The sequence below is a fragment of the Abrus precatorius genome, unplaced genomic scaffold (assembly GCF_003935025.1).
Source record: "Abrus precatorius isolate BTA unplaced genomic scaffold, Abrus_2018 Scaffold11, whole genome shotgun sequence".
Taxonomy (NCBI): Eukaryota; Viridiplantae; Streptophyta; class Magnoliopsida; order Fabales; family Fabaceae; genus Abrus; species Abrus precatorius.
Window position 1 is genome coordinate 26263077 of NW_020874303.1, and position 140998 is coordinate 26404074.

Below are 140998 nucleotides of genomic sequence, written 5' to 3' on the forward strand. Positions count from 1 at the left end.
GTAAAGACATAAAAATATAAAGGTTATATATAAAAATGCTTAACATTTAATTTTTATGTAATTAAAGTATAATATTATTAATTAATACATTTAAGATACTGATTAAGAAGTTAATAAATACAAAATTTAATTATTAAAAAAATACTGTTAAGTTACATAAAAAAAAATGATGGTATTAGTGAAATTTTTCTTTGTAATTTTTTTATTTTCCATTTTTTAACCAAATGTCATAAGAATACTTAAAGTATTTAAAAATTATTGAATACCTTTTAAGCTATAAATTAAATGTATAGGATAAGAAAAAGTGTACATAAAAATACTGCTTTTCCCTAATCAATGCCCCTAATCAATGATATATATACATTAATTGCGACAATAAATGTAACTTTTACTGGGAAAAAATATATTTTGAGACGCATAGAAAAGTTTATAAAAATAATTTATAAGTTTTTTATTTTATTTTAATTTTTTATAATTTATCAAACTAAATATTTTTATTTAATTTAATAAATTTAATGATAAAATGTCTGTCATAAGGCCACAGAAAATAAAAATTTATCCAAAAAAACACTGGATTGAGTTATTTATCTAAATACACTCTTAAATATTGATAGATGAACGTGATATAATTCTAACAGACAATATAATTCTCTATTAATGGAAATTAAATGAATAATATAAACATTGTGAGTTCAAACTAATAATATAATCACATATTATATTAATAAATAATAATAATAATAATAATATAAGAAATCATAACGTTAATTAATATAGACTCACAAGTTTTTGTTACACAAGATGCAAAATGTCTATATTGTTAATTTAATTTTATTAAATAAAGATTACACTAATAAGATTGATTCTGAAGCGTAACATATTTTATTTTTTATACTTTTTTCAGTAAAGAAATCATTCTTTAATCAATACACAATGATCAGGAAACCGATACAAATATACAATTAACATAAACGCAGGCAAAATGTGAGACCAAAAACGGTTTAGGACATGCGGCGTTCACAGAAGTACAAAAAGTTTTATAACATGTTATTTTAATGTCGGTAACGTTTTGGTTTCTGTTTATTTGCGTGTCCCCTTCCCATTAACCAATTGGTCATTAAGTAATTATTCACCAATCGGAAAAGATGTTACAGAGAATCATTCACAATTTTCTATCAAACAAAAGGTGGTGCCGTCCTAATCTGTAAAGGATTTTCACAATCCTTGCAACTCTTACGAATATGATTATTGATTGATCCCTCGTGAAAGGAACAATGAAAACTGCCTATATATTTTTAGAGAGGGAAAAAAGAAAAAAATAAAAAGCTTATAAATTTATAAGTGGGTGACATCAAATTATTGGGATGGACATTTTTCCTATATCAACAAGATGAATAAAAAAGCCTAATTGATGGAAAGATGTTGGTTCACCCGCAAATTTGCCCAATGTGAAAGGACTGTGGGCTACAAATATAAAATCACTTTTTTTTTCAATAATTTCTTGTCTTAATTTAATTAAGAGTCTAATTTGGGCTCACCAAATCACACGCCAATATCAAGTAGCTAGCTACAAAGCTTGACATCAGTTGCCCAATATAAAATTGGAACTGGTTAGCTTCATTCTTTTAGTCACAGAGTTAGATGATGTGCTAAGAAAAGCATCCAAAATGGTGTTCAATTACGCAAGTGTGTTTGAAAAAGAGATATTGTGTTATAGGAGCCTCTTTTTCTTGAAGAAGACATGGTGATCCTTAATACACGTGAGGAAGAGAGAGAAAGGGAGAGTAAAAATAAAAGGGTTTGTGATTTGGATTCTTTTGAGGTAGGATTGACCAAAGCAAAAAAGTAGTAGAAAAAAATGGGAGGTTGTATTTGGTTCTTGAAGATAAGGAACCTCCACCATGCTTTGTCGGGTAAAACGTTAGAGAGGTAGAAAGAACACAAACTACCATCTTTAACTGCACCAATTTAACTAAACTATAGCACCACACTTTCATATTCAAAAGTGCCAGCCCCTGTGGGTGTCTCTCTCTAAAGCCATTAGCTATAGGCTATAGCCAACAAGGTTAACCAAAATCCGGTCTCTGGGAACATCCTCAGCAACCAAATGCAAATGGATGCTTTTCCAATCAAATCATGCCCCTTATAAACCCAATATCAAGCACATGTCTAAAACTTGATCCCTCGAGAAATTTTATTATATCAACATCAGGTTTATCATTGAAATTGCTTCATTAATATTTGTGGGCAGGTAAATTTATGTAGTGCTATAATACACTGAAGATCATATCATTTCAGTGCACTACAATACTTGTAGCTTGATTTAGATCTCACAAATAGGGCTAAGTTGACCATTAATAATTACCTAAAACTCTTTGAAGAGAACTAACTTAGCTAAAATATCAAAGGTAAAAATATTTATCAACTATGAGCTTAAATATTACTTCAAACAACATATTAAAATAAATATTATTTTATATAATCAATAAACTATATTAATGTGAAAAAAGTTCTTAGCCGAAATAATTATTGTCAAATAATCAGTAAGCTAAAATAATTACTCTTAATTTAACAACCATTCCAACTTAAAAAATGCTTAATTTTATAGATCATAATTACTTAAACTTTTAGTGGTCAATTTGTCATGCGCAAGCGTCACAGTAAGAAGGCGTGGCAAGGACAAAACGGGTAGAAACCCCGTGGCCGGCCCAGTTTCAATAATTTCATTTTTTTATAAGATGCAATTCTATTAAACTACCTGGGATTTTTATAAGCGATTAATTAATGAAATTATTTAGCTTACCGCTTGCTTAATTTGAACTATTCTAAAAATATTTTTTTAACATGTATAATACTATAAATAATAAAATTTTACTAAAAATTGTAATATTTAATAGCATTCACTAAATTATATTAAATTCAATTATTTTTAATAAAAATTTACTATATAAAAATTATTATTATTATTATGTATAATATTGTACAAGTTAAAAATTATTTTTAAAAAATAATAAAATAAGTGATTTCAAACACATGCAACTGATTCATCATCCAATTAACCTTATTCAATGTGACCCAATGACAAAATAAATACATAGTTCGCCTTAGATATCATGCTTGATCATTAAAGGGTCGACAAAAGTGTATTGATATCAACGTAAAATTTACATTTTCTTTTGCTGCATACATTCGGGCATTTAGCATCACAAAGTAATTCACAATACAAAATTGAATCTGGAATCAGTATTGGTCTCCAGTGTGTGTGTGTGTATATATATATACGTATGCATTTGACAAAATAATAGAAAGGACCAGTTGAGACGTGATAGAATTGAAAAATTGAGCATCTGATCAGGCAAAAGCGTCATCGATACATGAGCACAGGAGGAATATGAAACTCGTCCGAAAGAAAAGGTATTGGCCTATGTCCATCCACAATGTCACGGTAAAATGCATATTCTGCCTCATAGTCATGCAGATGAAGTTCAGCTCTTTGATTAGTGTGATAGTGATGCTTGGCGGAACCAGATTTCCCAAACCCAAACATGCTTACTTTTTCACATATTCCCAAAGCCAACATAAACGCTTGAAACCCAGAAGAGTAATGAAAAAAGGCCTCATCATGGGCCGGGCCCCATTCCTTCAAACCCATACCCGTTTCCATCACAAACCGTTTCAAAGAATAGTATTTCACTATCCTCGCACACACCATATCGAACCGTGGATCAGTGACCATTAAAGGGGTCTTGTTGAACGAATTGCACACCGTGTAGTCCATGATATGTGCTGGTTGACAAAGGTACATAATTGTTGCCACGTCAGCACCATACGTGTGACATAAGCACCCTGACCCCACTATTCTCCCACACGCATGCAATACGTTGCTATTAACGAACGAAATGTTTGTTTTCGACCCTACTTTGTTCTCGAAGCCTTCGACCCTCGCATGGTTCAACCGAATAACAACCTCGTTGGAATCGATTAGTTTCCCATAATTTGTATTCAACAAAATCCCACTGTTCCCAACAACCGCACACGATTGGTATTTCTTATGATCGGAACCCACCAACCCTTTGTGCTTTTCAATGGGGTGCTTCACTAGGCGTGTGAGTTCTAACATGATATCGGGTTGAGAACTCTTGTTGTTCCTTTTCATGGCCCAATCATTAAGAGCCTCTTGAAAATGGGGTAAATATCTTTGGAACAACGCAGAGCGCAACGCTACGGGGACACGTGATTCGTTTCCGAGGCTTGAATCGAGAAGTTGTTGGATTTCCTGATTCCACTGTTCTTCAACGGAGTCTATGGTGGCATAGTTTAGAAGAAGGGTGTTCATTTTTTGTGTGAGTTTACTTTGTGAGAGCATGGTTCGGGATGTGAGAGTGGCGGTGAAGAGGAAAAGGAGTAAGAGGGCAAAGAGTGGACGAAAGGAGAATTTGATTGGCTTGATGGAACAAATGGCATAACCATGTTTGTTTTGGGAAATCATATTTCTATTATTGGATGTGAATGTGGCATGTATGGAGTTGTTGGAGGGATGTTATAAGAAGGCATGGTTTGAAGTTGATGTTATGGATTATTTTGTTTTGAGTGTGAGGTTGGATGTGGGGTAAGGTGCTTACAGGGGAGGTAGTGAGTGATAGGGTGGTTTGCAAGGATGTGATGATGCAGTCCGTGGCATTTGGAGTGGGTCCAATATGTGAGCTCACATCCAACCTGTTTATTTCTTCCATATATAATTTGAATTGAATGTCAAAGATTTGGATTCTGCAACCATATTGAGGATCTATTTTCCCTTCTAACTTCAAGTTTATACAACTTTTATTTTTAATAAGACACCATAACAGTATATCTAGTTAACATTTTTATATATATCTCTCTCTCTCTCTCTCGTGTTGTGAAATCATATTAATTATTACAAGTTTATCTAAAAGTGTTAAAGAACGTAAGTTATGGTTTTAAAAAATTATTAAACAAGCATTTAAATAAATTTCTTTTTCTTTTCTTAAATTTTGGTCAATATTTTTTCTTATTAGTAACATAAGTTTGTTTTTTTTCTATATTTGACTCCTTTTAGCACATTATCTGTTATATTTATTACATTCTTTCTTTCTTTCTTTTACTTGAGAATTTATATATCTTAAGAGTGTCAAACAAAAATTATTGTTAGCAGAGCCACAACTTATAGTCTGTTTATTTACGTGTTGGCATCAGCATTGCAGGATTTATGAAAATGTGCAAAAGAATTGTTCTAAAGGAAAAAATTACACCCTTTCAACTAACTTGCGTATTGAAAATTAAAAATGACAAACAAACTTCAATTATCCAATTTTGGATGCAAACATAATGCGTGACTAAGAATGCATACATCAAATTATGTACGTGATAAGGATCAATTTATATGGATGTTATTAACACTCATGATATTGAACAATTTTTTATGTTAACTAATTTTATTTTATTTATGAAATTTTAAATTGATCTAAAATTACAATGAATAAAAAATTTATCAAGAATATTTTATATTTTTAAAAATAATAAACTTATTGGACTTAAAAAAATAAATTTTAAAAATAACCCATAAATTATTAGTTCGAATAATATATATTTAATTGTTCTTAATTAACAAGGTTGTGTCCCATAAAAATCATGATATATGCCAAAATAACTTAAAAGTTAAACTTTTTTCTTTAAGTTGAATAAGCTTTTAAAAATGTTTACACCAAACTTATTCAACAAATAAAGTGGGTCAGATATAATCGAAGCCAAGTCAACCTATCGCATATTCCCAACCCTAATTGCAACTGATATTATTGGAAGGTTTTAAAAAGATTCCTTACCAACTTGTTACTTATCTTTCCATATGAAGGTTTTATCCCCGGATGACACTACCCACTCCCGTAGTCTCCTTCGTTCGTCATTTTATTGTATATATATTTTTTAACTTTATTTTTAAGTGGACATTTAATATAATAAAAGTAAGACCAAATTTATATGCAGATATAGCTATTTTTATATTATGTTAAATTAAAACTAAAGTTTTACACGTAATAAAAATCATCATCAAAATGTTAGAATACATTTTCAATATAAAATTCAAATTTTATGTGTATTTTTTCTATTTTGACTATTTTAAATAAAATTAAAATTTATTTTACTGTTCTCATTTGTCATACAGTTGTTCTCAATTAAGAAATGTATGGTAGTATTAGAGAACTAAGAAATTTTACCATTAAATAGCAAAATGAACTCATGTTTAAGTCAAAGGATCCTTTGTTATGTACATTTGGGTAGCATATGGACAAGAATGCTTGGACACTGTAGTTTGTAATAACAACCATCTCATTCATTGCATAGAATCAACTAGTTCAACTAAAAGAAAAATATGTTTGTACAATTCAAAACATACAGTTGAGAGATGGAAAGCAAAAAAGGGGAAGAGTAAGATGACATGACAAGTGATATGACGAGAAGAAGAATATATATATACTGGTTTGAATTAACATTTCGTTGAAGAAAAATGGTTTTGATTGTTATCATTTGGTTGTGTTAGCAAATATCGCAGTAGGTAGATATTGTAAAACACTTATCAACCAAGTAAGTATTTGGTTAGGTTAATGAGTGAGATTTCCAAACCCTAGGTATTGCTACAAAATGTGTGGCATTTTTTGGGGAGGTACTTCGCTCTGATGCATGTAGGACACGTATATAGCTTTGGATGATGCTGGTACACCACTTTCAAATAAGTTTCAAGATGATGGTAACAGTTAAAAAAATGTTAAGAAAAAAATTAAATTCAAAAACTAAAGTAGAATAAAAATGTTAAAAAACTAAGATAAAATTTAAAGGAAGAAAACATCAAAATTGTCCGTGTAATTTTATGTCCTATATCAAGCAAATAATGGAACTCAATAAAGGATTCAAGTTAATAGACGCTTTCTACTAAATAGGATAGTGTACTCAGAATTGTAAGACCCAACCTGTTCTACTGCCTCTTTTTGATCTACTGTTAATTTTGACGAATTTAAAATTTTAAAATTAGATTATGTGTATTTTTTATGTCAATAAGCCTTAGGGATTTTGTACTATCCAAACTCAACCTGACTATAGCCTAAGCTTGGCCCAAATGACATAAACTGAGTCATTCACTTTGACACGAGGCCATTCCCTGACTCAAAAGGCAGAGACAACGGGACAATGAAAACGAAACAAAAAAGATCACGATTCATGCTTGATTATTGATTATCTCACCTGCAATTAAATCAATCTTTACTGCACCTCTTTTGTGTACCAGATCAAGACTAAGTAGGCATTTTTCTGATCACTCCCACTAGCTAATTGGTTTAGATTAAGTTCTCATAAATTTTAGTTATAACAATGGTTTTATTTATTTTTTTTCATAAATTCAAGTTATAGCAATGATTTAAAAGTTTTATTGTTGTGTTAAACACTAATTAAGTTTCTTATCATTTTCAAAATTAAAATTACCGTTCAATTTAATAATTAATAAATTTAAAGCATGTGAAAAGTTTATAGGTAATGCCATTTATTATGACTTTTAAACTAATAATTTTGTTAAAACTACATGAAATAAAGGGCAACAAGAAATCATGTCCATGATTAGCAGTGGTTAAAATGGAAAGCATTGAATGAGAACCTTTGATCTAATACTACGAAAACAATATTCTCTTGTTTATTTCACATACTAGCTAGAAAGTGTATCATGAATTAGAAAGGTACTTTTTAATTCAAATGAAAAATTTAAAATAGAAAAAAAATCAAGAAAATAAATAGAAAAAATAAAATTTAAATTTTAGGGAAATTAAATTTTAATTTTTTAAGTATATTATTAAAATTTGAGACAAAATGATTAATGTAAAATATTAAAATAAAACAATAATTAAATTAAATTTTAAATATATGCATATATGTGTTGATCATCTCATGCACGTCAGGTCATTTACCTATATTTGATATCAATAACGAAAAATAAAGACAAAATTAAAACATAACATTACCAAGTAAAATTTGAACATGATAAAAAATTATAATAATAAAATCATGTATAAAAAATAAAAACATATATTTTTGCGTTGATTTATTACAATATAAGAAATATTTTCAAATGTACCTTCATCATACTTTATTGCATCTTCAAGTGTGTAGTTATCGAACGTGTGCATTATCTGACCAAAAACAAATTATGTAGGCATTACAGGCTTACTATCGTCGAATGAAATTTTTTTTACTTAAGATTAACCAATAAATCTTGAAAAACTTTTGAAAAATATATATGGATCCAAAGGATGTGCAAAAAAACTTTGTTTGAAAAAAGGTAAAAAGTAAAACATCAATAATTTTTACATCCCGAAGATAATATAGTCTTTTAATATCAATGAAGAAATACTTTAAAATTTTGTTTGTGAGACAAAATAAGAGGAATAAAATAAGATAAGTTATTTATCTTAGCTTTACTTGAATCTTCTACTGTTCTTATTAGACAACATCTACAACCAATGTTATTGTCACCATTGCACATGTCATTGCCATAGCTTGCATCCAATATTTCACCATTACTACCATAGTCGGCTACCTCCATTGTGATTTGCTGTCTACCATCACTATGACTATCATTTGTTGATACCCTCCGCCACCCAATGCCCTCAATCATTGCCATAACTTCTTAATACCCTTCGCTCATACCATCATCCAATAATTCCCATTATTATTATAATGTAATATTATATATTGTCATTACTGATTTATTGACACCTTTTATTGTTATTTTATTACTTATTGTTAGAGTTACCTAACACTTCATTTTTCTTGTGAAATAGCATCACCACCTACTATTGTCACCCAACACTCTGATATCATTTTTTCAAAATAAAAGCATAGTTTTTTTTTTTTTTTTTTTGTATCACAAACATGTTACTATTTGCTGAATTGCCTTAGTTGCATCAAATATTGAGCATGAGAAAAGCTTATCAACCTCAATTTCCAAGGTTTCAACTTTCTTAAATAACCAGCAAGCAATACCTTAATATACACAAGAAAATAATGTTCAAATATTTATTTAACACGTTGTTAGAAATATATTTTTTAATAATATATATTATTTAGCTTTTCGAAAACCATCTACAAAATTAACCAAAATAAATAACTATTTTTAAAATGATCGCGTGATCATCACGCGATCTACATATTACACCAGCAACAAACTGACTTACGAGCATAAATTGACGATCCCGTAAATTCTTAGGTCGGGGCAAATAACTCTCCAGAAAATGATCGATTAGGTTAAACAAAATTCAGTTAAATGATATTCCATATCAATCACGTCTATTTTCCATTTAAATTATGTATGAACAATTTCTATTACTTCTCAATCTTTATCAAAATATATAATTTTTAGTGATTCTCAATTTTCAATTACTTCTCACTTTTCTAACGTGAAAGCGCAGCCCCCGGCCCACGGTATTGCAAAGTAATATATTTTAAAATTCTGCCAAAGAATTAATTAATTCTTAGAATACCGAGGCAGAAAAGAAATAATTTTCAACCAGAAAGAAGTTTAATGACAATTGAAACGTTTTCAAATTAATTTACAATGACAACGCAACCACATAACAATGACCCACCCACCGCCTATTACGGCACCCGATTCGTAAGCCATGACACTCACGCCACCGGCCAAGGATCCGACCCGGATTCCACATCCGAATACGCTTCACCGTCAAATTGGTAATAACCGTAAACACGAAATGACCATAATACCCTTTCCCTCTTTTTCAGATCTTCTCGAGCTTCTCCGCCTTGACCACCGGATTCGCCTTCGCGATCTGATCCCTCCCCATTCCCTTGAAGTCGAACTCGCACGCGTGCTGCTCCGGGTAACGGTGCGTCCCGCAGAGCATCATCCCGCACCGGCACTTGAATCCCGTGAGCCCCACGCGCCGCCTGCACGTCATGCACCGGTTCTGCTGCGGCGGCTTAGCCTCCTCCGCAGCGCGTGGAGCATCAACCACCGCCGAAGACGGATCGAAAGGCGCATCGGTCGACGAAGACGGCTGAGAAACCACCGCCGGCGACGGAGGAGGAACGAGCGATTGATTGAGAACGAGCTTAGCGGAGGAAGATTGTTGTTCCTTGAGCTGCAAATCGCGGTAGCACTTGGAACAAAGGTTCTGCGTGGCAGGGCTACCAAAGAATCCGCAATTGTTGGCGCAGAACTGCGGTGCCTGGCATCTGTGTTCTTCCGCCATTTTTGTTGCAACCTGCAAGAAGATCGGAACAGATCGATCGGTGAGATTTCAAATCTATAATATTCGAAAAGAATAACGGTAAAAAATTATAAAAAAAAAACCGAAAGAAATAAAGATTACCGTTAGGGAGAACGATTATGGAATCTGCAAAAGCGAGGGTGAAATTTTTGAGAGAAGGATTGAAATGAATGGAAGATTTTCCGTGGAGAATTGGAAAATCGAAGAGGAAATAAAAGGGGGTAACAGAGAGGTTAGGGCTTATAAGAGAAACAAAGAAAGGAATCTAGAAACCATACGAATTTGAAGAAAAGTCGTAAAAGAAAAGAACCTCACCCTCTCACACCAACAATATGAAGTAAATTCCAGATACTTTTTCTCCTCTATTTTCTTTATATTGTTTTTTTTTTCTTTTTTTTTTTCCTACTTTCTTTTTAACCAAACAGAGCGCAACCGCGTCTATTATTACGCGTTCGCGAAACGGTCTTTTTAATGGCTCCTTTCCTCTCTCTCCAGGTTAGCCGCATGGGGCCATTGTTCAGTATCTTCTCGAAGCCGTCTACGCCACGCTACTTCTTTTTCTAAATATTAATTCATTCTTTATTCTATTATGCTCCTCAATTATTTATAAAACAAAAACCATTCCTATTCATTCAAACTTTTACGTGAAGGCGATACTAGTATAAAATAAATATATCTTTAATCTTTATAAATAACTTCTTTGATTAATCTTTACAATTTTTTTATATTTTTAAAAATATATAATTGCTTAACAAAATGTAAATACATTTTTCCATACTATATACTGCATGGATATATTATCTAATTATAAATTGATTATATCGTTAAAAATAAATAACTTTTGTAATAACTTTTATTTATTGTAATTTTACATTAATATTGTATTAAAATGAAATTTTTATTATTATATAATGACAAAATTAATTTATAATTTATTAAAAACAATTTTGAGTTAAAAGTATAATACAGGACATCAATACTTACCATTGCTTTGCTATGGTAATATTATTTAATAAACTGTATTTATTTTAAAATTAATCAGCAGGCCATTTTGGACCGTCCAAAGGTGAAAATACGGCGCCGCGGGGATAAGGGCTGAGTCCCCCAGATATGAATCATACGTGTTCTGAGCCGTTGATTCGTTCATTTTTTATTTTTAAAAAAGAAAGGGTTTGACATTACTCATTGATTGTTTATTAGTGCGCTGAAATTGACAAGTCGAATGTTGTTTGCCTCGGAAAATGGTTTTTAGAAAATAGTATTATTATAATCGTCAACCGTGTGATGTGACCTTCGTCTAAACCCAAGTTAATCTATTAAACAAAAAAGTAGTAACCCACACTACAGACAACTTTTTACCTGTATACTTGGTCCGGTTAAAAATATCAGAAATTATTAATCAAAGATTGATAATCGCTGGAATGAAACAATAGTTGGTTTTAATAACTTTGAGCTTCATTCACCAATAGGAAAAAGAGAGAGCTTTGTTTAGGGATAGCATAGCATAGTAATGGGCTTTTAAGGATTAACGTTTTTGAGACAACTTTCACGCTAAGTTGCTGGCCATTCGTGCTCTCTCTTTTGTCTGGGGTTAGGTCGTAAGGCTGGTAGAAATGGAGCCTTCTCCACTTCATTTATTTGGGACATTCATGATTTATTGTCCATTAACTCGTCCTTTGCGATCCACATTTTTAAGTATTTTGATATATTTTATAAGTTACCGATAGAGTTAGTCACACATAAAGCAAACAATTTTATAAGCTTGTTTATTTTACAGAGCAACCCAATCTAACTTGATTAATAATGGTTCATCGTGAATCGAGATTATACAAGCTAGAGTTATCTTGTATCCACCACCTTTTTAGATACGAAAATATGTTTGCAAACCTTTTTTTTTCAATTTACAGCAATGCATATGTCAATTAAGCGCTGGGGACAATAATTTTCTCCCTCAACAAAAAGATTCCATAGTGATTGCCCCGTTTAAGACTCTAAATTTTGTGAAAATTTAATCCTGTGAACGTAAAGAAAGAAAATGAATGGGATAAAAAAAAGTGTGTAAACGGGTTTGTGAAATTAAGAACCTTAACAGAGAGTTATAATAATAATAATAATGATAATGACGATAAAAAGTTATAAGTCTAATTGAATTAAATGAGCCTTGGCCCTTAACCAAGACACTTCATATAACAAGCTATTATTACATGGTACCATTGTACCTCAAGGAGGTCAATACATCGTTATCCAAAGTAAGTTTAAAACAGTTTTAGCTTTCTTGTGTATTCACTTAATGTTGATTTTAATGTATTAAAGTCATTTGTTCATATCATGGGCAAGGTAAGAGCGAGGAAGCTTAAGAATTTATATAATTATTTATTTTATTATTAGGTGCAAGTAATTTGTTGAAGGTGAGTATCCAAGTTACTTGCTCGGACCTTGCTTGAAAATGGAACCCTTTCTTTCGCAAAGTAATTTGGACAAAGATGAATGAGGTTGTTTGGAAGTGGTTTACAAGAACATAAAAAAGATCGAAACTACAAGGTTGAATTCATTAAAGTTTTCTAAACAAGTGAAAACTCAGTAATGGTGTTTTCTTTGGATGGTTTCTAAATGAATTTTATTCCTATCGGTGTATCATGAACAGAATTGGTGGTGCTTGTACAATCATGAGGGGTGAGAATTGAACATCCCTTGACATGCTAAAACCAGGTAGTACCTTTTTTTTTTCTTTTTCAAGACTTGATTCAAAATTCCCTTTTTTCAAAAAAAGAAAAAACTTCCCTTTTGCCAATATAGAATGAGCCCAATTCCTTAAGCATATATATACTTACCAACCTTTTTTTTTCTTTTTTAATAAACAGTATATATATATATATATATTCTCCTTTTTTTGTCCTATCACATTTCTACTTTTTCCTTTCTTTTTTATCTATTTATTCTTACTAAAGTTTTTGTGCCACTATACAAAAAATGACAAATAATGTTTTAAAAACACAGCTTATTATGTAAAATTAATCGCATTCTTTCTCTCCACTAAATATGTTATCTACTAATTCACCTCCAACCCATTGAACGATTTGAGTAACCATCTATTGAGTTATACTGAACTTTTTGACCCAATTCTCCAAAATCGTCACTAAATAGAGGTAATAAATTGAATATCATATACCTAATAAAGAAGGAATGTTCCTCAAATGTAAAGATTGCAGTATAGAGGGTTGTTTTGGTCAACAAAACTTAAGAGGCTGTTGAAAGCATTTTTTTTTTCTTGGTCATGCAAAGTGTAATTATCGTATGCTCCTTGAGTCCAAATTCGGGCTGGGTTTCTAAGCATTCTGGGCCAAGTTTTTGTGGGTTTTGAGTGCTGACCTAAGTCCATGGCACAAAACAATTTGAGGAAGTTCAACATAAAATACATTTGTTGATAATAAATAAATAAATAAATTTGGAGGTTAATACGTTTGACTGATGACACAATCTAATCAAAATTCAACTAATAGGTGAAAAGATAATACTGCATTACATAAGCCTTCTATAAGACTTCCAAAATTCAACATAAATATAATAGTTTATTTCTTATAAATATGATAAACAAATTTAATAAGTATTTATTACAAAAGGAGCTGAAGAAATATTTTAAAAACTCCAGCCGATGGATGTCCTCCAAATTTCACAATCCAAAAGTGTGTTACTTGGACATATTATTCACTTGTGTCTATGGTATATTATAAATTTGTCTTGAATGAAATTATAGGATGTGGAAAGGAATAAATGAACTTGTCCACCTTATGGGGCTTTTATCTAATTTCACTTGTGTCTGAATTATAATCACAAACTTACGCAACCAAAAATAACTTTTAATAATATATTAAATTAGATGAATCACACTGTTAAGAAAAAATAACATTTAAGAAAAATAAAATATCAAACCAAAACGCAGAGCATTAGGGAATACTAATAACACCACCACTCATATTCATGTGAAATAAATGGTAGGAACTAGGAAGTAAATAAAATGTAAAAAAATTAGAAATATGTTTATATATTTTTTAAAATATTAAAAAACTCGTAATAAAATATAACAGTATTTTTAAAATGGAAGAAAAATTTATGTTAGAAAAAAATATTACTTATTATTGATATTGATAAGCGAAACGCGTTTTTTGGGAGAACAAAACCAAACTTGGAGTATTCTTTTTCTCTTTTCCCCTTTTTTCCGATCAGATCCTCACCTCACTTCCGATTAGGGTTTCGAAATCGACGATATCCACAGCTTCTTCCGATTCGTGGAAAATATGATTGCGTTGCAGGTCTAGGGTTTTCCCTCTTCCTTGACCCGCTGTTCTTGGTTCGTAATTTCGATTCCTGTATATGCAGTTGGTGAGGAACGGAAGAAGATGTATAGCAATTTCAAGGAACAAGCTATAGAGTACGTGAAGCAAGCCGTGCAAGAAGACAATGCTGGCAACTACGCGAAAGCGTTTCCTCTCTACATGAACGCTTTGGAGTACTTCAAGACCCATTTGAAGTACGAGAAGAACCCTAAGATCAAAGAAGCCATAACCCAGAAATTCACCGAATATCTGCGTCGGGCTGAGGAGATTCGGGCTGTCCTTGACGACGGTGGGCCCGGCCCAGCCTCCAACGGGGATGCTGCTGTGGCGGCGCGGCCCAAGACCAAGCCCAAGGATGGCGATGGCGGAGACGGGGAGGACCCTGAGCAGGCGAAGCTTAGGGCTGGGCTGAACTCGGCGATCATCAGGGAGAAACCTAACGTTAAGTGGAATGACGTCGCAGGATTGGAGAGCGCCAAACAGGCACTGCAGGAGGCTGTGATTTTGCCTGTGAAGTTCCCTCAGTTCTTTACTGGTTGGTTTCCTTTGTCACTGTTCTTAAGAAATGCTAATCATTCGTTGTTGTCTTGTTGCTTTCTTTGTTATTAGCTTCTGCTATGGTCGCAGAGTTGATCCTATGACTGAAACTATGCATAGTGAAGTAGATGCATTGTATTTGTATGTAACTCAAAGCAATGGCGTTATATAACACTGATTCGGGGATATTAAAAATTAATGACATGACACAACTATGATATAATGTGTAAAAATTAATGTAAAACTAACATCAAATACAATCTTGAATCAAAAGAGAGAATTGGTGGTTAAAAAAAAGAAAGAGAATGAGTTATATCATAGGCCTAATAAAATGTTACTATTATATAATTATTGGGGTATTCTCATTTGTATTGAATTCGTATTGAAATTTTAAAAATGAAGGTGCAAAAATAATGGAAACGCAGCTGGAAAGTATTGGAGAAGTGTCTAACAAATGTATGGCACAAGAAGGCTACTGTTTTGAAGTGTCTATGTGTTTTTTTTTTTTTGAAGGATAGAATGTTGAGGCTTGTGCATTACAATCTTTATATGCAAGTTTGTTTCTTCACTTCATTCATTAAGTATGCCAAATTGCAAATCCTAATATTCTCAACAAGGAACTGGAATTTGATTGAAATGTTCTTTTATCACTAAGGGTCTACTTGGTTGAGTGTGTGGAAAGTAGGAAGGGGAAAATAGATGACAGTGTGAACAATTTCAACCAAAGTTAAGATTCTGAGTGACTTGCATTTTGTTTTTTATTTTTGCATACTTGTGTTATGCCAAGCAAGTGTTTGGTGATTTTCTTGTATGAAAATTTGTGAAATGTTTAATATGTTTCCTTGTGATTCCTTTCAGGTAAAAGACGACCCTGGAGAGCTTTTTTGTTGTATGGGCCTCCTGGAACAGGAAAATCATATTTAGCCAAGGCAGTTGCGACCGAAGCTGAGTCCACATTTTTCAGGTAAATTTAATCTATGGTTTAAGAAAAGAATGAAGTTAATAGAATTGAGCAACCTCGAGGTCTGGAGTTTTATCAGATTGCTTGGAAAATCATTGGAATGAATTCAGATTCATAAGTTAAAATATGTGTCTCAATTTCTGCATAGCATACCCTTTTATGGGCATTAAAACTTGAATTCGTGGTAGATAATCTTCTACAAATTTCTGTATCCATTTATTATCCCAATAGGAATTCCAGCTCTACAATAATTGCACTAATAAAAATAATAATTTTAACCAAAATAACTAAAATCATTAAAAACTGCAACATTGTTATAATTGACTTCCTTGTCCTCTGTCATTTTCAAACCTTATGTTTGCATTGGATAAAATGAGAGGAATTAAAATGAAAATAGTTTAGTGTTTGGTTTAAAAAAAATACTAAAATTTATAGAATAATGATATATAGTGCAATAATTTTTGCCAATTGGGTAGCTTTTAGAAGATGGTGGGTTGATGATTATAATTTTCTTCTAATTTATCCTTCAATTTTCTATGTTTTTTCCTGACAATAATTTTGTTTCAATTGAGAATTAGAGATATGTGATATCTATTTAAAAAAACAATCTTCTGTATTGTTATGAATGTAGGTCCATAAGTGGACATGTTCTTGCAAGCATTTTTAACTTTTAAATTCTTCATCAGTGTTTCTTCATCGGACCTTGTTTCAAAGTGGATGGGAGAAAGTGAAAAACTGGTTTCAAACCTTTTCCAAATGGCTCGAGAAAGTGCCCCTTCTATCATATTTATTGATGAGATAGATTCCCTATGTGGTCAGCGTGGAGAAGGCAATGAGAGTGAAGCTTCAAGACGAATTAAAACAGAGCTTTTGGTGCAGATGCAGGTAATTTGCATTTGAATTGCATTCTGCACAAGTTGTCAAGAAACCTTAGTCCCTGTTTCAAAGTCACATATGTGGACCTGTTATTAATATAGTTTCAAATCATGAAGGAAAAAGAAAAGTAATTTCTTAAATTCTTTTATTTACCCTCATTTAGGCTCAAGCATATCTTGTGATTCATTTTCAAAAGTAGGTTTCCTCAGATTATGTTAGTGCTTCTGATAAATTGTCTTTCAAGCTTCAAGAACTTGGAGGTGTCAGATGACTGGGTGCTTTTTAACACATCTTGCATGAGTCAACTTTTTTGGTTGGAAATAAGTCAAGCTAAACCTTCATTTAAAACGATTTTTAGCTAAATTTTGTTTCAGCATGCGAGGAGGTTAATAGTTGAATAGCAGAGCAAGGTTGAGCTAATTTGAACTGGATCTTTCTTATTGGTACTTTGGGTCTTCAAATCATGTTTAAGTGTGCAATAACTGTTAAAACCTGGAACTAGCTTTAGTTTAGTTTTATTCCTTCCTTTGATCAGCATGTTGTCTCTGCTGTTTTCTTGCTGTTCAAAACAATTTTATATAATTTCATTTACCTTAGTGCTTAAAGTCCTTATTGCAGCGTACTCAGCATGTTCTGTTTTTATTCAATGAGAAGTTCACATGTCACAAAGTTGCATATTTTCAATTGTGCTCTGTCTAGTATCTACGTCTCAGAAAGGGAATGCTAGGACTGCATGGCACTCACTGATTTGCTGTATGCAGTTTTTTATGTTGTGTGAATTGTTATTTGTTTATCCAGTCAACATGTTTGATGTTTTTCAATGTGTATTTTCAACAGAAAATTCATTTGTTGTTATATAACTGAACTATTACTGAAGCATGTTTCACTGGTGGCCAAACACTGAGAAGCACTTGAGTGTCATTGTTGTTATCCTTGACCCATTAACATTTGTAAAGTAACTTGGTTGATTTTTAGTCATGTAGTTTTCTCTGACCAAATGCATATTATTGTCAAAAATTGGCTTGCTTATCTATGTTTTATCCTCTCATCTTGATTCACTTTTTTGCTCTTAACATTAATGTAGTTTCCAACAATTTTAGTATTTGTTTCCTCTTTCTGTGTCTCTTCATTTAATGTAGTTTATCCCCTTATGTTGTAGGGTGTAGGACACAATGATCAGAAAGTTCTTGTTCTTGCAGCAACAAATACACCCTATGCGTTGGACCAGGTAAGATAAATAAATTTGTTATATGTGATCCTCCGTAGAGTCAATAGTAATACAATGTTGTTTTCACTAACTGATTTGTAATTGCAGGCGATAAGGCGTCGTTTTGACAAGCGTATATATATTCCCCTACCAGATTTGAAGGCTCGCCAACACATGTTCAAGGCAAGGGCAATATATTGAATGATGGATTTTATTGGGTTATATAAACCTGGCAAATGGTTTTACCCTACTCTTTTTCTGGCTAAATAAATTGAACAGGTGCATCTAGGAGATACTCCCCATAACCTGACCGAAAGTGATTTTGAATATTTGGCTAGCAGGACAGAGGGGTTTTCTGGTTCAGATATATCTGTTTGCGTAAGTTTTACCTATATATGAAATAACTTGTTTCATTAGTTTTTTACTTAGATGAATTTCAGCTAAAATGTTTTTGGTCCTCTCTTCAGGTGAAAGATGTCTTGTTTGAACCTGTTCGCAAAACCCAAGATGCCATGTTCTTCTTTAAGAATCCTGAGGGTATGTGGATCCCATGTGGACCAAAGCAACAGAGTGCAGTACAAACCACAATGCAGGAGCTTGCTGCGCAAGGACTTGCTTCTAAGGTATTCAAGATGTTATAGAGTTGTGGTGCTTTGTACTTCGGTTGTTATATCTATCTTAATTTGAAGCAGAGAAATGCTTACTGCTTTAAAACTTACTGCAGATCCTTCCACCCCCTATTACAAGAACAGATTTTGAGAAGGTACTTGCTAGACAAAGGCCTACAGTAAGCAAAGCCGACCTTGACGTTCATGAGAGATTCACGAAGGAGTTTGGGGAGGAAGGTTAATACTGACGGAATTTCACTTCGAAGATCCAAACTGGTTGGAAATATGTTGTTATTATTTGTAATTTACTTAGCTGTTGGATCAAGTGAAATGCATCTTTTTCATTTTGTTTTGGGGGATGTGATTTCCCCTGTTGTACGGAGGTGAATTTATAAAAGGTGGATACTCATTTTGCTTATCCTAAATTGTGTATAACAGAATCTGAAATGACATGAAAAAATAACTCGTGTGATGCTCGTTACTTTGGGTACATTTCAGTTTCAAGATGGATCAGATACTCAGCAGATATTTTGCTTCAAGCTACTGATTTTAGGACGTACTAGACTCATCATGAAATATGCCTTTTAGCGTATTCACCTACCGTAAAATCTTCTTGTAACTAAACTGTAACAAAATGTGATGATAGAATAGATTCTGTATTCCAGCCGCTAAGTTACTCCTGATTCCCGAAAAAGGTTATCAGATGTCTACAGCTTTTACATCTTAAGCAATGTGGATGGACGCCCTGCACTTCTTTTATTATCTTTAATTCAGTGAACGTTATTAATATTTTTTTATAATCAATTCTCAATCAGCAGGAGTCAATTTTTGTAGTGTCATGCTCATTGTAATTATATGATTCTATGGCAGAAATATAAAAAATATTCTATAACAAATTCATCTGCACAAATTTCAAGTCATGGAGTAATAATGATTTTCTCTATAATTAAATGCGTCAATGTCGACGGTACTTCTCATTAAGTTACTTGTACATCTAACTAAAATTGATTGCTTCAATATTACAAAATTTAACTCTAGGATCAAAAAGGTTAGCTGATAAATAAATAACAGTTGAAATAAGGGGAAATGGAGTAATTCGCAAGAAGCATTTTCAGTTTTCTGACCTGGTTCACCAAGTATCTAAAGTAATCATAACCCTGAGCCCTGAAACAGATCAGCAGCAAAATTGGCAGCGGCTTTCAGGCTTTTTGGAATCAGCCAGCATATTTTAGCAACTACCATCATTTTGCCTTAGTAAAATAAATGTATATTTTCTTGAGAAGTACTGTTGAATGATCATCCTTTCCTGAGTTGAATAATGTCTACAATGGTCAAAGAGCGACTAACAATATCATACTCATTGCAGTAATCTGCGTTTAAGCATCCATGTATCGCACTCGATGATATGATAAATTTAGGATTTCAGTTCCTATGGCAATCTTTCCTTGGAGAAGATTCATGGATTCTTTGGAAAACAAAAGTCTAATCCACTAAAGAATCTTCAAAACAAATAAGGCATATTGGCCCAAACATCACCAGTAGTCTCCACATGAGCACAAACCACCTATAAAGTGGTGAAACCGGTTTGAGTCTCTGACAACAATATATCTCTGCTCAACCAGTGATACTAACTTAATAAAGTTGTGACAATCTCCACAAACTCTGAGATTCTTCACAATCTGGATGGGAATTTCAGGAAGTGTAGCTATTAAACCGAAGGCTATGGCAAGTCTTTCACTATGACGAGAAAGAATGGTTTCTTTTTGTTCATCTTCAATATCATGAAACACATAGTTTGTATCAGGCTGATAACCAGCATCCCTCAACCGGATATTTAACTCTGAAAGTTTTAAGTAAATCTGGTCTGACAAAGGATGTGACGAATCACCGGCCAAGAATGAGTATGTTTTGTTTTTCACCTCAATCCAACTGTAGCCTGGTTCTTTTTTCACTTTTCTCATATCCATTAGTTTTCTCACATTGACTCTTTCTTGCCAGTTTCCTGCTGCAGCATACATATTGGATAATAGAACATATGCAGCCGAATCTTGTGGCTGAAGTGATATAATTTTTTCAGCAGCAAGTTTCCCAAGCTCAATATTGCAGTGTACTCGAGAAGCTGCTAAAATTGTGCGCCACACAGTTGCACCTGGGGGAAATGGCATTCCATTTATGATATCCATGGCTTTTCCCAGCATCCCTGCTCGGCTATATAGATCAATCATGCAAGAGTAGTGCTCCATTGTTGGATTAATGTGACGATGATTGATCATTACATCGAAGTAGTTTTGACCTTTGTCCACTAGGCCAGCATGAGTACAGGCAGAAATGACACCGATGAATGTTACAGCATCCACTTCCAAGTTTCGTTTTTGCATCTCCTCAAATACCTCCAACGCTTTCTTGGCCTGGCCATGCTGTGCATATCCAGAGATCATTGAGTTCCAAGAAACCAAGTCCCTCTCCTTTTGCCTTTTGAAAACTTCATATGCACTATCAATGTTGCCTCTCTTTGCATACATGGTAACAAGGGCACTACTTACACATAAAGCATTGTTCAATCTCATTTTAACTGCATTGGCATGGAATTGTTTTCCCTGCTCTACTGACGCTGTAGGAGCAGCACAGGCATTAATGATGCTGGAAAAGGTAAATTCATTTGGTCTGATCCCCTCCTTTGTCAATTGAAGGAAGATTTTAGCAGCTTCTTCAGTTTCTCCTGTTTGTGCATATCCTGCTAGCATCGCAGACCAGGCTATTATGTCCTTTGCTTCAATTAGTTCAAACACTTTAACAGCATCATTAATATTTCCTATCTTAACAAAAGCATCCAAAAGTGCTGTTCCTACGGAAGATGACTTCTCATAATTAGTTTTGATAACTTCTGCATGTATTTCGGAAATGAAAACAGCATGTTGCACAGTAAGAATGGCAGAATATGTGAAATGATTTGGTTTCACACCTTCCCTCCTCATTTGAGAAAACAGATTCACAGCCTGATCGGTGCCACCATTCTGCAAGTACCCGCTGATCATAGCAGTCCATGACACCACACTTTGACCCCCATGCATCAACAAGAATAGACTATAGGCATCATCCATTTCCTTGCACTTACTCAACGCCACCATGAGTGCAGTTATGACACTTCGGTAAGTGGAGAACCCACTCTTCAGGGCCCTACAATGCAGCAATCTTACTAACCCCAATTCTTTAAGGCTGGCACATGACTTGATAACAGATGCAAATGTCATGTGCGTAGGCTTAGCCCCTACAAGCTGCATGTTGTTAAATGTTTCAAAAGCTTCCAAATCTTGTCCATTTATCACATGCCCTGCAATCATACTATTCCAAGAAACCGAATCCTTGTTCTCCATGTTATAAAAAATAGCTCTAGCATCTCTTAACATCCCTGACTTTGAATACATACTAACTAAAGAATTGCACACAGGTCTCACTGTCTCAAAACCATGCTTTACAACCAAGGCATGGATTTGCATTCCTATAGTAACCGCACCCTCATTGGCCAAAGCTGCAATTACAGTAGAAACAGTATACTGGTTAGGCATGTAACCCTCAATTTGCATCTGACAGAACAATTCCCACGCGTGATCATTAAGCCCATTCCATGAATAACCCGCGAGCAAAGAAGTCCAAGACACCACATTTCTGTCACCCATTTCATCAAAAGCTCTCCTCCCATCCCTAACATTCTCAGTTTTCATGTACATATCAACAAGAGAGGTTCCTACACTAACATGCTGCACAAGTCCACACTTGACACATTGACAATGCACTTGTTCACCCACTATCCTATCAAAGAAACCGGCACAAACTTTCAAAACACAGGACATGGTTAACTCATCTGGGGGTAAACCCAATCGATAAAGGGCCACAAAGTGGTGGAGGGCTTCTTGGGTTTGGTCATCGCGAGAGTAACGGAAAAGCAACTGGTTATGTTCTTTGAGGCCTCTAAGGGGTGTTTGATCGAACAGCTGTTGTGCAATATGAGGATCAGTGTTCCTTGGATTGAGGGTAACCGCATTGGATTGCAATAGAGAATAAGGGTGGCGGTGAAAGTGGTAACGTGCAAGTTTGAGACATTGGTTGGTTGAAGTGTTGGTGAGTGCCCTCAAAGAGGGATTCAAAGTCATGTTCTTTTGGAAAAATGTTACTATAGAGATTAGAGAGAGAGTTTGCTGAGAAAGTGTTGTTCGTTTCAAATATTTTAGCAGTGACAGTTTATGATACTATGAAAACAATGACTAATGACTATGTTTTCTGTTGTTGTCTGCGGAATAAGTACTGAACCCTGTCTTGTTGGGCCTTTCTGGTGGGAAAACAGTAACACGCGGAGTAATAAGTGAAGCCCACGTGTCATGTTTATGCAGTGCAGGGATATTAAGTTCCAAATTTTAAAATTTAATCCCTTAATCTTTACTTTTTTTAATATTTTAATTTAAGATTCTTTATAAAATTTTAATGATTCAATTTAGTATAATTATTTAAATTTAAATTTAGTTTGGATGGGTTCAGTTTGTCAGCATATTAGTAAGTTCTTTTTTTTATTGGACGTACAATGCACAAATATTATTAAATAAAAAAGATATATTATATAAATTTTATTTCTAATATATTATTCATTGTATTAAATAAAATTAAAAATTTATATTTTAAAATTCATATTAATTTAAAAATATTAAATATAAAAAATCATATAATATAATAAAAATATCATCTAAAAATATTTTTTTTAAAAAATTATTCAATAGATAAAGATAAATAAGTTAAAGGCTGACTTTAATTTAAAATAAATAAAAATATAAAAAATTATTATGTTAAAAGTGACCTTATCTAATCTAAGTTGCTGCAGTCATGAAATCTTCCAATATTACTGTTTTTATTATTATTATTATTAATTTTCTTTACAACACATAAATATTCTTCAGAAAACAAAACTGTTGCACGCAATCTCGTTTTAGTCTTTTAACAAAATTTGAAGATAACGACATCATATTTTTTTAAGGTGAAAAAACCTCCAACTTCAAATATAAAAGAAAAGTTAAAGCACTTATTTTTCCACTGAAAAACAATTCTGATATAATCTCTCTTGCTACTTACCACTTACCCATCAGCTTATGCACATTGCAGGTTAGGCCGTTTATAAGCCAAACAACAAAAGTAAGTTACCATTCAATTCCACCATATCCATCATTTTTTTCATTCTCTCTTATTGTACATTACATCTTTGTTTTAATTTCCTGAAAAATATTTGTTTATTTTTTATTTATTAGTCATTGCCATCTTAGTTAGATTTGACCGTTAACGAGGAAGTTAACCCCTCGATCTTCCCCACCCAACAACATCACTTTTTAGGGTTTTTTTCCCATTTGTCCCAAAGCTTAGGTCTAAGTCCTTTTACCTTAAAAAAAAAAATCTTTTTTTTTGGGTTTCAGGGTTGTTCATCAAATTGGGTATTTTCCCCTCTTTGAAGAAAAATGTTAAACCCTTGAGGGTACACGTACATACCAAATTTCAGTGAAATTTTTTTACTGATTCGGTTTTCACTGTGCTTTGGGGGATTCAGAATCAGCATTTCGCGTAGCAATCTCGTAGGTTTTGAGCATAGTGAGTGAAGTTCTCAGCTGCTTCCACTTCTCCGAGATTCAAACCTGGGTTGTTTATTTAATTGAATTTGCAGAGAGCAGAGTGGGAAAGAGACTGTTTTTAGTGTAAAAGAAGAGATTTTTTGAAGATGATTGCCGAGAAACCTAGTTGGGTTAGGCATGAGGGCATGCAAATTTTCTCCATTGATGTTCAACCTGGTGGGCTCAGGTTCGCTACTGGTGGTGGTGACCACAAGGTATGAAAATTTTCTGTGTTTGAGATTCTCAATTTATGGTTGATTTTGAATTTTGCCTCTTTATTTATATGGTATCCAAGGAAATGACACCTTACTTTGAATATAAGATTTTAAACTCCATCAGTCCTGTAATTCTTGAATATAGGTTTTGATAAGAATTTACTAGACACAATTTAGCGTGCCGTCTGGTGAATTAGTTTTTCTTTAAAAAAAGTATGAAATACTAGATATTTAACATCAATGCTGCCAGCTTAGTGTCAGGTAAACGCCCAAGAAATATAACTCATGCCAAAAATTCCCGATGCTCATAATTTTCCTGTGTACATTAGTAATTATTGCTCTTTGTGTCTGATGAAACTAGCTGCATGTAACTTTTGGCGTTCAGGGTAGGATTAGAGGGGATGATTTTGTTTGTTGATTTATTTTAAACACTTGTACTAATTTTCATTCAATCACATTCTCAACTATGTATTATGCAGGTTCGCATATGGAATATGAAGTCCGTTAGTACTGACATAGAAAATGATGCCTCTTCTCAAAGGCTTCTTGCAACCCTGAGGGATCACTTTGGTTCTGTCAATTGTGTTAGGTGGGCTAAACATGGAAGGTATGTTGCGTCGGGATCTGATGATCAGGTGATATTAGTTCATGAGAGAAAGCCTGGTTCAGGAACCACTGAATTTGGCAGTGGAGAGCCCCCAGATATTGAAAACTGGAAAGTCGCAATGACTTTGAGAGGGCACAATGCAGATGTGGTAATGCTATTGCGTTTATTTTTCAATCTCGTCTTCTTAAAAAATACTTTCAAGTTTCAACCTATTAGTTTCATGCTGACATTTGATCTTGGAATGGAATGAACCAAATTTAACATCAAAATGTCTCTAGCCTGCTTGCTTCAATGCTTTTACATTTTCAGTGATCATTATTAACTTGGGATCTATTTGTCTGTGCTTAAAGTAGGTGGATCTTAATTGGTCTCCTGATGATTCTGCATTGGCTAGCGGGAGTTTGGACAACACTATCCATGTATGGAATATGAGCAATGGCATTTGCACTGCTGTTCTAAGGGGCCATGCTAGCCTGGTTAAGGGGGTTGCTTGGGATCCTATTGGCTCATTTATTGCAAGTCAATCTGATGATAAAACTGTAATTATTTGGCGAACTAGTGATTGGAGTCTTGCCCATAGGACAGATGGTCACTGGGCAAAATCAGTAAGTTTCTTATTTTGAAAAATTTTCTAATTGAATAATACACTCACTTTTCTAATTAACATGTCTCCTTTCAGCTTGGATCAACCTTTTTCAGGCGGCTTGGATGGTCTCCTTGTGGTCATTTTATCACCACTACTCATGGTTTCCAGAAGCCAAGGCATTCTGCCCCTGTGCTGGAGAGAGGGGAATGGTCTGCAACATTTGATTTTCTAGGACATAATGCTCCCATCATTGTGGTTAAGTTCAACCATTCTATGTTCAGAAGGAATATGACTAATTCTCAGGAAGTTAAGGCTGTACCTGTTGGGTGGACCAACGGTGCTTCCAAGACTGGAAGCAAAGAGCCACAGCCTTACAATGTTATTGCCATTGGAAGTCAGGATCGGACTATAACAGTTTGGACTACTGCAAGTCCCCGTCCTCTATTTGTGGCCAAGCATTTTTTTACTCAAAGTGTTGTGGATTTGTCCTGGTATTTCTCTTCATCTCTAGCTGCAGTTGACATGTTATGTGAATGCTATTTTCTTAATTAATATTTTGACTTATTTCTGTGAGTGACTCCTCTGCATTATTCTTTCTGTTCCCTTTTCAAACAGGAGCCCTGATGGATATTCACTTTTTGCATGTTCCTTGGATGGATCTGTGGCTACATTTCATTTTGAGGTAAAAGAACTTGGTCAGAGATTAGGTGATGGTGAGCTAGATGAGTTGAAAAGAAGTCGTTATGGTGATGTGAGAGGTCGTAAAGCAAATTTAGCAGAAAGTCCAGCACAGTTACTGCTAGAAGCAGCTTCTGCCAAGCAAACATCAAGCAAAAAAGTTGTTTCTGATGTTCAACAAAATCAAACTATAGCAAAGGCTTATGTTGATGCAGGGGTTGCTACAAAGAATGCTGAACCTCAAAATGATGATGCTAAGAAAACTGGAGGTCCATCTGGTGATGGGTCAAACAAAGTTACAACCTCTGGCCGAATTTCTAGTCCTGTTAAGCAAAGAGAATATAGACGACCTGATGGCCGTAAAAGAATTATTCCAGAAGCAGTTGGAGTGCCTGCTCCGCAGGAAAGCATTTTGGGTGCAGTTCAGCACGCAATTGATTTTCCTATTACGTCTTCCGATCTTAAAAAGGGCACTGATCATGCTGTTTATAATGATGATAGCATAAGAGTAAGTACTGTGGGAGGAGCACATGGCAGAAATTCCGATTTAAAAGAGCGTTCTGGGGTTACTGCTAGGGCCACAATTTCTGATAGCCTAGTGATTGAGAAGGTTCCAGCTACTGCTGGTGATGGAAACATCAATGTTGAGCAGTTGGGCAATTTGATGACTTCTAGTTCTTTAGCTGCTTGCAGTGCTACACTTTCCCTTAGAGTATTTGATAAGAAAGGTGGGGAAGACTCTTCCCCTATTCTTTTGGAAGCACGTCCAAGAGAACATGCTGTAAATGACATTGTAGGGATGGGAAATACATCCTTGATGAAAGAAACAGAAATTATGTGCTCAAGGGGTCCTCAGACACTCTGGTCTGATAGGATATCAGGAAAAGTCACTGTCTTAGCTGGCAATGCAAATTTCTGGGCAGTTGGGTGTGAAGATGGATGTTTACAGGTAAATTGCTTTTCTACATGTATATGCATGGTTTCCTTTTCATTACTCATTTTATATTAATATTTCTGGTGTATTACGGTTGTATGTTGAGCTGTGGTAGTTGTACCCAACATCCTCTATACTAAGTTTTCTTCATGTTATTGAGCTTCGTTGCTTGTTTTCACAAGACATTTATCCTCATGTTTTAATATTGTTCAAACTTACCTCTTCGATGGCTTTCATGATATGTTTTATGCCTTTTAATATCTTAGTAGCATCTCTTTTGTATCTCCTGTCCATACATGTTGTTAATGTGTGTGTGCCCTGCATATATGATGTAGGCATTTATCTAATAATTGATTAGAAGTTGCTTATACTTAAAATATCCCTCATGTATGACAAAGGGTGAAACTGTAAACCAGTGCATGAAAAAAGCTATTTGTGTTAACATTGTACCACTTGTATCTTGAATTATGTTCTGTGCCTTTTATCCATTATCTTTTGGAATTCAGATTTCGGAAAAAATATTGTTGTTTCAGTTCCGATAACTGCTTTGGTAGAAAGTGACAAATGGCTAATTTGTATATAGGGTGTGATAAATGGTTCAACCTTTTTTAAGTTTGTAAAACCAGACACTATATTAATTCAATGTATGGGCAAGATGTCAATCTAATGCTTTGGAAATCTCTGCCTTTTGTCTTTTGCTTGCTTCTGAGAAGATTTACACCAAGTGTGGGAGACGAGCAATGCCTACCATGATGATGGGTTCTGCAGCAACATTTGTAGACTGTGATGAGCGTTGGACACTACTGCTGGTGACAAGAAAAGGATCCCTTTACTTGTGGGATTTATTCAACCGAACCTGTCTCCTTCAAGATTCATTGACTTCTCTAGTTGGTTCAAGTCCTAACTCATCAGCTAAAGATGCAGGTACCATATTTATTTACCTTTGTTTGATATTGGAGATACTTGGTTTGTAACTATGGCCTCTGCTCAGCTTATCATATTTTCCCTTGTATGAGGGCAACTTCTTTTGGATTTTGAATAATTTTTTTCTTCTTCAGTGGCTCTATGTTATCTTAACATTTACTATTTCTTTTCAGGAACTATTAAAGTTATATCTGTGAAAATATCAAAATCTGGTTCCCCTCTTGTTGTGTTGGCCACTCGCCATGCTTTTCTATTTGACATGAGCATCAAGTGTTGGCTGAGGGTTGCTGATGATTGCTTCCCTGCATCAAATTTTGCCAGCTCCTGGAGTTTGGGTTCTATTCAAAGTGGTGAGCTGGCAGCATTGCAGGTTGATCTTAGAAAATATCTGGCCCGAAAACCAGGTTGGACTAGGTGTGTATTGATCAGCATCTATTTTTAATATAGCCTTTGTTGGACTTGATTCTTGATTTGAAAATGCTGTTGGATATCGAATGAATATGAAATTTAGTTAGGGGAATATGGAACGTGGGATAAATATTAGAATCTCTTGAGACACTAATTTTCTAACATTTGGCGTTAGCTTCATTGTAACATTATGATGTGGTTCATTAATATACCTGAAGAATACCATTATTTATCCATGCATTCTAAATATTCAACAACAACAATAACCAAGCTTTATATCATTCATGGAGATGGTCTACATGATCAATCAATGTGATTGGCTCTCTGAAAAAACCCAATTTCCTGTAAAACCATTTAGCACATATTTTTAATAGTTTCTCCTAAAATTTTCTTAGGTTAACTTTACCTCTTTATTAGACAATGTTTTTTATCAACTTTTTTTTTCTTATTGGAGCCTCCTATAGTCTTTTTTTTACTTGCATGACCTAACCACCTTAGGTTAGTTTCTGTCATCTTCTCTTTAGTAGGTGTGAGTTCAACTTTTTATTGGATACATTTGTTCCTAATTGTCTTGTATAATTTGTACAATCATGATAGATACTGGTTGAGGAATTGAATGAAAACACCTTATTGCAGCACCTGCCTCTGATACAGTATCAATGTGATGCTGAACAGAGACCCAATAGGATACAGTTCCCAAAATAGTGCCTTTTCAAACAGTCGAGAGACCTAATAGTTCAACACCAATAATCTGTTGTCAAGATCATTGAAATATCTACAGTTATTTCCTTTATACTTATACTTTTGTCAAGAAATATGACGTAGTGTGCTTGTTATGTTATGTTTTGTAAATTTTTCCTCTTACCCTTTTTTGTTAGAATGTTGATGTTTTAAAAACAGTGTTTCAAACTTGACTACCTTGATACAGAGTTACTGATGATGGAGTACAAACACGTGCTCATTTGGAAACTCAATTGGCTTCTTCTTTGGCTTTGGGATCCCCCAACGAATATCGCCAATGCCTGTTGTCATACGTGCGGTTTCTTGCAAGGTGGTATTCTTTTCTCTTTTTTATTTGAGATATTTTTCAAATGCAATTTTAGCACCTTATTGATCTTGCATGATTTATGCATGCATCTATTCACATTTAGTTTTCTATAAAAATTCTGTTATATATTCTTTTTCATTCCCAGCTCCTGTGCCACTAATCCTTACTGTATGTCTCCCTACTGGTCAACCATCTACACTATACACTTAATTCTTTGGCAAATAATATTTTGAGGTTGCCCTTAATAAATTATTTTATGCTCGTCATAACTATTCTTTAGATGGAATTCAACTTGTGATTAATCTTCAACACTTTTTTTACTCAGGAAGATGCCATGTATATTTATTCAGTATACTTTTAAATCTTAGTTTAGATACTTTGAGATCATGCATATTCTGTGCTCTGTGATTTTGGACCATTGCAGACTAAACACGGATTATAAATTTATTGCAGGGAAGCTGATGAATCTCGTTTACGAGAAGTCTGTGAGAGTTTCCTTGGACCTCCAACAGGGATGGCTGAGGAAGCATCTTCATATTCAAATAACTTAGCATGGGATCCTTTTGTGCTCGTAAGCTTTTCTCTAAGTACATATTTAATAAAATTATGCTTGCTTGAACCCGGTTGTCACAATTTATTACAAGTGAGTCAAGCTAGATTGCTAAAACGGTACAGAGGCAGACTTAATTTTCTCGGATAGAAATAGATGATTATTGAAATTTAGGACTCATCTGTTTAAAAGATTTTTAAAATTGATTTTAAGATTGTGTAAAAAGGTGGTTTTTTGTATAGCAAGAATTAAGTTTGGTTTGGTTACAATTATAAAATGTACTTTTATTTTAAAAAGTAATTATAATTTTAGTTTTTGCTTCCGATCTTGATTTGTTTTCAATAGCTTAAGCAAAGACATATTTTCAACTGATTTTTTCACGAAGAAGCGGAAACAAACACTTATTATGACTAGAGAGCTACACGGTGGAAAAGTGCATGAAAGAGAGATTTATTGGCTCATTACAATGATTTATTTATCCTTAAAAGATGTCACTCTGACAAGAAGATGCTGAAAATTCTATTGATCAGCGTGTATGATTGTCAAACCAAATGATCACTTTTTCTTTATCATCTCAATTTCTCAAATGTTCCAGCTTAATATTTGCAGGGAATGAGGAAACACAAGCTCCTTAGGGAAGACATTCTTCCATCCATGGCATCAAACAGAAAAGTCCAGAGATTGCTTAATGAATTCATGGATCTGTTATCTGAATATGAGATTGTTGATGCTAATCAAGAGCAAAGAAATCCCCCATTACCGAAGTCATCTTCAGCCGCAACCAATCCAATTGAGAGCAGTTCATTTGCAACAGATCAAGAGGACACTGCGCCACCAAATTTGGATCACAAGTATTCTTCTGACCATGCACTCATAAATGATCAGGACCATGCCAAACAGGAAAAAGAACAACCAAAGTTTCCTCCATTCACAAATGAAGCTAGCTCAGATACCCCCATGATTGATCAAGTTAACCAGGATGCACAAGTAAAGGAACGTTTCTAACTGGTGCATCTTCCTATAGAAGGTAGTGTTCAGAATACTAGTGTATTGACAATGTATGTTAAAGTGGCATGGAAGAATCCAATTTCACGTTTTACTTCTGATGCATGTGTCGTACCCGCCATAGAAAACAATGATAAGCTCTCTGCTGACACTAACACACACTACAAATGTTGGAAAGTACCATTAGATGTACTGTACTTAATGTCTCATCTATAGCTTTCTCCCATCAACTTGAGCTTGATTCTTGTAAAATGTCGAGTATAGGAAATTAGAGTTCTTTTGGTTCATTGTAACGGAGACTCCACGTTTTACTAGATGCTGTTAAATCACAAAATTTAGTGTTAATTTCGTTTAACAATTGTTGATTATGCTATGTTTCTGTGCAATTGGATCATGGCAGCCATAGGCAAATGTGACGGGTATATATGTGAATGTTAACCTTATTTTCTTCAGATCACTTTTTGCATCACTCTTTCATTTTGCACCATTTTTCTCCCTATTGGAGTTTAATTTTTAAAAGTATATTTAATATATTTTGGTAATTAAATTCCGCAAGCTATTTACTGATCACTTTTTAGATTTATTTTCATAAATTATTTTTGAATTTTTCTTTAAAATTAAACATTAAGTGATTTTATATAACTTTTAAAACTTAAATTTTAAAAGTGATTTATTAATGACTTGTGGAATTTAATTTTCAGAATGTATTAAACACGTTTTCTGAAAAAAAAATATAAGTAAGTAACGGAAGAGAATAGTAAAAATGGAAATGCTTGATGATATGAATTAATATATATACGATAATTGTAAATGCATGGCTTTGATTTCTGTTAAATATCATATTTATTATTTTAATTTAATATTTTTCCACTTAGTCATGTGTGTTCTTACTGTTTTTGTGAAAAGTAACTTGGTAAGATAGAACATTGCTCTAGTAAAAATAATAATTTTTTCATTTTATGGTAGCTGGAAGAAAATGGTCGAAAAAGTGAAAGTGTAGTTAAAACCCAACCACAATGGGCATTATTTTAGCCCATTGAGATGAGTTAGCAAAACTAGTCCTCAACATAGCCTCATGGGCCCATTTTGGGCAGTTCCTTTAATTTATATTTTAAAAAAGTATGATAAATTTTTAAAATTCTTAACTTGATGTATCAGTGGGTTTAAAATCTTTTTTGTTTTTTGGGTGTGGTCCTGTTTCCTTTATTTATTTATTAAATTGTATAGAGGTTTATTGATGACCTTTCCCTCTTTGGGAGTGAGATATTGAAAGTTTGCATGAACGAACAGAAGAGGTGTGTGCTGTTTACAACCCCAGAGTTGTAATCAATGAATGTCTAAACACCTAGCTTCCTCAATCATCTTCGATGCCTCTTCTCCCTTTAAAGCCACATGCTTCAGACTTTTAAAGAGACTCAGATTTTTTAATTTAGAAGCAACAAACAAACCCGGTTGCTGGAGCATTTATTTCTTCCCAAATATTATTATATTCGTTAGCTTAATTTTTTCAATTATTGATGATCTGGACAAAATCCAACACGCACATGGAAGACCGAACCACATTAATTAGCATGTTCACACACATTCCACAATATAAAAGGTTCAAGATTATTTGTCATATTTGGAGTTTTATCAAATTATACATCGCAGAGTTAATACCAAGGACTGAACTTGAACTGTTCTATAAAAATCATGCATTTAAAAAATATGATACTAAAATTAAAATTAAAGTTTTTTTAGAGACTAAAAGTATAATTAACTTTATTATTTTTATCTTTTACTTAGTTTTTATCTTTTTGTATACATGTCTCTAAAAGACACACTTCAAATATAAAATTGACACTTCGATCTCTACTCTTCACGGTGCATAAAACATTTTCCTATTTTAGTAACATTACTCTCGTACCCATCAAGCATTTTACTGGTTACTGGCTGCTCTTAATAAAATTTAAATATTTATTAACAAATTAATATTTAATAAATATTTAACACGCCCTATTTACCTGTTACCATGGCATGCTGCAGTAGTCTTAGCCAAATCCATCGTGGAGTTGGCAAATTAACCTAACGAGTAAGATTCATTTCACTACGATTATACAATATATCAATATAAATGTATAAAGAAAGAAATAACATGACATTATTGATACAAAGAAATGTAATATTAAAATAAAGGCACAGAATTTAAATTAGAATAAACATTTTAAAGTTTCAAAATTTATTGTTACCCATGTTAAACATAATAAAATATTAGTTATCATATTATCAGGTCATTTGTATTGGTATAACTTTAAAAAGAAATTGATAGATGTAAGTTAGAGGTCAAAATGTATATAGATAAAGTATGTGAGTCATTTTAATTTCTGAACGAGAGAGGGTCAATTATGTTACTGATTAAAAGATAAAAATAAATTGTCAAATATATCCCTAAAAGATTATCCTATTGATCATATTGATTCCCACATTAACTCTAAATACTAATCACTTAAAAAAGATTGCCATAGCATGCTAACAACTCACTCAGAGATCGAAACTCTAGCTTGAAATTAACACAGGTATACCAGATAAATCCCTGATAACTAAGAACGTTTCCTCCTAATAATATCTTTTTATGACAGTTAATTCGGGTAGTTTCTAACTTTTATGTGATGGCTACAACCACAGAGTAAACATCTATCATTAATTGTCGAAATCCAAATCACTTAACCCCTTTTAAGGGCCACATGGTTCATAGACTCTTATTATTATATCCGTAAACGACACGAAAACCGGGGGTTGCTGGCTGCTGGATGCTTTTCCAAGTATTTATTTCTTCCAAAATATATACATAGCTTAAAATCTAAGGAGTTTGAGTACCCTTGAATTCTTTAAGTAATAAAACTTTGTTGCTCTTAAAAAGAAAATACTACACATAGCTTAAATTTTCAATTATTTTGACATGAACAAATATTGTATACAAAGAGTATTTAAACTCATTTGACTATAAAGGTAAAAATTATTAATGTTCTAACAGTAAACAGAAAATATGGCTTTATGCTTTGTTATGCAATATTCATATTGATTTTCGCAACTTTCCCCAATTAAAGCCCAAAATGACCGCTCAACTAAATGCACATGTCTGGCAAACAGGTTTATAACCTTAAAATTTTTCCTTTATTATGCACTAGACAAAGTGTAGGTTGGGTACAGTGACAAGTAATGATTCTCAATTGGACGAGTTCAATATGCATGTAACTACCAATTTTGTTATTAATAGAGCCAATACAATTACAATTTGCCTACTAAATTAGAGCTAAGATCTTAATTTGCCAACCATGTCAGCGCCATACTCGCTGCTTTGTTATTTTGATACTCGCTGCTTTGTTATATTAATTTGAAACATTTATGATATTGATCACTGCTGTATATGTGTATATATCTAGTGGTGATGGGATTTGCATGGTTATGTAATGTGTGGTTATCTATTTCTTAAAAATGATGATGCAGTGATCATTAACAAGTTTGTAATGGAACTTTATAATCGTGATTGCTGATCACATGCAAATGTCAATTGTCTTGTGGGAACACTCATAGCCAATCACAAAACAATTTCATGTTTCTGCATTTATAGAGGAACCGACCTTTTTAATGTTGTTTAGGATATTTTTCGGCTCTAGTTTATGAGCAATCAATCAATCATTCTATGATTTTGGATTTTCCTGTTTTATACAAAAGAAATTATTAATCAATATTTTAAGAACACTATTTAAAAATATCAAAATATATTTATTTCAAAAAGTTTTAATAATGTTTTTATTTATTAATTTCTTAGTATATATTTTTAAGATACTGTTTACTAAGATCCTTATATAAATACTATTTTTCATCATTGTCCGAGGCAGTTAATTGGTATACTGGTTAATTACTATTACTCTGATTCCAGAAAATTGCTTGAATGGAATTTATTGATTACAGGTTAACAATGAATGTTTACCGGCATGAATATATGCATATCTAGCTACGATCAGTTCTTATTATTTTGCCTTATCCTTTATATGAAATAATCCGTCCATCTGCGATAATACTAATATAATAATATATTGGTTTTTTTTAATTCTAATAATCAAGTATTCCCTCTGTGTTTTCATTCCTGGTTTAAAATTACACACATGAATTAAAACATGTAATTGATATTTTTATTTACATTAAAATCATTTGCGTTTTGTTAATATATTCTTTATGTTTCTTATTTGTTATTCTAATAATTTTATATTATTGTTTTTCTCTCCTTTTTAATAAGCATAAAAGACAAGGATATACTTATAATAATTAGTTTTATTTTTAACTTTTAAAATGAAAATAAATAAAAATAAAAATTTAATTTAATTTATCTAGAATGATAGATAAAATATTGAAAGATTAGTGATTTAATGTAAATTCTTCTTGAGACATTATTGCTTAGAAACAATAATGATAGCTACTGTAGTTTTACCATTTCAATTTTTTGAATATTTGGAAGAAATTGTGAAGGAAGCTTGAAGGAAAATCTTACTTTGTAGGATTTTTTTTAAACTACGTGTTACAATTGATGAGGTTGTCCAGTAAACTCTAGAACTGGAATAATTACTGTAAATACATATTTGTTTCCAACTGTGTATGCACAAAGACTAAAATAGATATATTTTTATCATTTTATAATTGAAGAAAGAGTTGCATAATATTCTGTATTTCATATCCATACATAAATTTGTAGGTCAATTTCTTTGATATACAACAATTACTTATACAAATAACTTTATTTTCTTTAATGAAATTCCCCCTCTAATTATATATATATATATATATATATATATATATATATAATACAATAGTTGCTTACCTCTAAGCAACCTGCAATGGAGTTGCTCTAAAGAGTAGACAATATATATGTATTCTACGAATTTCATGATGTTATTGGTTGGTGTGGTTCAACAACTCCTAATGATGTTCATGAACCAATCTTTTTCCTTTTCTGAAACTTTAGTGTATTTTTGTCGTGAATAATACATTACCCAATTTTGATTTTAATCCCGTTACAATTTGCGTTTTGATTTATAGGTCTTTAATTCTTTTAAAGTTTTTTTGCCCTTCCTGTTATCTTAAGTAGTTATTTTTAATAAAAACAATTTATTAATAATTAACTTATTAATTAATAAATGATATTTTTCATCAATAAAAGATACTTTTGTTTCTGAAAATACATAAGATTCCTCTATATTGCCGTTGATATTTGTAATGGTCATTTCTTTGTATTAACGTTAATATTATTTTGCAAAAATGTATCATTTATTGACAATATATTTTTTATATAAAAATTAAATTATTAATATAGATATTTTAAATTTATATTAACAATATGATATACTATATTAATAAACGCTTTAGTTAATATAAAATATTAATACATAAATATTAATATACCAATAAATTTGCATTAATAGTTTAAATTTTATTAGAAAAAAGATTATATTAATAAAAAATTTAAAATTTTAATTAATTTGTTTATTAATATTTGAATAATGTATATAGTTGTAAGAGCAGGCCTGTTAAGACAGATGGCTTTACAATTTTATGAGCATACGGCAATGTCATTGTTTCTTAGTGATCTGACTTGTGTAGGGTAGCGAGCTAGTGGGAGGGTGAGTTGAATCACACACTTTATGTGTAAGGACCAAAATTAAAAGACAGTTAGTTGTAGGATTTATAAACACATTTAAACGAAATTAAAAAAATGGCTAATAACATACCAAGCCTTTCTTTGTATACATGTCTGAGCAATTAATTGAATTATGTAACCTATTCTTCTCCTACAGCCCCATCTCCCACTCCTCTTTCTCTAGTGCCAATATGAAACTAGGAATATCTTTCATCCATTAAAATATTTAATAATTAGCTTCATTTATAAACGAGAGAGAAGATTTTTATTTTTTATTTTTAAAAAAGCCTTTACTTCACTATCACCAACAGCTTACCCACAGCCAATCTCATAATTGCTCTATGATTGTTTCCCTGCTTATATGAAATGCCTGGCATTGGATTCCACCCACACCATTGTGCCTGTGCCTGTGCCTGTTTCATCTGAGAACCCACTTTGGTTCTTTTGCCTTCTCATATATACACACTTTTTCTCTAATAATGGAGGTTGGAAGCATTCTCAATTTTCTTCAAGACAAGACCATTTTAATTATTGGAGCCACTGGATTTCTTGCCAAAAGTATGCATATTCTCTCTCTCTCCCTCAAGGGTGCTAGTGTGCATGTGCTTTTTGTCTATTGGTGATATCTTAATTTGATTGTATATGTTCTATAGTTTTCTTGGAGAAGATATTGAGGGTTCAACCAAATGTTAAGAAGCTCTTTCTTCTTTTAAGAGCTTCTGATGCCAAATCTGCCTCTCATCGCTTGCACAATGAGGTAAATGCACCAATATTATATATTTACCATTTTGTTATGTATACTGTACAAAATGATCGATGTGCAGCAAAGCCAGTGTTCTTATGTGCATTTTCCATCTTTCACTTTCTCACTTATTTGTTTGGTGCCACATATGTCATGCGTAAGGGTAAATTCTAGATATTATTACTATTATATTAGTATTTACTACTGCTACTATCATTATTGCATTGCGCAGGAAAGTCAATGCCATTCTCCGCATTCTCGAATTTTCGCTTCCTCATATCTTTGTTTGGTCAGAAAGATGCCATGCATGGGTATATATAGCTTACCGGTGCAGTTGGCCCTAAAAAATTTGAAGTTGTATTTTTCTTGGATTTTTTTTCCCTCGTCATAAAACTACCCTATGATTTTTCTAGGAACTCCTGGAAGTCAATTTGTCATATATATAACTGCTTTGAGGCAAAATAATTTCATATCATATTAACGGATTAGTGTTCGTTATCTGAAAAATCAATTTAACTGGTTCAAAAATTAACATACCAGTTTTGTTTTTGAAAAATGAGTTAATGTTTTTATAAAATAAAGTGATTGATAATTGAGAGCGGGTTAACAAATATTTTGATTGTATTCCTTATCCTAACATTCTTTTGAGCTTTTCCCAATCTCTAAGTACTTAATTACTGTGCGCCTTTATGATTATACTTAAGTATGAGATAAAGACTTCACGTACATAGATGGCTTGCTTCATATCGTTTTGAAGCTAGTCCCAATCATTAATTAATAAGTGAGAGCACACCATGTCAATTAGTTAAGTTTGTGGCTGATACATTCTTAATATATATTTTTGTCATTTAATTTTCTCACCATGCCAATTAGTTAATTTTGTGGCTAATACATTCTTAACATATATTTTTGTCATTTAGATCATAGCAAAGGACTTGTTTAATGTGCTAAAGGAAAAACTGGGTGCAAATTTTAAGTCCTTTATTTCGGAAAAATTGACCGTGGTGCCGGGGGACATTACTTATGAGGACTTGAGTTTGAATGATTCCCTTCTAAGGGAAGAGATCTGCAATCAGACAGATGTTATTGTCAATTTGGCAGCAACTACTAACTTTGATGAAAGGTATGTGATTCACTGTATATTCTTTTTATTAATGTAATATTTCCATTATTCTAGTACCATAGATTTTTCTTTATTTTATTTTTCTACCTTGATTATGTAGGTACGATATAGCGTTGGATCTAAATACCTTCGGAGTTAAACATGTCATGAACTTCGCTAAACAATGTACTAAACTCAAAGTACTTATCCATGTATCAACAGGTTAGTTTTAATTATGTCAATGTCAATATGAATTTAAGAAGTACTAGTCTCATTGATTAGCACATGTTACACCACAATTTCAGCTTATGTGTGTGGTGAGAGAGGTGGACTCATATTAGAGGACCCATATCACTTTGGCGATTCACTAAATGGAGTGGATGGACTAGACATCGACGCAGAAAAGAAAATAGTTTGCGACAAATTGGGTGAACTAAGAGAGCAAGGAGCCACAGAGCGTGAAATTAAAATAGCCATGAAGGACCTAGGTATTAGCAGGTTTGTAAAAATCTACATACCACTGAACTGGTATAACTTAAGTTACCTTCTTTTTCTTCACTAGCATCTTTGCTTAAATACTTGAGCTAACGTATGTTGGTTCATTTGGGATCATAATTTAATTACTTATCATAATTGATTTAATTAAGATAAAACACTCAAATTCATATCCTGAAAAATTTTAACGGGAAGAACATATCAGCCATTAATAAAAATGTAAAAAATTCATGTTAGTTGATAAAAATCACAAATATTGGTTAACTGTCCTTTTTAGAGATTAATGTATCATATGCTTAAAAAAACAAGTCTGGCCCGCATTTCTGATTTTTAAGAAATAATATGTAATTTTTGTACTTTATATACTATCATGTCGCACTCTAAACAATTTGCAACCAATTTGCTTTCCAAACACGGTAATCTTTAATCAGTGGCCTATTAGCTCTAAACACAGTATAATTTGGGTCTTCGGAACAAGAAGGGACCAGATGACAGATGTTCAAGTGCATGGTGTGATCATTTATAAAATATACATTGGAAACAATAATAATTTCCAGTTTCTTACACACTATTTTGTTTGAATGAATTTACTATACAAGTGATTATAGGACCCACGCATAAATATGTGTGTCACGTGTACAGGGTTTGAACCAACGTTTGCGAATAAATTGACGTAAATAAGTTAGGGTAGCGTCCCACTATATACATTTAAGTTTAACTACCCACAGGTACGTGTTATCCCCTGGATATTAGGAGCCAAAAGACTGGGACCAAAAGAGATAGACACCACACCATATCTAATTTTATTTGTCAAGAAGAAGGTTAACAATATATTGTTCTAAATATACTCTTTATATTTTTTATTGTTGATTAATTTTTTAAAATAATTTAAATAAATTTTAAAAAATATATTGTAAAAACATGTTGTCAACATTTCTGTACTTGTCAATCTTACAAGTTTGTAATATCCTGGGGATGGATAAGAAACATTATGCACAAGCACATGTGCAATCAATGAATGGTTCGACGTGGCATGAAAACTGAGAACCACAATTGGTGTTCTTCTTGATAAGCACCAACCAAGTCTTTGTTTCATGTAAATAGTGAAACATCATGATGGAGACTATAATATCCTAACTAGAACCCATTGACTCATTGGAGTTTGTTGTTCGAGATCAAAAGTTAAACAATTAATAATTTAAGCTAAAAGGTATTATGAGTTGATGATAGATAGATTATGGTTTCTTTTCCCGCTAAGTCGTATGTTATATAATTCTGTTAATTCTAATTTTTAAAGCGGAAAATAATAAATTAATAATAGTAAAATTTTATTAATTAGAAATATATTTATTATATTTTTATAATTGAGGTTAAGTTTATTTCTTTATTTCGTTAGGGATTGGATTGCAGGAAATTATAATAACCAGAAGAAACTAACCATATAATTGTATTTATTTGGTATTTCTTATGATCAGGGCAAAGGTGTATGGATGGCCAAATACATACGTATTTACGAAGGCAGTAGGAGAGATGCTTGTGGAACAATTAAAAGGAAGCCTATCCGTTGTTATTATGCGTCCTACTATCGTCACAAGTACATTAAAAGAACCTTTCCCTGGTTGGGCTGAGGGTATAAGGTAAATCAAAATTTTATTTTATCATATTAAATATTGCATCTCTCTTCAGTTTTTCTATTAATAATAATTTAATAAAAAAGATAACATGATTACGAGTGCTAGCTAAAGGAGTTTGTTGTGGTCCAAACTTAGGGTGTGTGACCCATATCAATTACTCAAGCAATTACTTGCATTTAATTTGTGAATTGAAAATACTACTAGAACCTTCACTTTTTTCCCTAAAATCTTGATCGAGTGCTAAAGTAATCTTCTGCTTACATAAACGTCATGCATATATTTTTAACAGATGGACCAACTTTATAGATGATTTTTTAATATATATATATATATTAAAAAATCATAACTAAATTTAATTCGTAAGTACAAAGCAAATGTTAAGAAAATATATTGCAAACTAAAAATATAATCTAATGATTACGCTCATTTAGGAATACTTGGTCAAATTTTATGATCACAATTAAAAAAACATGACAGTGGACAATATCATACATGTATGTGATTTGCAAGAAAATGGGAAATTTTTGTACAACATAATCATATGTGAAAGTGAAGATGTAAGCTCATAATGGATTTTTGTTTTATTTTTGTGTTTGTGACAGAACTATAGACAGTTTAGCTGTTGCTTATGGGAAAGGAAAATTGACATGTTTCCTTGGAAATATCAACGGAATTGTGGATGTGGTGAGTTACTGCATGAAATATTCATTGTTACTTTGTTCTGATTTCTGCGATTCTGATCTCATCTAATAGACTAATACCGTAAATTTAATAAACAGGTACCAGCTGACATGGTGGTGAATGCAATGCTAGTGATCATGGTGGCTCATGCAAATCAGCCAAATGATGTTGTATATCATGTGGGTTCCTCAGTTAGAAATCCACTCACATACGCAAATCTCCAAGACTATGGATATAGATATTTCACGGCAAAACCATGGATAAACAAGGATGGAACTCCTGTAAAGGTTGGCAAAGTAAACGTAATGACCGACATGGCTAGCTTCCGGAGATATATGTTCATTCGCTACTTGCTTCCATTAAAGGTTCCTATCTAGTTAATACCCCTACTTAGTTACCATCATTGTTAAGAGCGTTAGACATGCAAATACAATATCAAATGCTTAAATATATCTCTATATTTCGCAAGATTTCAATTTCAATTTCTATTTTTTATTTAAATCATTATTTTTTTTTAAATTCAGTATTTTTAGTTTCTCTCACTAAAGTAAAAAATCAACACATGATAATCTTATTATCATTATAAACTATAAGTATTTAATGTAAAAAAAATTAGATATTAAAATTTAAAAAAATGAAAGTAAAGTTTTGCCAAAAAAAAAAACACAAACTTATTTAAAACAATATAAAATCATTCATATTCTTCACCTAACAATTCAAGCTTTTGGATAGTTGATTTCATGATATTATATCTTAAGGTTTTGGTATAATCGATTGATGACCATCATCATCATCACTAATCTTAACAAGGGTTGCTGACAACTTATGCATTTAATAGGGACTAAAGCTGGCCAATACAGCATTTTGCAAGTATTTTGAGGGAACGTATCTTGAGCTCAACAGGAAGATCCAAGTTGTGATGCGGTTGGTGGAACTTTACAGGCCATATATGTTCTTTGATGGGGTGTAAGTGATATAATTTATAAGTATTGCTTCATGCTTCAGTTTCAATGCACGTTTCGTTCAGTATAGTTAGCATGTTAGTCATAGACTCACATATTAACATACATATGACTTTATGAGGTATAAACTGAGACAAAGAATTAATGTTATGAACACAGATTTGATGATATGAACACAGAGAAGTTGCGATTGGCAGCAAGACAAAGTGGGACAGAGACAGATTTGTTTTACTTCGATACCAAACAGATTGATTGGGACGATTACTTTATGAAGGTTCATATCCCCGGTATTGTCAAGTACATTTTCAAGTGATGTTATATTACAAGTGATTTGTGAAGCTGTTAATTTTATTAAGTTCAAATTTGCGCATGAGGGATGCATATTCCAATAGTGGTGAAATTTATTTCTCAATGTCAATGTAATTGGTATTAGCTAGCTGCCAGTTAAGTTCGGAAGCTTTGATGAAGTGTACCAAATATCATATATTTTGATTGCTATTATAATTATTGTTCCCACATTTTTTTCAGTATGGTTTGTGAGATCAAATCAACCTTGGGTCGTTTTCGTTCCTTCGTTTCTTTGGGTTTAACGAGGAAAATAGGAGAATCTATTTTTAAACAAATGCTAACCAATATTTTTAGGGTAGTAGTTAACAAATTTAAATTTTTGTTAAGAATAATAATAAATATACCTGATTTCCTGATTTGTTATGCAATTTGACGTAAATACCAATATAAATTTATCATTTTTAATTAGTACTTTAAATTAGTGTTCTAAGAGGAATGATCAAAAGATCTCAAGAATATGTTTAATTTGCAATTGAATTACAAGAATGTAATTAATTTATCCAATTATATATCATATTCTATTGAATTAGCGTATCTGTTATTCTAAAAATATGATTGAGTTGCAAGAGAAAGGAAAGAATAGCAACTGTCTTCCTAAAATATTTATAATTTATTTTATTACTTCTAATTTAATAAATATAGATAAAAAGGATAATTTTATTATCTTCTGTATATTTATATCATTTTTTCCTTTCTATCAGATATGTATAAAAAATTGAATATAATAAAAATTTATTATACTTTTATCATATCCTATTTTTATTCAACTATTTTATCTTACCCATCATGATTTTATCCTATCCACTTAATATTCATCTTCCTTGATATTTTGAAAAATCATTAACCATGTTCATCAACATTTACTGATATTAATAAACAAAATTCTCTTTGTAATTTTTTTTTCTAAGTTATTTCATGAGCAGCCTCCTTGGTCATATCATCAACAAATTAACTATTCTTAAAGCTGAAGTAATTGTTAGGTAAAGATGTCGAATAATTTTATATTAATTGCATGTTAACATTTTCTACACATTCAAAACAAGGTAAAAAAAAAACCCTTATAAAATGACCTTTTCTCCCTTAGGTTGCTAAACGTCTATCGGTACAAATTTACTGTACTGTTCATACATTGCAAGTTTGCATGTGAGCCAAGCAACGTTATCAAAATCTCGTTCCTGACCGTGAGAAAGTATGAAATCTACTTCAGTTTAGGATTTACTTAATGCAAAACGTACTAAAGTATTAAGATTTAGAGTAAAAGCACTCTAATATTAGAGAGTAGATTCAACTTAAACTTCAACAATTCATTTGTCTAAAATACTTTAATAATTTAAACTTATAATCATCTTATTAACATAATTTTTAATTTATGACAAATTTATAAGTCTGAAACTTTTATTACATAAGACAGTTTTTTTCTTTTAATTTAAGAAAAGGGATATACGGAGGTTGGAGGAGAAGGAATTAAGAATTCACTTTTTGCATATAATTAATAAGATTTAAACTCTATTTTTTACATGCTATGTCTCTCAAATTTACTAGTTAAAATATCAAGAAAGGGATCGAGCTAGAGAGTCTTAATCATTCAACAGTAGATAATGTGCCCACATGGCCCAATTGTTTATGAAAAGTACACGTTTCAATCCTAGTCAATAGTCAGTTGCATTTCAATCTTATTCAACATGTATAAAATATATGTTTATCAAGGCATCTGCAATAATAACGTGTAATGAACATGTTTAAATCTAAATAAGAAGTATTTCATCTCACATTACTAGTCATCAAACAAAAGATTATAAAGTTTAGCATGGCTAGACTTATTATCACTTCTATTTGTGCTAAAAAATATAAAATTCTATACAGGTCAATTAACAACGTATTAAAAAGAGTATATAAATAAAATTATTTTTAACTTTAAAATTTATTTTAATTTTAAACAAATAGGTCACTCAAATTTGAATTCAATTTCCCTTTATAAATCTATGGATCTAGTTTATATCAAAATTTCAAAATATTGGTTTGCCATTTTTCTATATTAATATACATTTATATCTGAAATAGTATACTGAATACGGTTTAGTTCGCTTTATCTTTTCTAGTGAAAAGAAAAACGAGTTTTTCTACTTAAAAAGTAAAAAAGTGGAGCAAGAAAATGACATTTATCAATGTTTATTTCCACTCTAATTTTTAACCTATAGTAGCAATTAAGTTCCTAATTTGTGGTTGCAACTTGCAACAACTTTGGCAAATGAAGTAATGTGCATTTATGCATAAAACGTACAATAATGGGTAGATTGCAGTTGCTGTATTTTAAAAGCATGGCTTAATTAGGGTCGGAATTAGGACAAGATAATTTTCATCTTAAACATGTTCGAATTTTTTTTTCAAATTTAATATATTTATTTAGTATATGCTTTTTTTTTTTAATGTCTTTCTTGGAAGTGGATTTTTATAATGAAATATTTTATATAAGTTAACAAAATATCATCAAATAAATAATTAAAAAATATTTTAATAAAAAATAATACAAGAAATCATTATTAATGTTATAATATTATTTATGATTTAGTTGAAAACAATTTAACCTAAGTATGAACTAAATCGTAGACTATCGATAAGCCGCTTGACTTATTCTTATTTAATTCCAATGTTGTAAACAAAATATCACGAGTGGTATTCAAAGAAATTTAAGAATAGCTATAACCAATCATTCATGCCCGTCCCTCCCACCAACACCAAATTTTGTATTATTATTTTTAGATTAATCAAAATTTAAATATGTATAACAAAAATAATAGATATATCTTAAGTTGTTAAATGACGTTTAGACAACTTACTCTAAAAAAATGTTATTTAGTAATAATTTGATCTTAGATTAACTTTTGTTAAGATAAGTTTTTTTATTAAAATTAAATTGTTGATGTATATTATATAAATTCATACAAATAAAATATATATATATATATATATATTATACGAATAAATATGATCTCATATTAAAAATGTCGTTTATTAGTGTTTCTAACCACTTTGAAATAAATGCTTAGTTTAATAATAACCTTCCGGTGGCCTCCATTTTTGAGAGAGCATACACTTGCGTCATTAACAAAACATAATTAATAATAAATTAATAAATAATATTTTTATTAAAAACTATAACATTTAATGTTATTGATATATTAATTAAATTCAGTTATATTATATAATAAAAATTTATTATAAACTCTGATAAATAAGATTAGATGTAGTATTTAATTATATTTACTATTAATAGTTTAAATAATAATAATTTAATTGTATGCAATATTATAATGATAAAAATTTATATATATATATATATATATATATAATAAATTTTATTAATAATTACTCAATTCATTGTAATTCATTCTATTAATATTATTAAATACGATAATTTTAAAAAATATATTATTCATTAGTTGCTTATCATGTGTGATATCATACATATTAAAAATCTTTTAAATTAAGATTATCATCACTCTGTAAAAATGATATGAACACATTTAATAAAGTATATTGAACTTAGGTATAATCTGACGAGAGGTCTTTTTCCTATTGCCATGCTAAGTGCAAGCAAGAAGCAACAATCATTGCTTGAATTAAAGCTTGCTGTAGATTTTTCGTAGATAAAGAAGTAATTGACTATTGGGAGATGAGAAACGTTAGTAATATAGTAATTATTAAAACACAAATCAAATTATAAAATATCGCTCTTTTATTTCAACTATTGAATTTTTATAATTTTAAACTTTTTTTTATCGGTATAATGATTATGTAGACCCCTAAAAATTGTAGTATTGTTTTTGGTTTTTAACATTATCTATCACCGTTAACCATTCCATTAGGAACAAAAATTGCAAATAGAAAACATTGGTCGCAGGAGTGGGTACAAAATCTAGATACTAAGTCCACTGTCCAGTCTACAATTCAAGATAAATTGGATTTAAAAATTTAATTTTTTTTTTAAATAAAATATCTAATCTACTTTATTTTTGTCTGGATATTATTTAAATTTTATTTTACAAAATTAGATTATATTTTCTTAAAATCAGTTTTAGCACATCTTTTGTGGAGTCTATGCAATAGGTTTCAATCCCATCCTTTGCGTTAAGTCGGAATATCAGTTACGCCAGGTGAAAAGTGTATTCTCAAATTTCGGAAGATTCGTGGTTAGTCTAATACCATTTGTGCACATTTAAATTAAATTAATTTAAATATTATTTTATTTTTAACACAAAATTTATGTAATAACTATATATATATATATATATATGAGATGATAATATAATTAAAAAAATTAATAAGAAGACTATTTTTAAAAAATTAAGTTTTATTTATAATTTTTATGTAAATGATAAATAAAAAAAGTACAAATGTTAAAATAATATTAAAATCACTATAATAAATATTTTTACATCTTTGTATTTTTTATATTTTTAATTACTAAATTAAAATGTTAAATATTTTCATATTTTAAAATAATGTATATTATTTTGTGATATTGAGTTCAAATTCTAATAAATACAATATGACTCATAAACATAATTTTAATGCAAAATTATTATTATTTAAATAAAAATTATTATTATTTTATAAATTAATAAAATTTATTTAAATAAATAGAATGACATAACAAATTTAAAAAATAAATAAATAATTTACATAATATTATATTCTCATGATATTTTATTTGACATTATTGCAAATAAAAAATATTGTTAAATTTGTTATTTTGTTAAATAATAAATATATATTTTTTATTTTTCTGCAAAAAAATTTTATGTGAATGATTAACGAGAGAAGAAATAAACTTAAAAAATTAAATAAAAATAATAATAACCACAATTTAATATATATTCAATAATTATAAAATATAAAAAAAATTAATTAATATCTTTTAAATATTTGTTAACAAAAATATATTATTGAAATAGTATTCCAATTTTTTTTTAAGATTAGAGCCTAATTTCATTATGAATCAGATTAAATAAAAAAAAGACTAAGATAAATTTTTTAAAAAAATAAAAAAAATTATATTACTAACATTTTTTATAAAATTTAATTATTTTTAATATAATAATTTAGTAATAATATAAAAAATATTTATGGTATGTTTTACTGGATTTAAAATTAATTTTAAGCTGAATCTAAATTTTAAAATTAATTTTAAACTAATTTTAAAAAAATATAATAAAATAATTTTAAATCTAATTCATATAATTAAATTTAAAATAAATTTAGATTAATTTTGTCAAAATCTAAGCACATCCTAATTGGTTGTGGAAAAGTTCCTCATGAGAAATAAATACAAGTCAACGATGTTAGCGAAACCTATACGCATACATTAATTAAGCTTTAAAATTTGCATTTGCAGAAATAACGTGATAGCTAACTAGCTAGGGTTAGGCTCCCCTATGAATAGTTATGCCGCCATTCTAACCTAATTTAATACCAAACAAAAGAAATATAAACTAATATTTTTCTCGCATATCACAAGGGTATAATTATATTAATTTTTTAATAAATAATAAAAATAAATTATATTTTTAAAAAAATTAAAATTTATAATTATCATTGATAAAAAGTTACTTTGCTAAATAAAAGCTAAAATAAATTATGAAAATGTTAAATTTAATTTAATATTAGATTAAAAAATAAATACCTAACATCGGAAAAACATTACATGTATGATAAAAATTAAAAACTAATATCTAAAAATAATCTCATTTAAAAATATTTTTAAAATGTTATTGTTCAATAATTAATATTTTAAAATTGATAATAAATAGAGAGTGATGGTTGATTGCTTGATGCTTAAGAGTAAACATATGTTAAAAATATTTGTAGATGTTGGGTTAATATTATCTTGTTAAGCTGATGCTGCACTTTTGATTAAATAACATCTTATTTTTATGTTAATTTTTGCTGTGTTTGGAAATTTTGAAGAGGGGTTAAAGGGAAAGTGTAAAGAAAGGAGCTTTTCTTTTGTGTAATTAAGATGGGTGAGATTGAGAATATTAGTGTCATTTTTTCCTTAACAATGCAATGAATAACTATCAATCTTTTGAGTTCTAAAATTCAGCGCACACTCTTATCACTATTCCTCACAATTGAATAATAGTTAGTTAATAAATATTTTAAAAAATACAACTTTTCAAAAGTTAAGAGTTTATTGCTTGTTCTTTTTAAATATAATTTCTTATTTTATAAATAAAAAATAATAAAAAATTATTTGTAAACTTAAGTTTTTAAAAGTAAATTTGAAAATTATTTTTTATTTTTAGTGTTAAAAAAAATAACTTTTAAGGTGTTTTGATTTTAATTTTTTCATTTCTCTTTTAAAATAACTAAAAATATTTATATATATATATATATATATATATATATATTCACTTGTTTTTATGTATTAATATTACTCATTTATCTTTTTTAATTACCTATTCATATTATTTATATTGTTTATTAAAATTATTTTAATTTTAAAGTTAATCATTCATTTTTAATTTAATATTAATTTTTATTATATATTTTTCATAATTTATTAAACTCTAAATAAATTGTAAAATAAAATTGATGATAAAAATTAAATTTTGACATTTTAAACAAGTTAGAATTTGAATCTTAAGAAAAAAAATTAAGAACTTATCATAAAGGATATAGCTTTTATAACAATTAAAAATATAATTGAACTTGAAAATTTATTTACTTTAAATTTTTATTATGTATCTTTAAATATACATATGAAAAGTCGATAAAATAAATAGTGAGAGACATAACATGTAAATTATGAAATTTTAAAGTGCAGTGAGCTATTATAGCACCAAATTCTATCCATAATTCCACATCTACACAATTTAAATTTTTGCCTATAAACAAAATATATATTAATAAAATGAAACAATTAGAAGGCAAACAAAAATTCTGTACGGGACGAATTCGTTTTAGAGAAAGTGTACGGAACAACCTCATCTTATTTTGTTTTAATTTTAATTCTTACTTTTTAATTTTATTCTTTAATTTAGTTGTTAACCAATAAATATTATTACTTTGAATTCGTACCGGAAATTTTCATACTATGTAATAATGGTGATCAAAGAAAAAGTATCCTAGTGTACCATCCAAGACTGATACCCTATCTTCATGAACATCTGAAAAGGACCCTAAACCATAATAGATTTATTATATTTTCAATTTAAATGATTTTAAATGTTTTTTTTAATTAAATTTAAATAAACTTATATGAAATGCTTTATTCTTTATATTTAAATATTTCTTATTTAAATTCCTTATTTTACTTTTAATTAATATTCTTTTCATTAATGTTTCAATGTTAATATTATTATTATTATTATTATTATTATTATTATCATTATATTTATAATTTTATCAAATAAATATACCCAATGAGAAACTATATCCAAATTAATTAAAGCACAAATAATAAGTTTGAATCTAGAAGTATTTAGAGAAGATAAAGATACAAACAATGAAGTTAATATAGATATAATTTCATTTGTGTGTACAAATGTTATTCACTGTCATTTTTAATAAAGATGTGAAATACACAAATTGATACTTAAAAATATTAAGAATCTTTATTTATTTCAAAAGTTTATTTTAAAGCATTTATAAATAATTTATAAAAATAATTCAACTTTTATAAATTTTTTTAACTTATTTCAATAAATTTGTTGGTATAATTTACTAAAATAAATTACTTTTAGTTTATTTCAATAATTATATTATTAAATTTACAATATAGGTTATTAAATAAGCACTTAAATTTGGATAATTTTCTAGATAAATATTTATAAGAGAAAAAGATTAATATAAAAATAAATATTTTTATAAATTTAAAAAAAATCTCAATTTTTAAAGAGGTTAAATAAAAAAATTAAAAAATATATAAGTAGATTTTAACTTATAATTTTTATTTTATTTTATTACTTTATTTATAGTACGATAAGTGAATAATTACAATTATTTTGATATGATATTAAAATACATGTAAGTTCCTTAAGATGTGATTAATTTAGTATATAGTTAAAATAGTGACTGTAAAACGTTGATACCATTTTATTTAGCATAAATTAAATAAAAATTATCATATATATAAAAAATGATTTTTTTTATATATTTAAAAGGGCTTGAAATAGGACAAAGAAGAAAGATGTAAAAAACAATATCGAAAGAGAGAGAAAATAAAAAAAGCATGATCTGTAATTTGGCGAGAAAAAAGAAATAAAAAAGAAATGTAAAAAATAATATTAAAAAGATTGTATATCTAATAGACTAATTTAAAGATAAAATCGTTAATATATAATTTTTATATATGTTCTGTTGAGTTAGTATGACCGTTACTGGTGGAAAGTACTATGAATCTGTCTCTCTATAATCTCTATATATACAGAATCACTTAATGGCAATTGGGAAAATCTGGGTTCCTCTAATTCACTGTCATATATCACTGTCATTTACTACATATGGCGGAGCTTGGAAGTGTTAGGGAATTCCTCGCCGGAAAGAGCGTTTTAGTGACTGGTGCAACAGGATTCCTAGCCAAAAGTACTTGCTCGATCTCTCCCTCTATCTCACATGCATGTATATATACTTGTGTGAAGTTCTACAATTTGAAAAATATATTTTAAATCATTGTCTCTCATCATTTTACTTAATAACTTTTTATAAAATATCAAGAATTTGTGAAAGAATACTTCAACTTATAATATTTATTCATTTTCCTTTTCGCGCAGTTCTTGTGGAGAAGATATTAAGGATTCAACCAAACATTAAAAACTTATACCTCCTTGTAAGAGCATCAAGTCCTGATTTAGCTTCCCAACGCTTGCACAATGAATTCCTTTAGCTGTTTACTTTAAAAACTATTACTGCATATTAAAGTTAGTAATTAATTAAAGATATTGAAATTAAACCCATGCATGGCTGCATGCATGAATATATTTTTATATGTGTGTATAGATCTTTGGGAAGGACTTGTTCAGGGTGCAACGTGATAAATGGGGTGCAGATTTTAGTTCCTTTATATCCAAGAGAGTAGTGGCTGTTGCAGGCGATGTGTCTCTTGAAAAGTTGGGAGTAAAAGACGAAAACCTTTGTGAAAAGATGTTGGAAGAGATAAATATTGTAGTACATGCTGCCGCAACTACCAAGCTTGATGAGAGGTAAATAGAATAATTAAGATATTTAGAGGACACTAATTAAGGCGCAAAAATTCCTTTACAATTACATATCCTTTACCGCAGATACGATGTTGCAATGGGTACCAATATGGTGGGAGCTTTTAATGTTTTGAACTTCGCCAAAAGTTGTCGTAAGATAGAGGTTCTTCTTCATGTATCTACTGGTATGTAATTTACCAACCTTATGTGGTTTCGACCCTGAAAATTTAAGTGGTAGCAATGAGAGACTAAATAATATTGATAGATTGATAAACTATATAGCTAGTAAAAAAATTAACTTTTTTTTAATAAAATATGAATTTATTGATAGACTGATGCTTGGCAAACTAATGCGAGCATCAGTCACAGGTGTAGGGATGAAACGACCAAAAATTTAAATCAAGAAATATAGAACTTTTTTTTTAATCAGCAAAGGAAAATATTCTTAAGAGGGGTATCCCTACTCAAAACACAATACAAGGATTATAAATTGCTTAAGCAAAGCAAAGGTTCTTTCCTAGTAATTAAGGATATCATCAAGACATTTTTTTTATCTTGACACTGATGCTATGATAGTAATTATATTTTTTTAGTTTACATACTAACTTTAAAATACAGATAAAAACTAAAAATGAATAAAAGAGTATTATCGATATCTTTTATCTTATTAGAAAATATATAAAATGATTACTTTATGTTCATTTAAATTATTTATTTATTTATAATTTGATATTTATTTATTATTTAATATATTATATATTATTATAATTATTACTTTAATTAATACCACTTTAAGGGATTAGAAGCATTCAGGACAGTAAAACAAAAAAGAAAGAAAGAAAAAAGACATAAGTTTTGAGAGACACCTCTTTCATTGAATGTGAAAATTTGAAATATTTTAGCAACTACATTCTTATAACTTGTGATATACTAACCTTATAATGGAACAAATTCTTCTTACCCTACATGATTGCGTTAAGTTCTGACTATTCATCAAATCTTGTTACAACTGGTATTGTTGTTGTTCTTTGATAGTCTCGACTGGTAGAATGCGATAGTGGTATTTGTAAAAGGCTTTCTAACATTAACACTCATTAATTCAAATTTCAGCAAAATTACTTGGACGAATTAAGCTTGAGTTTATGTCCGATAAAAGTGGGGAATAAGTTAGAGTCATATGACAGGAGTCAACCTTTATATTGATAACTTTATCTTAAAGTGAATTTCAAGTGCCAATAGTCAGCCTTCGTTGTTACACCAATGAATTCTACTTAAAGTGGATCCTTAACACACCACTGGCACTTAGTTAAATATTTCAAAAATTAATGTGGCAATTGTTATTATTAATTAAGGTTAATTTGAGCCCTCAAAATAAGTCTCCTAAATGCGAGATGGCAAATTTTGACTCGGTTAAGATTAAATTTTTTCTTGAATTATCCTTAGTTATCGGAAACATAAACTTTTAAACCAAATATAAGATATCATTTAACCTATCCCTTTTATTCATAGCCTCACAAATTAATTCTTTTTACACTCTTTTCATGTGATCCTTATATAGCTACCTAGGTTTTATCATGTACTGAAGCAAATAAAGCATCATTGACCAGTTTGTGTTTCTATTTCAGCTTATGTGAGTGGACAGCCGAAAGGACATATAACTGAGGAACCCTTCCGTATGGGTCAGACGCTAAAAATATCTTCAAGATTAGACATCAACTTAGAAAAGCAGTTGATAGAGGAAAAATTGAGTGAACTTCAAGCAGAGAATTCCAATGAAGAAACAATCACGTCAATAATGAAGAAATTTGGAATTATAAGGTGCTTTATGAACCAGTTAGACAATGGTGGAGAACACGTTTAGAATGAATCAAACTATATAGACCATGCGTTCACTCAAGAAATTTCATTATAAAAGCAGCATTTTCAGTTATATATATCTATCTTTTTAAAATTTATATAACATTACAAATAATAGTATAATTTTAATGAAAATTTATTATTATTTTTTTGTCATGTGTAATGTTATATTTGTTAAAAAAATTGACATTACGTTAATCTAGTTTTTTTTTTCTTGTCTTCATAATTAACTTCATACCTATATTAATTTGTTGATAAATCTAGGGCAAGGTTGCATGGATGGCCAAACACCTATGTATTTACCAAAGCAATGGGAGAGATGATTGTAGCAAATATGAAAGAAAATCTACCTTTGATCATTGCACGTCCCACAATGGTACTCAGCACTCGCTCTGAACCCTTTCCGGGTTGGATTGAAGAAGTGAGGTATTCACAATGTGATTTGAACACTTGTACTTCCTTTTATATAAGATGAATAATGGCAATATACTGTATATTTTTAATACAACCTTTTTATTATTAAATAAAATTTCTATAAATTCTACTACATATGAAGTTTAATTAACTCACAAAATTTATAGTAGCCTCGATATGAATTTTACAAGTAATAAAAAAATTAAAGTAATTTATTACTCATAACATTTCTTTATGTTGTGCAGGTCAATTTTTTTTTTAAATTAAGTAAAATTTTATTGCAAAGAATAAAACAGATATTCTAGCCCATTTATAAATAATTAGAACGAAAAGCTAGTAACAACCGTGCTTGATTAAAAAACAATTAGGTTGATCCATAAACCAATTTGAGAACAAAATAGGACCTCTCCAAACTTTTGCTTTGGCTGAACCATTTTCACCATCTGATTTTATTCAAATTCAACAAACACATAAAGTCACAGGATACATTCCTAAAAATTATTCCATTTTTAAACACCCAAATTAACTAAATGAACACAGCATATCAAATTAATATCTGAACTTGTTGCCTATTGACCCTTTAAGTCATTTTATTTGCCTATGTTTTATTTTATTTATATATTGTATGTCTGTAATTGCTGCATATCAATATATTATTAATAGAATTTATAAATATTTTTGTAATGATGTATACCTTTTTTAATTGAATTTACGTTTTTCATGTGTGTGTATATTCACTATGAAAAAGTAACTGTTTTAAAATTTATTTATATATTGTTCGTGGTTGTATGACAATAACCAAATGTTTAATTTTAACTATAATATTATTTTATATGGTATCTCCCTGTAATCATATAAAGCATTCAGTAAAAATTAAGTTGCCAAGTACGATGAAGCTATATATATATGTAATAGTCGTAAGAATATCACGCACAGTACGTACACATATTTCACTTTTTATTTTGTTAGAATATGTTTAATAACTTATTCATTTGTTTTACTTTCACGTAAAATTATTTTTACAATTTATTTGCGTTTTTTCTAATGATAATTATATGTCCATAAGTAATACTCTTTATAATAAATTTTAGAGGATGCTTCAGTATCAACTGACATTGGATGACATCTAGCAGCATATTGATCACGATCCTTTACTATTTGTTTTAAAAGGAAAAAGAAATAGGAAAGAAAAAAAAATTAAAAGAAGAAAAATGCAAACTCTTATAAATTTTATTATTTTAATATCTATTTTCTCTTCAATTAATTAAATAATAAAAAATGTATTATTATTTATATTTGCATTTCCACTGTAAAGAAGCTCTCGATAAAATTTTCTTTCAATTCAAGACGATAATGATCTTCAGAAGATCTTTCCTCAATATATACATAATTATATTTTATAACACATCAACAATTAATAATAATATGACGTGGGAATAGAAGGCTTTAATATATATTGATTGTGTTTATAATTTATGTTTAACTTGAAAAGGAAATGGCAATTAAATAATACAATTTTACGATCACAGAACTATGGACTTTTTGGTTGTTGAGTATTGTAAAGGAATGATAACAAGCTTTGTTGGTCATCCAACGACAATCATAGATGTGGTGAGTCCCACCCGTTATTATTCAATTTCTTTTTCAGTTATTTCTATCACTTACACATTGCGGATTTCACGTTTTAAATTAAGGAATTGAAATGATGATTGCAGATACCTGCAGACATGGTGATAAATTCTATGATCATAGCATTGGTAACTTATTCTAAAACTTCTTCCAAGAGTTTGATCTACCATATTGGCTCTTCTTTCAGAAATCCCTTCAAACTTTCCGACCTTTAAGATATTATGTATTGTTATTTTTCAAATAATCTATGGCTAAGCAAATATAGAAAGCCATCAACTGTCACCAAAAAACTAACATTATACTCCACCAGCTTGGATGAGTTTCACCAAAATAAGGTACTACTGTATTGTGCTGTTTATTGCACTGAATAAGTAATGACACTTTTTGTAAAAGTCTTGAGCTGATGTTTATTGTGATCTTTTATTAATATTTTATTCTTCGGCCTATGATTTGGTCTATTCTTAAGGAATCAAAGTTGGAGAGCTTAATAGATCTTTTCAGTCCTTATACTCTATTTGAGGGCATGTAAGTACCATATATATTCAATCTAGAGCTAAGTAAAATTCAATATTTAATTGCATTGATATATAAAAATGTACTATTTTGTGAACAGTTTTGATGACCAGAACGCAGAGAAGTTACGAATGGCAACAAAGAGAATTGCTGATATAGATGAGGGATTTAACTTTGATCCCAGGAGCATTAATTGGAAGGACTATATGATGAATACTCATTTTCCAGGATTAATGAAATACACTATGCGAAGTAATATTTAACTTTATAATAACGGAAGCATTTTGCTGCGATCAAAAGATTGATGAATTGGGGAGGATGAGTTCAAGAACGTCTATTTCCTCGGTTTAGTCAACTACATCTTCTAGTGATATTTACAATACAATTGTAGTATGAAACTTATATTTGCATAATGTATTTCAATTTCTTTTAAAAATAAACTCTTATTTAATCTATAAAATTGTAAGTGTTCGTCAATTTGGTTGATAACTTTATAAATTTGTCTTTTTAATTTGACTTTATCAAACATTATTTACTTAGTTCGTAGTGTCAATGGATTAAATGGTGAGAAAAGAAAATTAGTTAATAGCATTTTGTAAAGTTGAAGACTGAAAATTAATACTTTCAATCTTAAAAATTAAAATAAAAGATTTATTTTTATTTCTCTAGTATATAACTAGCAACACATTTTTAATTATTAATTAAAATTTATTGAAACGATAAAAAAATAAGAGAGAAGTATTAAATTAAGAATGACAAAAAAAAAAACGTGACTCACTTAATTTTTGTAGTTTTTAATTAATAGTTAAGAATATATTAAAAAGATGTTAGAGTTTTTTTTTTGGCTAAAAAAGATGTTAAAGATTTTCTTGTTAACATTATTTTTTATAAATATTAAATACGCTAAGAGTAGTAATATGGGTTCAGTTCGTTAACCTACATTTTAAAATAAATTAGAATGAGCAAAGTAGTGTGAGTTGACTGGTTAGATAAAAAAATAAAAAAGTAAAGACTTTTTTATATTTTTTAATTTTTACATACGTAAAATTAATAAATATTAAATGTTAAATCTTAATATTAATAAAAACGACATTTATGTAAGTTAAAATTTAATTATATTTATATTTTTTTTGTTTAATTTGTATAATTTTATTTTTTAATATATTTAAACGGGTCAAACCGTAAAAAAAATGCGGTTGTTCAATCTACTTAAAAAACACGAGTTAAATCGAATATGGTTTTTTTACAGGTTGCGAGATGGGGGCAAATTGACCCGTGTTTCCATCTTAGTTACGAGATAATAATAGAAGGGTTTAGGCTCATTACAATACATCTGTAATGAACGATTACCAATTAGGCTAATTTCATTGTTATTGGGTCACTTCAAGTTCTTCATTCTGACTTATATACCAACAACATCCAGTACAGATTTGGTAGGCAACGACCACTTTGGCTAGTATGGGTCAGTACTCACAATCGCATAGGGAAATGGATTGAACAAGCACTTCCTTTATCTAATACGGGGTTTGTATGATCCAATCATTGATCCAAAAAATTATACAGGTGACATAGCTCTTTATTCATGATTTTGCTATTCTTTGAAATAATCTTCTTGAAATATAAGAATCCCTTGGGTGGAAAAGAAAATAAATAATTTTTTGATGTTATAGTATCAGCCACTAACGACAGCACATCCTCACATCAAAACACCTCTTACATGATTACAACGAGATTAAACAGTGATATAATCCACTATCTTTCTGGCTCTATTGGGAGGGGGGTTAAAATAGGCTTTAACTTTAAAATCATTGAAAGTGTAGAAGCCCAATAACCGTGAGATTTATCATGAAGGAGGAGACCTCTCTTTTCTTTTGCTAGTGAAGGAAGATGTGTTATTCTCATCGACCTGGGAATCCAAGTTACAAACACCATTCTGTGGCTCGTGGGGATCTATTGAGTCATTATGATGGAAGAGATGACTACTGTCAGAAGTATCCACACCATTAGAAAGAGTAGGAACAGCATCCTGAGCACTTGGCCGGCTAATGCAGAGCCAACACGCCAAGGACTCATCGCCAGTTTCTGGTGTTAAAGGCACATGCCAAGAACCTCTTTCTGATTCCTGAAACAAAACATCTTCAGATTTTGCACAAGAAATGAATTCAAAAACAGTTCTCCGGAAACAAAATAGTTTTGAATTTTATAAATTGGGAGGCATACACAAAGATTTCGGACGCTCGAGTATTTAGAATTTTTATGTTTAAGCTACACATTTAAGCATTACTATTTTCACAAAAACCCAATATTTCAGTCTAAAAATAATAAATTCACTCAGTTTTTGTGCCCATTGTTGGCGGAAACACGTACATATACAATGCATCATCACAAAAGCATCTTGCTTCAATGCCAGAAAGATAAAGTTTCTCACATAACTTTAGGCATCATGTTATCAAATAACAATACATATCTTCTGTTAGTAACCAGAATACGAGAGATGAACCTATATAACAGATGGTAGACCGTAGAACAATTGTCATGTACTAAGATGTATGTACACAAGAAGGCCCAACCAAGAAACTGGTTGAGGTGGCAGACTGGCAGGGCCTAGTGGGAATCCAGAGGGCATAGTGTGATGAGAGTGATTTTTTAGGAGAGGTTAGTAAGAGGGGGAGAGGTGCAAATAATTATTCTCCTGTTCAGCTGTGAGCTGAATAGCTGATTGGAAGAGCTGTATTTTCTACAGGAACTTTACTCTGGGGTAGTAGCCTCTCGTACACTTCTGTTCTTTTTCTTCTTCAGTGATCACTTTATGATTTGAAGCTTGCATTAAGTATAACAGAATATCCTTCCATTTTAACTCTTCAATATTGAGTTCCTATCATCTCCTCTCAAATACCAAAAGATCAAAAATACTAACTTGTCACACAGAAAACAGCACTAACACATTCCCATCAGGAACAGTAAAATAGCAGCTCCAAGCAAATGTCATGGGTCATGGTATGTACGAAACATTACCTGGATAACAAATGAATGTGATGGTGGCATCTGAAGTTTTAGGTTTCCTTTAATGAAAGTGTAGTGAACCTGAAGACAAATAAAACAAGTTAACTAGTAACAAAAATAAGGAAATGGAACGGCATAAAGATCTTGAATGGCTACAGATCAAATTTTGGACTATACATGGATCAACCTTGAAGGCCCTATCAACAGGAAACAACTACTACAATGTCTAACACTGGAAAATGTCCTGAAAATAATAAAAAATATGCTCGGTGTTTCTCCAACACCTTGAAACATATTTAACTTTTTACCTCCAAATAAACACCCCACCCAAAAAAATGATTCCAAGAACAAAATTTAATGAGAACACAATCATGAAATGAGACTAAATAAATCTCTTGAACTGAAATTAGAGTAACCAATTGTAGAATGAATTAGATGAATAAAAGATACCAAACAGGACATGCAGAGATGTAACAAAATTTAAAAACTTAAATTAATGAGGAAAAAGTTTCCCATAGAAGACTCATTTTAAATTGTAAACAGGAATAAACTCACTCATGACGCAAGAGTAAACAATTCCAGAAAAAAAAAAAAAAAAAAAAAAAAAAAAAAAAAAAAACTAACCTGATGTCTTTCTTTCCACTTTTTAAAAAAGTTACTTCCTATGAGTTCAAAAATGTGATCTCGCATTTCATCATTTGTCACAAGCAAGCACCTAAGTTTTACTGCAGCAAACAGCCAATACCTGAAACCCAGAAGATTAATATAACACATCAGTGACTAACCTAATAGTGAGGTAAAGAGACGTCATAGTGATTGAAATTTGAAAGATTCAAAACCAACCTTTAACAAATTGGTGCGAAAAAATAGAAGACAAAATAATAAATGGTCATTTTTGCAGGTACAGTAAAGAAACAGTCAAACAGCTCAAGAAACAATATTGTCATCCTAACATGAAAGCAAATGCAAACTTTAAGACATTATTTTGGAAGTTTACCAATCATCATTGGATCCAGTCGGAGTTGTATAGAGCACACCATTATTCGTCCACTCCTCCACCAGTCTTCTGCTGGAAGGATTTTCCATCAGCCCTCTTAGACGCTTGTTGTGCAGGATAACAAGTGGCCATTTCTTCCCACTCCGATTGTAGAGTTCTTTCACAACATCATCCACCTGCATAATTATAAGAATCAACAATATGAACACAACTACTTGTATAAGCAATAAAGTCTACTTATTATCCAAGAGTAAAAACATGCACAACTTGTTTAGACAGTAAGGTTAAAGGGACTCTATAACCTAGGCATACAACCTGAGAAATGCTAAATCCACCATCAGCAAAATTTTGTTGGTAGAACCCAATATTTGCTCCATCCACTATAGCTTCATAAGAGCCATGTTTTTCAATCCAGGCCTGTGAGGATTGAGAAAAAAACATCAAAACCAAGTTATTATAACTTGAATAATATAACATATCACGACATGCAAAGTTGTGTTGCATTGCAGTGAGTGGAGAGAGCAATCACACCTGAAATTCGTTAAAATTAGCCTTCACCTCTCGTTCCAAAGCCAAGCCAGCAACAGACCTCGCAAACTTCTCCGTCTCCTCATCATCGATATCAACACAAGCCAATTGCTTGCAACAACAACAACAACGTCCATCATCCTGAACGCTCGTCCAGCACACATTCCATTTACCTTTTCCAACCCATCCTTGACCATGCCACCCTCCTCCATTGCGCGCAATCTCCTCTTTAATTCGTTCTGATTCCAAATTCATCTCACCAACCTCAGAGGCCTTGGTGCTACGAAACCACTCTTCAATAATCATCCCAGTGGATTCACTAACACCCCTCACAGAGCTCCTGAGCTTCTGCAAATACTCGTACACCTTCCCAGCCCTACCAGTCACCGCGCTCACCTTCAAAAGCGCAGCGAGTTCCGCTTCCTCCAGACTCAATCCAGCACCGTTCATGTGCTTCTCAACTTCATAAGCCTTATTAGCATCAAGGAGCTCACAGAAGCAGAACAACGCGGGATCGTAAGTCCGCAATCTAGGTAAAGCATTGTACTTATCCATGCTCTTCACTAATTCGAAAGCGTGATCGGCATCACCTTTCGCCGCCGCGAGCCTTGCAACGGCGGTGATGGAAGCCTCGTTAGGAACGATGCCGAGGGTGGACATGTGGTGGAAGACGCGGAAGCCGTAATCGAGAGCGAAGGATTTGAGGGAGGGGTCAGTGACGGAATTGGAACAGAGGTAGAGTAGGGCATTGAAGTGGTGGTGGGTGAATCGAGTGTTTTTGGAAACGGCACCGTCATAGAGGGAAATCGCGCCGCGTAGATCTTTGGCTTTGGAGCAGGAATTGAGCTCGAATTGGAACTTGTTTTCGGCGTTTTGGTTGGTTTTCCTTTTCTTCTTCGTTGGGTTTGAGTGAATTGTTGTATCCTCCTCCATTGAAGGTTTTCTTTCGATTGGGAAGTTAGTTTTTGGATTAACTTACAGGGTTTAATTTAAAACCCTAGATGGCGGTTTTTTTGGGGTGTCTAAATAATGGCAGTTACTCATTAGCATTCCATTTGATTGGACCCCTGCTGTGAGTATCCTGTGTGTACTGCTTTGTGTCCAGTTATGGATCTTTTGGATTGTTTGGTTTTGGGCCGCTAACCCTAGAGATTTCTTTTTTACGGGTATTTTTAGTAATTCTTTTTCTAAATAATCTTTATGATAATAAAAAAATTCAAATAAATTTTATAATTAAATTTTCATGCTTTTAAAAATTATTATTTAATTTTTTTTAAATTGGAATTTTATATTTTAAGAAATCAGTTCTCAAACATAAGCGAAAATCTTAATTTTAAAAATAGTTAATAATTTCTAAAAATGAAAAAATTAATTCTGGAAACTAATTTCTGAAAATGTAAAATTTTAATCTTGACAATTTATTTTCAAAATAGTGAAACTGTATTTCAAAACTTATTTACATAAAAGATTAATAATTCCATAAATCCATTTTCATAAATATCAAAATTTAATTTCAAAAACTTATTTTTAAAATGTGTAAAAATTTAATTTAATTTTTTTTTTTAAATGTCATGTTGACAAGTCGATAAAATTAACTCTAAAATTAAGCTTTCAATGAGTAGGGGCTATTAAAAGCGATATTTATTATCTTTGCAGTCTTTTTTTTATTTCTTTGTTTTTATATAAAAATAAATATTACTATTTTTAAAAAATATAAAAAATAAGTATTATTTTCAAATGCGGTAAGTTCTTTATATATCAATGATTTACATTATCAGCACATTTATCTATTTCTGATATAGGTTGATATATTCAGTTATTTCCGTAAAAATAACTGTTTAAAATTTATTATAAATATAACTTTTTTATTAATTACAGTGATTTATTTATATATTTATTATAAAAAAATTTAGAGGAAATACTATTTTTAAAATTTAAAAATATATTTAAATATTTAATATATTTTAAATGTCAGATTTTATAAATTACTTTAAATTTTTATTTTTTTCGTTTTACAGGGAGAAAGAGGAGTATCGGGGAGGGGATGGCATGTCCGTTCTGTCGACCCGCGCTGCCAAGTGCCACTGGACGTTGGCTAGGAAGGGACACAACACACTCCCTCTCATGCCCGCATGTCATGTAAGTACCTCAAAACCTTCCATTTTTTGCCTCTTCATTTTCCTTCCTCTCTCTCTCTCTCTGCTTCCTCAAATGGCTATCACAGCTCACAAAAACCGCCTTCGCACCTTCATCCAATCCATGTTCGACGAGGTTTGTTGTTGTATTCCTCGCACAACACTCCCTTCCTAATTCTATTACGCTCCACCTTTTCCCCGATTATTTTGCATTTGCTACACGTTTTTCACTTTCAATTTCAAAACCTTTAGTTCGTGATTTTTGTGAAGATCTCAGAATAGAAAGTAGTGATTGATGTATGTGTTGAATTTCGCAGGGGATTGTTAATGACCAATTCTGCCAACTCCAATCCATGAAGGAGTCTGTTCAACGAGACTATGTTGTGAGAGCTGTCACCTGCTTCTGCTTTGCTTGCATTAATTTGTTCTCTACTCTGACCGATCAAATGTATTCTAACAATGCAAATTTTCACTTGCTATCAATTTTTGGTTTACTTTTTAAGTTTAGATTTCTAGGAATAGGAAGTAGGAACCTGCTATGGCTTTGTCATTGAATTGTAACTCGAATGTTCTGTTCTGCAGCTACCAGCAACAGGTTGATTTTCAAAAGGTTCATGTTCTGGCCTGTGAACTATATGCAAGAACCACCGGGTATCATGAAACTTTTCTTTAGTTCTACAGTAAATTAAATCTGCCTTCTTTTTTTTTTGTGGAAGTGGAAATACTTTTATAAGAATTAGCTTTTTGTATTGTGTTGATGGATTTTACATTGTGGCAGGGATGCATCTCTTATTTGTATGTTTTCATTCACTTATCTGTAATACCTATTTCTTTTCTCCCGTTCTTATGTGCTGTAGGAGAATTCCCGATCCTTCTGTTCTGCTTTTCTCGCCATTTTTTTTAATTTTAAAAAATATATTTGCCATTCTTGTGCTATTTTCTGTTAACCTAGAATCGTAGGTAGTTTCAAATTCCAATATTTACTTTTCAGTTGTTTCCTGTTGAAGGTGAAATTCTGTTTTTTATGTAGACCTTACTCTAGGAGTAGAAGATGCATTTGCCAGCTATTAATTTGGAAATGGAAGTGAGACGGCTCATAAGTCTTAAAGTTTTCTTGTGTTCCACCATTTCTAAATTTTTACTCTAATGTCTTGTTTTTGTATACTCAGATGGAGTATTTTTTTTCCCTAAAAGTTGTCCTTAATGCAATGGCAATATAGAATTTCTTTCTATTGATTTTTGACCCAACATCAAATTTAATTTTCAACTAATATCTTTATGTAATGAAATATTTTGCTTTTCTTGTCTCAGCAATGTGTTCTGAACTTCTGATAATCAAATAAACTTTTCAAATTGTATAATTGGTTAGTTTTTATTGATTGGCCTTGTTATTTATTGAAATAAATACAGAAAATATTGTCTCATATATTGTAGATCAAATTTAAAGGTTTCCTTTTCTAACATTTTACAGCGTCAGAACCAAACTTTCTTGTGTGCCAATGCATCCTCTGTTTAAGGTTTCAAAGTAGATGTCATATGTTTCTAGGGTCCCCCTTTGTATTATCACCATGTATCCTAAGTGTCAATCAAAAGCAATATCCAAAATAAAGAAAAAATTACTGTTTTGTTCATGGTTGCAGTCACTAGTTTATGCAAATCTGTAGATTCATTCCTTGTCAAATTAAAAATTGTTTTTGTTGATATGCTTTTTATATCACATCAGTGGTAATGAGCTAACTGCCAAGTGTATAACTTTGACTTTCTCTTTTACTCTTAATATTTTCTAAGTGATGTATTATGCTTTTCGTTGCTTGTTGCAGTGTTGGTGCAGAGAACATGAGGCGTGCATGTGCTGAACTTCTTTATGCTTGTGAGATGAAAGACAAGAATCAGTAAGAAAACTCTTTCATGCAACTTTAGTTTATATCCATATGCATAACAACCACCACCAAAGGAGCCTTACAATGCTGGTTAGGTTGCTAGATGGAATACTTGGCTCCATTGTTACACACCCTAGATTTTTGTTTAATTCTGCTCTTTAACTGTAAATGTAATCTCTGTAAATGGAATAATTTGACGTTTCATGTTTCAGTTGCTATCAGGCTCTTTATTGGATCAAGAATGAATTTTTTTATTTGAGGAGAAAACTTGAAATCCTTGTGCAGGTAAATTGTCACCACTTATTCCAGGTTTACGTTAGGCATTCAATGATCAGTTGAATTAAAATTTTCTTTCCCCGAAGCAACTGTGGTTGTACTTGGCTTGATTTATATATGTAGAATAGTTGGTGGACAATAATGAACTAGCCATTTTGATCTTTGGATTACCATATTTATTCTAAATGATTCTGTCTGTTTAGTCATTCTTATACATGCCTTAAGTAGATTAGAAATTGCCTCATAGTCTCATTTTTTCCTTTCTTATCTTTTAAATGCTGCTACATGGCTGCATCTGGAATACTTGCTGAGCAACCTTAATGGATTACTCACTTGGAGAGGAAGGAAAGCAAAGAGAGCCAATGCTTATCAGTCATGTCTTTCATGTTGCATCTGATTCACTGATTCTCCTTCTTAATATGACAGTTCTAAAGTACAATTTTCAAGAAAGCTTTTAGAAAACCGTTTTCTCAAGTTGTCCTCAAATTATATTAAAAATGAATTCTTTAAGGGGGGAAAAAATCTGTAAATCAGTATGTGTTGATTGGTCTTGGAAATGATTTACTTTTTCTGAATTCAGAACATTGGAAGTGAAGGAACCAAACTGTCAAATCTAAGTCAACATTAATTTGGTCTAGAAATTTTCAGATTGAGGGTGATAATTGGTTTCTGTAGTTGTCAAATAATTTGGAGAATTTTCTTTTTTATTTGGTTCAGAGACCTAAGACAGAGAAGGGGTGACGGAATATTGTGGCAGTGTGCTGCTTATACTGTTCTATGGTTTCTTTGGCTTGATTAAAATTCACGGAAAAGGGAAAATATTTGTTGTAAACCCTACTTAGGGTGTTTAGTACATGGCTTCTTTTGGAGAATCACATTGGTAAACACACAAAGGAACTGGAGCACCCTTTTGCTTTGATTTCTTGAATTCACTCTGTTTTTTCAGAGGTTTTATCTTGTTGGCCTCTTTTCTTTGTACTTATTCCCTCTAGTTCTTTAAAACACAAATAGAAAGAAAGAACAGAAAAATATAAAAGATTTTTTGTTGCTCTCTATTCAATACTACTGGCTTGGGAAATGGTCAACTTCTAGGGGATGATCTGCTAAATTCAAGCTTTTGTTGCTTTATATGGGTACACTTACATTTCCTTCTGATGTGAACTGTACTGATCGATCAGGAAGCAAACTCAATTTAATTTAATGATGTCTTTCTAAATATATATCCAATATATGTGCACCAAGGCAGTAAATTTGATAGTAACATTTGTTTATGATGATTTTCCTTGAAGTCATTGTAAATCATGGTGGTAGTAAGAAATTCAAATGTTCTGATTCTTTTTTTTTTCCTCTATACTATTATATGTGCAGATGGAGAGGCGAATCATTGATCTTGAGAACATGCAAAGAAACGAATGAATCACTTATGACAGCAATTGCTGAAGCATATCTGGTTGGAATATCAGATATGCTTTTTGGGCTTCATTTGTCGGTTTATCTACTGTAGCCTCAGGTTCGATTGGGTTGAAGAGAATGTGATAAATCAGTTCAGTTATAAACATATTTATCTTTATTCAATTTAGGCTTGGATTTATAAGAGTAAATCATAATGACTTACAAATGACATACATACATTTATGAATAATTCAACTTGAATAATTCAAATTTCATTTTGAAGGATTTATTCTATCTTGGAGAGAATTGTTTTCTAGAATTTATTTAGGTAGTACAAGGAACATCAAATTGACATTTAAAAATATGCAGAAGTCATTTGGTTTTTCTAAATTTGAGATTCAACTTATTTTGGCTGCAAAATATCCTTGTTTAAATGTGGGTTAAGGGGAGTATTCTTGTTAGTTTAAATGAGGGAATATACAATAGTCACATACTTGACTATGCCTAACAACTTGGTAGCCAGATGGTGTGGAAGTAGGTTCCTTACAGTGAAATACAGTTAGCATTTATCTTTATATTTTTATTATAGAAAACGACTCTTATAATAGATAAGCAGTTAGCACTTCTAATAAGCTCTGGCAGATTAGGATTTTGTCAAGCTGATCAACACCAATGTATGTTTTGTTTTTGGTTCTGTATTTATTTATTTTTGGTGTTCTAGGCACTAGTTGTCTTACCAAAACTGGTTTTGATAATAATTCTTTGTTTAGTGATTTTCTTTATGTGTAATTTAACTTCACAAAGGTGTGCATTGTCAAAATATTAAATAATCTCGTTCAAAGTATTGGATTTTATAACTACCCTTGTTAAATTTGGGATTCTCATAATTTCTAATACTTTTTTGGGGTTGGGAAGAAAACAAAAATCCAGTTCCTTTATAATTGGCCATCATTTTCTCTTGTTTGTTGGAATTTATGCATCTTTCAGATAGCTGCATTTGTTAATGCTGCTTCCTTTGTGGTTTGGGTTTAATGTTGACAAGATGCTTGAACATATATTCCTTGTACAAATTCTAGGAATAATTCAAATATCAATCAAGTCTGTGTTAATAGGGTGATTTTTGGTTTGGTAAAAGCTAATAGATTAATTTCATCTTGGAGAATTAAGGAGACAGAAAGACACATATGTGTGCATGAACATAGTTGCTTTGTAGAGTAGCAGCTGTTTCCAAAATAGGTAATCTAATAATCAAGTTTCTTCTAAACCTGAAAAACAGTTTCTGTCATTCTTATTTAATTAACTTTCTTTTTAGTTATTGGAAATTCATAAAGGACGTTTATCCTTAACATGGTATCAAAGCCTCTATGGCTAGGTGGTCACAAGTTTAATGAATAATGATGATTGATGCAAGATTATTTATTTAGAAAGGGAAGGGGTGCTCATTTTCAAATTTAATGACATTTTAAGTCTCTCTCTAAAATGGAGGATATAACATCATCCTCCCAGTTGTGTTTTTCTGTTTTATCTCTAGTAACATTTCTTCTTTTATCAAAAACAAAACCTGAATGGGTAATAAAATGCCATGTATTAAAATTCTTGTATATTAGTTTTATGGTGAACTAATTCTACTAAATGTTTAACTAATTCTACAAGTTTGAAACATACCTTCATAACTAATATGATCTCTAGAAAATGATTATTTGAAATCTTTTCAACTAGATAAATTTTTTACCATTTTGATAAGAATGAAATAAACAAACAAATATCAACCAAGTCTTATGTCAACCAAGTGGAGTAGGCCAAATGGATTCTATCACGTGCCATTGTGCTTGATCATTTATTCCGACCAAAGTCTTAAGTAATTTTATTCCTTTTAAATAGTTCCCTACATTTCTTTTCTTGTCTCCTTTGATCTCTTTTTAACCTTTAATGATGTCATATATTCTCTTATTGGGACCTATAAAGGTTTGTTGTTTTACTAAAATACCTAAACAATCTTAAATAGTATTCAATACCTTATCCATCTTGGCATGCCAGTCATCCATCACAACATTCTCATTTTTGTACCCTTTATCTTTTACTCATGATTGTTGTTTACTCCCAGTATTTGGATCCTTAACAAATGAAACGATGCATTGCTCCATTTCACTCATTATCAATCTTTCCATCCTTTTGTTGTATAAATTGCAAGTGTCCATAGCTCTTAGTTTTGGGCAGTTCTTTGTGTTTAATTCTTGCTATCACATCATATTCTCTCCTTTTCTACCGTGCTCAGTTCCATATATTTTGTATTTGATCTAGTCAATCAAGAATACTTTTGTCTCCAAAGGATATATCCACAACTACAACTTAGAATGTCCTTCATCTCATTTACCAAAGCAATATTATTGGCAAAAAGCATGCACTATACTAAATCTTGAATGCACCTAGTGAGTTTATCTATTTTTAATTCTACAAAAGGAATAGGCTTAATGTTGAACCTTGGTGTAGACCTATTCATCTGCCTTATTCATCATGTTGGAAACCACTCATTTACACTGCTCTATCTGATTGTACGTCACTGCTTTATTGATGCTTAATGTTGAAACTTGATGTTTCTCACATCTTTTACACCTGAAGTTAGCAGCTTGTAGATAATCTGCAGCATTTTGAATTGAAATGAACTCATGAAACCAGATGGGGTAATTTACTAGTCACCAGTTTAATTGACATAATTACACAATTAAACCTTGAGGACATTGTAAAGCATAGACAACTACCAATGAAGATTTTGGTTTTGGAGTTACAAAAGATGTTGTAATACATTGTTTAAATCAGTATGATTTGAAATATATGTGCATGATTTGGTTTTGAACTTACAACATATGCTTTGATATTGTAATCTAAGGTATGAAAGTGATAAATATGCCTTTCTTAATCAATGTTTTCCGCTGCATGTGGTGCCAATGTAGTTATCAAACCAGCTACAAGTAACCTTTATTTTTTTAACATATTGTGTGCATCTTGGTTTCTGCATTGGATTGTATATCTTAGTTGTATTACCTTATGTGCTAATCTCAGTTGTTAACCAGGATTTTTGGTGTAATTGTCATACTTTATGTTGTTCTTTCTCTTTTCCTGTCTCTGTTTTCCTATCCACTTGTTGTGACTTTGTACTAAGTGTTAAATATGTGGATGTGCTATATTTTCCTTTTATCTTTCAGGTAACCATTATGATGCCAAGTTTCAAAGAAGTTGGAGGATGGTTTCCCAGAAAAATGTTTTAGATGGTAATATTTTAATTTCAAAATTGTTTTTTGTTATTTTAAAAACAAAATTTTAACTACTAATTAAGTTAATTAACATTTCTTTTGTGGTGATAATTTTTTTACTTGTGATTTTCTTAGTATAGTTTTGGTTTGATGTTTGATGAAATGTATTTGTTGATAAATGTATTAGACCTGATCTCTCAACATGATCTCCATTAACGTGGAAAAAAAAAAGAGGCATAAGCACAATGACCCTCATTGTTTGAATGTTGGATTGATGGAGGAGAAATGGAGGAATAAAAATGAAAAAAAAAAATTATCTCCTTCATTGGTAAGATGAGAGGAAAAAATTTATTTTTTAATATTCATGTAGCATTTTCAATAAACATAAGGCTTTTTGTCTAATTATATATCAATTTGGTTTGGGACTTATTGGGCTAGTAGTGGAATAATACAAAAGTGAACTTGTGATTTAGGCTGAGATCTAGTAAGCTTTGTTATGGTGTGTAATGGTCCAAATCCAAAGTCAGTTGGAGTGACGAGAAGCGGCAAATCCAAAAAGACTTTGAGGGAAAGGGTGAAAAATAAAGACTTCAATATGTGTAATACGTTCTTTTGTATATATTAAAAATATCTTTTAGTTAATTATTAGAGACTCATTCCTTTTAAAACATACATATTATTAAAATAAATATAACTTCTTCCTTAGTTAATATACTTTTTTTTATTGACTGTGTTGATCTTATAAATATTTATTTTTACTTCCTTAGCTAGGACCCACACCTGCCCCTTAAATCTGTCCCTAATTATGAGGTGAGGCAGTTATTTCATTTGACTTGAGTTGTGACATTGAGTCTATTCTAAATGGCAGTGCATGAGCTCACTTTGAAACAAGAAAGGAAAAAAAATTAAAATAAAAACATTCAAATTGTTGAATTTTCAAATAAGGAAGAATTTCTAAATGGTATGTTTGGGAATTAATTTTAAGAAAAAGAGAAGGAGAAGGTTTATTTGATGGTAACCTTTGTTTGGAGAGTTTTTGTTGACCCTCTTGTTTTTCTCTTCTTTTTTCTTCCTTTACTCCTTAAACATTTTTTTTTCCTCTTCTCCCAAACTTTCAAACAAAAATTTAAAGAAAATTTCATACTAAAAGAAAGTGTGATTAATTGCTTCTTGAGTAGCATCTCCTGCAAGGAAAGAAAGAAATATTAATGCAAAAGAAGCAAAAAATAAATAAATTCAAAATGTCAATTTTTCCAATAAGGAAGATTTGCTTTAAAGAAAACTCTTTATAAGGAAAGTCTCTACTTTAAATGATTTTGAGATAATAATTACTTTTTCTTTCACCAGAGCATAAGAACGATAATATGACATTCAAACATAAATCCAAGATTCCTAAGTAGTATGACACTAGGATCTCGACATGTTTGGGAGTCTGCCTTTGAATTATAGGAATAAAATTCTATCATAAAATATCAAATTTAAAAACATTCATCACTCTGTTGGCAATTAATTCAATATATGATTTAATACATTAACCAGTTGAGAAGTTATTGTTCCTAATTTGGATTATAATCCTCCCTTATTTTATCGTTTAAGCAATATTTTTGAAGTAGAATGATTGCCAGCATCTATGGGATTGTGATGCATGTGGCTAAATCAATGCCTTGGTACACTTCAGTGCTTTTTACAGAAAAGTACAGTTGTACTGACCTAGCATATTTGAATGACTGTTACATTATAACTTACAAATAAGCATGAAATTTGACCTATTATATAGACCTTGCCTTTTCTTAGAATTTAAAACTGAGGAAAATGTGAGGATTAATATTCTTGAAGAGAAGAAGGAATTTTCACAGCTCATAAATTACAAAGGACATATTAACAAAAGGGCTTTTGGTGAAGTATTAGCTGCTTTATTGAACTTTTAGAAGGGCGATAATCCTGTAATTATTGTAAAAATGGCCCTTACCATCATGTTATTTGGATAGATATAATTTAAGGAGGATTTGTTTCATGATCTATGATTATGATTACATCTCTAGGAATGGCATCCACAGAAACATTATGATTAAGAATGTTATTCCCAGATAAATTCAAAAACATTTCTTGTTAATATTTAATATTTTTGCTAATATTTTTCAAAATTTGTCTAGTTCACAAAAGAAATTCAGATGATGGTAGAAAGTTGTTGGAGTGGTAACTAATGGTACAATTACAAAATAATTTCCATTAAAGTATCATTTGGATATAAAATTCTATTCATTAGAGGATTACAATTAAGAGTTTTCTAAGCTGTATAATATTACACATGATAAGTTATATATAGTAAGATTTTATTAAAATTTATAAAATTTAATGCATTGATATTATCAAATGCTGCAATTTTCAATAAAAATTACTATTCTTAACATCATGTGCAACACAGGTTAGAAAAATCCTTACAAATAAAGTAAAACATAGGAATGTCACTTTGCTGAGAATTAATAATGCCTAGTATTGCTTTTTTAAGCTTTTACCAAACACAGGAATGTCTTATTTTCTAGTTCACTTTCTCAAGAATAACGTAACAATCCTTGAAACAAAGACATCCAAATAAGCAAAGGAAACTGGCACCTGCCAGTTACCATTGACAAGGGCATGAATGTTAATTTGCAAAATCTAATGGATAATTTCAGAGGCATTCATGCTGAATTCAGGGTAACTGACAGATTGTTTCTATCTCTGTGCATTCAGTTCAGCTATATGACAGTTTTTTTTGTCTGTATACATTTGAGTTTCAAATATGGAATTAAAAAGGTAGCACATCTTGTGCAAGATAATCCTTTCCACCAAAGTGTTGATTTCCTTACAGTTTTGCATCTCTAAAGGGAGCTACATTTCTGATTTTAGTAAAAAATGACTATGCCAATTCTCAAAGGACTCTTGCAAGGATACCTGAAGTCATTGTTTGATGAGGTAAAAAATTCTGATCCAAGTGATTTAATTCTCACCTTCGTTTGACTATCTGCCCAGGATCTCTGTAGGTTCTCATCTCTCTTCAATATTGTGTCTTTCTTCCCCAATTTTCTTTTGTGAGAATGACCTTAACAGCTCCTTGTAGATCGAGTCACTTATAGATTGTCTCAGTATCCTAAAATTCAAATTACATTTTATGCTCTTTGTTTGAATTATTTCTATATTTTTCTCTTTGGAAAATGGGTATCAGCATCTAGTGCTGAAATTCAAGGCATTTAACCGTGGTTTGCATTTGATTGGACGTGGGTATAATATTGTTATGGTCTAGCAGTTTTTTTATTTTATTTTAGGGCACTGTTGTGAAAGATATTGATATGTTTGCCTGTGTTTTTTCTTCTCATTACTTGCAGGGGGTAGTGAACGACAAGTTTAATGAGACTCTGTCTTTAAAACGCACTGGAGAACCAGATTGTGTTGTGCAGTTGATTGAAACATATTTTGAAGATGTTGAAACAATGCTTTCTGAGATTTATCGTCATATGTAATGCTGCTGCTCATTTCATGGTTTTCTATTTTCAAGTTGATTACTTAATAGTATTTCTGTATCTACAGTGATAATTCAAAAGCTGACTTCCGTAAGTTGGCTTCCCTTGCTCGTGAAATAGAGGATAGGAGCACAAGGTAGCTTGCAATTTCTATCTATGCTGGGTGTTAAACAGGGATGTTTATTCAGACTCTATGCATCTTGATACTTCGGTATTTTTTTCCATGGTTGGAAATGTGCAATAAGACAACAAGGGAATAAGGCAATGAAGCACCCTGGCTAAGAGGGGGGGGGGGGGGGGGGGGGGGAATGTATTGATGAAACACAATATTTACTAACCTTTTAACTACATACATTTCCTCTTTCGCATTTTTTTTCCCTTTTAGATAGCATGATAATTTTGTCAAAAGAAATTTTGACCTAAAAGCTTGAGCTGTTGAGCAGTGGCCCTTGGGAATCGTTTTCATAGCCCTAAACATATTTTAGAATATCAAGTTAAAAATTATGCAAAGTAGAACACTGTATTAGAGTGTCCCGAGAGTCTAGTTCACTTGGGTGGAACATTTACTTGTAAGTTGCAAGTTCCTGGTAGGGGATCCCCTCGCCCTTCTTCAGTCCGTAAGGGGGATCCCTTAGGAACCCTTCTAACTGTGAGCCTCCGTTAAGCAGTAGTAGGTCTAGTACCATGAAAGTAAAAAAAAAAACACACGGTTAGAATAGATACATTTAGCTTCCATGTCTGCCCCCCGCCGCAAAAATCAACATTCTTCCACTGCATTCTTTTTGTATTATTGGTTGTCTCCCTCTGCTGCCTCACCTTGTGTTCATTTGATCATAGATTATCTGATTTCATTTTATTATTTTGTTTATTATGTTCATTGATTGCATCACAAATATGCATTGAGTTGTATCCCTCTTTTCATGCTTTAGACCAGCTGACGAACAAGATAATTTTTGCACTTTATCATTTTCAACACATGATAAATGATTGCATGTTCTCATTAACTTGATGGCAATATAATCCTATTTTGATATATTTTCCAATAATGCATAAATTTAGTGCACTAGAAATTGAAAATAATAGCTTGTTATATATGCTTCGTGGCAAATCTTTGTGGTCACTGATCTGCAAAATCCTGATAGATACCTTATAAATGTTACTTGATGTGGATATTAATAAAAAAATATGTTTGTCAATTTCTTTTCCTCCGGGCTAATAATTATGTAAAATGAATACTTGTCTGTTAACGGCCCTTTTTCAAAATAAAAAAAAAAGGAGTGCTTATACGGTTAGTTTAATATGAGAGATGATCTCTAATATGGATTATAAAAAAATATTGTGTGATCTTTTAGAACTTGCTAACTTGTACATACTCTTCAGTCTAAGAGTGCAGTTCTGCTGGGAAAAGAGCGTCTTGTATATTTTTTCTCATTTGGCTCTAGTTGACCTCAAATACTCCACTTTTGAATTTATTTCTTATAACCCCACAAGTTTTTATTGCTCAAAACTTTGTGCCCCGACTACTTTGCATTGTTTTCTATGGTATTTATTGCATTTAATTATCCACAATTTCCCCTTTGGTATTGATTACATTAAAAATATAGGCTTAACCTAAGAACTATCTGTATAGTTTAGTGTAAATTGATCCATTTGATGACATCAATTCCCATGTATGAGCACGCATGCATACAAACACAAGTTTCTGTGTAAACCTAGTAAGATTGCTCAATTTTAGATCCCAGGTTGTTAACTAGCAAAAAATTCAAGACAAATAATGCATTCTTCAAAACATGAACCATCTTCGTTTGATAAATGTATTGTTTTTTACCATGCATGTTAGAATGCCTATTTGTGAGTGTTAAAGATAGACACCTAAAACTTAAGCTCTTAGGTGAATGTTCAATTGTTCATGAATGGTTAACCTCCTCATGCAAGAGTGTCTTTGGCAATTTGAGTTTTATTTTGAAGAACGTAACAACAAAGACCAAATAATTTTATCATAAAAGCATCATGTCAAGGATTATCATAAAACCCTAAGATATTAGGTGAAGGATCATGGCTGGTTTGTTACATTTCTGGCATTTGAAGTTATATCTTGTGTTTGTAATTGTTGTTACAGCATTGGCGCTGAGCATATGAGACTTGCATGTCCTGATCTCATTAAAGCTTGTGATGAGAAGCACAAAAACAAGTAAGTTCCATCTTCATTATCATGTATTTGATGTTTGTCTCTAAACTATTGATTTCTTGTATCTATTACAACTATTTTTGTTGAAGAAAACTGAATAAGATGCAGGCAACAAATAAGGAAAAATCTCTACTCTTAACTCTCTCCCTCTCTCTCTCTCTCTCACACACACACACACACGGACGCACACTCACAAGGTGTTTGGTTTCGTGGTCTCCAATATAATGAAACACAGTAAACTCTTTCTCCATTCAATTCCACTCCTAATCACCATTCGAAACTTAACCTAAGGTAGTCATCACTCTGCTATTAATGTGTATCGATTAGAGCATAGACTATAGAGTTGTTTGACAATTTAAACCTTCTTTGCCATGTCACATGATCAGCTTCTTGTGATATGACTATCCTATCTGCTTACATTTATCTTGTTTTAGCATTCTTATCACTGTATGCTTGCTGTATCATTGGCCTATTTTAGGGTTGGCTTAATTCACACACTTGTACTTAAATTCAAAATTTATATATTCATGATGATTAGAATGAATCTTCCATTTCATTCAATGTTAACTAAATACAACGTTGTTTTATGTTATATGTAGTCCCAACTAATTTTTGTCTGTGAACTTTGTTGTTCAGTTTTCAAGTAGCCCTGCCATGGTTACGAAATGAGTTTGATCATACCAGGAACAAGTTGGGTTCCTTTGTTCAGGTACACACTACTATTTCTTTTCTCTGATGAAGACATCAACATGTTCAGGAAAGAAGAGAGCTGCATGAACTCATTTAAATTCTTTAAAGTGCTCTTGGGCACTGACTGCTTGATAGGAAACAACTATGAGCAAGTCAGTTTGTTTTGGTTACCTGGAATTGCAAAGCTCGTATTGTATAGTAATATTTGATTGCTGTAATTAATTTACAGATGGAGCGAAGAATTATCAGACTTGAGAGTGCTCAATCATCAAACCAGAGTTCACATGCAACTAGTCTCAATTGTCCTTCAGCTGGATCAGATTAATGCTGCTTTTGAAAAATGTGTTGTTTTGAACTCCTGGATAGTTATTGACTCGTGTTTCAGTTTCCTGTAGACCGATGCTCTCTTTAGAAACGTGATCGCTTAGCCTATTTTGGTTTCTCCTTTTTTTATTATCATTTGTGCTGTTGCCAACTTTTCCATTTGATAATGGATCTCATGTATTCGACTTTGTAACGATACACTTGCAGTTTGCCGACGCTGTATTGTGGCTTTCGTAGTTACTTAAAACTGAAGGTCGTGCTAAAGTCAAGTGATAGCACCTCCAGCAGTGATCTCTGAACATTCTAAAGTAATACATGACTTCGTGTCCTTAAGTTTATGGCAGCTTATAGTAACTCACAGGGGATTTGTTTAGTACGTATATCCTGCACGTAAATTCCAAGCAGTCCCAGCGTCAGAATACTGATTTGCTTATATTATTTCAGTCTTCGACAAGTACTAGAGCAAGGCTCCATTTAAAATATTTGTTGCAAAAAATAAACCCTTCTTTGGTTTTGAGTAAAATGCATGAATATCCAATGTAAAAAAAAAGTCGCGATTGCTTTTTCGGTTGAACATTTTGGTCTAAACTTAATATAAATCATACACGGATGAATACGTAAGTATCACTTTCGCCCGTGGAGGCCATCGTTGGCCCCATCGAAGTACTATTCGGTGAATAGATATTGGCTACCCAATCTGGGCTTTTAATATATATCTGGGCCAACGAATTTTGAAATGGTGGCATTATCGTCATTTCGCAAAGCTGAAGGAACGAAAGTATTGTGGTTTGTGGATGGTTGATTACTTTCTTTTTCCTTATCCTCTTATTCTCCCGCTCGCGCCTTCTGTCTGAAACTCCCTCAGGCAAGAAATGGCAACTATAGTTGGCCACCACCATCGCCTATTCTCTACCGTCACGCCCTTAAACTCCAGAAGTAGAGAGTCGCAGTGGCGAGGGAACTACGGATACACAGTTCGATGTGCTGATGTTACGGTAAGCACGAGTGAGAATCGGCGTATCAGAGTGAATAACGGGAACGATTCCCTGGACATATGCCGAGTACTAAACGGAATGTGGCAGACCAGCGGAGGTTGGGGCCGAATCGACCGAGACGACGCCGTCGAGGCCATGCTCCGCTACGCCGACTCCGGCCTGTCCACCTTCGACATGGCCGATCATTGTACTTACTCTACTCATTTTCTTCTCTCTTCTCCCACCTGCTTCTGTGCTGACGTGGAGTTTTTTGATTGGCATGTTTTTCCGCCCTCCCTAATTAATCGATTTTTTTTTCAACTTATTTTTAAAAAATATATTTTTTATTAATTTCTTGAAATAATTTTTCAAAAATAAATAATTATATTTAGTATTGTTTAAAATTTAAGTGTTGATAAACGCGCACTAAATTAAATAATTAATTGAATCTCATTTAATTACATTCTTCTGTATTTTCAACCATGCACAGTTGTATTCGAAATGCACATATTTTTTAATGTGTCACTAATGTATCTTACTAAATATTTTAAATTATTAAAAATTCACATTAAATAATAATTTATATTTTAATAATAATTTTTTTGTATATTCTTAATATGTATTCATAAATATAATATATTTTTTTAATTTTTAATTTTTGTGAAGAGAATATTAAATAAAAGTATATTTAATATTTTTAAAAAATGAGAAAATGTTTTATCACTTCTTCATTTATTAAATAAATGAAAGGATTAATAAGAAGTTATCGGAAATTTTAGAATTATTCTTAATCATTAATTTTCATTGTAATTGGGTTCTTAAATGGATTTGGTCCTCTCATGTCGATAATGCAACAAACGATTTTTTGTCTTTACAATTGCTCACCCCAAGTCCCCAACTGAGTTTGGCATTAATTTTTAATGACAATAATTTATTCTCCACTTAATATTTAATTTTTGGCAAATGGTAATCGATTTGATAACATTCATTATAGTAAATTTAATGTTTTTTATTATTAAAAATATTTAATAAAATATAGAAATATATTACTTATTTATAAATTAATATATTCAAAAGATTAAATAAAAAATCATATATTTTTCTAATTTTTTAATTATTTACAAATATGTTTTAAGTAATTTTTATATAATAAATACTCTTGGTATTTTTAAATTTTATGAGATACAGATATAGATTTTATGTAGAATCTAAAATTTGTCATCAATGGATTGTATTACGGATAGTCTAAAACAGATAAATATTAACTATGGCAACGTATTCAGATATATTGGAAGAAGAAATGCAACCACATAAAATAAAATGACAAAATGTATGGTGGAGAGCAATGGGATGCCGATATAGGATAGAGCACTATGACCATGGCTTTATTTTATGTTAGTTGTTGGAGCAACACGAAAAATTGTGGAAGGGTGCAACCTTTTCTCGTGTGTCTGCTACTGCTAGACCTATCATAGGCACTCGATCAATTTGGAAATGTCAGAGTTATTGCGGCATTCTTTGAGCAAATTTACTTTCAGTTCAAACAGAACACCAACTAGGAGAGGAGTGGTAACACCAAAATATAAGCATCTGAGACCATTTCAGTGTGTGCTCACACAAGATAACCGGCAGATTGTTGTCAACAATGGCAGTGATTCATTGGATATGTGCCGGGTTGTGAATGGGATGTGGCAGACTAGTGGTGGGTGGGGCAGAATTGATAGGGATGATGCTATTGATGCTATGCTTAAATATGCTGATGCTGGACTCACCACCTTTGATATGGCTGATATATGTATGCAATAGCTGCTTTTACTTGCCTCCTGTTTGAGCCCATGTGCCCTTGCTTGCTACCACTTATGATGCATCTATCAAGTTACCCGTTGAAGAGTAGAGACTTGTGGTTCATTTGTCGTGTTCAAATTTTTTAGTGTAGGGTGCGAATATTATTAGATGTTATAAATGTGGATTCTTCTCAACTTGAGCTGCATTTTGTATGTCTGCATAAAAGTTGACTTTTTGAGAATCGTTATCTCATCGTTGTGTTCTCGAGGTTTTGCAGATGGGCCTGCTGAAGATCTGTTTGGGATTTTCATTAATCGAGTACGACGTGAGCGTCCTCCAGAATTATTGGAACAGGTCAGAGGGTGAGTTGATTATGCGACTGCATATTCTTTTCTTAATTCTTTTGTCAGTAAAAATCTAAAAGAAAGTATTTTCTTAGCCATTGTATCATTTGATGCAGTCTCACTAAGTGGGTGCCCCCGCCAGTTAAGATGACAAGTAGCTATGTTAGAGACAGCATTAATGTTTCAAGGAAGAGGATGGATGTGGATTCCTTGGACATGCTTCAGTTCCATTGGTATTTAACCTCTCTCTATTCTGGTTATTTGATCTACTAACTATCATGGGTGCAGCAGCTCAACTCTTGTCAACATATTACAATTCTTAGTTTATAGGGAAACTTACAACCATTAGCATTGTTCATGACATGAAAGAAGAAACCTCATCGATTTTGCTTCCTAGTCTGTTACAGAAGTAGTGAAATGTGTAATTCATTAGTTTATAGGGAGACTTACAACCATTAGCATTGTTCATGGCATGAAAGATGAAACCTCATCGATTTTGCTTCCTAGTCTGTTACAGAAGTAGTGAAATGTGCTATCTAGGTAAACTACTGTTGAAGATTCTTTTGACAATTCTCCTCGATATATCCTTAATGGATTTAGGTGGGATTATTCAAATTCAGGCTACCTTGATGCGCTAAAACACCTTACAGACTTGAAAGAAGGAGGTTAGTTTTATTTCTGGTTAAAAGTTATGAATTCACATGTAAGTTCACCTTTCTTGCTTTGATCAAACTACTTTAGTTAGCCATGTACAGGTAAAATCAAGACGTTGGCTCTGACAAATTTTGATACAGAGAGATTACAAATTATTCTTGAAAATGATATTCCTGTTGTAAGCAATCAGGTAAATCCAAATGCTTTAATTTCTCTCTCTCGGTTCTTTTAATATTAACTTAATAGTTCGTGATTCTTATTGGTATCTTCAATGTCAGGTGCAACATTCAATTGTTGATATGCGTCCCCAACAGAGAATGGCAGAGCTTTGTCAGCATACAGGAGTTAAACTTATAACGTCTCTCTCTCTCTCTCTCTCAGTGATATAAAAAAATTATTTGAGCCACAGAAAATAGTTCCCCCAAATAAGAGATGAAAGTTAGTAGAAGAAAACTACAAATATTTTCCCCTCAGTTGATCAGTTTGTGATGCAGGTATGGGACCGTGATGGGTGGTCTATTGTCTGAGAAGTTCCTTGACACCAACATAGCTATTCCGTTTGCTGGTCCTGCAATTAACACACCCTCCCTCCAAAAGTACAAAAGGGTACGATTTCATACCACTAGTAGTTATCTGGAGTTAGTTTAAGAAACTTTTAGCACCTTCATCTGTTTTCTATGGAAAGTTTATATCCCTTCTAAATGCACTATAATGTAATAAAACTAAGATAAGAAGTTAAGGTAGGATGGTTTGGCAAAGGGGAAGTTGTTAATGATAAATAACCCTGAATCAATATGTAGGCTACAACAATTCAAGTTGATAATTGATGCTTTTCCTGCATGAGAGAACATTAGGAGTGTGGGGTTTGGATTTTTATCCTTGTGACGTAATTATATTCATGCGTTCCTGTTCTTTGCATCCGGTGGCAGATGGTAGATGCTTGGGGAGGATGGAGTTTGTTCCAGGAACTGCTTCGGACTCTTAAACAAGTAGCTTCTAAACATGGGGTTTCGATCGCAACTGTTGCTGTGAAGTATATACTAGATCAGGTGAATTTGATTTATTCTCTCTACGGGAATTTGCTGTTCTTATTAATTTAAATTCTCATTTTCATGTTACATTGGACGAGCCTTGATTTATATCCCTTTGTTTTGGTTCCTGTCAACCATGCAGGCTGCTGTAGCAGGATCAATGGTTGGCGTGAGACTTGGCTTGTCAGAACATATTCAAGACACGAATGCTATCTTTTCACTTGTTCTTGATGAAGACGATGTGAACAGCATAAGAGAAGTCTCAGGGAAAGGAAAGGATCTGCTTAAAGTGATTGGTGATTGTGGAGATGAGTACAGGCGTGCATGAGTTATTTTATGTTGGCTTATCAAACCTAGTGAATGCTTCAATTAATTTATATAGGACAAGGAGATGAAAAGGGGAATTAAAAAAAAACATAGGGAAGTGTTCAAGCCCAATTTTTGGTTTGTTGAAGAATTTGTTTGAAATACTTTCATGGAGTACTTAGTACCGGTCAAGAGACAAAAGAAATGTATTCGGTAATATATCTTCAGATTCGTGCAAACTTTCCTCACATATTGGCCACCTCGAAGTATAGAAACTTTGGTGGATTGCTGAAAAAGAATTACACTTCGCTCTATCTAGACTTCTATTTCTTGCATGCATGAAAGTATTTAATGATCCATTGTGGGAGCTTTAGGCTATCGGTGTGAATAAAAAGATAGGACTCGGATCATTCCTCCAATCTTTTTGCCACTAAAAAGGAAAGAAGTGTATTTCTTTTTCCCCTTGTATGATTTCACTGGGAGCAAAGGATTTTGAAAACAACTGGACACATTTAGATTGGATTAAGATTTATTTTAGAATCGCATTAAAATTAGACTCCAAATGTATGGGCATTTTTTGTCATATTCAAATAACTGTTGAGATGAACTAGGTTTATATGTTTGAAATGCGTGTTTTTTATTTGTAATTTAGGAAGTATAATAAATGAAAAAATATGCTCAAATTGCAACTGATTAAAAACAAGATTGGTCTGTGTTACTAAAAGAATACTGTTTCTTTAATTTTAAGAGAGTAAACCATAGAAAACCCATTTTGCTTTTTATTCGATGTTTAAGATGATAAATCAATCACAAGCAAGAATTGTTGTAATCTCAGGTAAATTATACTTATTTATAAGGAGTTGACCTTAAGATCTTAAGAAAAGGCAATCATTGAGAGTAATTTTTATGTGGTGTTTGGTTTGACCTATATTTTTTATTTGACATTTGGAATAAAGAAGGAAAAAGAGATCCTAAAATTAGGTTATCTAAAAATTCCTTTTATATTTTTTCCATTAAAGAGAGCAAAAAACTACTTTTACTTTTTAGAACTTTTCTAAAATTGAATTTGATTTGGCTTTTTCTTAAAAAATATCCAAAGGCATTACAAATTAATTCACAATTATGCTTGTGAAAATACTTTAGTTAAAGAAAAAATTAATTTCTGAAAAATTAAATACATAACCATTTATAGTTATAAACAGTTGTCATTTTAAAAAGTATGAATTTTAGTTTCAATTTATTATTCTATAATTTTATTATCTTGAGTTTAAGTTCTAGTAGATACAATTATGTTAAATATTTAAAAGAAGATTTTTGTCATCCATTTCGACGTAGTTATTCTAAATATTCACGTTAAAGGTTATTTTCATTCGTATTTTATTTTTTAAATAAGTATTGTTAATTTGCTCAAAAATTCTTTCAAGAAAAACAAAGTTTATGGGCTACTAGGATAAACAAGAAAAACATAAGAAAGGTCCAGTATAACTTGAGCCCAAGCCCGAGCCCGAGCCCGAAAAAGCTCCTCTTCCTCTGTTCATTTTCCCTTCAATTCTTCAATTACCACTCACTTAGCAATGCCACCAGCTTTCGCTACGATACCAATTACAGTACCGTAATTCCCAATTAATTCCGTTTCAGTAACACCAAAAAGAACAGAAAAACCAGAATTGTTGCAGAAAGGAAGTAATCATGGATGGTATGCTATCTCACCCACACTCATTCTCTTTACTTTTTTGTTTTGGTTTTTTCAATCAGAATGGAAATGTTCACATGTTGATAAACTTATCTGTGTGTGTGTTTCAGTTGATTCGCAGCCAACGATGGATGAAACGATATTGGTCGGTGATGATTTAATGACGGGTCCTCCATCACCTGTGGTTCCACCGGAAATAGCCTCTCATGTCCTTCAAGGTGTTGATTTCTGCGATGGAATTCTCAGAAATCTCTTTCTCTGTAAGTGTATATACCATTCATCTCATGCCCCTCCATGTCAGCTACACATCTCATCTCATAGAGAAGGAAAGGAAGAGCACCTACAAAGTTCAAACCCTAATAATTCAAGTGCATAAATTATTATGGATCATAAGATTCATCATTAAAAAAAAAGCCTTGAGGTTCATGTTTTTATTTTCATTTGATAGCTTTGGAGAGATGTAATGGTATGAATTAAGTTGTTGCTTTTATTTTTGTTGTTTTAGTAATTAGAATTAAGTAGGAGCATTCGATATAACTCGTGGGATTTTGTATGACTATAGTGGAGTTAAATACGTGCAAAGAAAAGTGAGTAACCACGTTGTTCTTCAGACTGGAGAAGTTAAAGTGTTAACTTCTACAAGGTTTTAATCTACTGATAATGCAATAAGTAAATATGATTCTTTATGTTTGTTTTGATTAAAGGTTTTAAGATTATATGTCTGTTACTGCTTTGTCTTGTTTGAATATCTTATAAGCTTCATTTAAATCTTGTAGGCTTGCAAATCAATGACATTGAACCTTTTTGTCAAGATGAGATTGCTCTATATAAACAATGTTCTGAAAGAAGGGTGAGATCTTGTTATCACTTATCTGTTTCAGATATTCTTTTATCTGTTCTTGCTTCTTCCTTTCTCCATCTCTTCCATTTTACTACCACAACTCATATCTTACCTTCTTTGAAATATCTTTACATACGTGCAGTATTTAGTTATTGTTAATGTTGGAGATAGAAATTTAGGAAGTGCAGTTCAGTTTGTTAGATCTACATCACTTTTTGTTCCATTTTTTAAATAAATTGCAGGATAAGGAGATAAGAAATTTAGTTATTGTTAATGTTGGAGATAGAAATTTAGGAAGTGCAGTTCAGTTTGTTAGATCTACATCACTTTTTGTTCCATTTTTTAAATAAATTGCAGGATAAGGAGATAAGAAAGCGGCTTCAAGATAGTGAATTCAAATTGGGTTCATCAATGCCTTTAGATGAAGCCAAGGAGAGGGCTTCTCAGCTTGAGGCAGAAGTTACATCATTGGAGAGGTACGTTGGAATGGTCATAATGTGATCCATTGTTGGTAATTTGTGTAACATATCCTGAAGGAGCATAAAGCGAGCTTATAATAGATCCTTAAAAAGGGATTTTCCTAAGATTTCAAAACACAAATTCTGGATACCGCTTTTAGTTATCTTTTATCATTAAGCATCTTATTGCTTTTATTTTGAGGAAGCTGCGGCAGCATCTTGCTCTTCCAAAAGTATTATTGGACTTGTTCCCAAAACATTAGAGATGGTAGGAAAAATATTTGTTCTCACTATCTGCCCTTCAAAGAAATCTTTTTAGAAAATCAAAATTCACGACTAAGTGTTTTTTTTTTTTTTAACTGGTCACTTATCTAGGGGACCTTACTTTCTTAAGGTTTGCAATGAGTTTACAGTGGTGATTCCCTCTAGGCATTAATAACTTGAAACTACATTCAGAAGTGCCCTTAGATTGCCTTATAGTCTTCAATATTTTTATTGTCTAACATTGTCTTCATGTGTGTCACTTGGACACACACACACTTAGACAATATTTCTGTGCCTTCAATCTTATGTTATATTTGGCGTGTGAATGTAATGTAAGAAATTTCAATCCATGGATGTCTTGCGTACCTTCATTTCAAATGTGTAGGCGCCTAATTCTTGCTAGTGGAGTTGAGGGCATTGAAGGTTTCCGTCAAAGGTGGAGCTTACATGGCCGCCTTACTGATTCCAAGTAAGGTTTAATCACCCATAATTGTGTTACTGTCTCTCCTGCCATTCATGAAATTCTTTTGTCATTTGTCAATCATACCGGCTGTTTTTTTTTTTTTTTTGGCTATCTAGGCATCTGATTCATAGATCTCATACACATTTGGAATTTCAGTTTCTAGATATCTTTTAAAAAAATTATTGCTATCAAGCATGATTATTGGATTATTAAATGGTTTGGACCTGCCGCCACCATACTATCCGTGCGGAACTATGGACATTAGTCTGATCATATGGGTTTGCAGTTTACCTGTTGCACAGTGGTATATGCCTTTGGTTTTCAACAACTAAATATTGATTTTTTAAAATGTGGTTGATTGCTGGTACTATTAAATATTCTTCCCTGCTTTTATTTACCTTGTGCAGTTGTATTTTTTAAATGTGAGTTTTATGCAGAAATAGGTTGCAGTTCTTGAAGCAGGGCATAGATAGCAGAAAGAAGTGACGAGTCCATTGGGGAATCAGCTACCAAAAATTGAATCTTAGTGGTGAAGGATGAACCAGTATCAAGGTAGCACCATGCCTGCTGCTCCCTCCCATTTTTTTTTCTTCTTCTAAATTACAGAATTTCTATTACTTTTAACCATCATTTGTATGACATGTGTATGTATACGTATTAGAGGAATTTTTTTTATCCAGTGTTCAAAATGATAAATTAACCAAGAGTTGCAGGTTTTAGTATGTAAGCTGCATAAAATATTGTACGAGGCAATTGTTGCATTTCCTTTTTACATGATCCTGAAACACGCGGGCTTAGCTACTTTCATTGCAACATGTATTACTTTTTTTTTTTAAATTATAAAATTTATACACATGTCATAACATGATTGAATTTATTAGAATCATATAGTTCTGCACCATATAAAAATATCTCCTATTTTACAATTATACAATAGCAAGAAATACCTTGCCTAAAAGCCCCCAAAAATGGTAAATCAGTTGAAAAAATAAATGCAGAATCATTCATAATTTTAAAAAGTGTATTTAATATTTAAAGATATATGCAATATTATTTTCTTTTTTCATTTTTCATTTAGAAATAAATAATGTAATATTTTCATAGTGTGTTTAGATAAAATTTCAAGGTAATGTATTTGTAGAGTGGAATTAAAATGATTTCAGGTGAAATGCTTTGCCTATTTACTAAATCAAAAATTATATTTTATCTATCTATCTATATTAACGTAAAAACTTACTGAGATGAAGGCTGAGTCTACTTTAGGGGTTGCACCAGCTCTCTGTTATATTGGTAATTTTAGCAGTGATTCTAGGTTATGGGTTTTGTTTTAGATTTTCATATTGTTATTCCAAAAAGATTAGAGCAAGTATATTTTGTATTAAAATAATTACTAATCGATGCATTGTTATGTTATATTTTGGGGGTAGAAAAATCCCATTAAATGATGTAACCCGAGGCAACTCTTTTAGCATTTTTGTACAAAAGAAAATTGCAGTTTATTTACTATTTTATTTGTGAAAGCTTATCTAAAAAACAAATTTTATAAATTGAAAACAGAAAAACACTTCAAACACGTTCTTAATTTTTGCTCATGAAATTTATGAAGTACCTTAAATAATGAGAAGAAAAGTCTCGTTATAGTATAAATATAATTCAGAAGTTTTCTAAGAGTGTTAGATAAGAAAATAAAAATGATAACTTTTTTATGGAAAAGCATTTTCACGCGCTCTTGCTGTAATTTTCAATACAACTCAATTTTGATTTTCAATACAAAATCATTGTTAACTAGTATCTTTTGACTATTTGTTAACAAAACTTAATTATAATTCATCCCTTCCCTTGTATTATAAATATAATTTTTTATTTATTTATTACTCTATACATTAAAATTTAAAACGTATAACTTATGAATTGAAATTATATTTATTTATACTTATTTATCTTTAAAATGTATTTAAAGAATTAATTTAAAACCTATAAAGTCACTCATATTAACTGTATCTAATTATTATTCTCTACATTAAAATTTGAAACGTAAAACTTACTGATTGGAATTATATTTTATTCATACTTATTATCTTTGAATTGTATTTAAAGAATCTTTATTAGATTTGATGAATTATAGGAGAACGACAAGTTCCAATAAAGATAAATAAATTTTTCTTAACAATCTAAATTCAACAATAAATGAATGGAAAATAAAAGTGTGAATATCACAACTGTGATATTTAATTATAAAAAATATGAATATATATATTATAGGTAATATTTATATTTCTACATTAAGATCAACAAAGAATTATGTCAATATTGACATACCAGAAGTTACTCATTTTATAGATTTATTCAAGTATTAAAATTGTTTAAAATCTCATTGTTACATTAATTATTGCTAATTGTTTACTTTTTATTTTAACTACATTTTCAATTATTCATAATCACTTTGTTGAAGGAATTTTAATGATATGTATATTGCTCACAATGTTGATAATACATGATTTACTATTTTTTCTAAGTTATAAAATTTCAAAAACATATTTGAAATATTGACAATGGTAAAATCAAAGAGTGATATAGTAAATTTAATCTCTCTTATACTTTTTTTTTTATTTAAGTTTTAAACTAATTTTTTAATTAATTTTCAAAATATCGTAATTGGTTGTATTATAACTGTGAACAATGTAATGCTTAAAAATAGTTGTTATTATATTTCTTGCTCTCATTGCAAGAAGAAAGTTTGTTTCACAACTACAAATTTTAAAAGTAAATCATGTTATAAAGACGTATAGTATCCAATGACAAGGTAATTAATTTATCACTATGTATTCTAATTTTTAAATTTTTATATTAAAATAAATTGAATTATATATTATTACCTTAATTTATACACATTACAGGTTTTGTCTCGAGCTTAATCTTAAAGATTTTACAGATTCAACTATATTTGTCTTATTTGATGAGGTTGTTGAACAATTAACATAAGTAAAATTATCAGATCGTATTGCAACATTTGAAATTGTAAGCAAATGTGTTAATTTCCAACTTCTTATAAATAAAATATATTAAAACATATAACTATTTTTATGTGATAATTTTTTTAAAGGTAATGGTGAAGTGTTAAAGTTGACTCCACAACTTTTAAAAATTATTGACACTTCACATATTGTTCAAATAAAAATGAGTACCTACTTTGAAAGTCGTGAAAAATAAAGTTTTACTGCAAATAAATTGTGAAACCGATAATGAAAGTAATATAGAAAATTAAATTGGAGTTTCATTACTTTCATTTATAATGTTTATAATACAATGATGAATAACTTTATTTTCATTATTTATATTTACAGATAAAAAAGGAAGAAGGTATAGACAATACAAATACAAAAACAAAAGAAAATGATTTAGCAATAAGTTATTCATCTATATCTCTAACCATAGAAACACCAAATTTACAAAAAAATAAAAAATAAAAAATATTGTATCAATTTTAAATTTATAATGTATTGTTCAAATTTCTTAGATTAGTAATTTATATTTGATATTTTCTTTTAGGTTATAACTTAAGGAAAACAAAATAAAAAATTGTGAACAAAAGACAATAATGTAGGATTTAGAAAATTAAACTATTTTTATTGCAGTATTGTATAAATACTTTTAGTATTGTGTAAAGTCTGAAAAGTAAGATGTCACAAAACATTTAAGTATTTTATAAAATAATTTTGTTATTTTATTATTATATATATTATGTATTAATTTTGTTCTTAGACAAATCTTATATGTAATTCATAAATTTTATATTATATCAACATTTATAAATTTAATTGATATAAAGACTAATTTTTGTATTAAATACAACAAATTTTCTTTTTTAGTTTCTACCTAAATCTTAATTGAAAATTTTTAACTACTCTTTCTTTTTCCTCTATTATTTTAATTTTTTTAGAAAATAATGTAATAGAAATTGATATATCAAAATTATGTATAACCTATTAACATAGATAATATTTTATTTATATTTTATATTATAATAATTATGATGACAAATTTAATTTTTTTAAATTAAAAAATTGACAATATTCATATTTAATGATTTTGTTGCAATATTTTTTATAAAATGCTATAATAATGATGATAAATTTAAAACTCTTCAATTAAAATTAATTAATTATAATAATTAAAATAAATTAAAAATTACTAAATATCATAACAATGAAAATAAATATAATTTAACTATTCTATTTTCATATTTAATAATTTTATATCATAATGAATAAAAAAGTAAAGAAAATATAATGTTTTAATTTTAAATTAAGTTTAAATGTTATATTTAATTTATATATATATATATATATATATATATCATTTATTTTAAAATTTTATGAGTATGAAGTCTAAATTTTTATAACTATTAAAAGATTTTAAATCCAAAAAAAATAGAAGTAGTGTTTAAAATGTTATAAAAATATTGTTTATATTAACATATCAAATTATATTTATTTATTAGAATTTCATATTCTAACTATATGATTATTTAAAATTTTTAGATTGAAATATAAATTCTAATACTTTTGAAAATTTGTATGATAACATTCAATTACAAATGCAAATAATAATATTTCATAATGAAAAAATTTAGTCATTTTGTGAATTTATAATTAGTTTTCAAGATATAAATTAAAATGTAGATATTATATATAAAAATATGAAATCAGTACAAATTTTTTATTAATATAATTATTTATTATGTTATATTCTTAAATTATATATTTTGTAATTAAAAAAATTAAATCAAATTCACTGAATATTAACATTTTTTTATAAAATTAGATAACGTATGAGAAATTGACAAAAAAATATATCTAAAAACAAAAATTAAATATCTAATTAACTATTTTTGCATCAAAATGGTTAAAACACATTTATTTTTTAATGGCAATATAATATTTTAATGTATTTATATTAAAGTTATATTTATATATCTTTAAAATAATTAGAGACCTAATAATAATATTTTTTTAATTTATTTTTTGTTCAATCTATGTGTTTTATTTCACATAGTATTCTAAATTTATTTTTTAAATTTTATTTATATTAATATTTATTCTTTTAATAAAATTTTTAAAATATTATTAATTATTAAATTAGTTTATAGATATATTTATCTTTATTAATTCTTAATTAAAATGATAAATAATAAATAAACTGTATAATTTTGTTTCAAAAATTAAAAATAAATATGTAATAAAAAATAATAAATTTATTATTTTAATTTTATTGTCAAAATAACATAATTTTATTATACTTAATTGATTATTAAATAAAATTTATTTATTTATAATGTCAATCAATATTAATTCTATTAAATTATCAAAAAATATAAAATAATTTAATCATTTAAAAAAAACTCAATTCCATATGTTTTTTTTATCAAAAAGTAAATTTCCAAATTCAGTATATATATTATATGATTATTAATTTTTATTTATAATATTTCTGTATAGTAATTTTATTTATATATAAAAAGTTTAAAATATTTTTATTTGTAAATATTAATATATAGTTTTGTGTATATTAATATAAAGGTAATTTTTAAAATTTCATTAGATGAATAAATATTTTATTTTTTATATATTAGTCTGATAAGTTCTTTTTAAAAAACATGATATTATATTTTAATAATTATATAGTAAATTTTTATTAATAATTTTAACTTATAATTATAAATAGATAGTTTATCATATAAATTTAATTTAATAAATATAAAAAATATATAAATAAAAAATTATAAGATTTTTTTTACTTAAATTTTATAATACATTTTAACAAATTTATTATATTTAATAATTTATTGTTATAATTATTTATTTAAATTTTTATAATAATAAATTATTTATGATATCATGAAATAATATAAATTTTATTTTTATATTTTAAAAATAAAAATATTTGTATGTTATTTTATTTTATGTTAAAAAAATACTAAATTATACATATTTTAAATAATAATTTATTTTGACAAATTTTTTATTATATTTATATATTTTTTATATTTAAATTATATATTTTATATTTTAAAATAAATTAATTTAATAAAAAAATAAATTATGCAACGCACAGGCATATTTTTTTAGTAAATAGTATAACTCTTTTCAGCATTTATTAGAACTTTTTATTTATAACTTTTTTAAATAATACTTTTCAAATTTAATTTAAACTTTAACTTATTTATTTTTATATTTAATTGTCACATTGTACTAATAAAAATAGTTTTAATTTTAATAATTTATTTTTATTTTTCAATTTAAATATTTATATCTTTAATTTATTCTTATCTAATATAATATAATATTTATGATCAATAATAAAATATGTGTTTTATATTTTTTATAATTTTTTATTTGAACTTAAAATTGTTCCCTAAAGTACAAGAGAAACTTGTTATCCTACTGCCGGGAGGGAGGGGCATTACCGGAAATCCAGAAATGATGGAAGCCCATGAGCTGAAAACCCTAGTTATATATTATGTCCACTTACCCCATGCTCTGCGCCTCACTCTGCAAAAAAACCCTAGCAACAGAGTCTAAAGCAAATTCGCAATCTAGCGAGTGAGTTTTCGTTTTCTCACATCCAATTTCATTTTCACGTGTTGTCGATTTGTGTTAATAACTATTATTGTTGGCTGAATTTGGAGTCAGAGATGAAGGTTATCGCCGCTTATTTGCTTGCAGTATTGGGAGGGAACTCTTCTCCTTCTGCTGCTGATCTCAAACACATCCTTGGCTCTGGTACTCAATTCGTATTCCAAATTCTTAGTTTTCTTAGTTATTTTTTATTTGGTACATTTATTTTTATTAAACATTTCATTAAGCGTAGATTCTGAACTGGGTTCGTAATGCACATTCGTCATATTACCTTTTTCATTCAATCCTATTTAGTTGGAAAATTTGAGACAACTTTTCGGTACTCCTGTTGAATGGGGCTTGATTGCATTTGTAACATGCCAACTACCCATTGGTTTTTTTTCCGCTTTATCTGTTTCTGTTGTTCACCTATCTACTGTTATCTGCTGGCGTGAGATGAAAATGTACATTTTTTAAAATATAATTGAAGAGTATTTTTTTTTTATGAATGTGTATAATACACGAAGCGAGTAAAATTTGAATTGTTTGGAGTGGTTTTTTCTGTGATTTATAGTTGGAGCTGATGCTGAGGATGAGATGATTGATTTGCTCATCAATGAAGCCAAGGGAAAAGATTTCAGTGAGCTAATTGCTAGTGGAAGAGAACAGATGGCTGCAGGAGGAGCTGCAGGTGGTGGTGCTGTTGCTGTCGCTGCCGCACCTGCAGGAGGTGCTGCAGCTGGTGGTGCTGCACCTGCTGCCGAAGCAAAGGAGGAAAAGAAGGTGGAAGAGAAGGAGGAATCTGACGATGTAAGTTTTGACATTGTAGCACTAATTTTTGTTTGGTAATTTCCTGACTATCTGCTAATGACTCTATATATCTTCTTTGTTCTACAGGATATGGGCTTCAGTCTTTTCGACTAGAAGTTTTTAAATGCTTTTTGTATCAGACGTTGGTTTTCGTTTATAGTCTTAGCCGAATCAAAAGGTTTTGTTGCTCGAGTTACATATTGTTTTAGGTTTTATGGGGTTTTGCTTTTCAATTTAGACAATGTATGGCATCAAACTGTCTGATATAATTTAGTATTGTTTTGAATTTAAGTTGTTTGACCTTTTCGTTACTAAATTATATGCATTTCATTGTTACTAGTATAAAACTAGTAGGAATTACTCTTTATCCCGTGTCCTAGTTTCCCTTAATTATGAAATCTATTCATTTGAAGGGTCTGGGGAGAAAGATTAAAGTCAATGAAAGTGTTGGAATTATCAATTAACCCTTGGTTAAGTTGGTTACTTTTGCTGGATATTCTTGAGTATCTATAGATAAAATATTTATTCCTTTCATTTGCCAGTGAAAAGAATTGTTCTTTGTTATATTATCATGGAGTTCGTTTCAGCATGTGAAACAATTGCTGCTGGTTACAACTGCCTGGTAGCCATGTTCATTTCTATAAGCTGCTAGACGAGACTGTCGTGTTAATTTCTATCAATTGTCTGGTCATCGTTGTTGCCATTATCTGTGTCACTTACCTCTAATTTGCTATTATCATCACTATTGTTACTGCCATCGGTCAATACCTGTAGGTTGTCGTTGCCAGCATTATCCTGCAATCATTGCTATCGCTAATGCAACCTTGGCACCATTAGTTATTGGTACTGCCAGTGACCTTAATTGTTTTCCTCCCCTTTCTTTCCTTGTATTGTCGCTAGTTAATCAATGTCATTGTTAAACAAGTACAAATGAAGAATGACGAGTGATTTATGCAATCTGAATTTAAAATTTAGCACAAAAAAGTTTAAAGATTGAAAACCTATAAAAATTTAAAACAAATTGTAATATTTAATATAGATTCAATCTTTCAAATTTTAAAATTGACAATTGTCCCGAATAGGTTATTGGAGGGAGATTGTCTCGGGAATTAAAAAATTTAGGATAAGGAAAGAGAGTATCCTTTTTAACTACCACGGCCTATGATGACTAGTGAGGAAGGGAGAATATAATAACTTTCCGTACTCGTAATTGTGTTCAGTCTTGCTTATTTTGCAGCAATTTTAACTAGACATTTTATCTCACCCGTTCTCTAACTTGACTTTTCTTCCATATGCTAAACGTCGCAGCTTTAATCCCCTTAAATAATGTAGACATGGCAGTTTTTTGTTTCAGGTCGTTGTAACATGCTATATCAAAGGCACTTCATTTCAACAGTACTAGCAACAATACCTTTTTAACACGATATTAAATAAAATTTGAGGGATTCACTAAATAAGAAATATATTTCAGTAGAACTGAAACAAGTGTTGGTAATTTTTCGTTTGGTTATATGTTTTTTAGCAAACATTTTACGAGTAAGATGGTTGTTATTTGTGATACACAATCATAAAATTGACTACAGGATAAGAGTATTTTTAAATAGATTTTTATTGTTGCTTACGTCCCTTTACATAAGAGTAAAACCATGACCTCATCAAAATTTAGTATCAAACACAAGTTTCAGCATTACAGGTTTTGGATGCAGCACGACTATTTCAAGGCTACACAAGCGCGACGTTTAGTAAAACGCCCTCTCAATTGTATTTTCTTATTTTCATTCTCATTTATCTATCCTTACTAGAAAAAAAAAATACTTATTTTTATCTATTTTTGCAAAAAAAAATTAAGAGAATATTAATTATGTTTTTCTAATTCATACCTTTTTACCTATACAAAAATTATACAGACAATATGTAGACTATTTACGATATTTGAATAATCCAGAAATGTTAAAATATTATATTATGAAATAAATAATAGAGGAAACTTCATCAAATAATTCAATAAAATAATTAAATTTTGTAATCTTTAAAAATTTTCAGAGATAAATAAGTTCGGAATTAACGTTCCAAACAAAACCATTCATCCAATGCACAACTGGCTATCCTATCCTTAATAGCTCACACCTCACAGGTGGTGGAAGTGAATGTCCCAGGACTCAGTTTTGAGTAACAGTCTGTTTATAAATCTTTACAATCAGAAATTGTTCTGAATCTAAAGTTTTTTTTCCCTGTAAAACCTGTTTGTAAATCTTCACATAGTTTAGTTAAATTCGATTTTTTTTTTCCATTTATTAAACTGTCTTCAAGGGTAAAACACTGATGGCCGTGTTTTATCAAGGGTAAATTATTAGACTGGCAGTCTGACAGTATAAAGAGGAGGGAAAGTAATTCGAAAAGATAGTAGAGAAAAGAAAAACCCGCAATGACACAATTCATTAAAGTTTTTGAAATCAATTTTTCAGCAAAACAATTTATACCACATTTAAAAATGGTACTAATAAGGCAGGGATATCATACATCAAGTACAGCATCAGAAAATTATACGTCAAACAGTAATATTGCTTAACTGCATTCCTTAGGCATGCAAAGCACATTAAACTGGCAGAGCAAAACAGAAGACGGCTTCCGTAAGTTTTAGCCATAAGTCATAAAGGAAGAGGGAACCTCTGAAGGAAAAGTATCCATGAAAAACAACGGCCACCTCTAGTTAGTATTGTACGTGAAGAATAACTGCCTCGGTTCAGAGGAAACCTATGAAGCTACAGGTTGATGATCTCAGGGAATAAATTTAAAATTATCCTGTTAAAACTTTTTCAGCCACCTATCACCTCAGTCATAGAGACCAAAGACCTTCAAGACTTTGGTACTGTTACATTAAGAATTTTAACATCTTGATATGGTTTGTCTGTCTTGTCTGTCTTCACTTTTTCTATAGCCTGCCAACATCAACGTTCTCAGTTGGTTAGTCTTCTCAGATAAAAAGTCAGACATTAATCAACAACCTAGAAAAGATTTTAACACGATACATTATAGATGAAAACATAAAAGAGAAACGTTTATCAAAAGTTCCATGGACCAAAAGGAAGTGGAGAAGGACTGCTTTGAAAAAAATGTGTGATCAGATGATACAAAAGCTGACATCACAAATGTGGAAATTATTAGGCAACTGATTCTGAATGAGCCTTGATTGTACTAAATGGTTATTCAAGAATAGAAGCCTATTTACCTGTACAACATCCATTCCCTTCGCAACTCTACCAAATACAGTGTGCTTGTTGTCCAGCCATGGAGTAGCCACTGTGGTGATAAAGAACTGAGAACCATTTGTATTTGGGCCAGCATTTGCCATTGATACTGTGAAAGGTCTATCATGCCTCAAACTGCAAGAGAAAAATTATTTGCTATAAGTTCCATCTGAGGCAAAACCATACCAGGAAGTTTCCATATGCCATGCCATCGGCATATCCCCCAAATAACCTGGAGTCTGAAATCACACTTCATTACCTTTTATGAAATTCATCCTCAAATTCTCTCCCCCAAATAGACTGCCCACCAGTGCCATCTCCTAAAGGATCACCTGTTTGTACCATGAAGCCTTTGATGACCCTATGAAAAATAAGATTGTCATAATAGCCATTTCGGCAGTGAGTTGTGAAATTCTCCACAGTTTTTGGACACTCCTCTGGGTACAATTTCATGTGAATATCGCCCATAGTGGTGTGTAGAATCTGCAAAAGAAGAATTGGAATTGTAAAGCTATTTTGTGGGGAACAAGAGGAAATATTTTCCTCTTTCGCATTGGATAATTACTTAAGTAGGATAATATATAAGTGAGAGAAAGATATTGTTTCTAAACACCTTTTTTTTTTTTTTTCTGTGAGACATGTTAATTAAAGTGAAAGCATCCCTGAATTTAATTTTCATTCACAATAACCTCCTATAAAGTCCAACAAAGATAACTCACCACGTTGTCGGGAAGGGATGTTGTAACTGCCTTTCCAATATCTGAAACTGCCAAAAGTTCATCAGCAGGTGGCTTTTCATTGAACACATCTCTTCCCTTAGTTGCATCTTCAGGCTCCTCTGGCTCTCTTCGACTGATACGTGACAAACTCCAAAACTTAGATACACGTTAGACTTATACTTGCATGTCATATGATTAATGACATGCATTAAACAAAATGAAAAACCTCGATGCACGGAGAAAAAACACGACTGGATGAAATCCCCATACATGATATTATCAAACAACACAACTACATAACTTTGGAGTTGAAAATGGTGCTACAATGGTCAGTTAAGTGTTTACTTTCATACCTGAATAAATATATCCGGTGCTTTTTGAAGGCACAACACAGGAGAGTGGGATCTGTCAAAGGCTCCTTGCTCTCATTAGCATTTGCAGCTGCTGAAGGGATCTTTCTTACTTTTTTGCTACTTCGATCACCTTGATATAAAGCTATTCGTAAGAACCTATCATTATTCTCCACCTTTCCAAGTATTCGAGCAACTTTATTGGTGTGTAAATTAACAATCTATGAGCACACATAAGATTTTAAACGCATTAGGGAATTTAGAACCATCTAGTTGCCTCATTGCATTAGAAAACAGTGATGGAGAAGTTATAAATATGGAGAAGCTGAATAACCAAAGGAAGAAAATCTCACTTTGATCCCAAGCAAGGTTGCATATATAAGAAAATTGGAACTTTCGTCAAAAACAGCATTTGGAAGTGGTGCACTTTCTGTCTTCTCGATTTCCTTCTCAACAGCCATTCTTCGACCAAAATCAATGGCTTCCAACCGGTATAACGGAGCATCACTTCTTTGAAGATCTTGAGCAACCTATCAATAAAGAATTCATTGCCATCAAATGTCTAAAAAGTAACAACAGAAAGGATGAAATTGTGCAAAATCTGTTACCTCCAGGGATTCATCATAAACTCGTCTTAGTTTACCAGTTCTGAACCAAAACACACGTATTCTACGGTCAGGTGATGTAATGGAAAATTGATTTCCATCTGGACTGACCTAAAAAAGATGCAATACAGTTAATAAATATTATCAAAGTCAAACATCAGATATCTAGCTTTCAAAAACCACCTAAATAACATCATATTGAATTATCAACTATAAGTTTGTAAGCATGTTCATACAACTGAAGTACCTCAATAGCTGATACAGAAGTCTTGCATTTTACAATTTCAAAGAGGCTAGTATCACTTTTCAGTTTAAAACTGACCCTACAAGCACCAAAGGAAAGGATTAAAGTGCATTCATAACTGCACAAATTCAAACATCCAAAACTCATGCATAACAACAACGCTATGTTTCCAATATTTGGCACTTCATGGCATTCTTGATTACAATACTGATTCACTTTGTAGAGGCTATGACCAACAGCTTATTGGTGGCCCAACTCAGAAGCATTAGATCAGTAGCCATGTGATCAAAGGTGCCAGTCAGGAGGCCATAACACAACATCAGACAGATGTTTGGGGGCAAATGCCACTTCTGAATAGAACAGCAAATATGTTTAATCTGGCAGGGTATGAGATGAGTAAAACGTTCTACAATGAAAAATTTCAAATCAAATTCTAATTTCCAAAATTAAACATATGGGTTCACTTCATATTGACCCAATCCATATCTACATCCACAGGTCCAGTCAGCAGCACTTTAACTAGAATGATCTTACTATATATTAACAGTAGTCTTTTTCATCCTCACCTACGACTATTAACAGTTTATAAGAGATAATCCTGGTCATATTAGTGGCTATTGCCCCTAGTGCTTAGATTGATTCAGTGAGAACAAATTAAAATGCCAAAAATGTGGCTTCAGAACTTTTAAGGTTTTAAATTATCTCAATCCATTCAGCACACAGGAAAGGGGTTAAGCATATACAATGGTATGGCTACCCAAATTATGTAATTTGTAAATTTTTTGACAAACTTGCATGCATATGTTAAGCCCGAGGAACTCAATGGATGGCAGCCATCAGTATTTGAACCATGATGAGTCATTTATATAAAATGAAAGGGGTCAGGACTATAATAAGAAAAAAATAACCACATACTCATTCTCTGGGAATTGAAGTGTAGTAGGGTTCCAGTATTCAATGACCCCCTTTGCATCTGCCGAAAGTACAGAATCATACTCGGGATTGTACTTCATAACTTTAATAGGACCCATATGTATCTGAACAAAAGAGCAAGGAGTGATACAATTAAGCAACTAAATTGTGGAAAATATCACAAAAAAATAAAATAACAAGCTTATGCATTTTGAAAGGTCAATTATATTTAGTTTATAATTCGCACCTCTCTGGAGATTATAGGATCATTTGAACCTGCTCGCGCATCATATATGTGCACAAAAGATGAGCTCCTATCACTAATGGCAAGCCTTGCTTTGACATCCCCTTGTTTGTAAACCCATTCAACAGCGCCAGGGACATATGGCAAGCGTATCATGACCATCATGTCAAAGTTGACTACGTCATATATTTTTACAGAACGGTCATTTGATATCGTACAGCAAAGCAGACCATCAACACTAACCTGCATAGCTGAAATAAGTCATGGTTGATGACAAGTATAACAAGAAGGTTTTGAAAACATAAATACATACAGCAAGACAAAAATATGTCACTGGAATACTCGGTGCCCAGAAAATCAAACTATATAGACTCATAATATTAAGCAAGAATCAATAAAATTATATAAGATTTATGACAAAGGGTTATGTCAGGTTAATAAACTTACAGCTAGACCTTCAATTGGACCAAGATGAGATCTGAAGTGTTTGGCAAACTCAATACCAATAGGCCTTTTCTTCCAAAACTTCAAATGCCCTGACAACAAGAAGTATGCCATCCACAAATAGATAAGCCACAACATCATTCCAATAGCATTCCAAAGGATTAGCTAATTTAAATAAGATCCAGATGCTGCTATTCGATATGCATGCATGCATGTATGTATGAATAAACCAATCTTGCACCAGTGTTGATGCTTCACGTATGTTACATGTCATGGAATATTTTATAAACAAATAACAAAAATTGACAAAAGTAAAAGTAGCAACTAATAGTATCCCTCCATTTAAACTGTTGCTTGAAACTCTCCGCAGTGAACTCAAACTGGCAAATAATTTCATAATTAACACTAATTTTAATATTTTAATTTCTCTGAAGACAATGTTTTACCATCGGCACTTCCAGTAATGAAAAATTCAGCAGCTGAAACAGCGACATGCGTAACCACGTCACGATGCATATAACTCTTCTCGTACCTGCAACAAAAAGCAACTGTTATAAGAAACTGAGGATTTCCATAGCCCTCACCTTTCGCACACATTCACCAAGATTTCATCTCAGCGATACACTTTACAATAGTCGTTCCGAGTTCCAAAATTGAGAGAAAACCCTAATTCCAAAACTAAGGTCTGTGTGTGTAAAAGTAAAAGATGTTAAGCGCAGCAACTAACATGTTAGCAGAGGGTAAGGCATCGAGGTAGGCCTGCTCGAACTGAAGAGGTCGCTTGCGTCGAGCGCGTGGGGCTGGACCAGGTCCTATCAACGCTTCGTCCTCGGTGCCATTCGCGCCATTTTCATGTTCCTCCATTTTCAACCAACAGATTTTGAATAAAGAGAGAGTTTAGAGAAAAACGCAAATATCTTTCTCGGGTGAATGAAAGTGAAACCGTTGCCGCTGAGATGAAAATGGGGGAAGCAGAAGCTTCTTCTGAAGAGCTAACACTGGAGGGGAGTGTGAAGGTGGAACGAAGATCCAAGGGAACCCAAGCTAAGCCCTAAAACGGTACGTCGCTTCTTTGTGCTGTTTTTTATTTTTTGGGTCAGATTTCTGTGTTTTATTATTTTGGGTCATGGGTGAGATTTCTTTGTGTAATTAACTGCAAACGGCCTATAGACGTTGGGTTGGGCCGTACAACTTCAGTGTCTAGTCGTCAAACCCATTTCTTCGTGGCTAACCCAATCCAAAATGTGTTTTTCTTTAAAGCACACTTAACTTTCGTTGAGCAGAAAAAATACTTTCTTACTCTCCGAAAAAAAATATATATTTTAAGACATATTACAAAAATAAACATATGAGACGGATGAAGTATTAAGAATATCAGACTAAGGCTCGTTAAAACTTGACATAAAGTACTAATTTACACAAATCAGTGTTCACACTTTATAAAACACACGCTTCAATAAAAATAAATGGTTTAGACTAACTAATGCATGCATTTTAACCACATTTAGCAGCTCAAAATCATTTTTATTCAATTTTAAACTAAACAAGCACTTGTTTCTATCTTTGTTAGCGACATCTAATAAAATATATTTGTTATTTGAAATATTAGTAAGTATTGCGTTGAAAAGGAAATTATTTTTAAACATTAAATTAGGACAACAAAAAGTTGTTCGTTCCAAATTTGAAGCGCGTTTTTCATATGTTCACATAAAAAAGAAATAAAAGGTTTAATTATATTTTTGTGCACACAATAGAGCTAGATTTTATATTTTATTCTCGTGTTTTTGCTTTAATTATGTTTCTTTTTTTAAAAAATATTTTTTTCTCATGTTGCTAAAAAATAAAGAATAAAAAATTAAGATATAAATTAAGAGTTTAGAGAAAGAAAACATAAAGATATCTTTTATTTTTGGTAAAATTTAATATTTTAATAGGTGAATTTAGAATTTCAATAATATAATTAATCAATTTGTAAAAAAATTAAATTAAAACTATAGTTTTAATAATTTGATGTAGAACAAAACTGATAGAAAGTTTAAAAAAGAAAAATCAAATATTTAAAAATAAGAAATTAAAAAATGAAAATGTTTATTTAAACTATGTGATCAATAATTTAAAAGAGAAAAATGTATTACGAATATTGATAAAATTTGGTGTATACAGACATTTGGCAGCTCAGCAGCTGGTTAATCCCGAAAGCCAATCAGACAGAAGCGTTTGTTTCATAGAAGCTAGGAAATGAACAGAAACAGAAAAGTAAAGGTGGTTATCAACACTCAGTCGTTAGTGGCTACAACCGGGCCCCACTGTTGTCTCATACACGTAACACACGACATTTCACGTGGTCGGGTGCATGTTCTTCACAAATAAAAACGCCACAAAAAACACATATTGGCATATGGTCTTGTACGTCGTTCTATGCAACACCGGACCCGTCCTCGTTAGCTTACCACGCGTTGCCACCGCTTTTCTCGTTCAAGCTCTTCCCAAGTCAACGTCATTGTTTATGCATATGTTGTCTGATCTCGGTGTACCCATATCTATGTTGACCCTTGAGATCACAGCCCCCCCTCCCCCCAAATTAATGTCTACAAACTCAAGAAAATATTAAAATCATATGCATCTGAACTGCTATTGCCAACTAGTGCATTATAAATCACCAACCAAGTAAAGTTTTTCAAGCCTTTCACATGGTACGCCACTCCAACCCCATTATTTGTCATCAAGCTTAATTATCATAGTTGGTTGACAATTACACTTCGCTATTTAAGCCTCTTAAATATAAAGATAAAAGTATGGTGAAAATTTAACGAAGAAAAGGAGGGGGAAAAAGGGAAAAATAATTAAATTTCGTGGAACTATTTTATTAACTGTACTTTTTTCTCCTCCTACCACCATCAATAGTAATCAATTGGAGTCTGCGGACAAGTTTCATCAGATACAGCTTCTTTAATATAAGGTGGGGGCACGAAGGGAGGAGGTGTACATCTTAGTAATGCCCAATTGACACCTTGAAAAAAGGGGTGGTGCTTGATCGCGGAAGCCCCCATTGTTGACCCCAGTCTTCTTGCCGGGTCCTTAACCAATAACTGTGAGATGAGGTCTTTTGCCGTGGCTGGCACGGTGGGTTCCTTTGGGAACTCCAAGGCTCGAGCCACAATGTTTGCTAGAGTTAACTCGTTGTCCATGCCCCTAAAGGGTGTGACACCATAAAACAATTCAAATATAAATACCCCTAACGTCCACCAGTCCACTGCACTACCGTGGCCCTCCCCAGACACGATTTCAGGAGCCAAGTACTCGTGGGTCCCCACGAATGACATGGATCGGACATCAATGGGCTCGGCTACAAACTCAGGCCCGTTATGTTGCTTTTGCTTCTTCTTTCGCTTGCGTTTTGGGTGGAAACACGACACTGCGGGCACTATACAGTTGGGTATTATGCAGGAAGACGAGGTGAATTGAGAGGGTTCCACGTGAGGATCCTTATGTGGGGCCACGCGAGGAGACTTTTGATCCGAGATGATCTGGGCCGCTGGTGTGGAATCATCACATTTTAACGAGAGGTCAAAATCGGTAAGCATGATGTGGCCGTCTGATCGAACTAGCACGTTCTCGGGCTTCAGATCACGGTACACTATGCCCAACATGTGAAGGTATTCAAGTGCCACTAACACCTCTGATGCGTAGAACCTGTAAACACCACGAGATCAAGAGTGCAATTAGCATTAATCAGTCTGCTAAATCCAAAGTACAAGAAGTTAAAGTTAGCCGGAATCCACACATAAGATATGTGTTTGGATAGCAATATGATTGGCCTAAATTTGGCAGAAAATGCAATAATGCTATCTCAACTGGCTCAGAGAAGATTATTGGCCAACATGACACACATAGTATGCACAAGAATATTGGTTGTTAGGCCTACCAAAGGGATCACGAGGATCAGACAGGGACATGAATATCTATCGTCTTGTTTTAATTTGACGTGGGCATAATCTATTTTGCATATTAAGCTCATATCAAGACCTTTAAAACCAAAAAAGCAAAGGACGATTTTTCATATTTAAAATTTTACACACCTTATATCGAGGGGGTTTTGTCTTTTTTCTTTTCAAAAAATATTTCACTCATTACATCTATTTCTTTTATCTTTCTCATCTCACTTGGAGTGCACTTTTATTTTTGGTTAACTTGGAGTGTATATGTGTCAAATGATAAATATTTATGGAAAAAATACCTAACCCTCCAGACCCTAGGATATCAATTTAATTCTAATTTTTGCTTTTGTTGTGTAAAAATGTTTTTCTCAGACTAGTAATTAGTTTTATCGGTTGTAAGACGAAATGTTTTTTGCTTTTGAATTTACCCATATGTTGCGTGTAAGAAAATCTTTCAAACAATGACAGTATTAATATTATTCTCCAAGCAAGAAGGAAGAAGGAAATGAAAAAATGTCAATGACACTGCCATATATATGCGACGAGTTAATTCAAAAAGCTGTATGTTTCACATAAGACATACAAATAATGACAACAAAACAAATGCCGGAAAAGAACTCTTCGTCCAAAGGTAACTCTTATATCCAAATAATACTAATTTCTTTTAAAAAATTTATAGTCAGGTGCACACGAAAGAATACTTGGCTTTTGCTTTCATTGGTATGTGGAGTTTTCTTAATCACGTAAGAATCAGCATCCGCAATTGTTTTTGAAAAAAAAAAGATAAAATAAAATTTCTCGAACGGTCACGAAACAGACAAGCTACGAACACAATTTTTTTTCTTCTCCATAAGTGGGAACATTTGAAAGAACGGGCAAATTAAAAGCAAATTAATTACGTAACATTAGCGAAAAAGATGTTAAAGAAAATTATAGCTGGGTTGCGAACTCTAGAACCAGATTTTATAAGAACATATCCCAATAAGGGGGACCACTACATGGTTAACCTTCCACTCAATTTAAATAAAATAAAAATCCAGAAATCCGGCAAAAAACTAGGGATCCTAAAATAAAGTATATAAATTTCGCCAGAGATCACTGAGTTGATGTGCTCGTGAATTTTTGTCAATCCACAATTAGTATTTTTAAAAATTGAAGATGCAAATTTTAATAAAAATGCACATTACACCTAACCTATTTTAAGAATATTCTGACGTAAAAGAAGGTAGTAATAATTTTAATTTTGACATGCTTCGGAAGAGCAAAACCATTAACCCTTAATTTGCTCCGCAGACAGTAGAAAGGTATCGTACAGCCAGGTCAGTAAAAATGGAGCTACTAGTAGCAGCTGACCTGGGAAGGTGTCGTTTTTGACTTTTGAGAGTAGCGTTTTACTACCTAAATTGTAGGCACATGAAAGAATGATTATCCAATTATTATCGCTTAACCAACACACGTGGTGGCTCAGACACAGCACGCACACGGAATAGAAGGGTTAAAGGAAATTAATGAACGAGGCTCAGCTGGAAAGCCACGTCAAAGTTAATTGTACGTTGACCTACTTATTATAATTATGATGTACTATACACTCCAATTTTCATAGAAGAATCACCCGTATAAGATCAACCATAATTATTACTTTATCAATCTCGCTCCCTAAAGCATAAATAATAAAAATTCATCAATCTTTCACCTAATTTTCGCACGAGTTACGATGTTCAATCAATAATATTTATTGATTTGTTTACGGCGTTAATTGTGAAAAAGGAAATGAAGGTCACCGGAGAAGGGAATAACGGCAGGGGGCGATGGTGACAGCGCGTGGGCCCACACTCACCAACGACAGTGAGACAGAGGGAGAAGGAGGATTTGAGCATGAAGAAAATTATCCGTCACTTTCATCATGTTTCATCGTCGGTTACGATTTATGATAACGGTTCTAGATTTCCACAAGCGGAGCACGTACGCTCGCCGCACAGGATTCCTCTCTCCCTCCCTCCTTTAATTTTCAGTTTTCACGACTTCACTCACTCACCGAAACGGAAAACGGAGCATGATGACAAAAATAAGTTAAATAACAGAATCTAACGAATTACCTGACGGCGGGTTCGGGGAAGCGTTTGTTAGGTTGGCGTTGACGGAGAACGTGGAGGTCACCGCCGGGGCAAAACTCCGTGAGGAGGCAGAGCCATTTGGCGGCGTCGATGGTGGCGTAGAGTGTGGGCAAGAAGGGATGGTCAAGCAATTCGAGAATTTCTCTTTCGGTTTTGGCTCTTCCCTCCTTGCTACGGCTCGCTAGCTCCCTCTTGTCCATCACCTTCGCCGCGAACATCACAGACAGAGAACCGTCGTTGAGCTCCGCGAGATAGACGGAGCTTATGTCGCCGGAGCCGAGGCGGCGAGAGAAGCGGAGGTCGGAGGGGAGGATGCGGCGGCTCGGGGACTCTGATCGGATCCGATGGATGGCGGCCCAGCGAGGGTCCGACGAGGGCGCGTGGGGTTTGTTTAGCGATCTCGTTCCTAAGTGCGCGGAGGTGGAGGCGGTTAGCGTGGTGGTTTCGGAGCCGAAGCTGGTGCTTCGTTTGATGTCGGCGGTGGTGGTGGCGGTGGAGGCGAAACTCAGGCTTTGGAGGTCGTCGGCGAGATCGTCGAGCCATGGGTCCATTGCGTTTTTGGAGAGCACGTTTTGGAGAGTTAGTAGTATAATAAGAAAGGGTTGGGGATGACGAGGGTAACACTCTCACTCATTGCTCTGCTTCTGATTCCTATCTCAAAACGGGGGAAATGGAACGTTCGTTCCCTTTGGGCTTCAAATATACAAGTGGACTCGCTACTTTCATCGTGGGCCTTCCTCATTTATCATCAATTTATAAAGCAACATAAATCTTTTCTTTTTTAATTTTCTTTCATTAGGTTATTATTCATTATTAGTCGCTGTTACTAACATGAGCTTATAATTAATTTATAAATTATTTAAAAAATTAATCCAATAAAATAATTTCATAATCATGAACTAAAAAATTGTAACATTTAAAAAATTTGTTGTAACAACATTCAATTTATAGCTTATGTGTATAAAAAAAATTATCTTACTTTTATCTTTACTGTTTTAAATAAATTACATAAGTACAAATTTCAAATATTTTTCTATCTTCATTTGATTCTAATATTATATATTTTTAATTATTCAATTAATTAAGTTATATTTGTTCAATTAACTTATCGGCCATAAATTATAAGTTTTGCTAATAGAACCTTAGTAGGTGGGCCGAATATTATTATGCAATGGTCACTCTTTGCATAGTGCAGACAGAGTTTTTTATTGCATAGTAGGCACTAACCGAAGTTTCCATTTTCCATTTAATATGGATGCATTGGGGCATCTTTTCCCTTTTAGATTTAAGAGCACTATTATCCTATGCATTATACTCAAATTGATTTGAGTCAGAGAAACCTAAAAGCTATTCTGGCCATCATGAGCGTGTCTAAATTCAAGACCCCTTTCATGTCAATTGAAATTTTATTACGCGTCAACAAATCATTACCGTAAAAGACAACCGCTTAAAACCACCTGATGACTCCAAAGGGGTCCACGGTAGCCTCACCATTATTGTGTTAATTGTGATTAATTGTTAAACTGCAATGCTAGTTTGTGTTCATAACAATATCACCTAATAAATCATAGTTTTGTTTGTTTGGGTCCATGTAGCCACAAGAGGTAAACAGCCAGTTGTTCCATAAATTCTCTCTCAATTTGTTCTGTTCGTATGTCTTCACGGTCAATTCCTCCAATAATTTAGGATTTGGTTTGGATAATAATCCTCTTTTGATGTTTTAAGGGCAAATGCGATGTTCACTATTCATGCATTAATTTAGCTAACTCATGCTAAAATAATTTGATGCGTCTCCTACCTCTGCATGGTAGCTGAGGGTCACTGACTCATTAATACGATGTATCCAACAATCAAAGCTGGTTTTTCTTAAATATATAAATTGTTTTACTTCTGTGACAGGATAACATATACTGATAAATGTTAAATGTTTAATATGGCCTGTGCATGAATCTTGTTGAGCCAATCGGCAGTGTATTTATATTGGAGCTTTAGTAAAATTGTAAAATTGTAAAATTGAAGGGTACATTTTAGCAAATGTAATATTTTTTCAAACCTAAACTTTGAATTTAATTTATTTGCTGAACCTTTTTTTTGTTTAGGTTTAATGCGACCTTTTAGTTTTTCTAATGGACGGGCCTAAGGCCCATGAAAAATGAACTAGAAAACAAAACTGAAGCAAACGCAGGAACAGTGTCGAATTGATAGAGATCCCTATCCATATTCCATAGGAAGACCAAAATCATGAGCCCAACGGATTGACCAGTCTATCCTTGCAAAACCTTGATTAACAAAACAGATAAAAAGCAAGAAAATGCGAACACCCCATTTCCTGAAATCTAAATACAAGAAAGGGTACTTAAACAAACTTTCGCAATAAAACTGTTGAGAATTCAAATTTATAATATATAAATATTGTGTAAATAAGATTATACAAAAGAGTAATTTTATAATTTCTTACCAAAAAAAAATTATATATATTTTTCATTCTTTAATAAAAAAACGAAATGAAAGGTAAATATATTTATTTTAAAAAATATATAATTTTTTTCATATAATAAGAAAAGAATAAAATAACAGTATAAATATATAAAATTAGTCTTAAAATAATAAAAAATTGTAGCAAAAATAAAATAGAAAAATATGCAAACGAAACACAAGACTAGAAGCATCTAGCGAACAGGAAGGTGCGATATGATATAGTGACCCGTAGAACGTTTCTGTCTCCATTAATCAACATCGCTAAAATCAGTGAAGTGTGAAACGTGCTCTTCCATTTTCTCTGCAACACTCATTCCCTTCATTCAAAGTAAATTCCCCCTCTTTACACTGCTTCAGCGTAACTTCCCCCGAATCCTTTGGCTTCCTTTTTTTTTTTCATTATTTTTACTCCGTTTTTATTTTCAATCTTTTTGTTGTTTTCTGTTAATTTGCTCCTTTAATTTGATAATGATCTGCGTATTTTATACATTTCTCACTCATTATGGTTGTGTTAGTAATGCTCAATTTTTCAATTAATACATATACATTGATGTATTTATTTCGAAGGATCCGGTGTTTTTTATATCAGTGTAAATAAAAACAAATGTTTATATAGGCTGCAAATAATTTTGGATAATATTAACTGAGTTATGTGATGTAATTTAATGTTAATGCCATAACAAGTAACAAATTATGAAGGATCATCGTAAATGCACAGAGCAGCGCAATCAACTTAGAATTAGTTACTCATATTTGTGGACTGTCATATTTGAACTGTGAAGTCTGTTGTACCTGTCTGCAACTTCGTTGGGTGCTTGCTGAAGTGTCAATTTTGTTTCTCTTGATAATATACTCTTTTTTTCTCATAATTTACCTTTTTTAATTTATAAATTTTAATTAATAAATAAGATTCTGCTGGTAACATTTCTCTTATCCCTTAAATTGACATTACCACTACTTTTGGCCTTGTGGTTACCAAAAAATAAAATCTTGTTTTATTAACTTTCAATTAATCTGGTCCCTAAAAAACATACTTAGGTTGTTTTTCATGTCATATTATCTTCTTAATTTTCCCTTCTTTGTAATGGGATAAGGCATTTATGAGATCATTAGAGAAGTGACTGGTAGTGACTATGATTTGTAGAATGTCGGAACCACCATTTAGACCACGAGAGAAACTTATTGAGAAGCAGAAGTATTTTCAGAGTGTTCATAAACCCACATACTTGAAAGGGCCATATGATAAGATTACATCTGTTGCAATACCGCTTGCTTTGGCTGCATCTTCATTGTATCTGATTGTAAGTTTTTTCCTTATAAAAAATCTTCATATGATATTGAATTGACTTTAATTTATTAGATTGAATAAATCAACGAGTCTCTTCATATTTCTGGGGAATTTTTTAACGTTATTTTGTGTCGTTTGTTCAGGGACGAGGGATCTACAACATGTCACATGGAATAGGAAAGAAAGAATGACTTACAATTCTGATTGATGAGGTGGGTGTTTTGCAGCACAAGTCTCATTGATCGTCCTAAATATTTACCACTGATTTTCTTTACTTTTGTATATTTGGTGTCTTAATGAACCTTCTTAGTTTGTAGACTTTGATCACCAACAGAGGTTCAAAACTGGGAATGACTGGATGTTCAATTTTATGTTTATCCGTGCTTAGAATATGTTGTACAGAATCAACGTTTTATCTTTACATTGCCTAAAATTATGATTGGTCCTTCGGCATGCTGAATGGATCGGTTGAATTGCATGGCATGACGTTCTAAAATTCTTCTAATTGCATTTTTTGTTTTTGAAATTCTGAAATGCCATGGGCAATTAGCTAGCATGCTCTTGCCATCTCAAATTGGGGTTCTGAATGTGAGCGTGCTAAGGCATATGCAATGATCTCCTTGAGACATTAAATAAAATACTGAAGAACAACATAAATAGAAATATCATGAAATATTGAACTTATGGTCCGTGGCCTCGCTATCATTGAAAATTTCTCTAATAATAATATTCATCGGTCCTACTCTTTGTCTAGAGTGTGGATTTTTAATTTTTTGGTCGGGAACATTAGAGAGTGAATGTGGTTCATGTTTAATTATGAGGAAGCTAATTAGCAGCAGCCATTAGATTGTTTAGCCAACAAGTGACATTCTTCTAAGGATTTTGTGTGGTCCAATTCTTGATTTTTTTTTTTCCCTTTTCCTCTTGTTAATGTTTGATACCAGTTTGGTTCTATGTAATTTACTAAACTTAATCAAGACCTGAAAACTCAATAAAATAAAATAAACTAATCCGTGAAAGAGCATTTGATACATTATATATATTTAATTTATATTTAATGAGTTATAATTTATTATTTTTTATTTAAATAAAAAATTTAAAAGGTTATAATTTATTAATTTTTTTATCTAAATAAAAGTTAAATAAAAAATTCAGATCAAATATAAGAATTTTTAAATTAATATTAAAAAAATCATTTTTTATATATAAGCTTTCCTATCAATTGGAATTTGGAAGATAAATCATTGAACTGCTATCTAATTAGCTTCTCAATAGTTAGGAGCAGTTTGGCAAGGAGAGTTTAGAGGAAAAGAAAGATGAAAACAAATTTTGAATTTTAAATATATATATTTAAAATAAAAAATTAAATTTATATATTAATCTAAATTTAATATATTAATCATGAATTTATAAACTAATTTTTATATGAAAATTTTTATAAATTAATATCTATATGTAAAAAATTTATAAATCAATTTTAATATTAATTTTTTTAATTTAGTTCTTTTTTTATTTAACATCATTTATTTTAAATTTAATAACAAAAACTAAATTAAAAGTAAATATATGTATAAAGATTAATTTACAATTTTTTTATATATAAAAACAAACTTACAAATCTAAGTCAAGTATAAATAACAAAATATTATTTAAACCAAAATCTGAACTTTGTAAATATTTGTGTAGTAAAGAAAAATTATTATTTACTCCTTCAATTTTTTTCACAAGCGGTTGGTTATGTCATTTTGGCTTAATAAAACACAATAATTGTTTGCTTATTTTATATATATATACACACACTTGCTTCATACGATTAATTAATAAGGCAAGAGAAAGAGTTATCATTCCATGGAAAAGAAAAAATGTGTTGTGGTTTGTGGAGCAGCAATGGCAACACCAAAACAGTCCTATGAGGAGCAGCAACAACCGAATCTGTAGCGAGTGAAGAAATGAGGGACAACTAGCTGCAACCAGAGTCATAGAAGAGATGGATCAGCTCTAGTTGCAATGTTCTGAGAAAGGGAAGAAAAAATTGAGAGGAGAAAAATGGAGGTGAGGGATAAGGTTCATGCTCATTTGGGTCCCATGGAAAAGGAAACAAAGCGCTTGGCTGAAATTAAAGAAATCTAACAATGCTGACTTTACCCCCTAATGGTATACTTGATTTTGCTCTAAGCTTTCATGCTATATTTGGTTTATAATCTATGAATAAATAAATATACATTAATCAGGAATTTTTGTCTCTCCATAAGATTATGTTTCTTCTGTTTTCTCTTAAAACCTTGGAGCAATAACTATGAATAAGCAAATATTATTACATTTGCAGTATTCAATGTTCTATACTTGTGTTTAGGAGAGAGAATACAGTGAAGCCTCAAGGCTTTCATAAGAATAACGTGGCAGAAGGTCAACTTGTTACCAAATTAATGAAGGTTAGAAATTATTTATTTATTTGAATGCGTACACAGTTTCACATTTGAGGATGAAGAAGCCAAGCAAAAACGTAGATACCCTGCACTGAGATGCTAATAAATGTAGTTGTGTGGATTCAGTGTGATGTCATATAGAATCGGAATCATTCAATGTCTTATAATTTGTCGTTTCAGTGTATTTTACTGACTAAATTAGGAAAGAATGTCCAGTAAAATAATCAAATGTATTTGATTTTCACAATTGATATACACTGGTATAGTAAAATTTTCTTTTCTCATTTCTCGTATTAAAAAATTATCTTTCTATAAATGTCCAACACACATAATTTAGAAGAGTTTGGGAGAGTTATGACTTCTTTGCCAGGCTTTCAATCAAGACTCTTTATGAATGAGGAGGAAGAAACTTGTAGCTTAAATTGTACGGAAGAAAACTAGATATTTAGGTGTGAGTTGCACGAGTGCTTATTTTTTATTTCTTTTTAATCTTCCGTTCAATTACCTAATTTAACATACAAATTAATTTTCATTAATTCTATTAACGAATATGAATTTGTATGGTGAGATTTTAGATTATGATCTAACAATTCTCCGAAAACAAGAGTGCCTGTCACTGTTTGTGGGCCGAAGACGTAAAATGGCACTTCAATTTTATTATGGTTTGTCACATGGTTCACCTAATCCCTTCTTTATTTTGAGTTTAGGCCTTAATAACATTTCTTACATCACCAATAAACTATTATCAACAAAATCTTGTGTAATTAATATATACTTAGGTCTTTTAAACATATATACTAATCTTAATTTCATTTTTGACTACACATAAAAAAATGAAAAGAGAAGTAAATTTCACAATTTTTATCTTTTCGAAAGAATTAATATATAAATAAATATTTAATTTTATACGATATTAAGTGTGATAAGAAATTAAATATAATATTTTTTATTAAAAATAAAATTTTTAATAATTTGTACAAGTAAAAGAAAAAAAAAGTAACTCCTGTGGTACCATTAAAATTTTTAAAATATCTTACATAAAAAATTATACCTAATAATATTTAAATAATAAATTTATTTAATAATAAATTATTATATTTATTATGTTTGAATAAACTAAAGAATAATTAAATCTTTAAACATATTTAAAATGTAATTAAAATTAAATAAATTAAAATTTAAAAATAAAATAATAATATTATATTAATATAGTATATTATAATTTTTTATTTATATAAATATAAATTATATTCTATTTAAAATTAAAAATATTTATACATATATTTAAATAATAAATTTGCTACGTTTAAATAAAGAGAAAAACGGTTAAGTCTTTTAAATAAATATAATGTAATTAAACTTAAACAAAGTAAAGTTTAAAAATAAAATAATAATATTATATAAATATATTATATTATAATTTTTTATTTATAATAAATAAAAATTATTTAAATATGAATTATATTATATTTTAAAAAATTTAAAAATAAAATAAAAATAAAATAAAAAATTTAAGAATATATAATAATAAGATCATGAAATAAATAATATTTTTAAATAAATTATAAATAATAATATATATTTTTAATTTATTACGTAATTTTTTATTAATTTATATTTTTTGAGTACGGAGTTATAAATTTTTTTAAGATACACAGTGATATAGGATCTGGATTTAGTGTAGTTCCCGCCAAATTTTTTTACGTGTTTTTACATTTTCACTTAAGTCTATATATTTTCGCTTAAATGAAAATGCAAATTTTTACTTAAATACACAATGCAGTTTCTGTGGGAATTACACTGGATCCGGATCCACCGATATAAATGTGCGATAAAGATGCAAAGTCATCGAGAGGAATGCTTCTGGTCGGCTATTTTCCAGAAAAAAATAACATATAACCAATGCTTTTAAAATATTATCTAAAATATAAAAATTTTATTAATAGAGTATTTAAAATTAAAAATAAAAATAAACAGTTAATGACAATTAAATTTTATTTTAAAAAATATTTATTATATTTTTATAACTTTAATACAATAATTATATATTTTTTATAAATTTTTTATTTATAAATACTTAATTCAGTCTCAAAAACTGAACTTAACAAAATATAAAATATAAATGTTTTATTAAATAATATAAAATTATATTTATTTTCATATTTTTAAATATATTTTAATATAATTTTTTATAAAAAAACATTATTTTTTAATTTCTTACTCAGCATCTTAACTAAAAAAAAAGAGAAATGGAGCTACACATACAGAACACGCTTAAAGTTTTAACTCTTTCAAAAGTCAAAAGCACACCTGGACGTAATAGGTCAGCGCTGGAGGGGGAGTAGCCACCAAAGTCAACGTGCGTCGGGACCATGCACGTGTTTAAATAAGTGAAAACATCATAAAATTGTCCTTTTTAATCTTTTTTCTTAAAATTACTTCATCTAAAAAAGCTGTATAAATATTTAAGATTTTAAATAAAATTTACATTCGAGTTTCTGGTTGATATAAAATATATGTTTCAAATTTTCATTTATTTTAAAATTTTTAGATAAATTTTTTTTCTTTTGAAAATGTTAAATTAACTTGAAATTTGTATAATTAAATTTATAAAATAATTTATCATTAATAAAATAAAAAATATTATTATACTTAATAATGTATTTTTTAAAGGAATAAAATTTTATTTTTATTATTTTAAAAATTTATATTTAGAAAAATTACACTTTTAATAAATATGAAATTAACATCTTACTTTTTTTTTCTAGAACAAAGCTGAAGAAAAAGTCACGTGACTTATATCTTGAGTGAATTTGGAAAAAAATATATTCTTTAATATTTTAATATTTTTACTGAAGAATAACATTTATAATATTTTTTATTACGAGGTTAAATTTTATATTAATTTTTATTAACTAATGTAAACTTTTATTTAATGAAAAAATATAAAAAAATAAATGAATATATTCCATGCATTTGATTGAATTTTCCTCCTGTCAAGGTCGTTGATTAAAAAGCTTGATACCTGGCCTGTAATTGTCATAAATTATTTTTCAACAAAATTGAACTCGTCATCTATTTTCGATTGGGTCTATATACGATGAATCTCAAGAAACATGTGTTCACAGAACATTCACTCTCTGTCAGAATCAAATATTGATTAGATTCATGTGTTTAATCCATGAAACTAACCATCATATTTCAGTAACAGTAAGCAATTTGATAACAGTTTAATCGATGATGCAAAAGACTTTAAATATAACTAACGGAGGTTGCTCAGTCTCATTCAAACAAAATTTTAAATTCGAGTTTACGTGTATATAATTTTTTTTTAATAATAGACTCATTTAATATATTTAAGTATGTAATTCAAGGCAAATTCAGATTAAACTGAGTGAAAAAAAAATTTAAATATTAAGGGCTTCATTGATTTAATTTTTGTTTTTAATTTATAAAAATTATATTTAAAACAATTTTATAAAATTATTTTAATTAAAACTTTAGGTACATCATATAAATGTTTTTTAAAAAATAATATTGGTTAAATCATAATTCAACTATAGTTAGATAATTATAAATCCTTAAATTAATGCCTCGAATAATTCAATGATCAATCTGATTTTAAAAATATTTAAAAAGAACAAAATTCATATAAAAAGCAAACACCAATATTTGCCGTTGAATTCTGCAAAATTGTGAAAACAAACTTGATGCTACGTTCAGTCATACCCGACTGACCTTTGGTTAGACCATCAAACCCATGACATCAATCCTCTCACGTATGTCAGTTTCTATTTTATGTTTCTTTTGGGGTTTTTTTTCTGGTCAACTGTGATAAAAAAGAAGAAGTTAAGAATTGATTTTCATGTCAGCAATTCCGTCATGAATTTAATGTGGTTATTTTCAGTCTCTCACGTTGAATTCGTTTCTCCGATAACGGCCATAACCCACATATGACATGGTAGACCCGTCCAATAAAAACATGATAACACATTATAAAAAGGTCAGAAAATTTTGTTTCCTTGGACTTTTTTTTTGTTGTATTCCGCGTTCTGCTTCCTTTTTTTCTCTATTCCAGCTCAGTCATCGAGTCAGTGCTTTGTTTGTGTATCTCCTTAAATGGAATTTACACTTTTAATGATATAAATTTTGTGCTCTTTTGCACACTTAATGTTTATAGTAAAGGAAAATATATATATATATATATATATATATATATATATATATATATCAACTTAATTTGATGTTTATGTGAAGAGTTTATAATCCACCGTGTTACTATATGAGTTGCTCCATTCCATGACTCATATAAGTGCAATGTTATTATATTTATTGATATTGGTTGCAGCTATGTTTTTTAATCAACGTTAGTCATATACTTTTTTAATTATTGACAAAATTTATTAAAAATTATAAGAGTAAGACAAAAATTTATTAAATTTAAAATAAAAATTAAATTGAATATGAGACTCATATAATTTTTTTAATGTTTTTTATACTGTTGATTTCTCATTTTTTTTAATGTCTCATAATTTTTTTGTCGCTATAGCGCCGTTACTGTATTATCCACAAAAAAATAAGAATGTAACTTAATCAATGTGCATAACATGTCACATTTAGTTATGTATCCACAGAAGTTTTAATCACCCACATACCGTTCATCATTTGCTCGATTAGGTAGATGAATTTCCAATACAAAAATGTTACATTTATCGCTAACATTTTTTATAATTTATTTTGTCTATTTATAGTTAGAGTCAACCTTAATATAAGACGATTAAAACTTTTATTTTAAGCACTTAAAAATATAAATTTCTATTAATAATATTTTTAAAAAAATGAGTAAATACATACATTATATGATTATAATATGATTTTATTACAATTAACTATCCTTTTTTAAAAAAGTTTTGACGACTTTCCGTCTTCTCCATAAGAGACTTCATTTTCCTTTATTCCTTCATTTATTTAGTAAATAATATTAGTTTATTGAAAACAATTAAATATTTTTCCTAAAATTTGCTTATCCTATCCATTACGAATTATCCTTTTTTACATTTAAAAAAAAGTCTCCTACTCATGTGTATCTTTATTCTCTAGACTAATTAACATGATTTTCTCTTCCCTTACATTTTCTTGACTTGTGTTTATTTGCACTTTCCAATATGTTTTTACTTTTCCTTTTGTTTTTGTCCATTTTCTGCCATGGATTGAAGCAAACGTTCTGCTTAAATTTTACTATCAACTAAAAAGTAGCAACGTGTGGCATGTTGCCTTCTATGCTGTATCTATGTTCGAACTGAGACCAAAACTGTATAACTAATGTAACATGCATGCATATTCTTGTACATATATAAAACAAATATCAGATAGACTTAATTAATCAATCCTCATGGTCAACGTTGGCTAATTAATAAAAATTCCATATCTATCCTCTCAATCTCTGAATTTGCCATCAACCCCTACGACTAAATCCCACTCCATTAATGTGTGGCACGTGTTCCTCCTTCCACTTTGTCTCTTTCTTCGAGTCCTGTTGCATATCTCAAAATTATATTTTCCTTCCTCTATTCGCCCTTTTTATTTGAACCGCACCGTGCAAAGTTAAACTTGTCGAACTTGTCTTCTATATATACCATTCCCAATAGCCAACACCCTGTTCCTTCTCAGAGCATAGTCAACTCAACTCTTGATATTTTCGCTCTATTTCACAAGTCCTCGCATAATATTTTTTAGAATTCTTATATGCTAAACTCACTTTCGCTTCCCTTCATTTTTTTTTATTTTCTATTTCTCTCTCTCTCTCTCTCTCTTATTTTCTGTTTCTATCTTTTTTATATATATATTTTGCTTTTATTTTTACTTCTCTTTTCTTCCCACCCACTTTATATACTAAAAAGGGCATCAACAAATAATTTTCCTTTTTAGAATTCTTCAGCGTATGCATGAGTGTAATTATGGACGTTGAGAATGAGTCTGTTTACCATTCCTCTTCACCATCCTCCACTTCTTCTCAAAGTCAACTCTCACCGTGCAATCCATGTAACCCGAATTCTCCATTAGATCATTCATCAAGTACTCAAGAAAAGACACCCTTGAGCTCTCGCAAGCGGAAAGCGGGGAGAAAGAAGTTCAAGGAGACACGTCACCCAGTGTATAGAGGGGTTCGACAAAGAAACGGTAACAAATGGGTGTGTGAAGTTCGAGAACCAAACAAGAAATCAAGGATATGGCTTGGGACTTACCCTACACCAGAAATGGCAGCTAGGGCACATGATGTGGCTGCCCTAGCACTTAGGGGCAACTCAGCGGTGCTAAATTTTCCTTATTCAGTTTCTCTTCTTCCGCTTGCAAAGTCATCTTCAGCTGCACATATAAGAGAAGCTGCATCAAAAGTTTCAAAGGTTTTTGGACCAACCACTTCTCCTTCATCTTCTGCCAACCCTTGTTGTGAAGAGGGTGAGAGCCAAGAAAGGGTAGAGGGTGGTGATGATCTTGTCATGACACAAGATAATAAGGTTATTGATCACGAGTCAAAGCCAGTGTTCTTTGATGAGGAGGCATTGTATAATATGCCAGGTTTGTTAGATAGTATGGCAGAGGGTTTGCTTATTACCCCTCCGTCTATGAAGAGAGCATTTGATTGGGACGATGTTGATTGTGAAACAGATCTCCCTCTTTGGACAGATTAATTAATATTAATCAAGCTGCAGATTTTATCTTAATTTGAAGCCATTTATTCAGTCTAAGTTTAAATCTATTTTCTTTCACACGTAATTGATTTATTTAATAGTAATTAGTCTTGATCTCTTTAAATTTAGAAACATCTTTTGTGATCTCTAACCTAAAAAAAAATAATTAAATAATATAAAAAGCTTCAATATTTATAAAGAGTAAATGTGTAAAAATTGTTTTTAAAATCTTATATAAAAAAAGGACCACAAAAAATCATGTTAAATTATAATCCAAGAGTTTTAGCTTTTATTTATATTTTTTTCAATCATAATATCATACGAGTGTCATATTTTTCATTTCTATTTATCTTTTACTAAGTATATACACCAATTTTCAATATAAGAAATGTTTTGATGACAACAATTTATTTTACATCTCTTGTAATAAAGTGTTAAACTACTTGAAAACATATTTTTTTTTTTACATTGTGTAATAGGGAGATAGCGTATTAATATATGTGTGTGTCTTTTTTTCACATACAAAAGTTAGAAAATACAAAAGGAGTATAAAAGGATATAAGTTTAAAAATCAAAATTTATAAAATAATAATGTTTTTAACTTCACAAATGCGTGCTACTAGACACATAAAAAAAAAATAAAAAATTAGTAAGAGCATGTTTATTTATAATTTATTAAAAATATTTTTTTAATAAATAATTAATATTATTTTTAATTACTTCAAGAGTGAGGACAGATATTAATATATTTCTAATAATAATGCTAAATTATTTCTATTTATGTGTTTATTAAGACAAGAAATATGCACATAGATTAAAAAAATGCAAGTAATGTTATTATTTTCATAAAATAATATTTTAAATTTTTGCATTACACCCTTTTATCTATTTTTTGTTACCTCTCCTTAAAGGTAAAACATTTATTACTACTTGAAAATGAGGATAACATAGTGTTTGAATAAAATAAAGTGTAAATAACATTATTCTGGACTAATAAGTAGACAAATTATTTGTAACAATTTGTTTTCTATAGGTGGATTGTTAACTATAAATTAAGTACCATGTCATAATTTTTAAAAATGAATTAAATTTAACTATTTTTGTTAATTTCAGTAATTAATTAAATATGACACAAGACAGTAATGCAGTAAGATGAAGGAAACATGTTTTTGGTAATTTTGCTTGCACAAGAGAACTTCAAACAATAAAGAGGGCTTCAAGATTGACGAAATAAAGGCTATAGCTAGAACAACAAAATAAGCCGTAGAAGGATCGAATTGTATCCGAGGAACAGGGGAATAAAAAAAGTAATAAGAGAGGCACAGAGACCAGTCAATCATATCGGTCGTATTATTGAATTTGGAATGAAAATACGAATAATGCTTCCTAGCACGGGACACAGAATAGGACCACTTATAAAAAAAATATTATCATTTAAAAAAAAAATAGCTTATGCAAAATATGTGCATTTAAAGAAATGAAGGCTGTGTATAAGAAGAAAAAATGAGTGAGAATAGATAAAGATAGGGAGGGAAGTAGTATACATTTATTGATAACGAGTGAAAAGTTAGGTATAAAAAAAAGAAAAATAAATATAAAATAGAATGAAAGTACTAAAAAGAAGTTAGACATGAAATAAAAAGAAAAAGTTAAAAAAAATATGAATTAGATAAAAAAAAATTAAGAAGATTAAATATGAAAATTAAAAAAAATTAAATATAAAAATTAAGAAAAGAGTATTAAGCAGGAGTAAAAAAATTGAGAGAGAAAATGTAATTTATTTAAGTTAATAATATTATATAAAAAAAATTATTATTTTTTACATTTTTTAAATAAAAATAAAATTAAATATCTAATTTCTGTGTTAAGTTGAATTGATCCGCATCCCAAAACAAACTACTAAATCCTTGTTCAAAGGGGTTTCAATAAACGTGCCCCAAACGAAAAAAAACAAAAAAGGTTTCAACAAACTAAAATTGTCCGCTCAACAGCACGCTCTGGTTCCAACGCCTTTACGCGTGGGTGACTCTTTTTATTTGCGCAGATTTGGGCCTCATTTTCCTTTTTCTTTGAAAAACACTGATTTAAAAAACTGATTCTTGGTTCAGCAATTGAAGTATATTAGGTTAGGTTAGGAGTTCTTATTTACTTTGGGCCTTGATTTTGTACCCAGCAAGTAGACTGTTGTATAGTTGATGAACTCAAGACAACCTAGTCATTTGACCCAAAATAAAAAGAGAACCTAGATAACTTTAGCTTAGAAGTATTGACAAAAAAAGAAGAAGAAAAGTATTGACAAAAAAAAAAGACTTTATCTCAGTAGTATGCACTTTTCTCAAATATAATATAAAACTGCGAAAAGGGGGAAATACAGAAGTGATCAAAATTTTAAAAATGTTAAAAAAATAGGAAAAAAATTGGTGGGTTCGATTGATTAAAGTTTGTATCCTTGTCAGTTAGTGTAAATTTTTTAATTGGTATGTCAATCGATACACTACTTGATTTAAATAATTATTTGTTTAATTATTAAAATTTTATGTATTTACTTAAAATTAAATGCCATTTTTTTTACAATAACTTTCAATCATTTGCATATGGAAAAGTATAAAGTATCCATCATGAATAACCCTTGCATATTTCACTTTAATACAATGATCCTAAAATTACTTAATTTACTTTTATGCTGTGTTGATCATCCTGCCGAGGGTGGGTGTGGGTTGCATATTCTGTTCCAAATCACAGCTAGTTTATTTAAAATGTCAATTGTTAAAAAATGCCTTTAGTGATAAGGACATTAGTTAAGGAATAAAAAAGTATTAAAAATAGTTATTAATATATTTTTAATGCATATTAGCATAATTTTTAATTAAAAAATCTATTATTATTTATTTAACGAGTGAAAGATCCTATCTTATATTCAAATAAAAGCAAATGCAAAAATACCACTTCCCAAGGCAATTTACTGAGACTTGCTGCAAATAGAATGCGAGCATATAGGAATTGTGGCCAAAAAAAGATAAACAAACAAACAAACCAGTCCTTAGATGCATGCGTGGTTGAAAACTTGAAATCTATTTTGCTAACATAGATTATGCACTTGATAGTATTAAATTTATTCTGCTTCTCACTTATAAGAATTTTATTTTTAATTACTTTTTTTAGCAATTTTAATTATATCATGTCAATAATATTGAATATTCACATAATCAAATCGCACATTAGAATTGTAAATTTGAATTCAAATGTTAATATTGAACAAAAATAATCCACCAGGTATTCATAATTTAATGTGCATTTAGAAATCAAAAATTAAATTAACAATTCAAATTTACAAAATTACAAATTAGAATTATATTATAATTTTATGGATGATATATCATTTCACTAATCAGAAAAAAAACGGCAAATCCAACCTACTTGCCTAATTAGTACGTTAGGAAAAGGTTTAGGGTTAGAAGTATTAAGATAAAAAAAATTACGTGAAAACCAAGACTGGCTGTGTATCATATGATGAGAGACACTTGAGCATCATTGTTCTACCTTCCCCAAGTCAGTGTCTAGTAGTTAAGTGCACTTCTCTGAAAGCTTTTTTCCTTTCTATTTTGGGATTTTTTTATAAAACTTTTCTTATACATGACTAAAATTTATCGATTATTTTCCTATAGGAAATTGAACCCAACATGCTAAGATTCTTCAGCAATAAGTACACAGCATGTCGATCCAAGTATATATTGAAGTCCAATAATTTACGTAGACGGTGCACATGGTAAGGACATGGAGAAAAGTCTAGCCTCTATCACTACTTTTTTGCACATAGCACAAAGGGAAAAGCTACCGAAGGAAGAAAAGATGTTCCACACATGATCATCATGTTTTGTGCTTCAAAATGATGCTAATTATCACTTAAAGATCTATAGAATAATGGGACCAAGGACCCCCCAATTCATGTGCTACGACAATGTCACGAGACAATTTTAACTGTGGGATAGAAAGAAATTGCTCATTGGTGGGTCTACACTTGAAAGAAGTAGTGCCTTTTCTAAGATTGAGCCATGGATACTGTCTCCTACTACTTTTTGTTAATTGATTACCAACATAGCGATGAAAGGAGTGATGGGGTTGTCAGGTTTGAAGCACAAATTGTGAATATATATATTAGGCTGCTAGTAACAAGCTTTCCTTCACAAGTACGGTAGCCATGGGGGAATTCAAACACCTTGTATTTGTTAAGTTCAAGGAAGGTGTGGCAGTTGAAGAGGTCATAAAAGGGATGGAGAAGTTGGTGAAGGAGATTGATGCTGTCAAGTCTTTTGAATGGTATGTTTTCTCTTTTAGTTAATTACCTTGTAGTTTGGTGAAGAATAACTGTTTTGTTTTGTAGCATGTTTAGAATCATGTTCCAACATGCTTTAAACTCACGATAGCATTGAAGTTGCAATTAAGTAGTAGCGTTAGAGTGATCGTGAATATGACTATTTAATAGCATGTTTGATTTTTATGTTAAAATGTATATACATTCATCTTTGTTTTAATGCTACTGCTTATAACTTTTATATGTTTGATCTACGTTTACAAACTTTTTCATGTTTTTTCAAATCTACACTAAACGTAATTTTAAGTAAAAAGCAAGAGACACTTTCTTCTAATAACATTAAGCACAAGTAGTTAAAGTTCATCATATATATGGAATTTCAGTTTATTGTATTTACCTTTTATACGAATATTATTCTCATGTATTTATCATATGCCTTTAACAGGGGACAGGACATTGAAAGCTTAGATGTGCTGAGACAAGGTTTCACTCATGCTTTCTTGATGACATTCAACAAGAAAGAAGACTTTGTTGCATTTGAGAGCCACCCAAATCATATTGAGTTCTCGACAACATTTTCAGCAGCTATTGAGAATATTGTGCTGTTGGATTTCTCATCTAATCTTGTCAAGGCACAAGCATGATCCTGATTCCTGAAGACATTCCAGCAATAAGGATTCCATCTTTACAAGTTAAATCTATTCTAGTGTACTTTGTACTCTTGTTTCGCTATTTGTAGTTTTGTTATGACTACGAGTTGGTACTTGCTCCATATCTCGTGCAATTTGAACTCTATTATGACTTATGGATGATAAACTCTTTTTGCCTTCTAATTGATGAATGGTTCTAGGAGTTGGTATTTGGTAATCTTGTCAATCAGAATTAGAGTTTCACCTCAATAATCTGCATGATAAAGGTTGGTACTAAAGGTCAATACATAAGTACTGATAATTGACACACATTATTAAAGTGAAATTTTAATTCTGATCATTTGAGAACAATAAAAAAGTACCTATGTTACTGCACTAGTTTGGTCCGTATGTTAATTTCCATTCAGTTATTGCTCCATCCTATGTATCAGCATAATTTCTGGGTTTGGGCTCTTGGAAAATAAAAGAAGATCACACAGAAGTCGTAACATCAAACATAAGGATTTAAACTTGGTTTGAAGGATGTGAACGAACTAGCCCTTTAGGTTCAATTAATTTTTATTGGATTTTTAGAGGAGTGCGAGCACAACACTGAGAAAAAATATCATTATTCACTTTGAAATCCTTCTAGACAGGGCAGATCTTATGTCAGAAACAGCACCTTCACCTTTTTGGTTCCAAGTTGTATTCCATGCCAAAAAAATGCAAATGCATCTCTAATCACGAAAAAATAAAAGCCCACAGGTTCTCACAAAAGCAGTACGGCGTTTTTCTATTGGAAAAGAAATAAAGTAATTAACCAGCCGTGGGGACAACTTGGAGCTTGATTTCAAAGTTGAAGATTTTCGAAATCTAACTTTATGCCTTGCTATCTTATATCATCTCAAGAGATAAAAAGAAAAACCCCACATGATTCAAAATTTGATAATTGAATTTTGCATTAATTAATAGAGAAATGGGGTGAACATGAAGGCATTCAAGAAACTCACTTCTTATTATTTGTTCATTTTGCATGTCGCATTATGTACTGCGGTAGGGCAGCATAGATAATCATACAAAATACAAATACTATGATGATATCAGAACTCAAACATCTTTCTTAGATCTAAATTCTTTTATTCAATTATATTATTTGAATTAATAAAAATCGACATCGTATATAATATCATATATTATCATTTCTATGCTTTTTTTTTTAATCTTTTATGTATGCATGCTTTTTAAAAATAACTTACACAAATATAAAGGATACACGTATACATATACGAAATTGAAAAGGGTTACATGAATGTGGAGCTGTAGCAACAACGTCTTCTATGATTCAAAATGCAAGTGAAAAGGCCATGTTAGTGTTTAGTTATTGAAGATTTGCAAAAATCTGATAAGGTTTTCATCCTGAAAATTTAACTTGCTCTCATTACAGTTAGGTACATAGAAGTTTTCGGATGGTGAAGCTGAAGGATATAAGATGGGAACATGGATGCCCTCTGGTGGTCCAGATCATGTATTATATCTTTGTAAAGAGTGAAAAGCCTAATGGCTCGGTGATTCTTATGATGTTTTTGTAGAAGACAAGCTAATCTCTTAAAGTGGGTGCAATTAGAAATCCATTGGTAATGTTTTCTTCTCTTCCCTTTCTTTCATTCGTGTCGTATTCACAATTATTTTCGTAACATTTATCATGGGAAGGTTTGATATAAGAACATTAATTGTTATTGGAGACGAATAAAAAGAGTACAAATTTTGACGAAAGAAAAACAAACTAATCACAAATGGGTGGTCAAATTTATTGGGAGAGAAATTTTGTAAAGCGATCACATTATTCTATCTCTATTCGTAAGGTTTCGTAAAAAAAAAGTACTTCAAAAGTATTTTCGTTATCATAAAGTGCCTGTGAAGAAGACACGGGAAAATGGTAGCAGTGGCATTTCATTTTGTAGGCAGTCAATGAAAGAACAAAAGTAAACTAATATGACCACTCAATTTCAAAACTTCTTCTTACTCACTGCTTCATATGGATTTTAATAAAATACAGATGTTAGATATTTGGGCTTATTTTTGGGCCTCACATTCACGGGCTCTTCATGATCCATGCATTAGTCTGTCCCAACTGGGCAAACATAGATTTGGGCTCTCTGGTGCTAATGGGTTCTGCTGCTGATGCCATAGTTTCTTGATGAGGCCATAATATGGAACAATTGAAGACGGTATATTTTCAAATCTTAAAGTAATGCTAGCTGATTCCTTGTGTGGGCCCTTTCTGCTTGGCCCTTTTCATGGATGCATCGTTACCAAAAAAAAAGCAATGCTAGCTAAGCTACAAGCCCCACTCTATCAATTATCTAAAAAAGTAAATCGATTAGGTAACTTATTGAACAAGGAGTTGCTTTTTTCTCCTCCTTAATAATTTTTCCTTTTTTTTTGCAATAATAAAAAAATCCTTCAAAATAATTTAATAGAGATCATCTCTATCAATGCACTACAGTGTATGAATAACAATTATCTTGGTTTTGTCCATTGAATCACCATTAAAATCATCATGATCATATCTTCTGGCAGTGATGGTCTTGTTGATTATGTCTCTGATTTGTTTTGTTGTTTTTTTTTGTTTTTTTTTCATAACTTAAATTTTAGATTTGAGTTTTCTATAATTTTAAAATTAAAATTCTTGAAACTATGGATGCTTATTTTTTAGAGTGATCTACGAGGTGAACAGCAATGAAATAACTACTGAGACGAGCAGAAAAAAAGAAAAAACTATAGCCGCACACTTTGAGAGTAACAATCTATTTCCCGAAAAAAACAAAAAAAGAAAGGTGAAGTGCAGAGAAGAAGACGAATCTGGAGAAAAAGAAACGAATAAGCTTTAAAAAAGGATATTAAAAAAAGAAGAAGAAAGGTGGGAAAACAAGGAAACGAGATGTGATGAAGCCAAACAATTTTGTCTTTATTTTGTTTTGAATTAACACTTTCTAAAATTTATTTTACAAAAATAAAAATTTTGAAAACAAGAAAACAAAACACAAGCAAACAAGCAAAAACATCAACATAAGAGGAATGAGTGAGTAGAGTTTAACGATATAGTCTAAACAAACAAATATAATCTCACTGTGCTGTTTGTTAAAATTGTCAACTTCTTTTTAAGTGAGTTTGATTTTCATATGATCTAACAATATAAGAATTGAAAAGTAAATTATTATAAATAAAATTAAAAATTAAATATTATTTTATATTTTAATCTGAATTTAATATAATAATCAATAATCAATAATAAAAAAATTATTTAATTCAGTTGATTGAAACAATAGATAGTTAGATGGTAGGAGTGATGGAAGTCATGATTGCAGAAAATAGTGTTGAAAATGCTTGATTGTAGGTTCATGAACGTGAATCTTCACTAAGACAATTTAAAATAAAATAAAATAAATTACCTGAGCAGGTGCAACTCACTTCAGATATTTATTGCAAATAGGATAATAAAATATTTCCATATATTACATTTTATTTCTTATTTATCTTTTGCTAAATATAATTTTTCTTGTTGTGGCAAAATAAAAAAAGTTAAAAGTTAAATTTAACTGTTAGCTTTTTATCGTGTTAAAATGTTTTTATTTAAAAATTCTTAAAATTAATATGTTAAATTTATTATTTTCAATTTATATATAAAATAATTCATGAAATAAAATATATAAATTATTAAATATTTTTTTAATATATATTAGAGGATGTGTAATGAGAACTTAATAAATACAAAAATTTATTCAAAATTTTAATGTTTAAATTATTAATATACTATATTTCATAATTTTCAACACAAAATTTGTTATTACATATGTTTAGAACATGATAAAAGGATAACTATTAAATTTATTATTAATAATATAATATTTTCAATTTTTAATTTATCAAATTTAAAAAATTATTATAATATCTTTTTAATTAATCATTTAAAATTTAAATTTAGTGAGCATAAGAAAATTATTAGTTATTATAAATTTCACTCTTCGTTTTAAGTGTGAAATACGCAAAAAAAACATCTTCAATTTGAAATAAATAATATATTATAATTCAAATTTAAACTATAAATTTATATATTATTTTTCATATGAATTGAATATAGAAATTATGATTATAAAATAGTTTTAGCTGAATTAAAAGTTGTAATTTTAAACTACAAATTTAATTCATTGCACCAAGCAGAATTTAAGATTTCATTTTTCTTTTCAAATATTAATGTTAATTACTTTTATACTTTTTAAAATAATTTTTTTTATCAAATCACACTTTTTGTACTTTTAATTAATTTTTGACTTATCTCTTTCTAAATCTAAATTATTTATATCACTTTATCAAATTAATGATATATATTTATAATTTAAAATGTTTATCCTTTAAAGTGTATCTTTACTTTTGTTTAATATTTGAAAATACTTATATGTGATAAAAAAATAATTTTGTGAACTTCAATCCTTAAATTCAATTTTACACATTTAAAAATAACATTTGTATTTTTTTCAACCCATAAAGGAATAATAAATAAATAATTATTTAAAATTATAAAATTTAATATTATTAATTCATCATATTATATAATATTTTTATTAAAAACTTGTTAACAAATGCTGGATACTAATTAAAATAATATTAATATATTTTTTGTAATTTTTAAAGTAATTTAACGTCATTTTTAACAAATTTTTAAAAAATTAATAAAACTCAACTTGTCATTCACAAATTCTTATTAACATAACATAATTTAAAGGCACGTTGAAACCAGTTTCACATAAGCCGCATTTTGAGCAACGATCGAATCTGAAAGCCGCCCAGTCCCAATCGCTTTCATGCTTTTCGCATCACAACTATACAAAAGACACGCACTGACCATTTTTAGTAATTTGAATCGTATTGTTTTGTGTTTTCTAAACCAAAATGACAGAATTTTAAATAATAGATTTAATTTATTTAAATAAAAATTATGTAAAAATATTTTATTATAAATTTAAAATTTATTACATATAATAATATCTAATTTAAATCAATCAAAGTTATTTTATTGTTTTCTTATTTTACACATTTTATTTAAAAATATAAAAATCCTAATTTTGATTTATTAATAATAATGTCAACGTCTATTTATAATATTTCACCACCTTCTATCTTAACAGTGTATTTTCATTTATAAAAAACTAACTTAAGAAAATAATTTCTCTCAATTTTTTTAATCTAAATTTCGATTTTTTTTTTATTTCTTCATTTTCTTTCACTTCATCTGAACACAGGATAATGTAAGACACTCACAAACTTCTTATATGAGTCAATGACGGCCAACTGGATTGAGAAAATTTTCATCAAATGTGTTTGTTCAATATGCGAAAGGAACCTATATACAAACAAAAAATAAAAAATAAAAATTGTAGCATATTAAAATAAAGTAAATATAACTGTATCAATGTAAATAATATAAAAATGAATATATATACAAATGGTTTAGTATTATTTAAGTAAAGTCTCTCGTAAAAAAAACTCTAAAGATAAACTCACGCACTATATATAAATACACGATCTAGATTAGATCTAAATTAAATCGGACGAAGAAAAAAAGAACAAAAAAATTTACTATCAATCAAAATATTCTCCTCGTTAATTTTCAGACAACGTGAATCATACTCATTTCCAAATACACATGTCCTTTAAAATGTTTCACTGCCACTTTCATGATTGTATTTGTTGAAGTCTGCAATAATTTATGCACTCGTGTGAGTTTGCACGAGCCACACGCCGACCATTTTTTTTTCCAACTTTTACAGTTCATGTATATAATTCAGAAAATGTTATTTAATTTTTAACATTCTTACGAGGTCTATGTACCTTGCATTATGATCAATAATGAGTGAAACACTGTTTTATTTGTGCAATAATTGAGATCAATCGCATTAAACACCGAAAGACAAAAAGAAAATACCAATGTATTTCATAATAATTATCAATTACTTCATTTTTTATATAAATTAAATAAATATAAAAAATTATTTATCTATTGACGTTAAACTTGCAAAACTATGTTCGAAACAGCTCATACAAACTACTTGTCTTTCTCATAATCATTTTAAATTTATGTCAATAATTTGTATGCTCACATTTATTGTATAAATCTGTTGTTATTTGAATTCATAAACTTTAAACCCTAAATAAACAAGTTTGAACAAATATTTAATAATTCAAACTCAAATAATCAATGAATAGTTTAACCCATTTATATTAATGATAAAAAATATTAAAAAATTAAGTGTGAAATAGTTAAATTCATGCAGTCAATTAGTGCGTCAAACCTACCATAACAAACGCGATTGCGGCAGCATTCCTTTTAGCACATGGAGGCTGTCAAATCATTGTAGAACACAGTTGATCTTTTTCCTTCTTTAAAAGCCTCTATCAAATTTGTGAATTCCACACTCTGAAATCAGAAATTAATTTATCAACCTTAGCTGCACCATCTTATATATGTTCATGATAGCATTTATATATTATATGCAATACTCCCAACTTTTTCCATTCTCAATTCGTTAATTTCTCATATTAATTATCTCTATCAAATTCACACGCTCTATAATGAATTTTGTGATCGAATCCCAACTTTCATTTCAACCTTCTGATCGCCAATTATCTCCATGCACACAACCCAAAAACCCTAATCCAGTTTCAGAATCAGTGAAGGCACAATTAGCGTCACACAAAAGGAAAGGAGGGAGAAAGAAGTTTCAAGAGACCCGCCACCCAATTTACAGAGGTGTTCGAGAAAGAAAGGGTAAATGGGTTTGTGAACTAAGGGAACCAAAGAAGAGTTCAAGGATATGGTTAGGGACATACCCTACACCTGAAATGGCAGCTAGGGCATATGATGTGGGTGCCCTAGCAATTAGAGGCACTTCAGCAGTGCTTAACTTTCCAAATTCAGCTTCTTTTCTTCCAATTCTTAAGTCATCTTCAGCTAAAGATATAAGAGAAGCTGCAGCTGAAGCTGCTGAGAATTTTAGACCAAGCACTTCTTTTTCTTTGTCCAATTCTCACAACAAAAAAATAAGACGGAAAATTAAGTGTAAGAAAGGTAAAAAGGGTCCTTTAATAGATGGGAAAATGAAGGAGATGGTGGTGTTTGATTCGTCTTTGAAGTGCATGCATGATTTAGGTGGTGAAGACTTTGGTGTTATTGAGACCAGCTTGGAGAAGAACAAGTGTGATTTGTGTTCAGCAGTGTTCTTTGATGAGGAGGCATTGTTTAATCCAGGTTTCTTGGATAGCATGGCAGAGGGTTTGTGTATTTTCCCAGTATCAATGGAAAGCTCATTGGATTGTTGGGATGATCTTGTTTATAGCATGGACTTCAATTTATGGACAGATTGATTAACCTATATATGGGAATTTGTCAATTTGACCCAAGCCATAGAAAACTTCGGAAGAAATAATGTTAACTACTCAGTTGTATTTTTGGATTTTCTAAATAATTTTTTTTAACATGTACCAAACGTTACACAATAATATTTTTTTTTGCTGGAAATAAAAATTTATATATGATAAGTTTTTATTTTTAATTCACATGATATATTGCAATACTTAATATATTGATAAAATTTTTAATAAAGATTGTCATTAACTTTTTTTTGTACTCTTAATCATGCATTAGAAAATTGTTTTTTTAATCTATCTTAAAATGCTTATCACTTTAAAAAATTAAGCAAATATTTTTTTTTATCAGATTTATTCTTATGTATTAGTATTTCACCTAAATACTTACGTAGATTTGTTAACTCTTTTAATAAAATGCTGTTGGACAGAAGTTGTTTTTATTATAATAACTTGTACTATACTTAATAATTTTTTTAAAATGTTAATTTCCTTAAAAGATAAATAATATGAGATAGAAGGAATATATTAATTTTTATCAAGAAACGGAGAGAAATAATTTTATATGAAATATGAAAGTAAACGAGATAAATAAAGGAATATATATAATTTTAGAGTCTTACGGAGCACTGATTAAAAAATTTAATAAATACAAAATTTTATTAAAAGTACATTGAAAGTATATTAAAGATTATGAAATGAGAATATTAGTAATATTTTTAACCATTAACGAAGAAATAATGGTTGACATGCATTTGCTAAAATTTTAATATATATAGTTACATTAATAACTTATCTTAATGTGTGTGCTATAACATTGAACTATAAATAAAAATAATTTTAAATGTAAATTCAAAAATACCTAATAAAAATTGGATATAATAAAATGTTATTAAAATGATAAGGTATTGTACTATTCAAAGTGTTGATGAAATAAAATACTGTACTTTTCAAGTCCAAGCTAATTAATATGAATTAACAATTAAATGGTTTGAACGATATACAATTTAGTAAAAAAAGTAATTTTATTTTCACACACTTTAAATTGCAATCTTAAATGATTATTAAGCACATTTCAAGAAGGAACAGTATGGATTCAACTCGATTCCCTCTCATATAACTGACGATAAACCTGATTCGAATAAACGCAATGGTTCTTCCAATTTATATTTTTAAGTCAGTTTTATATTTTCTTTTCTTTTATGCTTAGTGTGTGTTGATTATGTTCCAATTGTGTTCGTTTTAGTTCTTCATCGATTGCTGCAGCAAAATTAACAGAGTTAATAGAAAACAGACTTAATTAAAAGTTAGAAAATCAAATTAAAATTTTTTAAGTTAGGACACGAATATAATGTAATCATTCATTTATTATGATTAATTAATTGACAGAAAATGTACATGAATATTTATGTATTGGCGATGAACAATTTCTGATTCATTATTTGTTGTCGTAAGTCGAAAAAGAAAAGGAAGTCTCCATATCAATGCACAGGAATTTACTTTTTCATAAACTGTTAAAAGAATTTTATGGTGATGCGTCCCTCCTAAAAAGAAAGAAAGATTACAATAACGATTCATTGTTTCGGGATTTGATTTAAAGTACTTTTGTCATCTTAGCTAGTTGAAAAAAATTTCTTTAATTAGATGAAGTGCGTGTGACTGTGTGTATAAGTATAGATAGAAAAAGAGAATTTCATTTTTCAAAATAAAATGGCAATGTATACCCCTTTGCCTTCATGGATTTCCCATTTTCTTTTCTTTTGTTCTCATTATGACATTTATTTATCGGTTTAAATTTTTTCATGCTGTGTCACCAAAGATCATTAAAATGGCACTTGACGTGACATGAAGAAAAAAGTTAAGAGTTCGAGAAAACTGTTGCTGTTATGGAAACATTAGTCTTCAAGTCTCTACTCTAAAACATTGACGTCTTTTTGACTGTCGCTGACATGGGGAGGGTACCTGCAAAAGACACTTCAATGCTGAAGTCAGGATTCAATTTTGAGCAATAAATGCTATTTAATAATGAAAAGTCAACCATTTACCTGTACTTCTTACCTTCCTTTTATAGGTATTGTTATGGGCTAATGGGCCTGCTAAGTCAGCCTTGAGTTTTGGCCCTTTACTCTAAAGTAGATAATGTCATGATTATTATCCTTAATTAGGTTAATTACCTTCTAATCCTGACAAAAGGTATTCGGTCAAACTGGGCCGAATAAGTACTCGGTTTCCTTTTTCTATATGTAGAACCGAGCAGTTCCCTATCCAGTACACTAGTCCTCCAAGCCTGAAGAGGTACAAAACAAGGACTTAATAATATACAGGTGCCAAGAACATATAGACGAGGGGGTACTCGATTTGGTAGGATGGATGGAAATACCGAGGGGGGTGTTCGGTTCAAGTATAGAAAAACGAGGGGGTGTATGCACCGAAGAGGTATTCGGTTTATAAAAAAAGTGGTGTAGACCGAGGAGGTAAAAATAAGAAACAATAAAAAATAAAATAAAATAAATAATAAAAGAAAAGATCATTCTAGAACTCCAGAGTTTTTAGGGTTTCAAAATTTTTAGGGTTTTATCGATGTGTGTGTACGAAACAAAAGGGTGTTCGATCTCAACCGTTTGATTTAGAAGAGATCTGTCGGTTTGGAAGAGATGTGACCCTTCATATGTCCGAGGGTCCTAAACCCTATAAATACATGGTGGTCTAGGTCTTTTGTTTTCCACTTATTCTCTGAGCTGAGAAGTACACATTGTTGCTCCAAGCCGAAGGGTATTCAAAATTTCTCTCTTTCTTCCAAACTGACTATCTGTGAGGTATGTTTAGTTTTCTTTTCTTTCCCTTTCTTATTTTACCATGACCGAATCCTTAGAATGAGAGGACTCTTTGTCGGACTCATCTAGGCCGACTAGTATCCATGGTCAGAATGCTGAGGGAACCAAAAGGGGCGTGGAATTTTCTTCAAGACCGAGTGGGGTAAATGAAGAAGTAGAGACTCACTTTAGAGAATGTAGTGATGAAGTCGAATCTTCTGAGTCAACTGATTCTGATTCTTCTGAGCTCCTATCGAGCATGAGCCCTCCTAGAGAAAGACCAGTATTCCCTCCCTATACAGTTCCTGGATACAAGTGGGTACATGGTGAAGTAGTCACCTACTTCTCTCGGTTTAGAAAAAATAGGAGTCTTCAATCTTTCGTGGACCATTGTGAAATTTCATTATGGGAACCTTCCGATCCCTACCCCATATCCATCGACCCTTGCCGATGAGAGGAAACTGGGAACCCTGAATTTGTTTTTCAAGGGGGTGCCGGGATGGCTGTCACCTTCTTTGTGTACGAGTATATGTTTAGAGAACTAAGTATAAAGCTACCCTTTGACGACTTTCAAATGGGAGTATTGAGGGTTTTAAATGTAGCGCCGACACAACTTCATCCGAATAGGTGGGCGGCTATCCAAGCTTTTAGAGTACTTTGTAAATTTCATTATATAAAACTTAGTGTAGGCTTATTTCTTTATTTCTTTTGTACTCGTCCATCAGACTTAGCAAGATGAATATCTTTAATAAGGTAACCAGAATTGCCACTGTTTAAGCCTTATGCTTTATCTTTTAAGGGTTTTAAGACCGACTACTTCAAAGTAACTGTCCATCCCGTAGGTAGAAATTTTGTCTTTGATAGTGAAAACAATCCTCTATTTCCCTTCCACTGGATCTGAGTGCCTCGCCGGTACAACTGGATTCCTGAGGACCTTTTGTCGGCTAAAAAGATATCGGCTTTGGATTACTTGAAGTCTCTTCCCCAAGAGCTTCCTGCCTGACACATACTCCTAGTGTTAAAATCTCCTCACCCTCGTCTGGACATGGATGGTATATTTCGTCCTTATGATTTAGTTTTTGAATTAAGTTGTATTGATTTGACTTTCCTTTTCTATTGTAGGTTTGATGGCTCAACGCGGTGTTCACGTACCAACATATCGTCAAACCTTGAAGACCAAGACACCTGAAAACACTCCCATTGAGGAGCACCGAAACCCTCAACTCAACCACATGCCAGAGATAACTGAGCCTCGTCTTCCTCCCCAAGACCTTGCCATTATAGATAGTCATCCCAAGAGGCGCAGAGAAAAGGGTAAGGAGAAAGGTAAAGAAAAAGAGGTCGAGAGGGAGAAAAAAAGAAAGCATTCCCATTCGGATAGACCGAGTGGCTTAGAGGGGGCACGAAGTCAATCCCAAGGTGATATGATGGCTGGGGTTAGCAGCTTTGCAAACTCTGCCATTCCCCCAGCTATCTTATCCGACACCTTCCTCGTCCCAGGGGTACATCCTAAACGAGTAGTTGCCCCTGACTTACTTTCTGATTCAGGAAAGGAAGCAGTCAATAACTTGGACCTCGAGTCCTTATGGCGATGCTACGCGGAGCTTCAAATTCGATCCATGATGATGCTTCGAAGACTAGCTTTGGAGCCCACACTTGAGGTGGAAAAGGTGCAAAACGAGTACTCCTCCTCTCAACAAGCTTTGGCCAACAACGCAGAGATTCGGTTGAATCTTTCTGAGGCCAACAACGCAGAGATTCGGTTGAATCTTTCTGAGACCAACAAAGCTTTGGAGGCCAAGGTGATTCAGTACAAAGAACACTACCATATAGTGGAGAGTCGGCTCCAGGCCATCGAGCAAGCATTGAGGGCTAAAGAGGAAGAACTAGGGGCTCTAAGGGTAAAATCTTTGGGACTAGAGGAGGCCTTAAGGGCCAAATCTGTGGAAATGGAAGAGGCTTTGGCTCTTGAAAGGCAAAAGGCTGATGCTGAGATGAAGGCCTTTGCTGACAAGTGTTCTGTCCAAGTGGCTATCGAACACAAGTCGGGCTTTAACCATGCCGTTTGCCAATGCTATAGTTTCTGCCAAGTGCCAGCCGACTTCCATTTCGATCTTACCAAAGACTTTTTCGGTGTCAGGTTTTTACCATACAACGACGTGGATGATGATGTGGAACCTGACACCAAAGTCCCTTCGCGAGTCGAAGTTAATAACAATGCTCTCGGTCCTGAGGCCCCTGGTCCTGACGCACCCAGTCTTGATGCCGGAGAGGAGGGAAATTAGAAATAGGTTTTTGATTTTCTTTGTATTCATGGGCCGATAGCACCTAAATTTTGTACTCCTTTCAAACATGAATACAAGTTTAATTCTTTTCTTGTTATCTTCTGTGTTCTTTTATATAAAAAACAACCAAACTAGCAGCTCTTGATAGAGAAGCTCTGTAAGGGCCATTTTAGGGCAGGCCCCACTCAATGCGGTTTTTGTCTTTTCTTGATGAAATCCAATTCTCTCTTATTGAATTTCTTCTTTGTGCTGATAGGGAAGCCCTTTCTTTGGCTGACATAAACCACAAAACATCCTCTAGGCAAATAAAAGTACTTGGGAGGGAATTGTAATAATGATTCATCCTTGGCCGAGTAGGGGTGCTTGGGAGGAAATTAATTAATTCAACCTTAACCAAGTAGAAGTACTTGAAAGAAAATTGTAATAATGATTCATCTTTGGCCGAGTAAAGGTACTCGGGAGGGAATTAATTAATTCAAATTTAGCCAAGTAGAAGTACTTGAGAGGGAATTGTAATAATGATTCATCCTTGACCGAGTAGGGGTACTCGGGAAGAAATTAATTAATTCAACCTTAGCTAAGTAGAAGTACTTGGGAGAAAATTGTAATAATGATTCATCTTTGACTGAGTAGGGTTACTCGGGAGGGAATTAATTCATTCAATTTTAATCAATAGCTAAAGAGATTTTATTGACACATAAAAATCGAATAGCTGAGAAGTATTTCATTGATAAAGTGTCTCATTAAAAACCTTCTCAGGAAAACCCCTTTTCACTTTCTTTTAAGAGGACAAAACCTGTGTGAGGAAAAGAGTACACCGATTACATGTTACAGGTGTTTAACTAAAATAATGCTTCAAATGCGTGACGTTCCAAGTTCTCGGTATAAACTTTCCTTCCAATGTCTCTAACTTATATGCTCCATTGTTTAGTTGTGCCGCTACCCGAAAGGGTCCTTCCCAGTTGGTTGCTAATTTTCCCTCTCGTCAGTCTTGGCGTGTTTCTCCGGTTACTCGCCATACTAAGCCATCCACATAAAACTGTCTTGGGTTGATTTTGGAATTGAACTTCCTTGCCATCATTCTTCTGCTAGCCTCGATCATTATTGTCACTTGGCCATGTACTTCATCTAGTAAATCCAAGTTGACGGCTAAAGATTCGTCATTGGCTGATTCCTCAAAGTTTTCCCTTTGAAATGATGGTTCTCCAATCTCGACTGGTATCATGGCATCAGTACCATAGGTGAGCCAAAAGGGAGTCTCTTTTGTGGTGGTTTGCGGCGTACATCGATAAGCCCATAAGATCTCAGGTAGTTTCTCTACCTATTCTCCTTTGGTCGAGCCCAACCTTCTTTTTAATTCATGTAAGATGACTTTATTGGCAGCCTCGGCCTAACCATTACTCTGGGGATATTCAACGGATGTGACCCTGTGTTTGATGTGGAGCTCTTCCAAAAATTCATTAAACCGAGAATCCGTGAACTGTAATCCATTATCTGTAATTAAGGCATGAGGAAGACTGAATCGTGTAATAATATTTTTTCAGGTGAACTTCTGAACATTATTGGCCGTGATGGTGGCGAGTGGTTCAGCTTTAATCTACTTGGTAAAGTAATCCACGATGACTATTAGGAATTTACATTGCCCTTTTGTCAAGGGAAAAGGGCCGAGAAGGTCCATTCCCCAAATGGCAAAGGGTAAAGGAGAACTGATGGGTTGCAGGGTGTCAGCATGTTGGTGTAAATGAGGACTGTGTTGTTGACAAGGGATGCACATTTTCACAAATGTTTGGCAATCTTAGGCGAGTGTCAGCCAAAAGTATCCAGCTCTTAGTATTTTAGCCACCATGGTTCGTCCACCCGAATGGGTACCACAGTACCACATATCCCTTCATGAACCTCCCTCATGACATAGCTGGCTTGATCTTCATCAAGACATTTAAGCATCGGTGTTGAAATTCCTCTTCTATATAATTCTTTGCCGAGAAGAAGATACTTAGCTGCATGCATTCTTATTTTCTTGGCCGAAGCTGGATCCGTTGGTAAGCTGCTGCTGGCGAGGTATTGAATAATCGGGGTCATCCAATTTTGAGGCATATTTTTTATGTCCATGTACTCTTGTTTGGTAATGCTAGGTTGAGGGATTTCTTGATGAATCACGCTTTGTAATTGCCCAGGTTTCCTTTGACTAGCAAGCCTAGCAAGCTTATCGGCTTGTTCGTTCATGGTCCTCGGCATATGTCGAACATGTACCTCGTCAAAATCATCTTTTATATTTTTGAATTCTTCATAATATTGGAGCATAACCGAATCCTTCATCTGATATGCACCATTGACCTATTCAGCCACTATCTTTGAATCACTCCAGCAAGTGATGCGTTTTACTCCAATTTCTTTTGTCAATCTGAGACCGGCTAGTAGAGCTTCATACTTGGCTTGACTGTTGGAGGGCTCAATAGTTACAGTGTTCGGCCCCTCAAGTATAATTTCTGCTCCACTACTCAGTCGGTTTGATGATCCATCAACATGCAGACTCCACATATCTAAGCTGGTGTGTTTCTGGGCATTGACGAAGTCTGCCAACACTTGAGCTTTAAAGGGGCGTCAGTTTTCAAAATGGATATCAAATTGGGACAACTTAATCGTCCAGGCTACTAACCGATCAACTAGCTGTGGTTTCCTTAAAATTTTGGCCATTAGACAATCAGTTCGCACCACCACCCGATGACTTTGGAAGAAATGTCTTAACCGCCGAGCTGTGTGAATTAGGACTAGCACCACTTTTTCTATTAGCTGATAACGAGATTCGGGACCTTGAAGTGTCCAGCTGATGAAGTACACAGGGGCCGGTTCGGGTGTTTCTTGTAATAGAACCGAACTAATGGCGTTATCTGATACTGCCAATAAATAATCATCTCCTTTTCAGGCTTTGATTTTATCAACACAGGCGGTGCTGCTAGCATATTTTTATATTGGATGAAGGTAGTCTCACACTAGTCAGTCTAAGCAAATTTTTGGGAGTTTTTAAGAAAATCGATGAAAGGCCGAGACCTCTCTGCCATAATAGGCAAAAATCTGGCAAGGGCAGCAATACGCCTGAAAAGTCTTTGAACCTCCTTGACATTTCGAGGACTAGTCATGTCGATGATGGCTTGGCACTTGTCAGGGTTTTCCTGGATCCCTCTCTCAGATAACATAAACCCCAAGAACTTACCCCCAGTTACACCGAATGTACACTTCTTTGGGTTAAACCTCATCCCATGTCACTTGACTTCCCCGAACACCTCCTTTAAATGAGCGAGATGTTGTTCAAAGGCAGTAGATTTAACTACCATGTCATCTACATACACCTCCATGCATTTTCCTACTTGTTTTTCAAAAATTTTATTCATTAACCTCTGATACGTCGCCTCTGCATTTTTCAGGCCAAATAGCATTACTCAATAACAAAAATTTGTTGAGTTCGTGATGAATGTCGTCTTCTCTTCATTTGGGGGATACATCCAGATTTGATTATACCCAGAATAAGCATCCAAAAAACTGGGACCGTCTACCAGGGTATCAATATTTGGTAGAGGGTATGCGTCCTTTGGACATGCCTTGTTGAGGTCCGTGAAGTCTGTGCACATTTGCCATTTACCATTTGCTTTTTTAACCATGACCACATTGGCCAACCAAGTGGAATATCTGACCTCTCAGATAAAACTGACATGTAGCAACTTACCCGTTTCCTCCTCTACTGCCTTTGCTTTGTCACCGCCAATATTCCTCTTCTTCTATGCTATCGATTTGACCTCCTTATAAACCGATAGGTGATGATAGAGAAATGCAGGGTCGATGCCGGGCATGTTCGAAGCCAACCAGGCAAATAAATCAGCATTACATTGCAGTACTTCCTGACAGTCTTGCCTCTCTTGTACAGACAAATCGACCCCCAGATAAGTAACCTGTTCAGGCTTCGGTCCAAGTTGGAAAGATTGTTTATTTTCGTTGGGCTCAACTCGACACCCTCATCAACCCTAGGATCCAATTCAACCTCTAAGTCCTCTCTAGACCGAGGGGATACAATATTGACATCTCGTCTATAGTTTTGAAATGGTTTGAGGCGTAGGTTTGCAAAATAGCATTCCCTTGCTGTCTTTTGGTCAGCATGAACAGTGACAATTCTACCCCTTTCTGATGAAAATTTCATAGTCAAGTGAGAAGTAGACACTATGGCCTTCAACTTGTTTAGGGATGGCCTGCCGAGTAGTATATTATACAAGATATTCGAGTGTACCATTAGATAAGTGACTTTGATACGTTTTCCCTCATACTCTGACCCGAATAAGGTATACAGGTCAATACATCCTCGAGTCTCTACTCGTTCCTCAGAGAAACCAACTAGTGGTTCGTGATATTCTCTAAGCTCTTCTTCTGGTATGCCCAGCTGCTTGAACGTATTCCAGTATTGGATATCGGCCGAGCTCCCTTGATCAATTAGTATTTTTCGGACGGTGCAATTAAGAATATTTACACTAATGACCATGAGATCATCTTGTACCGGGTCCACTCCTTGAAAGTCATCGTCTGTGAATGTGATAGGTGGGATTCAGATTCTACTGCCTAATGAAACATTATTAACAGAGCGGACCTGTCTGAGGTGTCTCTTTCTAGCCGAATGAGTGGGTCCTCCACTTGCAAACCCACCAGTTATGGTGTTAATAACTCTCTTCAAGTATATTTCTCTTTCTTCATATCGTTTTACAGGAGATTCTCGTGACCGGCTCCGCTGTTA

General features: G+C 31.3%; 18 protein-coding genes across 38 annotated transcripts; 12 read left to right on the forward strand and 6 right to left on the reverse strand.

Moving 5' to 3' along the window:
* Positions 1-3364: 3364 nt before the first annotated feature.
* LOC113855938 (beta-1,6-galactosyltransferase GALT29A-like) lies at positions 3365-4489 on the reverse strand. Its single transcript, XM_027487565.1, has one exon. The coding sequence runs from the start codon at positions 4487-4489 to the stop codon at positions 3365-3367; it is 1125 nt and encodes a 374-aa protein (XP_027343366.1).
* Positions 4490-9500: 5011 nt separating this feature from the next.
* LOC113855175 (zinc finger A20 and AN1 domain-containing stress-associated protein 3) lies at positions 9501-10860 on the reverse strand. Its single transcript, XM_027486690.1, has 2 exons — positions 10386-10860; positions 9501-10277 (listed from the first exon to the last, which is right to left on the reverse strand). The coding sequence occupies exon 2, from the start codon at positions 10263-10265 to the stop codon at positions 9792-9794; it is 474 nt and encodes a 157-aa protein (XP_027342491.1). The 5' UTR covers positions 10266-10277; positions 10386-10860; the 3' UTR covers positions 9501-9791.
* A 3333-nt stretch (positions 10861-14193) lies between these two features.
* On the forward strand, positions 14194-19628 carry LOC113854055 (protein SUPPRESSOR OF K(+) TRANSPORT GROWTH DEFECT 1). Of its 2 annotated transcripts, XM_027484883.1 has the most exons (9): positions 14459-15152; positions 15247-15273; positions 16013-16118; positions 16802-17000; positions 18151-18219; positions 18307-18381; positions 18478-18576; positions 18666-18821; positions 18923-19282. In XM_027484883.1, the coding sequence occupies exons 1-9, from the start codon at positions 14681-14683 to the stop codon at positions 19046-19048; spliced, it is 1329 nt and encodes a 442-aa protein (XP_027340684.1). In that variant the 5' UTR covers positions 14459-14680; the 3' UTR covers positions 19049-19282. The 2 variants fall into 2 exon arrangements, with proteins under 2 accessions (XP_027340683.1, XP_027340684.1); XM_027484882.1 differs by lacking the exon at positions 15247-15273 and having other exon boundaries at positions 14194-15152; positions 18923-19628.
* A 108-nt stretch (positions 19629-19736) lies between these two features.
* Positions 19737-23071, reverse strand: LOC113856523 (pentatricopeptide repeat-containing protein At2g27610). The gene has a single exon (XM_027488367.1). It carries the CDS (start codon positions 22955-22957, stop codon positions 20339-20341), a length of 2619 nt encoding a protein of 872 aa, XP_027344168.1. The 5' UTR covers positions 22958-23071; the 3' UTR covers positions 19737-20338.
* Positions 23072-23884: 813 nt separating this feature from the next.
* Positions 23885-31856, forward strand: LOC113854129 (protein HIRA-like). 8 transcript variants are annotated; one of them, XM_027484993.1, is made up of 11 exons: positions 23885-23988; positions 24391-24666; positions 25146-25421; positions 25627-25878; positions 25953-26350; positions 26475-27486; positions 28185-28395; positions 28569-28809; positions 29732-29854; positions 30305-30422; positions 31011-31856. In XM_027484993.1, exons 2-11 carry the CDS (start codon positions 24559-24561, stop codon positions 31404-31406), a joined length of 3135 nt encoding a protein of 1044 aa, XP_027340794.1. In that variant the 5' UTR covers positions 23885-23988; positions 24391-24558; the 3' UTR covers positions 31407-31856. The 8 variants fall into 8 exon arrangements, with proteins under 8 accessions (XP_027340794.1, XP_027340795.1, XP_027340791.1 ...); XM_027484994.1 differs by having other exon boundaries at positions 24428-24666; XM_027484990.1 differs by having other exon boundaries at positions 23885-23984; positions 24260-24666.
* A 5521-nt stretch (positions 31857-37377) lies between these two features.
* On the forward strand, positions 37378-43065 carry LOC113856075 (fatty acyl-CoA reductase 3-like). The gene is made up of 10 exons (XM_027487711.1): positions 37378-37638; positions 37734-37837; positions 38743-38945; positions 39046-39146; positions 39230-39422; positions 40895-41056; positions 41656-41737; positions 41833-42099; positions 42573-42700; positions 42856-43065. Exons 1-10 carry the CDS (start codon positions 37560-37562, stop codon positions 43007-43009), a joined length of 1473 nt encoding a protein of 490 aa, XP_027343512.1. The 5' UTR covers positions 37378-37559; the 3' UTR covers positions 43010-43065.
* Positions 43066-51548: 8483 nt separating this feature from the next.
* On the forward strand, positions 51549-56515 carry LOC113855939 (fatty acyl-CoA reductase 8-like). The gene is given in 8 exon segments (XM_027487566.1): positions 51549-51630; positions 51819-51920; positions 52043-52247; positions 52329-52429; positions 53870-54062; positions 54366-54527; positions 56045-56126; positions 56231-56515. Coding segments are annotated over 8 exon segments (1212 nt in total).
* Positions 56516-58114: 1599 nt separating this feature from the next.
* Positions 58115-64497, reverse strand: LOC113855133 (proteinaceous RNase P 2). 2 transcript variants are annotated; one of them, XM_027486630.1, is made up of 7 exons: positions 63953-64493; positions 61189-62200; positions 60973-61074; positions 60658-60833; positions 60285-60405; positions 59673-59741; positions 58115-58779 (listed from the first exon to the last, which is right to left on the reverse strand). In XM_027486630.1, the coding sequence occupies exons 2-7, from the start codon at positions 62116-62118 to the stop codon at positions 58501-58503; spliced, it is 1677 nt and encodes a 558-aa protein (XP_027342431.1). In that variant the 5' UTR covers positions 62119-62200; positions 63953-64493; the 3' UTR covers positions 58115-58500. The 2 variants fall into 2 exon arrangements, with proteins under 2 accessions (XP_027342431.1, XP_027342432.1); XM_027486631.1 differs by having other exon boundaries at positions 58500-58779; positions 61216-62200; positions 63953-64497.
* LOC113855135 (histidine-containing phosphotransfer protein 1-like) lies at positions 63206-77117 on the forward strand. 6 transcript variants are annotated; one of them, XR_003502829.1, is made up of 8 exons: positions 63224-63456; positions 63638-63768; positions 63903-63971; positions 65141-65212; positions 65413-65485; positions 66845-66926; positions 70072-70137; positions 72971-73006. XR_003502829.1 is itself a non-coding variant. In XM_027486636.1 (8 exons), exons 3-8 carry the CDS (start codon positions 73015-73017, stop codon positions 76820-76822), a joined length of 501 nt encoding a protein of 166 aa, XP_027342437.1. In that variant the 5' UTR covers positions 66883-67019; positions 70072-70137; positions 72971-73014; the 3' UTR covers positions 76823-77117. The 6 variants fall into 6 exon arrangements, 2 of the variants coding, with proteins under 2 accessions (XP_027342437.1, XP_027342438.1); XM_027486636.1 differs by lacking the exons at positions 63224-63456; positions 63638-63768; positions 63903-63971; positions 65141-65212; positions 65413-65485 and adding exons at positions 73485-73615; positions 73687-73755; positions 75739-75810; positions 76444-76516; positions 76727-77117 and having other exon boundaries at positions 66883-67019; positions 72971-73074; XR_003502830.1 differs by lacking the exon at positions 72971-73006 and having other exon boundaries at positions 63206-63324; positions 66845-66986; positions 70072-71011.
* Positions 77118-77529: 412 nt separating this feature from the next.
* Positions 77530-82610, forward strand: LOC113855134 (flagellar radial spoke protein 5). Of its 4 annotated transcripts, none has more exons than XM_027486632.1 (9): positions 77530-78003; positions 79858-79942; positions 80041-80157; positions 80525-80589; positions 80680-80768; positions 80857-80936; positions 81073-81184; positions 81508-81627; positions 81752-82246. In XM_027486632.1, exons 1-9 carry the CDS (start codon positions 77694-77696, stop codon positions 81935-81937), a joined length of 1164 nt encoding a protein of 387 aa, XP_027342433.1. In that variant the 5' UTR covers positions 77530-77693; the 3' UTR covers positions 81938-82246. The 4 variants fall into 4 exon arrangements, with proteins under 4 accessions (XP_027342433.1, XP_027342434.1, XP_027342435.1 ...); XM_027486633.1 differs by lacking the exon at positions 77530-78003 and adding an exon at positions 79150-79590 and having other exon boundaries at positions 81752-82610; XM_027486634.1 differs by lacking the exon at positions 77530-78003 and adding an exon at positions 79151-79497.
* Positions 82611-83411: 801 nt separating this feature from the next.
* On the forward strand, positions 83412-93049 carry LOC113854151. Its single transcript, XM_027485025.1, has 8 exons — positions 83412-83611; positions 83719-83868; positions 84385-84458; positions 84807-84925; positions 85557-85640; positions 86072-86191; positions 87951-87961; positions 92960-93049. Exons 1-6 carry the CDS (start codon positions 83605-83607, stop codon positions 86118-86120), a joined length of 483 nt encoding a protein of 160 aa, XP_027340826.1. The 5' UTR covers positions 83412-83604; the 3' UTR covers positions 86121-86191; positions 87951-87961; positions 92960-93049.
* LOC113854152 (60S acidic ribosomal protein P2-2-like) lies at positions 92097-93488 on the forward strand. Its single transcript, XM_027485026.1, has 4 exons — positions 92097-92236; positions 92327-92416; positions 92826-93061; positions 93149-93488. Exons 2-4 carry the CDS (start codon positions 92329-92331, stop codon positions 93173-93175), a joined length of 351 nt encoding a protein of 116 aa, XP_027340827.1. The 5' UTR covers positions 92097-92236; positions 92327-92328; the 3' UTR covers positions 93176-93488.
* Positions 93489-95445: 1957 nt separating this feature from the next.
* On the reverse strand, positions 95446-100901 carry LOC113854011 (peptidyl-prolyl cis-trans isomerase CYP71). Of its 3 annotated transcripts, XR_003502720.1 has the most exons (14): positions 100555-100866; positions 100274-100359; positions 99831-99919; positions 99387-99626; positions 99143-99264; positions 98231-98306; positions 97987-98094; positions 97732-97908; positions 97382-97599; positions 97029-97161; positions 96569-96792; positions 96291-96444; positions 95766-96000; positions 95446-95662 (listed from the first exon to the last, which is right to left on the reverse strand). XR_003502720.1 is itself a non-coding variant. In XM_027484793.1 (13 exons), exons 1-13 carry the CDS (start codon positions 100689-100691, stop codon positions 95917-95919), a joined length of 1848 nt encoding a protein of 615 aa, XP_027340594.1. In that variant the 5' UTR covers positions 100692-100901; the 3' UTR covers positions 95446-95916. The 3 variants fall into 3 exon arrangements, 2 of the variants coding, with proteins under 2 accessions (XP_027340594.1, XP_027340595.1); XM_027484793.1 differs by having other exon boundaries at positions 95446-96000; positions 100555-100901; XM_027484794.1 differs by lacking the exons at positions 100274-100359; positions 100555-100866 and having other exon boundaries at positions 95446-96000; positions 99387-99634; positions 99831-99920.
* Positions 100902-102675: 1774 nt separating this feature from the next.
* LOC113855277 (serine/threonine-protein kinase D6PKL2) lies at positions 102676-106519 on the reverse strand. 2 transcript variants are annotated; one of them, XM_027486851.1, is made up of 3 exons: positions 106252-106469; positions 105862-106200; positions 102676-103520 (listed from the first exon to the last, which is right to left on the reverse strand). In XM_027486851.1, exons 1-3 carry the CDS (start codon positions 106428-106430, stop codon positions 102725-102727), a joined length of 1314 nt encoding a protein of 437 aa, XP_027342652.1. In that variant the 5' UTR covers positions 106431-106469; the 3' UTR covers positions 102676-102724. The 2 variants fall into 2 exon arrangements, with proteins under 2 accessions (XP_027342652.1, XP_027342651.1); XM_027486850.1 differs by having other exon boundaries at positions 105862-106519.
* Positions 106520-109502: 2983 nt separating this feature from the next.
* Positions 109503-109907, forward strand: LOC113856427. The gene is made up of 2 exons (XM_027488227.1): positions 109503-109658; positions 109789-109907. The coding sequence occupies exons 1-2, from the start codon at positions 109503-109505 to the stop codon at positions 109834-109836; spliced, it is 204 nt and encodes a 67-aa protein (XP_027344028.1). The 3' UTR covers positions 109837-109907.
* An 8121-nt stretch (positions 109908-118028) lies between these two features.
* LOC113855940 (dehydration-responsive element-binding protein 1F-like) lies at positions 118029-118763 on the forward strand. The gene is made up of 2 exons (XM_027487567.1): positions 118029-118089; positions 118135-118763. Exons 1-2 carry the CDS (start codon positions 118029-118031, stop codon positions 118761-118763), a joined length of 690 nt encoding a protein of 229 aa, XP_027343368.1.
* Positions 118764-122905: 4142 nt separating this feature from the next.
* LOC113856365 (stress-response A/B barrel domain-containing protein At5g22580) lies at positions 122906-123851 on the forward strand. The gene is made up of 2 exons (XM_027488157.1): positions 122906-123080; positions 123521-123851. Exons 1-2 carry the CDS (start codon positions 122962-122964, stop codon positions 123717-123719), a joined length of 318 nt encoding a protein of 105 aa, XP_027343958.1. The 5' UTR covers positions 122906-122961; the 3' UTR covers positions 123720-123851.
* A 6483-nt stretch (positions 123852-130334) lies between these two features.
* Positions 130335-131126, forward strand: LOC113855941 (dehydration-responsive element-binding protein 1F-like). The gene is made up of 2 exons (XM_027487569.1): positions 130335-130839; positions 130975-131126. Exons 1-2 carry the CDS (start codon positions 130335-130337, stop codon positions 131124-131126), a joined length of 657 nt encoding a protein of 218 aa, XP_027343370.1.
* The last annotated feature ends 9872 nt before the right edge of the window (positions 131127-140998 follow it).

Coding starts and splice junctions, on each gene's coding strand:
- LOC113855938 (XM_027487565.1), bottom strand. CDS start 4,489: ATGATTTCCCAAAACAAACATGGTTATGCCATTTGTTCCATCAAGCCA.
- LOC113856427 (XM_027488227.1), top strand. CDS start 109,503: ATGTCGGAACCACCATTTAGACCACGAGAGAAACTTATTGAGAAGCAG. Junction 109,659..109,788: donor CATCTTCATTGTATCTGATT/GTAAGTTTTTTC, acceptor TCGTTTGTTCAG/GGACGAGGGATCTACAACAT.
- LOC113855277 (XM_027486850.1), bottom strand. CDS start 106,430: ATGGACCCATGGCTCGACGATCTCGCCGACGACCTCCAAAGCCTGAGT. Junction 103,521..105,861: donor TTCCCCGAACCCGCCGTCAG/GTAATTCGTTAG, acceptor TGGTGTTTACAG/GTTCTACGCATCAGAGGTGT.
- LOC113855940 (XM_027487567.1), top strand. CDS start 118,029: ATGGACGTTGAGAATGAGTCTGTTTACCATTCCTCTTCACCATCCTCC. Junction 118,090..118,134: donor ATCCTCCACTTCTTCTCAAA/GTCAACTCTCAC, acceptor ATTCTCCATTAG/ATCATTCATCAAGTACTCAA.
- LOC113854151 (XM_027485025.1), top strand. Junction 83,869..84,384: donor TCTCAGAAATCTCTTTCTCT/GTAAGTGTATAT, acceptor TAAATCTTGTAG/GCTTGCAAATCAATGACATT. Junction 84,459..84,806: donor AACAATGTTCTGAAAGAAGG/GTGAGATCTTGT, acceptor AATAAATTGCAG/GATAAGGAGATAAGAAAGCG.
- LOC113855175 (XM_027486690.1), bottom strand. CDS start 10,265: ATGGCGGAAGAACACAGATGCCAGGCACCGCAGTTCTGCGCCAACAAT.
- LOC113856365 (XM_027488157.1), top strand. CDS start 122,962: ATGGGGGAATTCAAACACCTTGTATTTGTTAAGTTCAAGGAAGGTGTG. Junction 123,081..123,520: donor GCTGTCAAGTCTTTTGAATG/GTATGTTTTCTC, acceptor TGCCTTTAACAG/GGGACAGGACATTGAAAGCT.
- LOC113856075 (XM_027487711.1), top strand. CDS start 37,560: ATGGAGGTTGGAAGCATTCTCAATTTTCTTCAAGACAAGACCATTTTA. Junction 37,639..37,733: donor CACTGGATTTCTTGCCAAAA/GTATGCATATTC, acceptor TATGTTCTATAG/TTTTCTTGGAGAAGATATTG. Junction 41,057..41,655: donor GGTTGGGCTGAGGGTATAAG/GTAAATCAAAAT, acceptor TGTTTGTGACAG/AACTATAGACAGTTTAGCTG.
- LOC113855941 (XM_027487569.1), top strand. CDS start 130,335: ATGAATTTTGTGATCGAATCCCAACTTTCATTTCAACCTTCTGATCGC. Junction 130,840..130,974: donor GTGTAAGAAAGGTAAAAAGG/GTCCTTTAATAG, acceptor ATTTGTGTTCAG/CAGTGTTCTTTGATGAGGAG.
- LOC113854152 (XM_027485026.1), top strand. CDS start 92,329: ATGAAGGTTATCGCCGCTTATTTGCTTGCAGTATTGGGAGGGAACTCT. Junction 92,417..92,825: donor CAAACACATCCTTGGCTCTG/GTACTCAATTCG, acceptor TGTGATTTATAG/TTGGAGCTGATGCTGAGGAT. Junction 93,062..93,148: donor AGAAGGAGGAATCTGACGAT/GTAAGTTTTGAC, acceptor TTTGTTCTACAG/GATATGGGCTTCAGTCTTTT.
- LOC113855133 (XM_027486630.1), bottom strand. CDS start 62,118: ATGGAGGAGGATACAACAATTCACTCAAACCCAACGAAGAAGAAAAGG. Junction 60,834..60,972: donor GTGGATTTAGCATTTCTCAG/GTTGTATGCCTA, acceptor ATAATTATGCAG/GTGGATGATGTTGTGAAAGA. Junction 59,742..60,284: donor AGTGGAAAGAAAGACATCAG/GTTAGTTTTTTT, acceptor ATTTGTCTTCAG/GTTCACTACACTTTCATTAA.
- LOC113854129 (XM_027484993.1), top strand. CDS start 24,559: ATGATTGCCGAGAAACCTAGTTGGGTTAGGCATGAGGGCATGCAAATT. Junction 26,351..26,474: donor AGTGTTGTGGATTTGTCCTG/GTATTTCTCTTC, acceptor CTTTTCAAACAG/GAGCCCTGATGGATATTCAC. Junction 28,810..29,731: donor CGAAAACCAGGTTGGACTAG/GTGTGTATTGAT, acceptor ACCTTGATACAG/AGTTACTGATGATGGAGTAC.
- LOC113856523 (XM_027488367.1), bottom strand. CDS start 22,957: ATGACTTTGAATCCCTCTTTGAGGGCACTCACCAACACTTCAACCAAC.
- LOC113855135 (XM_027486636.1), top strand. CDS start 73,015: ATGACTATGCCAATTCTCAAAGGACTCTTGCAAGGATACCTGAAGTCA. Junction 73,075..73,484: donor TGAAGTCATTGTTTGATGAG/GTAAAAAATTCT, acceptor CATTACTTGCAG/GGGGTAGTGAACGACAAGTT. Junction 76,517..76,726: donor AGTTGGGTTCCTTTGTTCAG/GTACACACTACT, acceptor ATTAATTTACAG/ATGGAGCGAAGAATTATCAG.
- LOC113854055 (XM_027484883.1), top strand. CDS start 14,681: ATGTATAGCAATTTCAAGGAACAAGCTATAGAGTACGTGAAGCAAGCC. Junction 17,001..18,150: donor AGCTTTTGGTGCAGATGCAG/GTAATTTGCATT, acceptor CTTATGTTGTAG/GGTGTAGGACACAATGATCA. Junction 18,382..18,477: donor CTCGCCAACACATGTTCAAG/GCAAGGGCAATA, acceptor TAAATTGAACAG/GTGCATCTAGGAGATACTCC.
- LOC113855134 (XM_027486632.1), top strand. CDS start 77,694: ATGGCAACTATAGTTGGCCACCACCATCGCCTATTCTCTACCGTCACG. Junction 80,158..80,524: donor GACATGCTTCAGTTCCATTG/GTATTTAACCTC, acceptor TAATGGATTTAG/GTGGGATTATTCAAATTCAG. Junction 80,937..81,072: donor ACAGGAGTTAAACTTATAAC/GTCTCTCTCTCT, acceptor TTTGTGATGCAG/GTATGGGACCGTGATGGGTG.
- LOC113854011 (XM_027484793.1), bottom strand. CDS start 100,691: ATGGAGGAACATGAAAATGGCGCGAATGGCACCGAGGACGAAGCGTTG. Junction 97,600..97,731: donor CAACCTTGCTTGGGATCAAA/GTGAGATTTTCT, acceptor GTGTGCTCATAG/ATTGTTAATTTACACACCAA. Junction 96,445..96,568: donor GAGGATGAATTTCATAAAAG/GTAATGAAGTGT, acceptor TTTCTCTTGCAG/TTTGAGGCATGATAGACCTT.